The following is a 132,473-nucleotide window of genomic DNA, read 5'->3' as shown; positions in this document are numbered from 1 at the left end:
TCTGATGAACAGAAATTATGTAATACTAGGGGAAACCCGTCGAAATCGACGGTTACTTTCAAGGCTTACGTTAATTCATCTAACTGCGATGAATTGGGTGAAATATACATATTTTGAGCATTTAACATTGTTCAAAGAGTAAGTGTAAAAACAATAACAATATTGCGTTAGTTGCCAAATTTGGTTTTTCATTCAATGATTAAAATATTTCCTATCCTGTACGTCATCGGAGTTATTATTAGTATGTTATATGGTATCTCTTCCTTTGGTAGAACCTTTAAATAGTATTTAAATCGTATTGGTGGATCTTTTGTAGCTAAACACTTCCATGATTTCATCAGTGTTTGAGAAAAAATATATGTTTGTTGAGAAGACACGTTCTAACTTCAAAGGGAGGTATATCCGTTACAGTGTAAGTTTGATTTTCCTTCGTCACGTCGCGTCAGTTCATATCGTACTTCTGTGCCAACGAATGAACCCTCTAGCATAGTTTTGAGAAATTGACTGTGGGGTTACTGATAAAGCTGGAATTCCTTGACATGGGGGATGTCAGTTAGTTGTCTCGGCCTCGGCCTTATCAATAACATAAAGTTTTCAATATAATCTCTCTACGGAATGTTAGGTGTAGTGGAATACATGAAGTAAAGTTGGCTTTTATTCTTGAACTGTTAGGGGCCTCCTAGTTCATATGATCTTGGCGGCTTCATTGGCAATAAATAATGCAAATGGCATAGCAATTGAACATTTCCAAAAAGCAAAAATACTGTAAAATGGCTGTTACGTATATATTGACGTTTACATATTGTTAATCAACGTATATGATAAATACTTTAATCCTTTAATACATTTTTTTTTATGGCGACCATTCATAGTAGGTAAACCAAGTATGAATGGAGATGAGTGTAGGAAGAGTGGCGCGATCTTGAAGTCTTGTTAGTTACTAAGGCCGACATTCCTTAGATACAGCTGTTAATTAATAGCCCATACAGCGAATGGCAACCAAGGGATCTACAGTTTATAGTTGAATTGGAACCAAATGTTTTTGCATTGGTATTTATGAATTGGTATAATTATCAGGATAGCACTGCGGGTAGTCGTAGTACTCACTCGTGCGGACGTTAATCCACACCAGGGAGTATCGCATCCACAGTGCATTCCTATAAATATCCACAATTCGTGACCTCCTAGTAGCTGGATTACAGGACGACGCCACCCGTCCCAGTCAAAGGATTATGTGATCTAGTTTAAAAGGAATATGACCTCTGTCATGACAGTAGCTGCTTAAATAGTATTTTCTCTTTGTACCATATTTTACAGCCAAAATGTCGTGTTATTTTCAATAATGTTACTAATTCAGTGCGCCAAAGTCCGTAATATAGGCAGAGGTGCAAATTATTTGTCAAGATAGGTACCATTTTAGGCAATGTTTCTAAGTTTGGATTTTATAAGACACAATAAGAGCAGATATTTCTACATAAATATTTGATATTTTGTAGAATAATATGATAAAATGTAGGCAAAAGTGGCGAAAAAGGCACACACCAACCCGTACAATAGATATAAGATAGTTCAATAAGAAATAATTTAAGAATTGCTGTGATAAAAATATTTTCCACTGTTTTCGTAATGGAACGTTATATTGCAAAACATGGCATGATAAAGAAGAAAATCAATTTTAAAATCAGAAAATAACATTGCAAATACTTATTTGGTAGAATTCAACTCCCAATAAATATGTGTTGTTTGAAATACAATTTAAAAATGAACAGCTGTTTCATTAAAAAGTATTATTCTCATGGCCAAAATGTAAACAACTCTGTGGAGGGATCTTTAAAGGCTTCTGGGGCAGAGTCCTAAGGGATATTGCTTAGTTTTTCTTTTCATAACTCATCTACAGACCAAGACCTTTCTTTGGACACCTCTACCAAGTTTCTACGCCCAACCGTTCTCTCAAATTAGTGGGGACAAAGTTTCCAATCAAATATTTAGATTCCCCCATGTTAATCTTATGGGAGAAACTCCAACTTTGATGGCCTGTGGGGCAAAGCCCGAGGATTTTTACTACATGAATTGGTGAAAGGGGGTGTCTACACAAAAAATATTTTATTTTGACACGTCGTTTGTAAAAATCCGTCCATTATTAACGGAGGAGTAGTGTTTTCAAGAAATCGCCTTCACGTATTATATATAAGGATTCCAATAAGAGAATTACAAGAATCCTTTCAAAACAGATGGTCAAAAGAAAATAATGGAATGTCAAATTCTTATAAAATAATTGATGAAACTTTACAAAACTCATTAGACACAGAGGTTGAAGTCAAAATTACCTGTAAAGAACTTTCACAAGCCTTGAAAGGAATGAAGATTGACAGTTCACCTGGCCCTGACCGAGTGTTAATCAGAACTTTAAAGACATACAATTGTATCCCAACAATATGTAATCTAACAAATATTATGTTGAGATTTAATTTAGTCCCAGAAAGTTTTAGGGAAGCAAAAACTATTTTAATATATAAAGGGAATGATCCCGCTGATCCTGCTAATTGGAGACCAATTTCAGTCTGTTCAACTCTTAGAAGATTGATAGAGAGAGTGCTGGAGAAAAGAACAAGAAATTACATAGAACTTAATGTCAACCAAAGAGGGTTTGTAGCTCAACCTGGAGCCTTCATAAACCTAGCCCTGGTCAATGGATGTTTACAAGATGCAAAAACGAATAAAAAAGACTGTATGATTGCTATGTTAGATGTTTCAAAGGCACATGTGATTGGTCACGCACATTTAAAAAGATGTCTCCAATCAACAGAAATGCCTTCAATATTAAAAAACTTATTAATAAATTTAATACAAGATAACTATACAAGAATTAGGATTAAAAATACCAAATCTGAAAATATTTTATTGAAAAGAGGTGTTTTTCAAGGGTCTCCCCTTTCTCCAATCTTTTTTAATCTAGCTATAAATGATATCTTAAATACTATTTCAGAAAAAGAAGTAACTAACAAATTTGGATATAACGTTAATTCTAATTTAGACAATATTAGCATCGCTGCCTTTGCAGATGACATAGTGTTATTCTCTAACACAGAAAAATCAATGTCTAAATTGATTAGGACAACAAAAGAACTACTTTCTCAAATTGACCTTGATATCAATATAAATAAATCAAAAATAATTAATATTAAGAAAGGTAAACTTGTTGAAGAGGACATCTACATTGAAAATGAACAAAATGTTATTAAATTCAATACTCTAAAACTTGGGGAAAAAAATAAATATCTTGGTGTAAATTTTGAAAATGAAATAGTTTTTGATAGGTGTGAAGTTATACAAAACTTTCAAAAAGATCTAGAAAGATTAGTTGGAACTAATGTTTTAGGACCAAATCAGAAATTGAATATCATAAATCAGTACCTCTGGCCTAGACTAACATATATTTTGCAAGTAACACCAAACGAATTAATAAGTATTACATTTCTTGAGGACATCGATAAAATTATTAGAAGTGCAGTAAAAGAAATTCTCACTCTACCAAGTGACACACCCAATTCTTTCTTATATTCCCCTAAAAGATTCAAAGGTCTGGGAATAATTCGAGCAAAATGGGAAAGTTCTATACAGCATATAAATATGTGTGTAATTCTAAAAAACGTACAAAATAGCCATGTAAACGAGCTAATAAACATCCCCCAAAGAATTACCATGTCACTTCAAAAACTTCAAATAGAAATTGATGATGTTTTTACACATGATTTTGAATTTAAAGAGAAAAAAAGGATTGGTTTAAATTTGAGATCAAAATTACAGTTGAAAGAATTTGAACTTTGGTCTAAATTACCATGTAAAGGTAGAGGAATAGAATTATTCAAGTGCCTAGTAGCAACACATGGATATATTTAAAAAATGGCCTTACTACAGGAGAATGGATCACTTCATTAAAAATGATATCTGGTGTTGTACCAGTACGCAGCGTACCAGGGCGAAGCCAGGATGGAACCCTTTGCAGACATTGCAAGGAGCCTGAAACCCTTCCGCATGTCCTTGGCTCTTGTCCCTTTGGTGCCTTACTGCGTAATGCAAGACACCATGCTGTAAGAGCAATGATCGCAGAAGAACTACGAAAAAAAGGCTGGCAAGTAGTAGAAGAAATACATTGCACTGAAGATGGTGGATCGAACAGAAGATTGGACATTTTAATTTATGATACAAAATCTAAAAGTGGAGTTGTAATTAATCCAACAATAAGGTTCGAAACATCAACAAATCAACCCCTAGAAGTAGATGAAGAAAAGAGGAAAATTTATAGTAAATGTGAAACTTATTTAAGAAACAAATATAATCTAAATTCTATATCTGTAATTGGCATAATGATTGGTGCAAGAGGGACTATTACAAAATTTTTTGACGAATTTAAAAAAAAATATAATCTTCCATCAAAATTAAAAAATGAAATAGTCATAAAAGTGTTAAAAGAATCATGTAAAATCATTCAAAATCATTTATATGGACAACGTTATTAATCTATGTTACATGTTATTTATATCGTAAATTTAAGTTTTTTTACTGTGTCTAATAGGCAAAGTTTATTAATAAACTCAGTTTTCAAAATAAAAATAAAAGTATATGAGTTTCTTAAGAGAAGACAAGGGGCCGATGAAACAGTAGATTCTTTTATAAATGACCTTCATAAATTAGCTGAAACGTGTGAATTCGGAAATTTAAAGGAAGAGCTAATACGTGATTTGATTGTAATTGGAGTCAATAATCCAAAACTTTCAGAAACTCTACAAATGGACGATTCACTAACTTTAAGGAAGGCTATCAACAAAGTTCGGCAATCCGAGTCTATTTTGAAACAGGAAAAAGTAGTAAGAGATCGAGTAGGCGACATATCAAATTCAATTAGTCAAGATGAGGTAGTAGGAGCCGTTAGCAGTAAAGTAGGCTCTTTCAGAAACAAGTTGAGATGTAACAAATGTAACCTATATCATAAGTATAGGGAGTGCCCAGCATATAAAGTTGAGTGTTTTAGATGTGGTGAGAAGGGACATTTTGCTAAGTGTTGTATAGAACAAGGACAGAAAACAATACGGGAAGTTGAGGACAACAACGGAAATGACACTTCAAATTTTTGTTTGGGTGAAATTCAGGTAATGAAGTACGGCAAAGAATGCCCTGTAGTTGAAATAGAAATCAATGAACACAAAGTTTGGTTTAAAATGGATACAGGGGCCGATGTATCAGTCATTGGAGAACATCAGGCTCGATCCCTCGGTCTCCAATTACAAGGTTGTGATCGTGTATTGTATGTATGGACCAGGCAAAAATAGGCTCAACATTCTAGGTGTAGCTAAGGTTCTTCTCAAATACAATGACCGAGTATACTATCAGAAGATTTGTATGTGCTAGGTAAACAAAATTCTCCGTTGCTAAGCCGAAATGCACTACTTAGTTTAGGTCTGATAACCTTTAATGTCAATTTAATTGATAAAGATGAAGTTGAACAGTTATGCCCAAAGGTTTGCAATGGGATGGGCAGTCTAAACAGTACATACAAGATTAAACTACAAGAAAACGCTCAACCTTATGCAGTAATGTCCCCCAGAAGAGTGGCTGTATCTCTATACAATTAAGTAAGAGAAGAGCTAGATAAAATGATAAAAGAAGGTGTAATTGAAGCCATATCAGAACCAACAGAATGGTGTTCACCCATCGTAGTAGTGCCTCGTGTAGATGGTAGAATAAGGCTATGTGTAGATTACACAAAACTGAATACTTATGTGCAAAGAGAACATTTACAACTACCATCAGTAGAAGAATCCTTGGCTAAGATTGGAGGAGGTAAATATTTCAGTAAACTGGACGCAGCTAATGGATTTTGGCAAATACCTCTTGACGAAAGTTCATACAAGTTATCAACTTTCATTACTCCATTTGAAGATATTATTTCAAAAGGCTACCATTTGGAATTTGTTCTGGCCCAGAGGTATTCCAAAAGAGGATAAGTCAGATATTAGCAGACATTCCAGGAGTGATTAACCAGGCTGACGACATATTGGTTGTAGGGAATACAGAAGAGGAACACGATACTAGAGTAAAGCTTGTGATTGAAAGATTGACAGAACACGGAGTGACTCTTAATAAAAACAAGTGTTTATTTGGCCTCACAAGTGTAACATTCCCTGGGCATTTAATTACTCGAGATGGTATAAGCCCAGATCCAGAAAAGATTAAGGCAATTTCTTCTATGAAGGAGCCAACTTGTGTTTCAGAGCTGAGACAGTTTTTAGGAATGGTGAATCAACTAATGAAATTTGTACCAAACCTAGTAGAAATGACAGCACCTTTACGCTGTCTATTGGGTAAACAAAGTTTGTGGGTATGGGGGGAATCCCAAGACAAGGCATTCAAATTGTTAAAAGATGCAGTGACAAAATCCCCAGTGTTGGCTCCTTACAAAAGTAATGCTGAGACTAGAATTACTGCAGATGCATCTTCATATGGTACTGGGGCGGTAATGGAGCAGCTGCACGGTGAGGTGTGGAGACCAGTAGCATATGCATCCAGAAGTTTGACTGATGTTGAAACACGCTATGCGCAAATAGAAAAGGAAGCATTAGGCGTGACTTGGGCATGTGAAAAGTTTTCAATGTATATTTTGGGAAAGCAATTTCAAGTGTACACAGACCACAAACCATTAGTAGAAATTCTAGGGTCAAAGCCTATTTCAGAGCTTTCGTGTAGACTTCAAAGATTTAGAATGAGGCTTTTAGTCTTCGATTATAAGACAGCTTACCTACCTGGGAAAGAAAACTTCACGGCAGATTGTTTATCTCGAAGTCCTGGAAACATCAAAGAAGACTTCGTCAAAGACAGAATCTATGAACTGACTGTAGACGATGCGCTATTCATCAGGAGCATTGTAGAAACTTTCCCGTGTTCAGATAAACGGCTAGAAGAAATTAAACAAGCTCAAGGTAATGATTGAAGTGAAAGGTAAAACTCACACCACAGTTAAACATAGATACTTTATTAGCCAAGATCCCAAAAGTAAGTCTTCAAGCTCAAAAACAACAATACAATAAAAACAAACATCAAAATATGCAACATATGATAGTAATTATAAAAATACCAAACAGCACATCTTCTCTTTTCTGTTTTTTTAGTTTATTTATAAAAATCTGAATCACTGTATCTAAGAGGTGGTTTTACACTTCTTTTAGGTCTGTCATTTTCATTGCTATTGCAATTATGTCCAGCATCAGTTTCAGTTCCTTGATCTTCTTGGTATTGGTGTTCAAATCTATTTTCACCATTTTCAATAGGCCTATGCACAGCTATTATATGTCTCCTGTTCCTTCTGATCTTCCCTGCCTGTGTATTTATCAGGTAGGACCGAGGATGATTTGATTTATTCTCAACATGTCCATAACGTTTTAAATCTGGAATCCAAACTTTGTCATTTTGATCAAGCTGTGAGAGATCTCTTACACCTTTCCTTACATCGTAGTTTCTCTTATTTCTTTCCTTGATTGAAAAATCCTTCTCTTTAAACTTTTGCAATCTTTCCCTTGTTACCTGTCTGAAGTTATTTATTGACGGTAATGTTGATCGGAGCTTCCGTGAATAAAGTAACTCTGCAGGTGAAAGACCAGACTCTAAGGGTGTATTTCTATATTCTAACAATCCAAGATTTGGATCACTACATTTCGTTAGAATCCGCTTCGCTATGTCAACTGCTTTTTCTGCTTCTCCGTTTGATTGTGGATACCTTGGGCTTGATGTCACTATACGGAAACCATATTCTTCAGCAAAATTTTTAAAATCCTGAGAAGTAAATTGCGGACCTCCATCAGCTCTTACCACATATGGTACTCCATGTCGAGCAAATATATTTTTCAATCTAGCAACCACAGCTCCGGTAGTCAATGCATCCACATAAACCAGTTGAAGAAATCTAGAATAGTAATCTTGCACAACTAAATACCATTTTGCATTACATTTCAAAAGGTCAATACCTAAGGACTCCCAGGGATTTTTTGGTAGTTCAGTCAACAGTAAAGGTTCTGATTTGTTACTTCTTTGCTCCAAGCAAACTGGACAATTTGTTACAAGTGTAGCAATATCTGTTGAGCAGCCAGGCCACCACACCGATTCATACACTCGCCTTCGACATTTGACAATTCCCATGTGACCTTCATGTATTTTACTCAGTATTTCCTTTCTCAACGATTTTGGAATAAACAGTCTTGTGCCTAAAAGGAGGAATCCTTTACTGATGTTTAGATCAGTCCTGTACTTCCAATACACCGAATTTTTATTCCAATTGTTATTCACAATCCAGGATTTAATTCTTCCGCATTCCTCATCAATATCCTGAGCTTCTTTGATTTCCTTGAGCCTTTTGTCAGAACAAGGAATAGCATCTAAAATACTCTGAACAAACAAATCTTGTTCCAATATGTCTTCATGTTCTTCATTTGACTTAATGGGGTTCCTAGACAAAACATCTGGTACATAAAATTCCTTTCCTTTCACATATGTTACTTTATATCTAAAACAAGCCATTCTCATTCTTAACCGCTGAAGTCTTGCCGATAAACTAGCGATTTGTTTACTTCCAAGCACCTGAACTAAAGGTTTATGGTCAGTCATAAGTTCAAACTCGGTTCCTAAAACATACTGTGAAAATCTCTCACATGCCCAAGTCAGTGCCAGTGCCTCCTTTTCTATCTGAGCATAACGCATCTCTGTCGTTGATAAAGATCTCGATGCATAGGTGATTGGTTTCCACTTTCCATCCACAAATTGTTCAATCACCCCTCCTAGGCCAAATGACGAGGCATCAGCTGCAACTCTGGTTTTACGATTTTTGTTGTAAGACACCAGAACTGGATTTGAAGAAATTAGGGATTTAATTCTATCCCAAGCACTCTTTTGAACGTCAGACCAAACCCACTGATAACCTTTCTTAAGTAAAATTCGCAATGGAGCTGTAACTTCAGCCAAGTTAGGGATAAACTTCATCAAATAATTAACCATGCCAAGAAATTGCCGAAGTTCGTTAACATTATTTGGGGTTTGCATTTTCATAATGGCCTCCACTTTCTCAGGATCAGGCTTTATCAATCCATTTTCAATCAAATGTCCTAGAAATTTAACTCTGTTCACATTAATGTTACATTTATCTTTATTAAGTGTAACATTGTGTTCTCTCAATCTTTGTAATACATTTGCTAGTCGATGGTCATGTTCTTCCTGTGTTCTACCGACCACAAGTATATCATCTGCTTGGTTTACTACCCCATCCAGTCCATCCAAAACTTGGTATATCCTCTTCTGGTAAACCTCTGGGCCAGAATTAATACCGAATGGTAACCTCTTGAAAAAGAATCGCCCAAAAGGAGTTATAAAAGTCGTAAGCTTGTAACTTTCATGATGTAAGGGAACTTGAAGAAATCCATTTGTAGCGTCTAGTAATGAAAATATTTGTCCGCCTTCTAATTTACTTAGACTTTCTTCTACAGTTGGTAGTTGCCACCTTTCTCTCTGAATGCTTTTGTTGAGTTCGGTATAATCAACACATAGCCTCACTCTATCACCTGTCTTACGCGGTACAACAACAATTGGTGCACACCAGTCTGTTGGTTCTACCACTGGCTCAATTATTCCCTCAGAATGCAGTCGATCCAATTCTTCTTTGACTTTGCTCAATAATGGAGCGGACACTCTACGAGGAGCTGCCACAGCAAAGGGACGAGCATTTTGTGTTAGTGCAATTCTGTAGTTTTCCCCTTTCATTTCACCAATAGAACCAAAAACATCAGAAAACTGAGAAAATATTTGGTTAGAGAAAATCGAATCTATGTTGAACTGAGTTAGGTTTAATTTCAACATTGCATTTCTACTTAAAAGTGGAGTAGGTTGTTGCTCAATGACGTAAATATCTTCTACAATAGATTTATTTCTAAAAACTAAAGTAGCAACGATCTTACCAACCACTTTCAACCTAGTTTTCCCCGGACCAAATAATATTTTACTTGTTTCACTCGTTTCCAGTTCTAACTCCTTGCAAAGATCATATCCAATTATAGAAACATCTGCTCCAGTGTCTAACTTAAAATAAATATCATGCCCCTTAACATTAAGTTTCACTTTACAAGGATTTTGTCCTCCAACCTCTTCTATGGTCAATTCCCCTAAATAGGTTTTAGGCTTTTCTAATGGTTCATTACTTTTATTAATTTCTCTCACTTCAAATCCTTTGGTACAACATCTCACATAGTGTCCCTTTATTCCACATCTGAAACATGTAGACTGATTGGCAGGACAATCATTGCTATTGTGATGCCCAACAAATCCACATTTGTTACATTTACCTTTCTTTGAAAAGTTTTGATCTTGACTTTTATTGCAAGAACTGTCCCTAAACCGATGTTTAGTGGATTGATTAATCCCCTTATTGACAAACTCAATTTCTGGTGATTCCCTCACTACTTTTTGTTGTTGTTTTAAACTCTCTGCTTGTCTTGCTTTCAAAATTGCTATACTTAAGGTTAATTTTTCATCCAACTGTAAATTTTGAGAAAGTTTATCATCATTTACCCCAATTACTATCAAATCTCTAATTAGTTCACCTTTTAATTCCCCAAGTTTACATCGCTCTGCCAGTTTGTGTAAACTATTTATGAAAGAATCAACAGGTTCCCCCTCAGACTGACGTCTTTTTAGAAATTTAGCTCTCTCATATACAATATTGATTTTGAAACCTAAGTAAGACTCAAATCTACCCTTGACAGTGTCATAACTCTGTAATTCTTCATCTTTTAATCCGAAAGATGTTAGAAGGTCTTCTCCTTCATCTCCTAGACAGTATAAAAGCATATTAACTTGATTTTCCCCACTCTTACTGTCTAAACCTGAAGCTAATCTAAACCTTTCAAATTTTCTTATCCATCTAGGCCATTCAGAAGGTTCCCTGAAATTGAAAGGTTCAGGTGTGACAAGTTGGTATTGAACTGTAGGTACTAATTGTACTACTCACTGCTTCAGCCATTCTTAGTTCTTTCTTCTCCACAAAAGTTTATTTAACCTGACACCATGAAGTGAAAGGTAAAACTCACACCACAGTTAAACATAGATACTTTATTAGCCAAGATCCCAAAAGTAAGTCTTCAAGCTCAAAAACAACAATACAATAAAAACAAACATCAAAATATGCAACATATGATAGTAATTATAAAAATACCAAACAGCACAATGATCCCTAGAGTCAAGAAATCTTGTCGTCAATTTTGGAGAATAATTGGCGTAAGAACTCAATATTTTGGAAATATAAAGATGAACTTGTTTTGGAAGATGGTTTGATAGTAAAAGGAAGACGAATGTTCATACCTAGAAGCTTACGGAAAGAAATGTTAAACAAAATTCACGAAGGCCATTTAGGTATAGTGAAATGTCGTTCAAGAGCAAAAGAATCCGTCTGGTGGCCGGGCTGTTCGAGAGATGTCAAGTCTGAAGTAGAAAACTGTCTTGTGTGTCTTGAACACCGTCAAGTGAACAAACAGCCTTTGATGCCCACAGAACTACCAAAAGGTCCTTGGGTCTATCTTTCCGCAGATCTATTTATGTGTAATAGAACGTGGTTCTTGGTGGTTCAAGACTATTATTCAAGATTTATTGAATTAGTTGAACTCAGTGTTCTGTCCTCCAATTTGGTTGTAGGAAAGTTAAAGAACATTTTTGCAAGACATGGAATTCCATACAAGATTCGGACTGATGGCGGAACTCAATTCACATCACAAGAGTTCAAGGATTTTGCAAAAGAGTATGGGTTTGAAGCAACTACCACCAGTCCGTACTTTCCTCAGGCAAACGGTGGTGCTGAGAACGCAGTGTCAATAGCTAAAAGAATATTGTTGAAAAATAAAGATCCAAATCTAGGGTTATTAGTTTACCGCACAACAAAGTTAGAATCGGGACTGTCTATTTGAGTTCCTACGGAATCAGCAATAAATAACTAAAAGTCCTAATTCTTTCTTATTATTAGGGCTAAATAACAAAGAACGTTTATACTTCTCATCTAAGCAACAGAGCAGCATGTCCTCATATGTAGGCAGCGATAATCCACTTAGTTCTTTAGGCACTCCGATGATAGGGCACGCAATAGACTGTCTTGTAACACGCGGACTGTTTCGAGATGCCATCTCAAAACTACAAAATATAATTACACTTTGTCACAATGTTGGTTATAACACTGGTTGATTACACTAACAAAACGTAGCACTACCATTAATGCGGACCAGTTGCCACTGCCATCACTGCCCGCCTCGGCGTCACGTAGCCTGGTCAAGTCTATTGTCGCCGGCGGAAGGGGAGTTAGCTTTGTGGATAGCTAACTAATATTATACTCTCGGCCTTTTGCACGAATACAGTCAAGGAAAAACAGATCTGAAAGTATGATTTACGTGTTAGGAAAACTATTTAGAATAGTTTCCACACTATTACAAATTTAAATTAATAGTTTTATGGTTTTGGCATATGTTTAAAAATCGTAAAGAGTCATGAAAAATTGGTTTTTGACGAAAAATCCTGCAACTTTAGGCCTTTTGCACGATTTCAGTTCAATTGCAATGGGTCTTATTTTTATTTATATGCATTAAGGCCACTATTTAAAGCACTTTTTTGACAATTAGAAAAATACAATTTTACGTCTTTTTGAAAATTACTGGTAATTTCATTTTTTTGGTAACTTTAAGCCTACTGCGCGATTTCAAATTAAAAAAAAAAATTTTATTATTTTTTCTTTATTATGACGTACATGCGCAAGTTTTCCTCGCTATTAGAATTTGATAAAAAAAAAATTAAAAATTCGAGCTACCCTAATATGCAAGTAGTGTTATTTGACATATTTTTGTACTTTCAGAATAATTAAATGAACGTTTCGTGGACTAATTAAAATATACTAGGCAGACTTGGTTTTTTTCTCTGTTTTACATTCATAACACCTAAACATATATCTACCAAATGGGTTACTTCTATTCATTGTAGAAAAAGTGTCAGTCCCAAAAGACAAAAAAAAAAAAATACAAAAAATAAAATAAATATAAAAGACAAATAAATACAAAAAACAAAAAAAAAATAAATGTAGAGCTCAGTGGTAACTAGAGCATAGAGCTATGCAGTAAAATGTGCTATAATTTAATGGGCTGGAAATAAAAAAAAATACTTGTAGAGGTGTGTTTTAGTGAGAGCTTTTAAGTTGTCCAGTTTTAGTAACCGGTAAAACAATGAAATGGATAAGCATTGAAGTTGACTCCTTGTCAACTCATACTAACCGGTAGTCCTTCAATAAAATCTTCACTTTTACTTACCGTAGCTGAGCAGTCGACAAGCTCAGATTCAACTGGCGGAGTTATGAAAAAGAAATTATTATAGGGAGTTAATTAAAAGTTTCTTGTCATTTTTTTTCTTTCGCTATTTTGTGCATGCCTTTGTTTCCCAGGCATATTAAATCTGCAACTCTACAGTAACATAGTACCTAACTGCTATATCACTGAGACAACACTGTTACTACACCAACACTGAGAAATAGCTTAGGTTTACTTCACAATGTTAGTGTACCATCTACATTTTAATTACTAAAAATCTTTTGCAAAACTTATGACAGCTAGCCTGACCATACTACTGAACCGAATTACATGCGTTTGGTACCAAATGAAAGATATTTTCCTGTAGATGTGCAAAATCCCTTAATAAATTAAAATAGGCTGAAAAAAAAATTAATCTTATATATTTAAAAAATTGGTTTTTCTTTCCCGACTACGTTATGGCTCTTCTACCCAACCAATTTTCATGATTGACGTCTCAAATTGAAGGTATGCAAGCACAGATTTGCCATCAAGCATCGGCATATAATTATCTATAGTATCACCCGGTTTATACGTATAAACAAATTTGCTCCCCATGTATTTCTTATGGGAGTTAAATTTGGTTTCTCTTTACCGAGTTCATTTGGCTCTTCTACCCGACCGATTAACATGTATGAGGTCTCAAATTGAAGGTATGCACGCACAGATTTGCCATACAGCATCAGCATGTATTTACCTATAATCCCACTCGGCTTATATGTAAACGAAATTTGCTCCCCATGTAGTTCTTATGGGAGTTAAATTTGGATTCTCTTTGCCGAGTTCGTTTGGCTCTTCTACCCGACCGATTAACATGATTGAGGTCTCAAATTGAAGGTACGCACAGATTTACCATCAAGCATTGGCATATAATTATCTATAATCCTACTCGGCTTATATGTAAACAAAATTTGCCCCCCAAGTATTTCTTATTGTAAGTTAAATTTGGTTTCTCTTTGCCGAGTTCGTTTGGCTCTTCTACCCAACCGATTTTCATGATTGAAGTCTCAAATTGAAGGTACGCACAGATTTACTATCAAGCATTGGCATATTATTATATATAATCCTACTCGGCTTATATGTAAACAAAATTTGCCCCCCATGTATTTCTTATTGTAAGTTAAATTTGGTTTCTCTTTGCCGAGTTCGTTTGGCTCTTCTACCCGACCGATTAACATGATTGAGGTCTCAAATTGTAGTATCACTCGGTTTATACATAAAAAAAATTTGCTTTCCATGTATTTTTTAAGGGAGTTAAACTTGGATTCTCTTTGCCGAGTTCGTTTGGCTCTTCTACCCGACCAATTTTCATTATTGAGGTCTCAAATTGAAGGTATCCACGCACAGATTTGCCATCAAGCATCGGCATATATTTATCTATAATCCCACTTGTCGGCTTATATGTAAACAACATTTGCCCCCCATGTATTTCTTATTGTAAGTTAAATATGGTTTCTCTTTGCCGAGTTCGTTTGGCTCTTCTACCCGACCGATTAACATGATTGAGGTCTCAAATTGTAGTATCACTCGGTTTATACATAAAAAAAATTTGCTTTCCATGTATTTTTTAAGGGAGTTAAACTTGGATTCTCTTTGCCGAGTTCGTTTGGCTCTTCTACCCGACCAATTTTCATTATTGAGGTCTCAAATTGAAGGTATCCACGCACAGATTTCACATCAAGCATCGGCATATTATATCTATAGGCATATACCTATTGTATTACTCGACCAAAAACATAATTTGATTCATTATCGAATTCTTACTCCATTTTTAAGATGTATATTACCAGTTAATTATATATCCTACATATTTTGGTCTAAGAACCTTCAGTGAAATACCGGCTTTCATTTATGCTATTAGGTATTCAAATTGGACGAGTTTCAAGCAAAATAGGTGAACAACCAACATAAAATTATTTTTCATATGGTTTTTCTATGATTAAAAATCAATAGCTCCAGTATTGTTCATGTTTTTTATATGTTTTAGAAACAATAAATTATATGCTTCAATTTGAGCTATTGATCGTTTAAATCAGTTAAGCTCAAGATACTGTATAACTCAATCAAAAATGGTAAATTTTATTATTTCTCGGATATTATATTTGTTTTAACGCTGCAGAGCAGCATGGGTCATCTAGTTTTAAATAAATAAATAAATTAACATGGGTCTTATGGGTTGCCATGTTGGTGACGAAATAATAACAAAATAAGTTATAAACAGAAAATAAAAACAAATTAAGAAAATTCCAATCACATGATTTATTTAGAGCGTGGATTAAAAATGGAGAAGTTTGCAAAATACATACTTTTGGTCAAGTTTTCGACCACGGGGTGAGCTCTTATATCATTACTATAATAACAGGGTAAAAATTCCAAATTCTAGCAACACTCTACGGTATTTATTTTTTAACTTTTCAGTTTATGCATGTTTTATTGGCAGTATTTTTTGAAAACAATACTAAAATACAACAATAATAGAGTTAAGTATTGTATATGTTAACACAGCTCGTGACATCAGAGAGCTACAAAAAATAGTCACACACAATTTTAAGTACCTAATATCTTAGTTGCATTCAAAAAGGTTCAAATCTCTTAATACCAATTATCATGATGATTTTCTTAGTCTACAAATATTCCTTAATGAACTGTGTACCGGTCCTATGATGTAAGTCAGATGTTGTACAATGTCTATTGTCAACTGTTTCAATCACATTTTTTTTCTAAAATAGTGTCTGAGGGTAATAATGGTGTAATTACAAACTGAGTTTCTGGCTGGTTTATTGAGCTAGCCAGGCCGGCCGTTGGGTCTTGCCCTTGGCTCGGTAGCGCAGAGTAGTCATTGGTATCCCATGATGTCTGGCACATGCCCTTATACTCTGGAATCTCCCTGTCTTCAGGTCCAGAAGAGCTTGCTCTAAAACGCTTGGTGAGTAGCGTTTGTACAGTGGAGGGTCATGGAGGCTCATTTTACTATAATCATTTCGTTGATTGTTGACATCTAAAATAACAAAGACAAAGTAAGAAGTAAATAAAAAATTAACTTTTAGCGAATTTCCCTATAGGGAAGTAGCTATTACCGTAGGTGGCACGGTAAGACCTAGGCCTGGGACCGATTTACTTTTTCATTTTGATGTCCCCAGAGGCCAAAAATACCATTTGTTCGAATTTTTATATATGTTTATATATGTATATATATATATATATATATATATATATATATATAGATTTATATATACAGGGTGACAAAAAAGTCCGGAAACGGCTTGATATCTTTTTAACTCAATTCGTTTGAAAATTCAAACTTTTCACATCAACTTATATGTATGATAACTACTTTTTGCAAGCATTACCATTTTTTGAACTCTACCAGGGGACGACCCATGAGGAGTAGGTACATAATCTTGAATGTGTAAGCATAGGTTGATATGTACATCATTTTAAAGGTCTGGTCAAGTGGAGTTCATTGCCGGAAACCGCGTCAAAAAAGGTTCATCCGTTACAAAATGGCGGCTGTCCGGAATATACCTGCAGAGGCCTTAGTATTGGTAAATACTCATATTCAACATTAGCCGGGAAATCTGAAACACGGTTAAATTTGTTTTGAAGATTTTATAATATTAGTCTATGAGCTAGTTGACTTTAAAATACAGTTTCAGCTCTCAAGCTAATGTTTAATACGAGTATTTACCAATACTAAGGCCTGTGCGGGTATTTTCCACAAGAACTTTGGACAGCCGCCATTTCGTAACGGATGAACCTTTTTTGACGCGGTTTCCGGCAATGAACTCCACTTGACCAGACCCTTAAAATGATGTGCATAACAACCTATGCTTACATTAAAGATTATGTACCTACTCCTCGTGGGTCGTCCCCTGGTAGAGGTAAAAAAATTATAATGCTTGGAAAAAGTATTTTCATGTAAGTTGATGTGAAAGGTTAGAATATTCTAACGGTTTTATTTAAAAAGATATTTAACCGTTTCCAGACTTTTTTGTCACCCTGTATATATATATATACGTCCGTGAACGCGATAACTTGAGTAATTTTTGTCAGATTTTGATGAAATTTGGTTTAAAAGTGTAAGGTGGGATAAACTTGAATGAGTTCGCGAACCAGCATGATCGGACCATGGGAACGGGGTTTTACAGGGGGTTTTATGAGGTAAAAAATGGTTTTTCTCATTTTTGACCCTCAAAACACAAAATTTCCCAATTTCTCTCTAGACCTTATTAAAGAGCTTAAAAAAACAAATAATTTAGTATATCAAAGTGTTTTTGTACAATTATTGGTAGCGGAGAAAATTTAAAAAAATGTAAATTTAAAATTCCCTTGTTATTCTTATGGAGAAAATTGTAAAATGTTGTCGTTTGCTTGTTTATGGATATATTTTGATAAAACTTGGCAAATTTATTTATTGTTTACTAAGCTATTAATATTTTACTAAAAAAACCCCACTTTAACAGTTTCCTTGTAGCAGCAAACCTAGGTACTCGTTAAACCTTATCCTATATATTAAAACGAAACAGGGTTTTTTTATTTCACGATTCTGAATCAACCACTTGACGGATTTTTATGATTTTTGTGTTGAAAGAAAGATAATTTTGAGAACTAGGGAATGTCGAAGCCATAATTTTAGTTTAGGGTTTCAGTTTTTTAGAAATTAAGTTTTAATTTTCAAAAAGTCTAGCAGCCGACGGACGAGTTAAAGTCGTTTTAGTGGTGGTTTAACTAACAGCTGGTTTCTAACTGTCATTGAAATGTTTATGTTACAAGTTGTTTGTATACAAAAATATTGATCGTCAGAGTTTGCTTAAACACTATTTTACTTTTAAAATGCAGTTTATTTTCTACCGTAAAAGATCTATATTATGTTATCAGGAGATTGTGTAATTTTGAACTAAACATTTTAAACGTATAATCAAGTTTTTTCATAAATACAATCCGTCTAGCCTAAGTGTAAGTGCTTAATCCTTTAAGATATAAGTGGTTTACTGTTGATACATCTTTTTCTAGAAGTTTGAATATAAGTATGACTGCATACAGTACACATTTTATTCGTAATGAAAATGTCAACCGGTGTAGTAGGTCTCCAGAAAACTGACCAGTAAGCTGCAGGGTGTCAGTAGAAACCAAAATCCATTCATACCATATCATAACTATCCCAGTAGTACTGTATGATTCAGAAATTTAAAAAAGTGGTACATTCCAAAAGTAGACCAAAAGGCTTGAATCTCGGATGGGCTGGGCAGGCTTTGCATGGCGGAGAGAAGATACTTCAACTTTTAAAAGTGTATTCCAAGGAGTACTACAAGGTAGACGACCACTTGGAAGACCAAGTAATGAAAGACATCTTCAGACTGGTATCTTACTGTCTTCCTGTCATCCAGAAATGGCAGGGGATAGAAGAGAACGGGGAGGCAGGATCATTTTAGAGGTTTTAGTGGCCAAGGTGGTAAAATAAGGTACGGTAAGTGATAGTAGGCCTATGCAGTGGAAGGTGGTATGTAGCTACTGTACTCAAAGCCAGTGTGTGTGAATCGGCCACCAAGTTGTAAACTAGCTGTTCTGAATCATATTCAGTTTTAATTGACTACTCGATTCCCGTACGTAGGACGGGCTAACATCTCGTTTTATTTAAATAGATTCAATTGAAAATCAATTCCGACAAATGGAAATTCGCTTAGTCGGCAGGTTTGCTGCGGCGAGGGTATTTAAATTAACGGTCTCAAAGAACTTGTTTCCATACTATTAACAAAATCTTCTGTGTTAAATGCTTACAGTTTGGGGGTAAAATAGCTCTTTTTCCAAAGGAGCTAAAGAATAAACTGGAGTCGAGGACATCACGGTTACAATTTATTAGATTACAAATTCGTCCATTGGTTTTACCAAAGAAATCAAAGTCAAAGTCCTTTATTCTGCCAGATTAACACAAATTTTGCATTGGTCAAGTCTAGCTAATAAAATTACATTTATTTATTTTGAAATTAAATAAACTAGGTTTTGGCCCATCTTATGTACGGGAACCAATTGGTAGCCTAAATTAAAACTGAATATAATTCAGAACAGCTAGTTTACGTGCAGAAGAAACATTCTTGCAGTTTTGACAATGAATACAAACCCTTTAATAAGTTTTTTATTAATTGGTCATAATAGATGAAAATCTTGTAAACAAATATCACGTGAACAACATATAAATCATCATATAATTTTACAATAAAACGTAATTGTGTTGATTTGAATAGCCTTGAAGTAAGATTGGCGGTTGATTCACACACACTGGTTACTGGTTTGAAACACAGTAGCTACGCTACCTTCCATTGCATATTATCAGTTTACATAGAACCTTATTTTACCTCAGTGGCCACTGAAACTTTAAGAGGATGATGGCTTCCCGTTTTCTTCCATCCCTTGCCTCTTATAATTTTGATCCCAGTCTGTAGAAGTCTTTCATTGCTAGGTCCTCCAAAGTGGCCGTCTTACTTGTGGTACTCCTTGGAATACATTTAATTTAAGTATATGTATCTCCTCTCCTCCACGCATAGACTGTCCATCCGAGCCTTTTACTTCTGGAAAGCACCCATGATATACCTGGGTGTTTAAACTTTTTTAGCTCTCTGTTCTTTCGTATCTCAACCACCGCTATCTTGAAATGGCCTGTATATTTTCTCTGCACTCTATTCTCAAACCCAGCAATAAGGTTTTTTGGTTCTTTGTTCAGGGCCCAAGTTTCTGAACCATACAGTAGGCCTACTACTGGGATAATATGGTATGGTATGAATCAAATTTGGTTTCTACTGACACACTGCAGCTCATTGGATAGTTTTCTAGAGACCTACCACTCCAAAAATTTACATTTGCTTTACCAAAGCAAAAATATGGTATGCCGACATAGTTCTGACATTATCAAATAAACCGTCCATACCTATCCTTTAAATAAATGTCACTACAGTAATTGCTCAAATAAATATTTAAACAAAGAAAAGTATAAACAATGACAGATATAATATATATATACAATCTTGGTCTTCGGGGTTCGACCGCGTCCTCAGTGCAATCAACTCACTGACCTACAACACAGCCCGCTACATAGCCAAGATGTTGAGTCAGGATGTAGGAAAAACTTCAATAACACACATCAAGGATTCCCGGCATTTTATAAACATAATACAATCCATCAAACTTGAACCTACCGACATTTTAGTCAGTTTTGACGTAGTTTCTCTGTTCACAAAAATTCCCCTGGATGATACTGTTAAAATAATACAAGAACTGTTACCAGAAGATTTGGCTAAAATTGTAGAGTTGTGTCTTCGCTCCACATATTTTTATTTCGATGGGAGATTTTATGAACAAATAGATGGAACACCTATGGGATCACCACTATCACCAGTTGTAGCCAACCTGTTTATGGAAAACTTTGAAAATAAAGCCCTGGATACCATAGATCTAAAACCAAAGGTCTTCTTACGTTTTGTGGACGACACTTTTGTGATTTGGCCTCACGGAAAACACACCTTGGACAAATTTCTCCAACATTTAAATTCTATTAACCCAAAAATTCAGTTTACAATGGAAGTAGAAGACAACAGGAAGTTACCATTTCTAGACGTTTTAGTAATTAGGAAGCCAGACGGTAGCCTAGGCCATTCCGTACATAGGAAGAAAACTCACACAGATCTTTACCTTCATGCTGAATCGCATCATCACCCGTTACAGAAGACTACAGTTCTTAACACTTTGGCAAATCGAGCGTTCAACATTTCGGATTCAGAGAACAAAAATCAGAGAATCTTCATTTACTCAAAGGGCTACAAGAAACAAGATATTAAGAAAGCTATAAATAGACAGGGAAAATCAAGAAAATCTACAGAACAGCAAGGAAAGAAGGATTATGCCATTTTACCTTACGTCAAAGGCACGACAGAAAGAATAAGCAGGGTTTTGAAAAAACACAACATAAAAACAGTATTTAAACCTCCAACAAAAATAAAACAATTTTTACGTCCCACCAAAGAAAAATTTCCACTACAAGTTTCTGGAGTATATCATATAAAATGTAGCTGCGGCAGATGTTATGTAGGTGAAACTGGCAGATTGGTCTTGACTAGATTAAAAGAACATATAAGATGCACAAAACTTCTGGATGTAGAACATTCGGCAATTGCTGACCATTCCTTCCAAACTAAACATGCAATACAGTTTGATAATGTAAAAGTTTTGGCACATTCCGATAAGTATTTTGAAAGAAAGATTCTAGAAGCTATAGAAATTAGGAAACATGCTGACAATTTCAACAAAGATAACGGAATAGATTTAAGTAATACATGGAATCCGATTTTAAGTAAACTAAAAATACAGAGCAAAACGGATATTCAACATTCCCCGCACGCCAGAGAAAGCAGAGAGTGTTCTAGAAGCGGCCGGAGTCCAGTGGAGCTGGAACGGAGTGGAAAGTTCCAGAACACCACCACCATCAAGAGGGTAATAATAACCTACGAACCCGGCCCACCTGTGCCAGTTGAGTTCTGTACTACGGTGATAGTGCTCGCTCACCCTGAAGATGGCTGACTGTTATGTGGCCGAAACGTCGGTAGTTTCTGTACATAGTGTACATAGCCTAAGGACGCGGGGTCGTACCCCGAAGACCAAGATTATATATATATAAGTGACGACCGTGGAAACCTATCCATGAAGACAGATATAATAGTTTATTTTGAAATTGATGTTTTGTTAAAATAATATTCATTTAGAAAAAAAACTTGTCACCTGGTAGAAGAAATTTAAAAAAGTAAACCCGCTAGAGACCTAGTGACATAATTTTTCTATGTTTATTATCCATTCCGTTATCTGTTCTAATATCCGTGATAATTACCCACCCTCATTGAATCAATGTACAATTTCCCATTATTCATTTATTCAAACTATAAGATATTTAGATGAAATAAAAGTGATATTTTGGATAGATCAGCACACCCAAACGTAACCACACATGAACAGTGAACACAGGCCAAACAATGTTTTAAATTTTACAAAAGGATAGTACCGGTAATACTACTTGCAGTAACTTAGGGGAGCCTACCAGTAGACCGACAAGATACTTGGTCGTCTGGCCACTAGACCGTCTTTTTTAAACAAACAGATAAATACTGAAAACCAGTACGTCAACAAGTTATTTCGTTACCGACAAAACCACTTGCTCGTCTTTTAAGTGGGGGTAGGGGACAGAGGGGGAGGAGCTAACCGGGATTACCCAGGAGTTTGAGGCGCTTCTCATGGTCAAACCACGTCGCTCGAGGCTAGAAGCCAGTATTGCCAACCGAAAGTACTAGCTCCGTCGAGCAGTACACACGCGGCATGTTTGTTTATGCAATCCGCCGTCCGAAGTTTGTCGTACTGTAGTTATTGGCGCGCTATTGTAAGTTTCTATGGCAACCGTCCCATGACCTTGTCCTCGGTCTCGCACATTCCTCTGCCATTGTGTTATTTAACTGCATCGGAAGTTGAGACTCGCTTATTTCCATTGACTATTGAGTCAAATAACAATTTTATTCGGGGTTTTTGATAGTTTGTTTGGATAAACCTACGTACCGTATATTGTAGACTTAAATTTGTAGTGTGGTAATATGGTACCGGTGTATAATTATGGGTATCATGGAGGTAAATTTACCTTGTGTATATCAACAAAGTTTAATATCTGAAATTAATCCGAACAATTCATAGTAGCCAACAGGCACAAAGTAGTATATTATGCAAGATGTAAATTTCAAACATGTGTAACAGTAAAGTAAGAAATATTCGCCCATGGTTGTTTAGGGTACTGCAACAGTAGTTCATTAGGATTGTCTATTTAAGTCTATTTAAGAAAGTTGTTATTAGGTGTATAAGTCGTTCATCAAGCGTCATGAGAAAGAAAATTGTTTATAGAAGTGAAAAAAATACACTTAATCAGAAGGTTGTGTATATAAAATATCTAGAAATAAAATTAGAGTTTTGTCTGTACATTGTTCAGAATTATGTATATTTCGGTTATGTTTGCATTTATACTTTAAAAAAGCTTTTAACGTGTTATCTCACTTTCTCTCTGTCTGTTTGTCATGACCCAGAAGGCATTTTACATAGTCTTTGCATGTAAAAATGAACAAGAGGTCTTCTCCTGAAATACGAATACGAAATACGATAGGGATTCAAATAGCTTCTTTTTGTATTCACTGCATTGGCGAGAGTGTATTTAGCCATTAAAATATGCATCGCTACACTTGAAATAACCTGACTGATGACGTTTAAAACCCAATTTTGTGCGATTTTTGTCAAGTTTTCTCCCTATGTCTACCACACACGTCTTTATCAAATACTAATCATCCGTTTGTAGAATACGACATCTATGAAATAACGAACATCTGTTTGGATGGATTATTTTATCTAGCTGTCACTGATATATTTACATTAAATGATGTTTACAAATACTGCAAACCATTTCCGATCACGTTCTGTAAGAAAATCCAAAACCAAGTGAGATTAAAAACGTTTCGCCTTACATAACGGATTTAATTAATTGCAAATGCAATCATTTTTAGGTACAAGCACATCACTATTAACTTAATTATCGTTGTTGTTCTATCTTATTTCTTACAGTCTTGTTACATTTAATTTATGTCATACCGTACTGTACAAGTTTTGCGTTTTCTGTCTGGATTCTGAAATGTTAGTTCATGCTATGAAAATTTTAACACATATGAGTGAACATTTTTTATCAAACCGTCATGAAATATTTACGCTTTACATTGTTTACGTTGCGATACTTAATTTACCTGTACTTTCATTAAGTTAAAGCATATTACATGTCATGATTAAATTCTGTACTTTTGTGTATACTGTGTATCTCTGTTGTGAACGCATTAGAGTGCATATTATTAGTGGATCACGAAAAAGACAAGAACACCTTTGTTAATAAAAATATCAAACGGAATAAAGTTTGCAATGGTGAACTAATTTATCCAGTGTGTGAAGTAGCTTTCAATTTTATCAATTATTTTTTTAAGATCTTCATACAAAATTTCCCAATATTATCTATTTCACATTTGATGCATTAAATAGACTTGAATTGAATCAACTCGTAGTATCCAGGCCCGTTTTTGACCCTGTTAGCGCCCTAGGCACAACTAATAGTAGCGCCCCTTTGCAAAGGGTGTCCACCGACCGGCAATCATGCGGGAATTTTATGAACCGGGAATTATGTGTGAATTTTGTATTTCTACCTGGAGTTTTCAAATTACCGTGATCGCGCATGACAACAGTTTCCGTGATCGCGGGAGACGATAATATGTCTACACTCGGCCGCGAGATATTCAGAATATTGCCACGATCACGGAAGACGATGATAATGTCCACACGACCGCGCGAAACAGCAAGAATTTTACCGCGATCGCGGAAGACGATGATGATCTCCACACAACTGCGGAACATGATTAACATTTTGCTGCAATCGCGGGAGATGATTACCATGTATACACAACCGCGGGAGACAGTTACGATGTCTACAGGACCGCGGGAGATACAATAATGATTTACACGGCCGCGAGGGACGATCGGAATTATGCCACGATCGCGCAAGACAATGATAATGTCCACATGACCGCGGGAAAAAATCAGAATTTTGCCTCATTCACGGAAGACGATGATCTCCATATGTCCACAGGGGATGATTACAATTTTTCCACAATCGCAGGAGAAGATTACGATGTCTACAGGACCGCGGGAGATACAATAATGATTTCTACACGGCCGCTAGGGATGATCAGAATATTGCCGCGATCACGGAAGACGATGATAATGGATGATAATGATCGCGGGAAAAGTTCAGTACTTTGCCTAATTTGCGGAAGAGAATGATGATCTCCACAAGACCGAGGGAGATGATAACCATTTTGTCACAATCGTGGGAGGCGATTAATTTGTTCACACGACCGCGGGGGACGATATAATGATGTCTTCACGTCCGCGAGGGGTGGTCAGAATTTGACCGCGATCTCGCAAGACGAAGATAATGTCCTTACGACCGCGGAAAAGATCAGAATTTTGCCTCATTCACGGTAGACGATGATAATCTCCTCACGACCGCGGTATATGCTCATATATTGCTTCGATAATGGAAGACGATAAATATGTCTAAACGACCTGACCGCTGAAAATAGTAAGAATCTCGCCGCAAACGCGGTAGACGATTACGATGTCTACACGGCCGCGAGGGATTATCAGAAGTTTGCCACAATCGCATGCAAACAACCACCAATTTTTTTTATTTTCCAAATTTTTGGCGCCCCCCAAAAAAGCCAATTGCCTTGCGCCCTAGGCACGTGCCTACCGTGCCTATTCGGTAAATCGGCCCTGGTATCTCATATTAGCAAATTTCCCTATAGGAAATAAACTATACTAGTTATTGTAGGTGGCACAGTAAAACCTTGACCCGGGAGCGATACGCTCATAAATAAAGACCTTATTTATTTTGTCATTTATAGTTTATACGTCATAGATAATGGGAAGGTAGATGGAAAATAAAACCGCATGACTGGTAAAAAGATAGCATAGGCTGAATATTTTTCATTTAATTATGTAACAAGTATCCTATAACAGTAATTAAAAGGATTTGAAAAAGACTGAATAAGTTATACATTACATACAAATCATCATTCAGTACGAGCAAAAAACCTTTTCAAATAGACCTACACTTTGATTTGTAATTTAAACATCATCTCAAAGATAAGTTTAAAATTAAAAAAATAATCAACCTTACAACACATTATAAGCCAACAAAGTAACTTTAGTAAGTTTAGAGGTTAACTGTAAGAAAGGACCATGAGGTCCTAAGTTCGCCTCAATAAAGAAGGATTTTCATTTCATTTCATTTCAAAGTAACATGAAACTTGAATGTGATGGACATAATATAGCCATAAATGATCACAACAGATAACACATTAAAAAAATAACTAAATCATTTTGAATAATAGTTCATTGAGTAAATATAAAAAATCAACATTTTAGAAAATAATGAATAATGAATATCCATTAAAGAAATAAAATTTCAACAATCAAAATAATTAAAAAAGTCTTCATATTAAATTTATTAACTGTTGTAGATAGTCGATGATGTTAAGTTGTACATTAGTTGTTTGCCATTGGTGAATTATCATATAACAGCGTAAATTGAATGTCTAACTTAAGTCTGATTATAAAGAAGATACAAAATTAATTGTGAACATGGATTGAAAATAGGCCACTTCAATTCATATTAGTAAACTTGTCGAGCTAGGTAGTTAACTCTGTTGATATAGGAGGCTAGATGCACACTCTTCAAAATTCAAAAAGGGTATTTGTGACGGCTCAAACGCCGCCAGCCCCCAATTTTGGCCACTGGCATTAACTTCACTTTTTACAAAAATCAGGAATAATACAGTATACTCAAATAACTGATTAGCAACATATATCAAAGTATTAGGAAATACAGGTTTCCTATGGATTCATTTTAGTAACGTTACAACATTCATCAGACAAAATTATATTATAAATCGTAACTCAGTTGAGAGGTGTATATGTGATCAGAGCTCGCAACCGTGACACATGCGCAACGCATGCGGTTGGTATCACTGCTGCGCAATGTTCAGAGTTTTTGATAGAGCGCAGCACTGAACGGTTAACATTCTTTTTTCTCCTCTACTTCCGCCTTGCCGGGTGGAGCCCATGCAACACTCTCAGTCGTTCTCCATCATGTGTCGTGAATAACTGACCGTAACCCTAGTGCGTCTCTCTCTCTCTCTCTCTCCCTTCGCGTTCGCGATGACCTTCTGGTATTATTATTATTATAACTATTAAAATGGATGTAAAAGTATCTAAATTGTAACAGTAACAGTATAGTGTAGTATAAAGTGTAATCCTTAAAAGTGTAATTGGCATCTAAATTTCTTTTGCTTAATAAACCATCGTTTTTCTGTAATCTTTTCAAACCTCGTTATTTACTCCAACACTTCCCACTGGGTGCCTTGATGAACAACGAGAGCTCGAGCTACATATGTTAGTTGTACAATTTATCTAATAACTATCTTACAATTTAAGATTACATTTTAAAATGATGCTATTTTGTTTTAATATTACACATATCCAGCCACGAAGCTATGTGTTCGTTAGTATGTGCCTTGAACGAGCCAAGAACCTTTTTCAAGCACGCTTTGTCAAGTTTGAGCGAATGTGACTGCGCACGCTTCTTAAATCTGCAACCCCCCCCCCCCCCCAACCCCCTCAGTTTCACACTTCAACCCCCACCATCCCCACATGGCGCTTCATCCCTTAAAGGTGTGCATACCCACTGATTAGGTATTGTAAAGCTATATGTGGACTGATACCAAATAACCATTCTTTAAAATTATATGTAACAATACGATACAATTGATTATACGCAATAATTGTAGACAACAGAAGTAAAATAATAAACGCTTGATGCGGCAAAATACTTGTTTATCAATACAAATGTACACATTTAAATCACACTTACATAGGTTATTTACTCAAAGAATATAGGGAATTATTATGAAAGGAATTAACCAGGAAAGTAAATATAGCCTACCAACCAGTTGGGAAATTATAGCAAATATACGTTAACCAATGGACAAACCAAGACGTTTGACTTTTTCCATTGTAAATGTACATAAATCTGCAGGGTAGGCCTGCAATGTTTTATTCACGTACTTATACAAGGATACAATACAGAGTAAATTGTTTCCTTGTACTAAAGTAATTGTACTAATTGTACTAAAAGTAAATTGTTTCATGATAATTTTAAGGATAGTAGGAAGCAATGACGAGTAATAAACAGTATTATAAAAGGTCAAGGTTCAAAACATTCTGTGATATATTGCTTAAGAAAGAGGGTTCTTTTATTAGCAGTGATAGAGATGTAGCCAATATTTTTAATGAATATTTCATTCAAGTTCCTGAAACAGTTGCTGCCTCATGTCAAGATCCCTCTCCTCAGTATCAGTTAGTCTATTCCCAATTTTTTAAGACAGTGAATAGCTTAAATTCTATTTTTTTTTTACCCCATCACTGAGCATGAAGTTGCAAAATTAACTAGTTCTCTTTCCCCGCACAAAAGTACAGGTGATGAGTTCCTTTCTGCAGCTATTATTGAAATATATGTGACGAGATCACTCCAGTTTTAACAGAATTGTTCAATTTAAATATTGCTAGTGGTTGTTTCTCTGACATCTTAAAAATTGCCACAGTAGTTCCCATATTTAAGAAAGGAGATAAGTGTAACGAAGAGAACTACCGTCCAATATCACTGCTTCCTATGCTTTCAAAATTACTAGAAAAATTAGTTAAAAATAGACTCACTGGATTTTTAGATAACAATAGATTTTTTTCACCAAATCAGTTTGGATTTAGAGAAGGCCTTAGTACAGAGTTAGCACTTCAACACTTTTTTACAAACATTTACGGAAACTTAAATAGCACAACTCATAATAAAACAGCTGGTTTGTTCTTAGATATTAGTAAGGCATTTGATACTATCGATCATGTTTTGCTCTTGAACAAACTAGAATCAGCAGGGATAAGAGGTGTACCACTTTCATGGTTTAGGTCATATCTTTCTGGGAGGAGGCAGCTGGTTAAAATTAAGAAGAGCAAAAGTAGTATCCAAAGTATTAACTTGGGTGTTCCCCAAGGATCAGTCCTTGGTCCTATTTTATTTTTAATTTTTGTCAACGACTTGTGCAGTGGTCTTTTGAATGGATGCCTAACAGCCTTTGCTGATGATACAGCATTGTCATATTGTGCAAGCACTTTAGATGAGCTTCATGACATAATGCAGGATGATCTACATAAAATATTACTTTGGTTCAGTTGCAACAAACTCTTTGTCTAAATGTTCCTAAAACAATCTTTATTAATTTTTCTTTATCTCAGTCAAACGTTTTTAACGCACCTTTAATTTTCCATAAAACAGATTGTAATAAAACTAGTTGCTTATGTGATTCTATAAAACAATGTAATGTTACCAAATATCTAGGTGTACTTTTGGATGAAAATCTATCATGTAAGATGCACGTAAATAATTTAAAGAATTTATTACGTTACTCACTTAGATCTTTTTTCCACCTCAAATACTGCTGTCCTCTTCCCATCTTAAAACAGGTTTACCATTCTTTAATCAATTCTAAGCTTGAATATGGAATTTCTTTGTATGGAGGTGCCTATGTGTCGAATTTAAAATCTTTAATAACTTTACAGAAGAAATTTGTCAGATTAATATGTAATGTAAATTTTTATTCTCATTCTCTACCTTTATTTGTAAGTCATAATATCCTTCCCTTCAGATATTTATATATTTTTAAAGTATTTACTATATTTTTCAAATTAAGTGGTAATGCAGGACCAAAAGTTGATAACATTCACAATTATTCAACTAGACAAACTGCACATAACATTCTACGTTTACCCATACCAAACTGTACCCTGTTTAAGAAGTGTTTTATTTATTTATCAATTGAAATTTTTAATGTCATTCCTGTTTCTGTAAAGCAGAGTAGGTCATTTAGTGTTTTTAAGAAATCTTTGAAAAAGTGGCTATTAACCAAGTCATATGATGAAATATAACAGTTGTATTCTTAATCCTATACTCTAATACGAGCAATGTTTGCTTGTATGTATGTATGTATGTATGCTTGCTTGCTTGCTTGCACCAAGATCTCGAAAACGGCTCCGACGATTTTCTTCAAATGTTGTAAATAGATTATTTTTGGCCTAAAAACGAGTTTACTACAGTTACAACTGCCAACAAAAATCTAATTACGTAGAAAAATGAAACTGAAAGTCACATTTTTTTAACATTAGTCTTATGGGTTGCTAAGTAACCATGTTGGAAGAATTAAATAACAAGGAAAAAGTAAACAAAAGACTTGTAAGTTAAAACATGTGTTCATAAAGGCATCTACCCACAGTATACTAGAAATTACAAAATACAGTACAAAAGCAAAAACATCAGTTGTTACTATTAAGCAAAGATTATGCTGAAGATTACTGGATACAATGTTTGTAGTAAAGGCTAGCAGTGCGGAGTGTAGGAAGCGTCTGCGGCAGTTGGATTAATGTATCTAAAATACTCAAATGCTACGGTTAGATTCCCCATCCTTATGGAACAGCTGAAGCCAATTTTATTGGTAGTTCTGTCCGGTTTTCTGTAGATGTCGTGTTTGTCTACAATCTGTTTCTATTATTTTAGGGTTAGTTTCTCATTATTTGTGTCTCACTGTTTGGTTATATAGCTAATGGACGAGTTATTGTTTATGATTAGATAGTTTTATTTGGTTAAACTAGGGTTTAAATTACTGAAATAACAAGAAACAAATTGTAAACCAAACACGACATCTACAGAAAACCGGGCGGAACTAACAATAAAATTGGCTTCAGCTGTTCCATAAGGATGGGAAATCTACTAAGGGACTATGTTTTATCATGTTCTATCCATGCTTAAATCCTAAGAAAAGGGTAAAATATTTATGTAGTATGAAATTATGGAAAAGTGGTAGGCCTATGTCAATTATTGTATGAGCTTTATGCAAGCACATACTTTGGTAACTATATATCTCAACTCTAGAACGGTAAAAAGTGTATTACTATATCACTAGCTCGAAAAAAGTCGAATATATTTTATTCTTATTGTGGCCAACTTTGTTTAAAATCTAGAGTCGACTCAATCCGATTGGATTGTATTATGTCATTATGCATTATGGCAAAACTAATACTGAAATAAATAATTACAAAACTAATACTGAAATAAAAATTTTGCATTATGCACATGTGGTTAAAAGTCACATGTTTGTGATTAACGTATCAACAATAGAGTTTTGTTTGTAAACATCTTGCCTCAAAAAATTCGTTACTAGATGGAAATGTACTCAACAAAAAATCTGAAATCATGAAAAGAGGACGACCACCAAATAGAAGTTTGAAGAAGTTGGGGAATTTCTTTAAAAGTCACAAAGCTGATGAAGACCAGGTAAGTTATAAAATATATACCTTTATTAATTTAATTACATACATTAAATCCGTGTGGTATGTCATTACTAGCTTACACCACGAATACAGAAATTGGAATAGAGTTGCTTATTTTATATTTCTCTATAGCTCATTGTGTGAGGTACATTAAAAAGTTAGATGACAATTTACAATTTTGTGAACATCATTACATTGAAATAGTTATATTTTGTTTAGGATGGATTAAAACAATTCTATAAAGGTAGGATAACTAAGGAATAAACTTATTTGTTTAATTAAAAAATTTGAATTCTTAACTTTTGTCCAATTTACTGGTCATTATGGTTAAATAAATATAATGATGTCAGTTCCTCTAATAAATTTTAGTAGTTAGGCTAGCTCATGAGGAGTTTAAGGTAAGTTTTCAATACTTCAAAACCTGTAGATAAGAATGGTTTTGTATGAGCTAGCATCCAATTATAAATTTGTAAAATCTAATATCATTCAGGAATTTGTTCTATTGAAATAGCAAGAGTGTTTCAAGCAGAAAGTTTGTGCCTTTTTCACCCAAACAATAGAGAAGCAGGCTGTAAGTTGAATGTGACATGGTGGGGAGACCGTCTTGAGCATTGTCCTACACACAAATATCTTAGTGTAGTGTAGTCTTACTTCGGTCCAAAAAGAGCTTCATATCACGGACACGAGTTCTGGATGGATCACTCTCAGAGCAATCGGATGGAAAGGTGGGAGGCCAACCCTCCCATACCAGCCAGGGAGGAACTGGCTCCTGGTGGATGCCTTCATTACACGGTGTGGAAGACTCAAGACCGAATCAGGGTCGAGGTACCAAAATGCAAGACAAACATGCAGAAATGGGTCTCTTAAAAGACGAAGAAAACGTCTTGTGTGCGTGTGGTGTTGTTCAGGATCCCGGCCATGTACTGATGTCCATGCCTAGACCACATTAGATTACCTTTTACAAGCGAATGACAAAGCCATATCGGTAGCTAATTTCTGGAAAAGCGAAGTCTGATTTCCGGACACGGAAAGTAAGTAAGTACCTAGCATTGTGGAGGAAGAGGTAGGCTATAGGGTTAGTTACCATTTTTTACGACCTTTAGAAAGGAGCTTAAATTTTCTTTCTTTGATCAAACATTTTTTTTTATTTCAGGCTGCAAAAGAACCTGATCCTGAAGGACCTGAGGGGTCTGGTGTATGTGTCTTAGAAGTTCAATCTGAACAAAATGTGAGTCTTTATTATCATCTCAACCGTATTATTAATGTAAAATTATTCAAAAGTATTAATTTATTTAGTTTATAAATATTATTTTGTGATAAATTAATAATACCAATAACTAATAAAGTAGGTAAGTAATCAGTCACCAATTTTACGATCTTTGAAAAATAGCTTACACTTAGATACAATTAAAATTACCTTTCAACAAGCATAAAAGACAAATATTTAAATTTCAGGTCACAAATGGAGTGCGCATGTTACCAGATCAATCAGATGAAAATGTGAGTATGAGTAACTATACCTAAACCGCATTGCCACAGTAGGCTAAATAATTTTAAAAAGTTGAACCATTCTTTTTGTGGTTAATTCATATTTGAAATTACATTTAATGTACTGTAGAAAAGTATGAGTTTGGTTCAAACAGAAAATTTAAAAAAATATTCTAATCACGCAAAAAAATCTGTCATTATTGTTATTGTATGCGGTTAAAAATTGCATTACTCGATTTTTGGACAGTGTAAATGCCTTATGTACCTAAAGACCGGAATAGAAAAGATAACTTTTGCAAAAAGTAACCATTAATGGTGGATATAGGTTAGAGGATCATCATATATTTTCATGAGTCTTTACTGTTGCTAGTAAACAAATAGACCTACTGGTATTGTTTGTTGAAGTTGTTATACATTTATTTTTATTTTCCATTATGATAAATTATTATTCTTATTCTGGTATTGGAGTATGCCAAGAGTAAGTATAACGCAACAAGTGTAGATAGGAATATATTCTAAAATTGGCCAGGTGATGCTTCAATTTTTACTCTCAGTAGACTAGGATACAAATGTTGCAGTATTACAAATTAACACAACCTTAATACAGATTTTTTATTTGTACAGCTGATGACTTCCAACAAACCCATTAGATGTGCAAAGATAAGGGCTCTGGAGATAATTTCTGATGTAAGTGCTCAAATAAGTCAATCTATGGTGGAAGAAAAGGTAAATTATTTTGAGCAAAGAAGAATGTCAGAAGACAGCCAGGCTCGTGCCACTCGCCTTGAGGAACAGCGACAAAGAGACGCCAACCGCAGGGCTGCCGAGGAGGAGGACAAGCGAGCACGACGCCTCGAAGAACAGCGGCAAAGAGACGTCAACCGCAGGGCTGCCGAGGAGGAGGACAAGCGAGCACGACGTCTCGAAGAACAGCGGCAAAGAGACGTCAACCGCAGGGCTGCTGAGGAGGAGGAGAATCGAGCACGACGCCTCGAAGAACAGCGGCAAAGAGACGTCAACCGCAGGGCTGCCGAGGAGGAGGACAAGCAAGCACGACGCCTTGAAGAACAGCGGCAAAGAGACGTCAACCGCAGGGCTGCCGAGGAGGAGGACATGCGAGCACGACGCCTCGAAGAACAGCGGCAAAGAGACGTCAACCGCAGGGCTGCCGAGGAGGAGGACAAGCGAGCACGACGCCTTGAAGAACTCCGACAAGCAGCCACTATCCGCAGAGCCGCCGAAGAAGAAGACGAGCGTGTTCGACGGCTTGAAGAACTGCGGCAAGCAGCCGCTATCCGCAGAGCCGCCGAAGAAGAAGACGAGCGTGTTCGACGGCTTGAAGAACTGCGGCAAGCAGCCGCTATCCGCAGAGCCGCCGAGGACGAAGACGAGCATGTTCGACGTCTTGAAGAACTGCGGCAAGCAGCCGCTATCCGCAGAGCCGCCGAAGAAGAAGACGAGCGTGTTCGACGGCTTGAAGAACTGCGGCAAGCAGCCGCTATCCGCAGAGCCGCCGAGGACGATGACGAGCGTGTTCGACGTCTTGAAGAACAGAGGCAAAGAGATGCCAACCGCAGGGATGCTGAAGTGGTAGACGAGCGTGCTCAACGCCTGCGAGAACAGCGTCGTCGTACAGCTGAAATACGACAGAATTCTGAGCGTAACCAACTTCAATCCTATAAAGCCGCTGCCTCAAGCCTCGTAGAGTACAGCAATTTGGGAATGTTTGACATCGCATGTGTTCATTGTGGTGCTGTTCATTTTTTAAAAGAGAGAGTGCAGAACAGAATTCACCCTAATTCATTTGGTGACTGTTGCCTTCATGGTCGCATTGAACAACCTGCGCCAGAGTTTCCCAATGAATTGGCATTGCTGTACACAAAACAACACAGACTAGCCAAACAGTTCCACGATAAAATTCGAAATATTTCTGCCTGTTTTGCTTTTTCTTCATTCAATGTTGCTGATGACAGGACTTTCAATAGTAAAGGTATTTATACATTTACTGCTGGTGGACAAGTGTATCACAAGTTAAATTTGGCGGCTCAGCCAGTCAGCAACAGTGAGGGTGATTTGGAAAGACCTAGATATGGCCAAATGTACTTCATTGATCCGGAAACAGCCGTTGCAGAACGTATGAATGAACCAATGAATCAAGGCATCAATCAAGAACTAATACAGATTTTAGAGGAGATAATGAGAAGTCAAAACCCATTTTCACAGGCTTTTACGATGATGAGGGAGATAGTTGAGGAAAACAATCAACGTGCTGAAGCTCTTGGTGTCCAACCACCCCATGTCCACCTCCTGTTTGCTGAACGTGCAGGTAAAATAATACTGTTTTCTCGAATCACAATTATTTTGTATGTTATTTGTAGTTGCTGCAAAAATATAAAATCAGAAATATAAAATAAACAGTAACTAAACATAAAACTTATGCAAACTTATCAAGTAAGTTGTCTTGTGTTTGTTACTCCTCGATAAATATGATGACTCTGAAGGGAAATTTAATTGAAGGGTCGCCACAACCAGTGCCGGATTTACCACTAGGCCGATTAGGCCGCGGCCTAGGGCCGCAAGCAAAAGGGGGCCGCAGAGGATTGGGAAAAACATTTTTTAGATAAAATTAATAACAAATAATTTATTTTAAATCACAGGTGACCGTAATGATGTCTCCGCGGACCGAGGGAGATGTTCACGATTTTGCCGCGGCCTCGGGTGCCTGTGATGATGTCCCGTGATTGCGGCCCGCGGGAGACGTTCACGATTTAGCCGCGGCCGTGGGTGACGGGGATGTCTCTTTATGATCACAGCCCGCAGGAGACGTTCACGAATTAGATGCTGTATAGAGTTGTCAATGATGATGTCCCCGTGATTGCGGCCCGTGTGCGGGAGATGTTTACGATTTCGCCGCGGTCACAAGTGTCGATGATAATGTCCCCGTGATTGCGGTCCGCGGCAGATGTTCATGATTTCACCGCGGCTGTGAGTGTTGATGATGCATCCCCGTGATTGCGGCCCACGGGAGATGTTTTTTTTTCATTCTTTATTTTGTAATTTCATTAAGAATAATACAATGGCGTCATGTTAACGATTTCGCCGCGGCTGGGGGTGTCCATGTGGATGTCCCCGTGGTGGCTTACCGAGGAGGATGTTTACGATTTCGGCACGGCCGTGGGTGACAATGATGAAGTCCTCATGGTCACAGTCCACGGGAGATGTTTTTAACACGACTTTGCCGCGATCGCAAGTGTCGATGATGATGTTCCCATGATTGCGGCCCGCGGCAGATGTTCATGATTTCACCACGGCTGAGAGTGTTGATGATGATGTCCCTGTGATCGCGGTTCACGGGAGTTGTTAACGATTTCGCCGCGGCTCGGGGTGTCAATGATGAAGTCGTCATGATCGCAGTCGACGGGAGAGGTTTTTTAACACGACTTTGCCGCGATCGCAAGTTTCAATTATGATGTCCCCGTGATTGCAGCCCGCGGGAGATGTTCACGATTTTACTGCGGTCCCGGATAACTATGATGGCTTTGACTTGGTTTAGGAGAGATGTCCATGATTTCATCCAGGATCACGGGTGTCGATGATGATGTCCCCTTGATGTATAGGAGATAGTCACTATTACTTCCACGATCGCAAGGAATTTTCACCACAGGGGGAGTAATTTGGCCTAGGGCCGCAAGTACCCTAAATCCGGCACTGGCCACAACTAACGTTTTGCTGCAATCTCAGTACTAAACTCTGAAAACTTCCATATAAGCATAAGTAAGCGCGCCGTAGCCTTTTTTATTTCCTTTCTCTTCTCTTCTCCGTAGCTTTCTATATTGCATGTAAGAATAACTACAACAGCCTGTTAAAATAATAATACCCCCGCCGCAGCAAACCTGCAGACTAAGAGAATTTCCATTTGCCTGATTAGATTTACACTAAAATGTCTCCTGAAAAGTATCACATTTATTCCCTATTTTAATAGATTAGTTTAACGTACTTAGGTTTGCTGCAAAAAGATGTTTTGTGGTAAAATGTTAATAGTTTAGTAAAAAATGAATGTATTTTACAAATTTTATCAAAATATGTTCATAAACAAGCAAACTAAAACAGTTGACTTATTCTCCATAAGAATAACATAGGAATTTTAAATTTACAATTTTTTGGAATTTTCTCCGTAACCATTAGGCGCACGTAACCAATAACGCTTCAATATATTAAATTATTTGTTTTTTTAAGCTCTACAAAATGGTTTGGAAAGAAATTATGAAATTTTTTGTTTTTAGGGTAAAAAACATATTTTTATTTGTGTCATTTTTCTCTTAGAACTAAATAACGATTAAAGTTAAGATTTTTTTGTTTTTCATATCATTAATTTACGATGTTTACTTTTAGGCGATGATCCCAGGCGATTCAACTCACCAACTTATAATGAAGTTGCTGCTGTAATTACATTAAATGCAGACCAAAGTATCCCGGAAAATGAGATGGTTATTAAGGAGCGAGGAAAACAGTTAATAACGCTCAAGAACATTGACAGCCGAGTAGAACCATTCACCTACCCTCTCCTCTACCCAAAAGGAACTTTTGGGTTTACTGTAGGGCTTCCTCTTAAAACGCCTTATGCAAGCCGTGCACACATGACGAGGATGGAGTTGGCTCAATACAGGTTAGCCTTTCGTCCAGAACAAGCCAAGGCTCTTCCTCCTGAACCATTGCTAGAGGGATTAGATCTAAGGTCGATTGGATTTAATGCTCTCCACTTTGGTGGTAGACTGTTTCAACAGTACGTCGTGGACACATACATCCGTGTTGAACGTGATCGTATTCAGTGGATCAAATACAACCAAAAGAAACTTCAAGCTGATCAGTATGTAGGAGTAACACATTTTCTAAATGAATTGGCTGAAAAGAAAAATGCAACAGTTGCTGAAAAACTGATTTTACCATCATCTTTTCCCGGATCAACGAGATATTTCACTGAACACTTTGAAGACGCTATGGCAATTGTCCGAAGGTTTGGCTCTCCAGACTTTTTTATCACAATAACGTGCAGTCCAACATGGCCAGAATTAAAAGAAGCTGCATGTATTGAGCTCTCTGATGGTTCTAAACTACAACAGTTCGCCCAAGAAAGACCTGACATTGTGGCTAGGGTAGCCAAATTGAAATTTGACAGCATAGTTGAAGATATCAGTAAGAAACAGATTTTTGGGAAGTCTTCTGCTTTTGTTTACACTATAGAATTTCAAAAACGAGGATTACCCCACCTACATCTTCTTGTCATCATGGCAAATGAAGACAAACTCCGGTCTCCAGAGGAAGTAGACACTTTCATTTCGGCAGAAATTCCTAATGATGACCCAGTTCTAAGGGAGTTGGTCCTCAAATGGATGATTCACAATCCATGTGGCGAAATTAATCCGTCTGCGTCATGTATGGAGAATAAGGGTGGATCAGCTAAATGCCGCTTTGGATTCCCCAAAGCTCATCAAGAGTTTACGTCAATTGTTGACAACAAAAAACCGAATTACAAGAGACGGTATGACCCACAACTGGATCCAAATAACCCAGAATTTTCTCACGTCCATGCGGTGTACCGCAAAAACAGTGATGGACAAAAAGTTACACGGGACAATAGACATGTTGCTCCATACAATGGCTATTTACTGAAGAAATACATGTGCCACATAAATATCGAGTATGTTGGTAGTGTTAGAGCCGTTAAGTACCTCTATAAATACATTTATAAAGGGCATGACTGCGCAAATGTAAAAATTGTTGAAAATGTGGCCCGAATAATGTATAATGAAGCAGAAACATTCGTTGAGGCCCGTTATATTTCGCCCCCTGAAGCATGTTGGAGGCTGGCTGGAAATGAAATCCAAAGGAAAAGCCATTCGGTGCAACGTTTGGACATCCATCTAGAAGGTCAGTACCGTGTGGGAAACATTGAACAGACACAAGAAGATGTAGCGGACACTGGCCTGAAAGGGTCCACCTTAGAGGCGTACTTTAAACACAACTCTAAACTTCACATAGAAGAAGAGAATGGGAATGAAGTAATCTACTACTTCTACTGGCAGATGCCAGAAAAGTACAAATGGTTAGGCAAAACAAGTGAATGGGTGGTACGACAGCGAAGCTCAAAAACGATTGGAAGGATCCACACTGTGAACTTGGTGGCCCAACCTGAACTTTATCACTTAAGAATGCTCCTCTTCCATACCAAAGATGCCAAAAGTTTTGAAGACCTTAAATTTGTAAATGGGACTGCCTATTCCACTTATAAACAAGCATGCCTAGCAAAAGGCCTTACATATGATGACCAGCAATGGATTGATGGGCTGCGGGAATCCGCTTTGTCAAAGATGCCGAGTGTCATGAGGACACTCTTTTGTCAAATCTTGATTCTCGGATCACCAGAAAACCCTAAACGTCTCTGGGATATGTTTAAGGACGAGTTGGCAGAAGATTTTCTTAGAGAAGCAGAGATTTCTGGAACCCCTCTAGAAGATTCTTACAACAGAGCATATAGAATCATAGCTTACAAGCTAAATACTGAAGCTACAGAAGGTAATAATCAACTTATAAATATTACTTATTACAAAACTTAAATTAAGTTTATTTTGAGTGGATACCCCTTCAAAATGTATAATATATTTATTTATATTTTATTTTAAATGATAATATCTTTCTCTTAAACTGACAGCGAGTAGGTTAGCCATGCCGATGGTCAATGAATGTTGTCTATTGGTCTACCAAAGTTAAATATCAATCTTTAGTGAATTACTTCAACATATCATACATAATACCATATCAATATTCAATTATTTTAATGTCTTTAAAAGTCATTTCAAAATAATGATCAAAGATGATCTAATACAGTCCTTACTATACTATATATAATACGAGTAAAGTTTGAATACTTGTCCACTCGATCTGGGAATCGGCCCTAACAAAATCGTTTATATTTACGGAATAACTAAGTTCTGTGCCAAAAATAAGTTCTAGACCAGTTCTAAGTTCTAGTGGTATAGCCAGGAAAAATCTATTTTCGCCATAATATGAGTGCAAACTTTTGAAAATTTAACATGGGCCTTATGAGAAAACATTCCGCCATTGTTGTCATTTTGTTTACATTTTAAGACATAAGATGACGTTCTGTACCCACGGGCACCTCAGCTTGCCCATGCTATTTGTAGCATATGTTTAAACAGACCAAAAGGAAATAACAATGTGTGTATACAGAGCAAAGAAAATTAACATTCAGATTATACCATTGAGCATATTATACTATAACTGAAAAACCAATTTCTGTCAATGTCGAGTGCGGTAGTTAAATTAATGAGAGGATGGAATAATCTTTAATTAGCTTTAACTTATACACCTCCTTTTATATTTATTGGGTAGTAGATTTCTGCTAAATTTATTTCAACTTAACTATTATTTCACGTGCAATTTCACTACATTCCCTATTGTAATGAATCTTCTAATATAAGTCATGCAGTAAATGATCACAACACTCATGAAGGCTTACCGTATTATTGCCCATAAGCTGAATACTGAAGCTACTGAAGGTAATTCTTTCTCATAGTATCAATAACAATAACATACAATTACTTTTGATTAACTGATTCTATGGCTTAAATTTCAATTCTAACATTGGAAGCGCACTAGACTTAGGCTTCACATAAGTTCTAAAATATGAGAAACTAACCCATACTAATTATGTACAGAATTGAAAATGCTAACTTATTATTAAATTAAATATTTAGCATTTGTTACTGTGACTCATTAGTAGATTACTTGACCATAAACTTTATTAACATTGTGAAACGTTTATATTTTTTAATGTCATTTATGATAATTGTAAAATTAGAGTGTATAATTGTTCAAATTTTATTAAATATAAGTGTGAAGCAAAATAAAAATAAAAAATATGGAATGAATATTATAACAAATTAAAATAAGAGAAAGCATTAGACTAAAATAAATTATACTACATGTTTTAATAATTATGATTTTGTAAAAAGTGAACTCAAAATAATTATTTATTTCAGGCCGAAACTTCCAATTTTGGGTGGAAAACTATGGTATGGATGACATTCAGAATTTTCAAGACGAGGGAAATGAAGAAACCCACAATGTCAGCGAATTAGAAGCCATTGGTCGCAGACAATATAGCAATTTGAATAACGAACAAAAAGACTTTGTTGATGCTGTTATGGAAGCAATAGAAGACCCGATGAGTTGCATCCCCAAGTGTTTTTTCCTCGATGGACCAGGAGGTACAGGGAAGACATACGTGTACAATACCCTCTACCATCTAATTCTTGGAAAAAATCTTAATGTAAAATGCATGGCATATACCGGCATTGCATCAATCTTGCTACCTGAAGGACGTACTACCCATAGGACTTTTGGTCTAAAAGTTCCATTGACTAGCGATTCTAAATCATCAATTCAGCCAGGCACTCAGAAGGCCCAAGAACTGGCAGAAGTAGACGTATTTATGATGGACGAAGCACCAATGCTACCAAAATATGGCCTAAGTTGTGTTGACGGACTCCTGCGAAGCTTAGGAAACAGAAACTTGCCTTTTGGAGGAAAAACTATGATCCTAGGAGGAGACTTCCGCCAATGCCTTCCAGTCCAGCCTAGAGCAAATCGATCTGAGCTGATCGACCTTTCTGTAAAACGTTGCAGTATTTGGAAGTTTTTCAAGCTCTTCTCTCTTCATCAAAACATGAGAGTCAATCTCGATGAAAGTGCATTTGCTGGATATCTCCTTCAACTTGGAAATGGAGATTTGCCCACCAACAATGACTGTGAAATAAATATTCCCGATGACATTATTTCAAATGGAAATATTGTTGAACAAATATATGGCGATTGCCTAGCCAACAGAGATTACAATGCTATGAGAGATAGAGCCATCCTTGCACCTTTAAATAGAGATGTTGATAATATCAATAACGAGATCATCCAAATTATCCCTGGACAAGAAACAATTTATAAAAGTTTTGATTCAGTAAAAGATGAACCTGATGGAGCTCTCAAATTCCCAACTGAGTTTTTAAACTCAATTGAAATATCAGATTTACCACCTCATGAACTCCGACTAAAAAACAACGTCGTTATAATGTTACTCAGAAACCTAGACGTGACGGAGGGTTTATGCAATGGCACAAGACTGATTGTCACGGAGTTGTGTCCGAACATTATTAAGGCTAAAATAATTACTGGCAGTCATTCTGGTCGAGATGTACACATTCCAAGAGTCACTCTGGATTCGAGCAAGTGTCAACTCGGATGTTCGCTGCAAAGACATCAGTTTCCAGTTCGACCAGCTTTTGCTATGACCATCCATAAGTCTCAAGGCCAAACCTTTCAGTCTGTTGGTGTTGTGTTAAACAACCCCGTATTCATGCATGGGATGCTCTATGTAGCTTTCTCCAGAGTACGAACAAGAAACTCTTTAAAAGTTGTTTTGCCATCTAGAGACAGAAAATTAACTAAAAACGTTGTTTGGATGGAAATATTCAGATGAACAATATTGAAAATGTTAGTTCATTTTGGTCTATGTAATTAATATTTAAATTTGTACCATAATAACTAGCTTACCTTACTTGAAATTATTTAGTTTGGATTAAATAGTTTGTTGACTTAATTGTCGATAATCTGAAGAATATAGTCAAATTAGAATCTAGAGCAGAGGTAAAATATGTAATTGTATTATATCCTATTTTACCACAGTTGAATGCTTATCACCATTACATTTTTATAGTTTAAAATTGGTTTAAAACTGACTAATTTGAATTCCTATGTGTTTGTTATGTTATTTGTTTTGGTCTATAAAAAACAATCGTATAAACAATTTGTAGTTTTCATGTTTTTACAATAAATGCAGCCTCAGTCTGTAATATTAATTGTAACTACTGTGATATTTTTCTTTGTTTGTTTAAGAAAACTATTTGGAAAAGTGAATTGAGATGTTTACAGTTCTTGTGTGGAAATCCTTAGAACTTAAATTGCAATATTATAGCATGCCATGTTGTCTATACTCAACTACAATGTAGCCAAATTAGGATGTTTTTATTTTTTTGAAAAATAAATCACAATATTTTATTGTTTAAAGATGGAATAAATTACTATATTAATTTACATGAGAATCATCAATTTTGCTTAAAAAACAAAGTCAACTACAATATTACTATTATAACAGACTGATAAACAATTATGTTTTTGATAGATGACATTGAACAAATATTTCTCTCAGAGTAAATACTAATGATTTCCCGAGCAAAGCTCGGTCCCCAGGTACTAATATTAGTAAGTCATGTAGGCCAGTAAAAATAGGTTTTTGCCAGGAAATAATTCTTGGAAAGCTGGAAATCGTTTTAATCCTTTTTTTTTTATGTAAAAGTAAAAGGATTTGAAGTTTGTCCCATTTTTCCAGGTGAGCTTCTGACCTGGGACCACAAAAACCTTGAAATGTAGGGTTGTTTTTTAGTTTTTACTAAAACGTCAAAGAACCCTCCAGCCTACAGAAAAACACATAATAAAGGAATCGTAGAGTATAAAATTACGCATCCATTGAGTATCTGGTGATAATATCAAACCAATAATAAGTTATTTGTAGTAATTTAAATAAAGTTATTGAGCGGAGCGAGCGAAGCTCTTATACGTCGACTCTTATGCATTTCGTAATACGCAAACTCCTCCTAGACGGCTGAATCAATCGTTTTCAAATTTTGCATAGTGATAAAGACCATATCGGAGAGTGCCAACATCTAAATGGCGTTAAAAAAATCTCTCAGGAATCCACCCCACTGGGTCTCAAAGTTTCAATGTAATCCTTATGGAAGCAGTATTTGACACATAAACAAAAACATATGATCAGCTGTTGACTTTTGAATGCAGTAGATAAAGAAATAGCTGATAGCATTAATCCACAGATATTAGAACAGAAACGGTATGGATCATCATAAATATAATCAAATGACGTCACTAGCCTGAGGTCCGTGACGTAGGAAGTGGTGAAGGAAGTAGTAAAGGCGAGTTGTCTGGAGTATGGGATCTGTTTATGACCGTTGGATTAAGGTATTTGCAATCCTATGATGCTATGGAAATGGAGGAAAACAGGTCCGTGACGTAGGAAGTGGTGAAGGAAGTAGTAAAGGCAAGCACTCCGGACTGTGGGAACTGTTTATGACAATTAGATTAAGTTATCTTCAATCTTAAAATGCTATGGAAAGGGAGGGAAACAGGTAAAGGCGAGTTGTCCGGAGTGTGGGAACTGTTTATGACGACTAGATTAAGGTTTCTGCAATCCTAAAATGCTATGGAAAGGGAGGGAAACAGGTCGGTGACGTAGGAAGTGGTGAAGGAAGTAGTAGAGGCGAGTTGTCCGGAGTGTGGGATCTGTTTATGACGATTAGATTAAGGTATCTGCAATCCTAAAATGCTATGGAAAGGGAGGGAAACAGGTCCGTGACGTAGGAAGTGGTGAAGAAAGTAGTCAAGGTGAGCTGTCCGGGGTTGTGGGAACTGTTTATGACGATTAGATTAAGGTATCTACAATCTTAAAATTCTATGGAAAGATAGGGAAACAGGTCTGCGACGTAAGAAGAGGTGAAGGAAGTAGTAAGGTGAGCAGTGTGGAGTGTGGGAACTGGAAACCGTTTGTAGCAGTTAGATTAATGTACCTGTAATGCTAAAATGCTATGAGAAGGGATGGAAACATGTCCACGACATAGAAAATGGTGAAAGAAGTAGTAAAGGTTAGCAGTGTGGAGTGTGGTCAATGTTTGTGGCAATTAGATTAACGTATCTAAAATACTAAAATGCTATGGAAAGTGATGAAAACAGGTACACGATGTAGGAAATGGCTTAGGAAATAGTAAAGTATGAGCATAGTGTGGGAACCGTCTGTGGCAGTTAGATTAATGTATCTTCAATCCTACAATGCTATGAGAAGGCATTGAAAGAGGCCCCTCGACGTAGGAAGTGGTGAAAGAAGTAGTAAAGGCTGGCAGTGCAGAGTGGGGGAACCGTTTGGGCAGATAGATAAATGTATCTAATACTTAAATGTTATGAGAAGGGAAGGAAATGGTCTATGACATTGGAAATGGCGAATGAAGTAGTAAGGCTTGCAGTGCAGAGTGTGGGAACTGTCTTTGACAATTACATTAATGTATCTGCAATCCTTAAAGACTATGGGAAGAGGGGAAAACAGGTCTAGACGTGTAGGGGGTGGTGAAGGAAGTAGTAAAGGTGAGATGTGTTGAGTGTGGGAATGAATTAATTAATCCACAATTCTAAAATGCTATGGGAAGAGACTGTAGACTGTAGGTTAAAACTATTACGAAGCACGAATCGATACATATGTCGATAAATGCAATAGTTTACAATAGACATTTACAAATAAGTTGAAAACAGCTGATTTTTACTCCATAGAGACTAAAAAAGATTTTTACTCCCTAAAGAGTAAAAATGCTACTTTAACTGCTACATACGATTGTTTTTACTGCAGAATTACAAAAACAATATAATATGAACCCTTGATGACTCCGCTCAATTTTGTGGATGCCTCTGCAAACGCCACCTAGTTTTATTAAGAAATTATTGAACATTGCATAGTTAACATTTGTATTTCTTCTAGAAAATGGATTCCAAGTACATTATTATTTACAAAGTAATTAATACAAATTACAAATACCCTCGCCGCAGCAAACCTGCAGACTAAGTAATTTTCCATTTACCTGGCTGGATTTATACTAAAATATTCCCTAAAAATTGTCAAATTTATTTCCTATTTAATTAACATTAATTTTAGGGACTACTTAGATTTGCTGCTACAGGGAAGATATTGAGATGTGTTTTTTATTGCAATGTTGATAGCTTAGTATTAAATAAACACAGTTTTCAAATGTGGGTTAAATATATCCATAAACAAGCAAACTACAACAGTTTATTTATTGTCCATAAGAATAACATGGGAATTTAAATTTACAATTTTTTGAGTCATCCCCGTAACCCTTGGGCATACAACAACGCTTCAATATACAAATAAATTATTTATTTGTTTAAGCTCTACAAAATTATAAATTATATATAAATATAATTATAGGTTTGGAAAGAAATTATAAAATTTTGTGCTTTTGGGGTCAAAAATGGGAAAATCAATTTTTACCATATAAAAACCCCCATAAACCCCCGCTCCCATTATGATTGTTCGTAAACTCATTAGAATAGATGTAGGTTTACAGGTTTTTACCAAATTTCATCAAAATCGGATCATTGAACATTGGATATTTAACATTTATATTACTTCTAGAAAATGTATTCCAAGTACATTATTATTTACAAAGTAATTAATATGAATTACAAAAAACTGATCAGATTTTTTTGTCACTTTTGTCGTGAATCATGAATTGTTTCAGGTCTAACTTCCTTCTCCTCTGTACGCGCGTCATAACTTATTTTTGGTTTTTCTTTCCCTGGTGGGTTGGTGCAAGAAACGCCTTAAGAGTGTTGTATATTTGACTCTGTACTTCCTACAAGTGCAACCACTTTTACACCCTTCCGCACACTTACATGAGATATTGTTAAGAGGATCTGGTAGTGCAGCTTCAACGCACCAATCCACCAGAGAAAGAAAAACCACAAATAAGCTATGACGCGCGTACAGAGGAGGAGGCAGTTAGACCTGCAGTTCCGGATTCACCACGAAAGAGACAAAAAAATCTGATAAGTTTTTAGCAAATTTCCCATATAGGGAATAAGCTATTACCGCAGGTCTCATGGTAAGACCTAGAACCGGGACAGATTTACTTTTTTGTTTTAAGGTCCCCAGAAGCCAAAAACACCATCATCCGTTTAAATTTATATATATATTTATTTATTTACATATGTTATATATATGTCCGTTAGCACGATAACTCGAGCAAAAATTATCCGATTTTGATGAAATTTGGTACAAACGTGTAAACCTACATTTATTCGAACGAGTTCACGAACCATCATAATGAGTAAATAAGAATCATAATAATCGTTCTATGGGAGCGGGGGTTTATGGGGGGTTTTATATGGTAAAATTTGATTTTTCCCATTTTTGACCCAAAAAGTACAAAATTTCATGATTTCTCTCCAAACCATTTTGTAGAGCTTAAACAAATAAATAATTTATTTGTAAATTGAAGCGTTGTACGCCCAATGGTTACGGGGATGATTAAAAAAATTGTAAATTTAAATTCCCACATTATTCTTATGGAGAATAAATAAACTGTTGTAGTTTGTTTGTTTATGGATACATTTAAACCAAATTTGAAAACTGTGTTTATTTAATACTAAGCTATCTGCTTTGCAATAAAAAATACATCTCAATATCTTCCCAGTAGCAGCAATCCTAAGGACTCACTAACATTAATGTTAATTAAAAAGGAAATAAATCTGACAATTTTTAGGGAATATTTTAGTATAAATCCAGCCAGGTAAATGGAAAATCATTTAGTCTGCAGGTTTGCTGCGGCGAGGGTATTTGTAATTCGTATTAATTACTTTGTAAATAATAATGTACTTGGAATCCATTTTCTAGAAGAAATATAAATGTTAAATATGCAATGTTCAATAATTTCTTAATAAAATAACTTGATTTAAATTACTATAAATAACTTAATATTGGTTTGATATTATCACCAGATACTCAATGGATGCGTAATTTTATACTCTACGATTCCTTTATTATGTGTTATTCTGTAGGCTGGACGGTTCTTTGACGTTTTAGTAAAAACTAAAAAACAACCCTACATTTCAAGGTTTTTGTGGTCCCAGGTAAGAAGCTCACCTGGAAAAATGGGACAAACTTCAAATCCTTTTACTTCTATACAAAACAAAAAGATTAAAAAGATTTCCAGCTTTCCAAGAATTATTTCCAGGCACAGCCAAGTTTTAACTAATATTTTACTGGCCTAATGTCTAGCTCTAAGTATTTGCTTTATCTTTGTAAGTATCTGTATTTCAGAGTCTGGGTTTTCATTGTTTCCTTCAATTTCTTAAAATGTTCTAATTATTATAGTTACATACTTTTTGTTTTACTTCCTAGATATTGGTGAATTTTGTTTTCTTTGTTGTCTTTTCCACAAAAGTTATTGGACTAAAGGTAAATTTAATTTATAATTAATTTTCTTACCCTTTTCAGAGAATTTTTTGTTATTGATAAGTATTAGTTGAGACTCCCGCCCACACACAGAAGTTTTAATCTTCTTTGGGTGTGTATATTTCTTCGCAAGTTAAAGCAAACTGTTTTTAAAACGTTTTTATTAGCTCGCTTTCTTGTCCGGTACAAATTTTGCAATCAATTTTATACTAACTTCCCGGTGAGCTAGAGACTTGAAACTTGAAATATAGCTCACAAATGGAAGACAATGCAATATTATACCATTTAATTTTCATATTTCCCTTGGGCTACGCCCCATGGGCTTGTTTTTATTAACTCGCTTTCTTGCAAATTTTGATACTTCCCGATGAGCTAGAGACTTGAAACTTGAAACATAGCTCACAAATGGATGACAATGCAATATTATATCATCTAATTTTAATATTTCCCTTGGGCTACGCCCCATGGGCTTGTTTTTATTAGCTCGCTTTCCTACAAATTTTGATATCAATTATAAACGAAGTTCCTAATGAGCTAGAGACTTGAAATTTGAAAAATAGCTCACAAATGGATGACAATGCAACATTATATCATTTAATTTTCATATTACCCTTGGGTTACGCCCCATGGGCTTCCAAATTTTCCATGTTTACATTTTTAAAGAATGTAAATATATAAATTAATTTAAGTCAGCTGTAAATACTTAAATTTGACAGTTCCAAGAGCAGAGGTTAAGAGGTACAGGTTATGCTCCCAAGAGATTCTTTATACAAACAAAAGCTTCAAAATAAAGATAAACAATCTGATTGCATATATAAAGGTGTTTGTTAATAATGTCAATTGTAATTTATTTAGTATTCTATAAAGTAAACAATAAATTAAATAGATTGATATATTTATAGTTAGTAGGTAGGCCATACATTCAATCTAATACATAATTCTATGAAAAGAAACTCAAATAAACCTTAGATTTCCCACGTGCCTCTGTCTTAATCTGTTATAGACGCTTGAAATAGATTTAACATCCACACACATTAAAAACTAAAAAATAGAAAATAATTTATAAATAAAAAACCTTTTTAAAACAAAACGTTTTTAAACGCACTAAAAAGTATGAAATAATTTATGAATATGTGGAGAGTATAAATACTTTTAAGATTTAAATCAAAAAACGTGGGGTGCATGCAGTTGATAATAATACATTAGTTCAACAGGTGAATGTAATTGACAATTGTAAACTATCTATTGCATGCACCCCACGTTTTTTGTTTTAAATCTTAAAAGTATTTATACTCTCCACATATTCATAAATTATTTCATACTTTTTAGTGCGTTTAAAAACGTTTTGTTTTAAAAAAGTTTTTTATTTATAAATTATTATTTAATTAATTAACAATAAGTTTTAATTACATTGTAAAATAATTTGTTTTTATAGATCTTTGTAATTTTATTGTATTACTTGTGGAGAAATAAACATTTATTATTATTAATATTATAGTACCTATTATGTTACTAGGATTGCTTTCATAAGAGTGAAGGCCAATCAAGGTAGCAATACTTAAAGGCTAAAGCAATACCGTAAAAACAGAACTTTATACATATCTTCTTATATATTAAATGATTAAAGAATGTTAATAATAGTAAAACTATCAGCAGTAAACAATGACTTAATATGTAACAATATTTAATACTGGTATGTAGTGGTATTACTTGCCTTGCAAGTGTCCTTGCATTGGATTCAGTAGCAGAAACTGTCTTATTGTTTGGTTTGATTTTTTCATGTCTGCTGGAGCTGTTGATGTAGCTGACTCCTCCTAAAGCAATAATCAAAAACAGTTATTCGTCAATCCCAATATATTCCAAAAACATACCTATTAATGATATTGTATTTGGTAGAACCCCTCATATCCGACCTCGGCATAACCGACTCCACTGGATATCTGACCTAGTGTCCATCTACTTGTTACCTCATAGGCGATAGCACTGCTACACTGAGCGTGTTTGGTTATCCGATAGGCCATGGGCCATGGGTGTTGCGGTTATTGCGGCAGACGAATACTAGTGTCACAGAGCCTGCAAGACATTTTCAAGGCCTTTGCCCTGATCACGGGAAACGATTACCGGTTTCTCTGATATCGCAAGACATGCTCATGATCATAGTCATAACCAGTATTGCTGAGACCGCAAATATATTCTCCTTCCAATATCCCACCTTTTGACCGTTCCGACCATGCCCCGGTCTTGTCATGGTCAGGTATGAGAGGTTCTACTGTGTTAACATTTCATGCACATACACATTGCCTCTACTAAAATTCTACAAAATTGAATAAAGTGTATTTATAAAGAAGCAGTTAGGGCCTGTGCAAAGTATTTCTCTTGAACATGTGAGGGTATTTTTTGGCGCCCCTGCAATGTACAACCCCCACCTTACCTCTCCACAAGTATCCTCTTTATATCAATATCTAGTTAATACATTGTCAAATGTACTACCGTCAAATAAATATATTTAATTAGACATACAAATAGTCTTATACACAACATTAACAAAGACTATGAAGTTAAAAAACAAGTATTTTCTGTATACATCTATATAGCTACCTTCATATTTATTATGCCACATGCAAACATTGTTTCATTGCTTATGTCCTACCCTACCACCACATACAGTAGAACCTCTCATATTTGGCCACCACGGGACCAAGACCTTGGCCGGATAAACCAATCTCCTATGAAAATGATAATTCATACCTAACAATAATAGAGGTTACGCCTTTAAAATAAGGTAAAATGTAAACAAATAGATAAATAGTGAGAATACTCAAGTAGCATAGACTAGTGCTTGCATCTACATGTCTGTGAGCTGTGAGAAAAAATCTTGATATTGCCTTCCTGGAAGAGGCCGGATAAACCCATCGATATATAACTACTACTAGTAGTTATATATCGATAACTGAACTATAGTTATACTAGTAGTAGTAGTTATATATCGATGGATAAACCAAGGACTGGTAAAACTGAGGCCGGTTATCAGGGGTTCTACTGTATTATATATTTAACACACTTCTACTAGGTGTGCAGATGGGCAAACTGGCTTTAGATTTTGGACCTAAGTCATAACACTCAAAAACCCACAATAAAAACAAAGTTGTATTTTGTTTACATTTCTACACAGGGTTGCCATGGATCCATTGGGCTGGTAGATGAGTCAATTCTAATAGTCCTTGAGTGAAATGTTTGATACAAATTTCATATGAAAATTTAAACTTTCTTACTAGAGTTATCTTTCTTACAGAAAAATTTGCAGGGTTATAATAAGGTGTTCTCATTTTCTAGCATATTAACACGTTCGCTACTGCAATAGTACGAAATTTTTCATTCACATGGACCAGCGACGCTCATATGCGACGGCTAGTCACATTAAAATAGACTGCCGTCGCATATTTTTTGCGTCGGGTTTCTAATGTTATTAAAATGCTTATATCTTTGTAACGGTCTATTTGAAGGCACTGAATTCACCGCAGTGGTCTACAGAGATGTCTGACGCACAACTGTGTCGCTTGGTCTGTGGATATGATGATTGGTGACGTCATATGATAGTTGGAAAAACTGGTCTTTACTTTTCTGCATCACTGTATGTATGTATGCAGTATGTATGCTGCATTATCATTATCCTTTGTAGCTTTTATATTTGTTCAGTTATAAACTGTTCTTGAATAATCTGTTTGTTTTACTTACTTTCACCTCAAAACACAAACATAAATGAACTGTCGCATGTAAGAAAACTATGATAATTTTCACTGTTGTCTTCCCTGTAGACTGGGTGTCGCAAATATGCGACATTACAAAACGGTTATGGTCTGTGTGTATTGTTAACCAAGTTACAGCCGGTCTATGTGTATAAGATTCAAATGTATACCTCGGTCTGTGGCAAACCGCGGCGTCGCATATATGCGACGCTCAGTAGCGAACGTGTTAACAAAACAAACTAGTCAAACTTGAGTTCCACTAAATCACAAAATCTTTGACAACAATGTAATGATAATGTACATCCTTTTCTTACTGCAGATCCTTTCTTGCCTTCCTTCCTTTCTTGTCCTTTTCTTGCTTTTAAATTCTGCAGTCAATATTTTCCTCTCTCGTAACTTGTGTGTACAATGTTCAAGTAATTTTTAGTTATAAATATAATTTTACAATATAGTAATACTATAATACATGATTTTGGGATGGCTCCAAAATAGCTAACCGCCTGTGAGAGGTAATATTTTGTAATAAATTTATGGATGATCTTTGTACTGGATCAGTATCTACATTTATTACTACGGTACTAGATATCCCGTTGCTCAAAATCAAGCAAAACTGCAACTTTTCATAAAAGAGTAAAAGAATAATACATTTAATTTAAAGTGTAATTTTATAAAATAACCTCTATGTAACTATAAATATTAGAACAACTATTATATGCTACACAATGTAAAAATTGTCAAGAGCAATAAATAAATAAATAAATAACAAAAACCTAAACAGCTAGCTAGACCTCAATTAAAGAGTCACTCCAAAGATAGGACTTATTATAAAAATATGAAAATGTGAAAATGTGCACAGCAACGGACTAGATCGGCAGGAAGTGGGCGGTACTGAAACGACTGTTCTAGTGGGAAAGATTTGAGACCAGTGATCACGTGTCTAAATACAATGCTTTCCTAAATTTAAGTCAAATATCACAGTAAACGGTCCGTTTTAACGAGTTTTTAGTGGCGTCGGATTAACCGGAAAACCCGTTATCTGGACTGGCCCCGGTCCCGAGGAGTCCAGATAAGAGGGTGTCAACTGTATATAAATTATTTTCAATACGCACCTTTATTTATTTCAAAATATTGCCTTTCATGGGCGGATAGCTATTTTGGAGCAATACTAAAGAAAAGTAAAGAAAATAAAATTACTGTTAATTATTAACAAAAAGTATGTCAAATAACACTTGTAATAATATATTTACACTAACTTATACTGTTTACTCAAAAGAAGGTAAATACATATATATAAGATAAGATGGTAAGTGGTGATCCATTTTGATTGGACACTCCAATTATCAACAGACCCAATAGGTGAATCTTGGGTAATTACAAGTGTTATTTGACCTATGTTTTGTGCTTTCAGGTATTTTAATAACACGTACGATGCTTATCATGAAGTTGTTTAATTATTAACAGTTCATTAGTAGGTTAATTATTACTTGCCTCAATATCAATACATTCATCAGAAGCTTCCCCCTTATCATCTGAGTTTGAACGCTCTGAAAACACACTCTGGACAAAAATATGTACAAAACAAAATGATTAGCTTTTCTTTACTTAAGAATAAACAAACAGCTTCAACAAAGTACCCTAATGTTCTTGTATCATTAAAAATTGTATTCCTGTTTTTACCAAGAATAAGTTAGGCCTGCACTAGTATTTTTCATTTTTCCATTGATTTTGGTGGCTGACTATAAAAGCCAAACAATGTATAAGTTTACTCGTTTACTACTAAAGATTACTATATTAACCTATTAAGGAACGCGAGAGGACCTCTCGAAAATTGCACAATTTAAGAAGGTTCAAAGCTCTACCATACAGAATAATTGACCTCAGGTTCAATCACGACTGGCGCACCCTCACTACTGTGGCGAGCCCGAGCGACTGTTGCGCCACCAGCGGGCAATGTTCTCATATGCTGCTTATTACAAGCAGCCACCGTCGTGGGTCACAGCGCACCCCCCACTTCCTACCTTACCACAGTCACAATTATTTTGTTAAAATTATATTATATTTATTATATTATTAAAATTATGGTTATATTATTGTCAAAACTATTATTTACTAAGGCAATTACTAGCCTATCCTTAGTTGAAATCAAATTATTCACATTCTTGTGAGATACACATAAGTCAAATGTATTTTTTCTGAAAGTTAAAAAATACCTCTTGTCATCCTCTCTGAGATCATCATAAAGTGTGAAAAATACTACTTTTGTAGGTCATTCTTTTAGTAACGGATGGACTCCAATACTTTTGTTTGCCTCATTAAGTATTTGATATTTTAATATTTTTGTTGTCTCATGTATATGACGCTTAAGTAAATGTAAAAGTAGAAGAAATAGTTCATCTTCTTCACTTGACGACTAGCTACATCATTCACAGTGAGAAACTTCATATAAGTCTGTATACAATTCGGCCAGATGTGCGACCTAGCCACACCTGTGGCCACCCCAAGCGACTGAGAAGTCACAGTCGCGAGCCACTCGAGCGGCCGTACATAATAAAGATCTTAGGGAAGCGATAAGCTTTTTTCAATTTATGATAACAGCTAATTTGAACAAAGCAGCAACAACAAGCGGTGATGCACAATGAAAACTGTCAAAAACTAAATTGTTGTGGTATTGTGCAAATAGGGTAATTTTATTTTTTAAGTGCATAATCATCAACTTATTGACTTTAATTTTTTCCCAAATTTTGATTAAAAAGTATCATGTTTGTTTTGCCCAAAATAATGACTGGGAAACGGAGTAGCATGTTAATAGTTTTAGAGCATTTACTGATCAAGGTAATGACAAATATGGAAGGAACTAATACTATAGATATGAATGTTTGGAGTACCTATGTCAATAACATGGAAATCTACTTGATCAATTTTTTCCAAGAACACCACAGGCTTAATGGAGATAGTCATCTTTTATTATTTTACTCTCCTAGGGCTATGCTCTGAAAGCTTAAGTGTTGGTGAAATTAAAGTTAATGAAAGAATAAATTGTTGTTATAAACTATTTTATTTTCTTACAAACACAACACTGAAATTTAGTAAACAACTGCATATGTAAAATGTAAAAAACATATGATGGTCCATCACTAATCCAGACTAGATGAGTTGGGTTGCAACAACATCCCCCTCACCCAACTTAGCTAGATAAAAGTCCTAATTAATTTCTTTGTTGTTGAAACCTACTTTTGTAGAGTTGTTCTCATATAGTTTCTTATGACTATAAGTGTTGTGAATACCTTTCTTGGAGTTGAACTGCTTTGTTTTGCAATACAATGTATCTTCATTATTCGTACAAGTGTCTTTTGACCTAGTTTCACTCTCCTCAATTACTTTTATTTTTAAATCATTAGGAGAAGGTAAAGTGCCTCTAGACTCAATTGCTACCCGGAAATTTTCAAATGATGATGATAAGCTGTACAGTAGCATAATGCTAAGTAAGTCTGAATTGATAATGATGTCCATTTCTTGAAGTTTGTCAACAATCTCCATAAATTTGTTGACATGATCCCTAGCATCTTCTCCATCTTTCATTTTAGGAACTATTAACTGCTTTAATAATGTGGCTTTCCTTGCAGGACCTGAACTTTGGTAATTGTTCTGCAGGCAATCCCATACTTCTTTGGAAGTTTTGCAGTTTTTTACTAATTTCAATTCACTAGGTGAAATTATCAATATTAGTTCTGATTTTGCTTTAAGATCTTTAACTATCCAGGCATTCATACCAACTTCATCCTCAGGACATTTGTTCTCCCCAGATACATATTCCATTAAGGTTTTGTTGATTAATATAGCTTCAGCTTGAATTTTCCAAGTGTCATAATTATTTCGTTTCAAAGGTTCAATTCTATAGCCAAAACTCATTTTACTTATTTTTAAGCACAGAATACTGTAAAATGATTACTTTATTATTCCAAATGGCCCATAACCTTTGTTGGTGAAATTAAAGTTAATGAAAGAATAAATTGTTGTTATAAACTCTTTTATTTTTTTACAAACACAAAACTGAAATTTAGTAAACAACTGCATATGTAAAATGTAAAAAACATATGATGGTCCATCACTAATCCAGACTAGATGAGTTGGTTGCAATATCCAACAATAAGTACAATGTTGTTCCTCGAAGTAACCATGAAAAGCCACTCGAGATGCCACCCAACCCGGTACGGCAATCAATAGTTTTATTAATACTATCTTATGAAGTCAAACAGGGCGAAGCCTGCTGGTTAACAGTTAGTATATTATAAACATAAACCATCATCTAAGAGAAAATGATTAATTATGCTGTCACCTGAATTTGAATGGGAGTATCTAATCCAGTCGGTGAAAGCGGTGGCTTTTCTTCAAAGAATTCAATTTCTTCCTTGACAACATTCTGAATTAACAAAAATTAATATGAATGGGTTTATATAGATATCAAATGATCAAAAGCTTAAAAGTATACGTATTTACTATTTTGTTGTTATAGGATCTAATTTTCAAACACTAAAAAATAGTGATATATTAAATACTGTGCTGTACAAGATAGGATGATTAATAGATTTAAATATAAACGAGCAAATAAAATAAAATATTATTATTGTATATTTAATTTGGCAATACATAAATTGCAATCGTCCATAATGAGTTATCTCTTAGATCTGTCCCTATTCCAAAATAGGGTTTGCAAACTCAATTTTTTTTATTTCCTTTTGGCTGACTCCTTCTTACACACAGAGAGGTCTTCTGCAGTTACGCATTTGGCCATCCATACTACAGTTTGAACACCAAAAAGGTGTTTTTTTTTTAAAGTATTTATTTACAATCTATTCTATACTAGAACAATAAGTAAAATTCATGAAAATTTTAGCATGGGTTAGTTACACTCCATCAAGTGCACTAACATACAAAAACCTATAAAAGTTTAACTAAAAACGATTTGGAGGTCTATTGGATTAACTCTTTTGAGCGTATATGTAGCTTCACTATTATCAAGGAGGTTAACTGCCAGGAAATTTGGATGGCTTTCTAATTTTCTTTGATATTTTTTGCTTAGTTTTTTTTAATTTTTTTTCTAATATAGGGTAATTTTGTATCTTGATGAATAACTTTATTTGTGACAAACCAAGGTGCTGGTAAAATGTTTCTTAGGGTTTTGGATTGAAATCTTTTAACTATTTCTATGTTTGAGTTTGACGTGGTTCCCCAGAGTTGGATACCGTAGGTCCAAATAGGTTTCAATATAATTTGGTATAAAAGTAATTTATTTTCAACAGATAATTTTGAATTTCGACCAATAAGCCAATTTAGACTCAGAAATGAGGGTATCGTTGTTAGATTAGCTAGTAACTTTTTTTTAGGTAAATAGTATTATACAAAATAAATATACATACCGTATCATATAAATCATGCAATTAATAACTAAATCAAAGGTTGACCAAATATTCTCTAGCAGGAGTGTCACACAGAAAAAATACTGGGGGGGGGGGACACTTTGAATTTCCCAACTAGTAGGCCTATATATTACTCAGATTTCCAAACTAATTAATAGATTAAGTTTTAACAGAAAGAAGGATTTTTCATCTTTAAAGCCACATCTTTATAGCTGATATACGGTACACAAAAAACAAGAAATTAAGGTTTTTCTGATACAGAATTGTGTTTAATCTGTCACTACACTGTACTGATCAATAATATGTTAAGTTTACACAGCCTCTTTGAATACACTCAGTGAATACGGATCTCCACGAGCAGCTAAGAAAGAAATTTCCCAAAAAAGCCTTGAATTACTGTGTACTACGGATACGTTACATAACAAACTTTTATTTACTCAACATACAAAACTCCCAACACTTTTTTACTTTAATTATTAACTAGTGCATATACCTGTTGCTCGAATCCGAACAATTGCCAAGTATTACAGGAGTTACGGTATTTCAAAACGAATAACAGTCATAATTTCTGATGAGCTTAAAAGAGTCAACTAAAAGATTATGTAACTAATTAATAATGGAAATACCCCCGCCGCAGCAAACCTGCAGACTAAGCAAATTTCCATTTGACTGATTGGATTCACAATGAAATGTCTACTTAGAAATATAACATTTATTCCCTATTTATATAGAATTAGTTTAACAAGTACTTAGGTTTTCTGCATCAGGGAGGGTAAAACCATTTTTTTTTGTAAAATGTTAATAGTTAGTAAGAAATAAAAACATTTTCCAAATTTGATCAAAATATTTTCATAAACAAGCAAACTACAACAGTTTACTTATTCTCCATAAAAATAACATGGGAATTTTAAATTTACAATTTTTGGAATTTTCTCCATAACTATTAGGCGGATAATAACACTTCAATATATTAAATTATTTGTTTTTTTTAAGCTCTACAAAATGGGTTGGAAAGAAATTGCTAAATTTTATGTTTTCTTGGGTCAAAAATGGGAAAAACCTATTTTTACCCCATAAAACCCCCCGTAAACCCCCGTTCCCATGGTCCGATCATGCTGGATCGGGAACTCGTTAGAATAAACGTAGGTTTACACGTTTGTACCAAATTTCATCAAAATCGGATCATTTTTGCTCGATTTATCGTGCTAACGGACACACATATATATATAAATAAATATATAAATATATATATAAATATATATATATGTATAAATATATTTATATATATGAATTTGAATGGATGGTGTTTTTGGCCTCTAGGGACCTCAAAATGAAAAAAAAATCGGTCCCGCGTCCAGGTCTTACCATGAGTACTACGGTAATAGCTTATTCCCTATATGGGAAATTCGCTAATACTCATGATGTACATAACAGTTTGATATAATCAAAATTTCATGTAAATATTTGATAATTTTTCCAAACTCATCTTGTTTTTTAGTGTTTTCTATGGAGATGTTTCCTGACATACCCATAGCCGCATAAGGTTGTCCATGTTTATCTCTATTGATAATGTATATAGCCTACGTGGTACCCCCATTCTTGCTACATTACAAATTGTAATTAAAAATTTCAGTCATATACCAACACAAAATTTGTCAGTTGAACTCCTCCGCCATTTCTTAACCGATTTTGACCATTCACGTCTCATTGGAAAGAGCGTATCGCAATGTCTTGTAGTTTTGCAAACTGACCTTAAATTTTTGAAAAAGTCCCATGGGCTCTACCTTTAAAGTTCCCATATGTTATCCTTATAAAGATCATATTTGTTTACATTATGGTCAGCTGGATAATTTAATTGCTGTTAATATTTAAGTTGCAATTCAAGGAAACATTTGCTACAAACATAAAATTTAACTGACTAGGTTGAAATTAAATTGGGTTTGCGTACATATTACAATGAAAAAAGTGAGAAAGCCTGGACAATTTGATATATATCACCAAATAAGAAAACTGAATTTACACAGTATACTGTATTTTTTTAGCGATTATTAAAAGAACCCATTAGCAAACTATGGAAACATAGAAAAGTTATAGAACACCACCAAGTAGGAGAAATAGAGATGATGTTTTATAAAGAATTTATTATCGATTAGCCTTGTAACAATTATTTGTTACAATAAATTTGTAAGAAGTTGTTGTTGTAAGTCTTTGATTTAGATAGGTTTCAATAATTTGCTTTCACAGAGGGATTTACATAATATGTAGGTAAGTCAGCCGTCCAAGGACTAAGTTATTTACCTATTCATGCAAGAAGGGGATTAGTTTCATGGTTTGCAGACAGATAGAGTCTTTGTGGGTGTACTCCAAGATTATATTAGGGAGTGAGTAAAAATTTAAAAACGTACGTTTTCAGGAAAAGCACTTTGCAAATTTTTTCAAAACTTTTATTATTTTTTTATTTCATTAACATTATAAGTTTCATAAAATGTCCATGGTAACGCAATATCTTTGGTAGTTTTTTTTTAAAAGATCATCTTTATTGGAAAAACACAAAATCCTGTCACAACCATAACAGACGTTTAAATGAATATTAAAAATAGCTAATATTATTTTTATAACTATGTTTTGCTATAAACTAATTTACTTTTATGACCATTATACAATAAAAAGGTCACTGAGCTTTTGTTATAGTTGGTCTTTCTAGAAAAAAAAAACTAAAAAAAATTTAAAAAAGCCAATAAAATTTTTTAAAGTTTGTATAACTCCGAAAAAACTTACCCGAGACCCGAAAGATCGTTATGTTAGTATAGAGGTGTGCTTCTTTTGTGTATAAAACATTGAAATATGACGATATTTTAATTTTTAAAATTTTTATGATAGAAATCATAAACGTGATGGTCAGGGACAAGCGGTATGGTCGTGAATTTTCTGAAATAATCTAAATATTTCTAAACAATCCTTCGATTATACTGTTAGTTATAATAAAAATATGTGTTTCAATTGAACTAAACTGTTCAAATTACAATTATATTAAAGGTATTGTCACGACCAAACACACTATAATCCATAAGGCTGGATTGGTCGTGAAAAAACCCGCGATGGTCGTGAAACTTTGGTCGTGAAATTACGTGTTATTTGGCTCTGTTCTGGCGGTAGCCCTGCACCTCATGTTCGAGAATACAAAGTGGATTTCTAGGTTAATCTAGCAATTGAAATATCTTATAAACAAAAATTAACACCATGTCTACTTCATCGAATGACTACGTACGGTCATGGACACACCAAAATTACAAAAAACACAACCTTTCCTTTATTAATCTTGTAATTCCTCCTTTCAACTCGAAACGACCGGCACTACAATCCTGACGTACACCCCGAACTAGTCTCTAAAACCAACTGACTCCATCGACGCCAGGCTTGCCACTGTCGTGCTCCAAAGTTGAAAATCTTTCCCAAATGGTCGTGACGCCAAATCGAGGGACAGACTTATTTTGTCATGGTAGTCAGTTTGCAATGACAATAAAATTATAATATGCTCCTTTTTTGTAAGTTTAATAACCATTGACGACATAAAAATATGGCTTTATATATTTCGGCATGAATAATTAGTCTAAAAACAGCGTGAAAGCTGGAAAATGTACCCTAGGGACACGTGTTGGTTGTGAATTTTAAGACTTTAAAAACCTAATTAAGAACCTATTTAAAACCAAATAAATGTGTGTAACATGTTGCCCCCGTGCCAAAAAATATTAAAACCCATAATAATAAACTACAAATCCAGTATCTACGAAGCAAAAGGCCAGCGACATGAAAACGTACGTTTTTAAATTTTCACTCGAGTGCAGACTACAGTAATGTCCTCATTTTGTCATTTCTTGTTGTTCGCATCCAGAGAAGCAGATCGTCTTATGTGATATAACCCAGAACGAGGTAAGATTTCTAAGAAAATTTTAGTTTATTTAAATCACCTACTGTATTATACTCCAGGAAACAGAGTAAGAGATTGAGAAGTGAATTTTTAATTTTTAAAGTGAATGTTTAAAGTTAGTTTGAATAGACAAGTTTGTAGATTGCGGAATTAGACCACGTGGTGACCAAAATAGAAATGTATAATTTTGTTATTTTAATTACAACTAGGCACAATTACAACTAGGCACCTTGAGTTTTAAGTATTTTGATGTATGTATGTATTTGCACAGGCCTATTATTAATTTATGAGTGTAATTTGCATAGTTTGAACCATGTGAGATTAATAGCTTCCTTTTAAAGTATATAAGTTAATCAAAGTATATTTTACTTTATAATAAAACAAGAGGCTCTACCCGCAAATTCACGGGTGTACAATTCAAAAGTCACAATTAAATTAATTTAGACTTTATATTTCATTTAAAGGGTCCAAGTTTAAGAAATTCTCGTCAGAAGGGATGTTAAAAACAGTGGGACCTTCATACCTTACGTCCTGAGGTGGCCGACGTGGGTACAGTTCGGCCAATACTTCTGTGCGCGCGGACGGGTTACTTCTATCCAAATTAAAACATACAGGTACCGGATATTGGCAGTGCTGGGGTTAGGGGTGAGCGGGGGTGAGTGAGTAGCAAGACACAAACATGGGGAACTACGAGCCACTGGGGTGGAGCCCGAAAGGATTTTTGAGATAAGAATATGCCTATATGTTAATCGGGAATGTGAGCTATCATCATGCCAAATTTCAGCCCAATCTGTCCAGTAGTTAATGCGTGATTGAAATTCAACAAACAAACTTTCACATCTATTCTATATATAATTCAGTTTTAAAAATCTTTGTACAACTAAATCTAGAGTTCTACTGGACCGATTTTATTAATTAATAAAAATGTTGGAAAGCTTAAGTCGTGTAGATTTGCAAATAATTATGAAAGTTTGTTTTTGTTATGATTTATGGTTAAAATTTAAAAAAAACATGTTTTCCATAAGAAATACATTGAAAAAGGTGTTTTGCACACTTTTTATTTGGGTGCGGCTTTTGGCTGCCTTTTTTTAGTATTTCCAAGAAGTACATGGTATCAATTTGTAGAAAATTTTATGCTCTTTCAGAATATCACCTTCCACTTTGGTCGATTTCCTCACCATTTAAAAGTTATTTGCAAAAAAGCTAAGCAACCTCCGAATTTATAGTAATGAGAAAATATTGAGTTTGGGATATTTTTGTTAAACTTTGTAAAACTAAATCTTCTTCTACTGGACCGAATTTGTTAATTAATGGGTCATTGGAAAGCCTAACTCATGTGGATTTGCAAATAATTATAAAATTATGATTTTATTAAATATTTGAGGTGAAAAAGTAAAAATAAGAACAATACATTAAAAACTGCTTTTTTCAAGTTTCTGTTTTTAAGATTCTATTTGTAGCCAGCTTTTGGCTGCCTTTATTAAGTATTTTCAAGAAATACATAGTAGTTATTTGCAGTAAATTTTATTCTCTTTCAGAATATCACATCCACTTTAATCGATTTCCCTTAATTTAAAAGTCATTGGCAATAAGCTAAGTGATCTCCAAATTTATAGTGGTGAGAAACTACTGAATTAGATATATTTTTGTTAAACTTTGTACAACTAAATCTAGACTTCTACCGGACCGATTTTGTTACTTAATGTGTCGTTGGAAAGCCTAATTTGTGTAGATTTGCAAATAATTATGAAAGTTTGATTTTATTAGATATTTAAGGTGAAAAAATCAAAATAAACAATAGTACATTTAAAACTAATTTTTTCCAAGTTTATATTTTTAGCCAACTTTAGGCTGCCTTTATTGAGTATTTTCAAAAAAATACAAATAAGTAATTTGTAGGAAATTTTATTCTCTTTCAGAATATCACCTTCCACTTTGGTCGATTTCCTCACTGTTTCAAAGTTATTTGCAAAAACGTTAAGCAACCTCCCAATTTATAGTGGTGAGAAAATACTGAATTAAAGATGTTGTTGTTAAACTTTGTACAATTAAATCTACAGTTCTACTGAACCAATTTTATTAATTAATAGGTCATTGGAAAGCCTAATTTGTGTAGATTTGCAAATAATTATAAAAGTTTGATTTTTTTTAAAGATTTACTAGGTGAAACCATATGAAACCCGTCAAATTCGACAGTTACTGTTGAGGTTGCAAGCAAGATCGTTTGACTATAAATCGATGATAAATAACTCTATTTTTTGAACAATTTATGTTGTTCGTGATTTAGCTGTGTGCTTTAGGTACGTCTGATCTTAATAATCAATAAATCAAATGGAAGCTGGTATTTCACTGAAGGTTCTTAGGTCAAAACAATTAGAATAACGTAATTAGAATGAAGTACCATATCCAAGATATAATCAAATTTATATTTTCTGATTGAGCGATACAGTATCTTGAACTTATCTGTTTAAAACCATCAATATCTCAAGTGAAAGCCTTTGAAGTATTTTAAGACCAAGACATATAAAATAACTTAAATAAAAATAGAGTAACATATCATTGATTGCAGATAAGTACTAAAACTATTGTAATTATTGTTGATTTGTGGTTCAGCAGTGTGCTTTGGGAAGTCCGATCTTAATAATCAATAGGTAGCTCTTAATGAAAGCTGGTATTTCACTAAAGGTTTTTAGACCAAAACATATAGGGTAATGTAATTAGAACTGCTGGAATACATCCTTAATTAAAGTGAAAAATAAAAATAAAATAAATTCTTTCGTCGAGTAATATATTAGATGATGATGCTTGATGACAAATATGTGCTTGCATAGCTTTATTTTAAAACCAAAATTATGAAAATCGGGCAGGTAGAAGAGCCAAACGAACTAAAAAAAAACAAATTTAAAAGAAATGTGCGGCAGGGAGGCAGTTTGTATATAACTCGAGATATACGTCAAAATGAATGCCGATGCTTGATGGCAAATCTGTGGTACGTCCATACCTTTTAGTTTAAGGCCAAAATTATGAAAATTGGTTGGGTAGAAGAGCTAACCTGACTTGGAAAAGAAAAACCAATATTTTTTATATATGGCAATAATTGGTTTACCAGTATGCATATTCTAATCATACGAAACATGGGTTAATAATTCAACAGCTCATTGTTATATTGTTATCTAATTGATTTTTCTTTATTTACTTTGACTTACGATGATTAATATCTATAAAGAAAACCCTCAATAGATATTTCTATATAAATTTGCCCAAAGACTGTTTCATGATTAATAAATAAACAATCATATGTTTTTCAATTGTTTTGTTAAAAAAACAGTAAATAGTTTAGTGTGTTGTTTTGTTGAATAAAATAAAGAGGTACCTAGTTTTTGTTAAAATTTATTTTGTCATTTCTAATGTTTGATATTAATCGTCCGTGATATCAAAGGAATTGAATCACGTACAGTGACGACATAAACTTAAATTAGAACAAACTTATAACTCTGCATTAGTTATTGTTTATTTAATTCAAAAGACTATTGGTAGGGCACAACAATATTTCTTAAGTCTATAACAGCTGATGTTAGTATGGCTAAGATTTATTGTGTAGGTGGAAGGATTTGTAATTTAATTTGAAGAAGATTGGCCTAAAAAATTTTTCATTCATATTTAATTATTTTTAGTGTTAAGACTTTAAGATTAAAATTTAAAATGTCAAAAAAAAACTTTAAAAATTAAATCAAAATTTAAATAAGGGAGATTAAGGTAAATCATATTGGTGAAAATTTTATTTGAAAATTTGGTAAGTTTTTCTCTTATCAGCCTATACAAGATTTAAAATCAATCAAAACCAAAATGGCGGTTTCCACTACTTACCAGGTTTAAAAGCCACAACATTTCCATAAAGGTCATAATTAAAGGTTGAATTTTGTTTCTACAAGGGTTGGCGGATGTGTACCTAACTATTTTATGAAACAGATGTAAAAATTTTATAAAGATCAAAATGTTTCTATTTCGTATCCTCTTCCCGTTGCAGAGCACGGGTACAACACTTATAGTAGTAAATATTTAATTCCAACCAAGTCAGTAAAATTTTATGTTTGTAGCATATGTGTTTCCTTGAATTGAAACTTTTTAAATAACAGCAATTAAATTATACAGCTGATAGGTAATTAAAAAAAAATATATGTTCTTTATAAGGATAACATGAGGACTTTAAAAGCCACTGGGGCAGAGCCCAAGGGATTTTATCAAAAATTTAAGGTTCGTTTGCACATCTTCACGACATTGCAACACACTCTTTCTCTTCGAGTTGTGAATAGTCAAAATTGGTGAAGAAATTGCGTTTGGAACTGACTTCATGTTGGCGTATTAATTACACTAGTGGTCGTCCAGTGTTACTAATACAAAAATATGTAATGTACAGGCTTTTCTATTTTCACCCCACGCTGTAAATAAAACATGTAATTGGAATTTATTCCATTTGTTTTGATATTCTGTTTATATTTTGTTGTTATTTCGTCACCATCACGGCAAAATACAGGGGTGCCCATCCCCCCCAAAGCTCACGTCGCAGAATCCCCCCCAAATTCGTTGTTTAACCCATGCCGGAAGGTCTGGGGGCTAACCCATAGTTATGTTTATAATGCGGGGACCCGGGGAGGGAAGGGGTGCCCCCTCAGTTCTTTAAATTTATGGGAATTTAAGCGTTTGAATCAAACTTTTAGCCCAATTTAAATGGACAATTTTCCTTTAAAACTCTAGTAGCAAACTATTTGTTAGTTTAGTTTTAATTTAAATGAGTTAGATTTTTAACATGCACACAATTTGAATCAAAATTGGCCATGTAGTTATTTTTATCCGATTTTCCAGGAGTTAATAGGTTTTAAAAGGGAAAATCACAAAAGTTGCAATAACTTTTGAACCATAATTTTTACGGCATAGAGGGTTTATACAATTTTTATCATAGTCAAAGAGTATAACATGTTAATTTATAATCAAAATCGTTCAGGCCAATTCTGAGAAAATTTTATTCATCCATTATTTTATTGGGGTTTATGGAATATCACGATTAAAATCCAAAATGAAAAAAAAACATCTGGAGAGACCATGGATTGGTACCTAAAATACCAAATTTCATCAAAATCGGACTCAGACCACAGGCGTGGTCTGTAGCTCTGTACCATACATACACACATACAGACGGACACACACATCACTTCGAAAACCACTTTTTTGGGATCAGGGTTTTTACATAAACAATTCTTTTACCATATTAAATTGTAGGGGAGAAAGTACTTGAAGTTATGTCAAAAAGTTTGAGATATTTTCTAAATTCCCTTTAATCCACTTCTGAGTTTGGTCCTTTTAAATAAGTGTAAAATATTCAGTCTCAAAAATATTACTAGGCCTAAACTTAATAGTATATTTCGTGCCTAGGGCCAAAGTGAGGTTTTGCTGGTTCGAGGTAGTTTTTAAGTTCGATACGAGGTCGAGGACTTAAAACGATCGAGAACTGCAAAACCATTTCAGTCCGTGGTACGAACGCTATTATTCACCACCCCACATTATACCCTATTACCACTAATTCACCTCAATGATAATGCACTGCACACTGATATAGTCAACACAACTACAACTTTAAGGTCATGTGGATAAATAATTTGAGGAATGAGCAAAAATAATAATAAATAGTTGCTAGGCAGCGGTGACAATAAAACAACTCTATTGCAATGCTATGGATACTGATTGTGTATTTAAAGCGGGCAGCTGATTTTGCGGCCCTAGGGATGTAAAAACCTGCTCGATCCCCAAATGACGATGACAGCTGGCATGACCTGCAAAACGTAACTTTCAGCCACCAATTAATGTACCTATATGTAAACAGTTAAAAACATCATAGTGTGGTAAAATAGTATATTACGTTACTAGTCCTGAATCCCGTGCGAGACGAAGTCGAGTATTGGTTTTTTTTATTCGAGTCCGGCCAACACATTTTGGACGAGTGACGTACGATAGTTTACGCCATACTACTAAATCCGTTCAAATCCCTATATTACCACCAACTAAAGGACTAAAAATCACTAGTCATAACCTCTAAGAGAGGTTATGTTTTTTTTATAACCACTCATTGCCACCCAAATACAGTATAATCAGCTGATTGGGGTCCGGCAAAACTCATTCCAGTACAGTAGTACTGTATAAAACCCCATTTGATTAAGGACAAACAGCTGTTTTCTGGACTAAATCCTTGCATGGGAAGTTCGTCAAAATAGTGTAGTGTGGCGTAAAAAAATAATTATATATCTATTCTAAGACTAGTAAAATTTGTTTGAAGCTCTTTCTAGATCCAAGAAAAGACAATAACAAAAATACAATTGAATTAATCCAGAATCGTGTGTTTCAGTTCTTGAAGTTAACGTAAACACATAGCCTATCAAAAACCTTAATTAAATTGTCACAGTACTGTATGTCAATTTATTCCAATGAATAAATGACCTAGGCATAATTATTTGGGAGAGCCAAAATATTATCACAAGCTTTCATGTTGTTGTTCATGTTGTAAAAATAGCAAAATGATTATAATTATCATAATACTGGTTTTTATGAATCAAGAATATATTATAATAAACAAACCTAAAAAACCATCAATAGGTCCTCAAGGCAATGAGACTATTTGAGAATGAGTTCATAATGAAAGGTAAAAACAAAAACAAACTCAAATTGCAGATACAATTTAATAAGCAACCATAATCATTTGACAGCAGTTGGCATGGAGTTGTTCTCACTGTCAAACATGATACGAGTCAGAGAGTGAAAATCCACATAAAAGTATCTATATATTTTATAGCAATTATAAAAAGATTTATTAATGAAGATAAAATGTCAAACGGGATTTTGATTGCATAATTACCCCAGTAATAAATTAAAATGAGGTCGTAAAAATTATCTGATTAATCTTTTATGTGCTTTTAACCAACCACTGGCTTGAATCCCCCCCAAAATCATAAAATCCCCCCCAAATAAAATTCTGATGTCGCATTTTGCGACATCAAACCCCCCTGTGGGCACCCCTGGCAAAATATTAAATTAATTTTTTGTGCTTATTTTTGAGCCTATTTTTATTTACTAAGGGATTCTGCACATCTACAGGCAAATATCTTTCTAACAGTATGCATAGATTTTCCCTGCAACGCACACGAGCTGAGAAAAAAGGTTTTAAAGAAACATGCTTGCCTATTAATATATAGATGGAAGATGGATAGATATAGATTCAAACAGGCCTAAATAAACCTTAAGGTTGACAGTTAAATTACAGTTTAACACCTCCCAAAATCCCAAATCCTGTTGAATGTAATTTTATTTTTACATAATATGTTTGCTGTTACTTGTTCTGTATTTAATTTAATTTATGTTGGTAATAGCTGATCATGTGTAAATTGTTAGGATTGTTTTTATTGTAATAAGAATTGTTGAATAAGTTATGTTTTTGAAAAAAAAAAAAAAAAATTTGTGTGTGTGTACTTCAGTAAAATAAAAGATAATTATTGTAACAGTAAAACCTTAGTTGTTAGTAATTTACTTTCACTTAAGTCAACAGGTTGTGGGGCCCAGAAAAATTCATTAATTCAACCATAACTGTAAAAACAAGAAGTAGGCCTAATCTTTTTGAAATTAAGAAAGACTTTATATGGACTTAAACAAGCTCCATTTAAATGGAACCAGTTGTTTACAAAATGCTTACTATAATATGGCTTAAAACAAACTCAGTCTGACCGTTGTGTTTTTACAAATGGCAGTATTCATCTTGCTGTATTTGTTGATGATGGAATTCTTGCTGGTTCAGATGAAAGAGAGATGAAGAAACTTTTGAACGAGCTGTCTAGAGATTTTAAAATAAAAACAGACGAAAACCCATCAAACTTTCTTGGAATGGAAATTTTATATTCAAGGGAAGGGATATTGTTAACACAAAAGAACTATTCAAACAGTATTCTCGAAAAATATGGAATGATAGATTGTAAACCTGTAGACACTCCCATTTGTCCAGTGAAAACGAGCAAACCTGATGAAGAAGTAAGCTGCCTGACAAAAGATTATCCTTACAGAGAAGTTGTAGGAAGTTTGCTGTACTTATCCAATAAAACCAGACCTGATCTTACACTTGCTGTGGGATTAGAAAGTAGACGTGTTGAGAATCCAAGCAATGAAGATGTTGTAAATGTCAAACGAACCTTAAGATATATTAAAGGTACTCAAGACGCAGGAATATTATTTTCAGCATCAGGAGAAAATTGCCTAAATGTATATTGTGACGCAGACTATGCAAATTGCAAGCATACAAGAAGAAGTACTACTGGATTTGTCATAATGTATGGAGAAGATCCAATAAGCTGGTGTATAAGAAGACAACCGATTGTAGCTTTGTCCAGTACTGAAGCAGAATACATTGCAGCGGCGGAATGTGTCAAAGAGTTGTTATAATTAGCAAGCAAGAGTTGAGTGGAACTAATGTTAAAAAACCTAAACATGGACAATCAAAGTGCTATTAAGCTTTGTAAAAATGGAATTTTTAATAAGCGAAGCAAACACATTGATGTTCGCTACCATTTTTTGACTGAAAATGTAAGGCAAGGTAAAATAAACATTTCTTTTGTTTCTACATCCGAGAATGTTGCGGATATGTTTACAAAACCCTTGAACAATGTTAAGTTTCATAAATTTAGCAAAGCTTTGATCAACTATCCAAAATCTTGAACAGAAGACGATTATCGAGATATTTATTTTTTTGTTTCTTATATAAAATTATAATTAAGGGAAGGTGTTGAATGTAATTTTATTTTTATATAATATGTTTGCTGTTACTTGTTCTGTATTTAATTTAATTTATGTTGGTAACAGCTGATCATGTGTAAATAGTTAGGATTGTTTTTATTGTAATGAGAATTGTTGAATAAGTTATGTTTTTGAAAAAAAAAATGTTGTGTGTGTGTACTTCAGTAAAATAAAAGATAATTATTGTAACAGTAAAACCTTAGTTTTTAGTAATTTACCTTCACTTAAGTCAACAAATCCAACTTCCAAATACCTGAAAATTCCCAACTTAAGCACTTTTAAAAAATGATTGGGGACTCCCCCTCCCCTTGGGTGACACCCCTGTTCCTCTGACTGTGCCAATATGATTGGCAACTACAACATTCCAGAGTAATTGGATGATACAAACCTTCTGTGAGACAGGCACAGTTTCAGTGCTGAGGGCGTGAAGTGGAGGTAATGGTAAACTCCTCTTTTTACCTTTACTACCCACTCCAGAGCCACTGGTGGAAGGAGCTGAGTTACTGGAAGTGGATGGAGTTATAGGCCGAAGCTCCAGTTCACAGTTTAACTCACACAACTTGCTGAGGGAATGAGGTATACCAGTGTCTCCTAAATCGTTACTTTCTTGGGAGTCTTCCTCTAGTTCTGCTTCAGTTACCATCTGAAACCAGTTGATTATTGAAACAGAGCTATAATGGTGCTGTGTTCAGTATAAATGCTGGTCCATAAAAATGAATAGAGGAGGCGCAACAATGGCCTAAGTGCTTACTTTTGAGGGAATCCAGCCTTGAGTGAGAGATTGTGAATCAGCAGGAGAAGAACCAATTTTGTGACAGAGGGATGCTCACGTAACCTGGTAGGCCACATAAGTTTATCATTTTTACAAACATGTATTTGAGAGATATTGAGAGAAATTTTCATCATGCATGACATATTTTGGACTTTTCATGATGGAAAATGGCCAACATATACGTATTATCAACACCAAACCATTGTTGTATGCGATACAGTAGACTCCCTCTTATCCGGACACCTTTTAACCGGACTACACTCGGTGGAAATTACATCTCTTTAACCAGACAATTTTTATCAGCACATTGGTTTAACCGGACTAGATTGGCAGGAAGTGGGCAGCACTGAAACCACTGTTCTCGTGGGAAAGATTTGAGACCAATGATAAATGTGTCTAAATACAATGCTCTCCTAAATTTAAGTCAAATATCACAGTAAACAGTCCATTTTAACGAGTTTTTGGGGACGTCCGTTTAACCGGAAAAACCGATATCTGGACTGGCCTTGGTCCCGAGGAGTCCGGATAAGGGTGAGTCTAACTATTAGGATGTTTAAGTTGTGCACTACTTATCTTTTAGGGTAGAAATTGCAATAAGATCAAGTTTTTTTTTATATTTGGGTTTGTCTAAATATGTAGTACTCACTAAGGTACGAGGGTTCAATCAATCAATCAATCAAATAATTATTTAAGATGGGGACGCCACTATGTCTGTATTTTAACCAAAATATGAGTGAATGATGAGTGTAGAATAAGTGGCGCGATCTTGTAGTCTTTTGTTAGTGACTAAGGCAAGGCCGACTTTTTGTCCTTTGGACACAGATGTCTAATATCCCATACAGCCAATGGCAGGTAAGGGACCTAGCCTCAAGTTTATAGTGGAATCCGAACCACATTTTTGCCTTGTAATTAAGAAATTGGTATAATTATCAGGATAGCACTGCGGATAATTATAGTACTCACTAGTATGGACGTTAATCCACATAAGGGAATATCGCATCCACAGTGCATGCCTAAATATCCACAATTCCCTCCTAGCAGCTGGATTACAGGACGATGCCACCGTTCCCATCTAACATAGAATCGAAAAAAAATCTAGTAGTAATTATGGTTGTTTTTAAAGTAAGGGCCGTTTTGTAGTATAGTTTTGTAGTTCACGTGTACACCACTACAAAGCGGCTCGCTGTTTACTCGCAACAGAATAGCGAAACACCACATGGTGAGACCATGGTGGTGATGGTGAGCAGAATCATAGACAAAAAGAATTACATATAGACCGTCAGCTGTGCTGCGATCGATTACCATAGGTTCTGGCACACAGCTGGGAGCGCCTTGTAGTTATGGCTTTAGCGCTACTTAACTATGGTGCTCCCAGCGGTGTGCACCAGAACCTATGGTAACCATGGTAACCGCAGCAAGGCTGACAGTCTATATTTAATTATTTTTGTCCATGGCAGAATGGCACCATATGCAGATCCGTAGCTAACGTATATGCTTTGCTATATGTGTTTAAAAAACTTAAAAATGTTGGAATACCCCGCCGCATGTGAAATAAGGTTAGTGGTTAGTGATGTTTTTTGACTCTAAGTAACATAGGTGCAGACATTCATTGCCAGATGACTGAATAAGTTTATGACCCTATGTGAGGGTAAAGTGCAGCAATGGTTTAGGGAGTTTAAAAATGGCCATTTCAGAAGTAATTGTTGTGTGGAACCCAGGCTTCTCAAAGAAGACCAACAAGGGAAAAGGTTAGCGAGTGTTTTGGATTTGTCGACAAATTAAATACAAATTATAGGAAAAACTGACCTGTTGAGTTTCATCAATCGATGAGGGCATTTCTTGTTCTGAGGCATTGGAGTTGCGCTGGAGACATGCCTTGAGGCAGGCAGCTAATCCATGGATCTGCAGTTGACTGGCAGACCACATGAGCTGCTCTAATCTGTCCGCCTCCACTGTCACCTCCCCTCGATACATAAAGTCCACCAGCGCAATCAGCTGACATACAAACACAAAGTCAATAATCCCATCTTCCCTCTACAGTATTTGTTTGAGACTTGGCAGTATGGCCCTATACCCACTTTTTTATTACACCGTATTGGTTATTGAATCAATACAAAACTTTAGTTACTTTTCAATATAGTTCCCAGCAACACTTTATACACTGCTTGTCCCCTCTTTCTGTTAACTTGTAAATTTCCATGGCGTAAAATTCTTTAGGTTGATCACAAAGCCAAATTTGCACCTGATTTTTTACCTCTTCATTGGAACGAATATGTTGATGTTCCCACGTTAGGGGTCCAAACAGATGGAAGTCTGATAAGAAAAGGTCTGGGCTGAAGAGAGGGAGTGTAGAAGGATCCCCCATCCCAGTTTCTGAAATTTTTCTTTCGTCAACTGTTCCGTATGTGGACGGGCGTTGTCATGAAGCAAAATCAAATCACGGCTTCAGTCAAGGTGGCCCATCGTGTTTCGTCAAATTGCAGGCCTTATCTTGTTTTTCATCATACTGTAGTTCTGGCTGTTGATTGTTCAGCCTTCAAGCAAGTCACAATAAATTGGCTCCTGAAAATCCCATAATACTATAAGAATTTACCAGCAGATGGCTGGATCTTGAATTTTTTTTTCATCATACTGTAATACTGGCTGTCGATTGTTCAGCCCAGGGGTGCCCACAGGGGGGTTTGATGTCGCAAAATGTGACATCAGAAATTTATTTGGGGGGGATTCAAGCCAGTGGTTGGTTAAAAGCACATAAAAGATTAATCATATAATTTTTACGACCTCCTTAATTTATTACTGGGGTAATTATGCAATCAAAATCCCGTTTGACATTTTATCTTGATTAATAAATCATTTTATAATTGCTATAAAATATATAGATACTTTTATGTGGATTTCCACTTTCTGACTCGTATCATGTTTGACAGTGAGAACAACTCCATGCCTTGAGGACCTATTGATGGTTTTTTAGGTTTGTTTATTATAATATATAGCTTGATTCATAAAAAACCAGTATTATGATAATGATAATCATTTTGCTTTTTTTACAACATGAAAGCTTGTGATAATATTTTCGCTCTCCCAAATAATTATGCCTGGGTCATTTATTCATTGGAAGAAATTGAAATACAGTACTGTGACAATTTAATTAAGGCTTTTGATAGGCTATGTGTTTACGTTAACTTCAAGAATCGAAACACATGATTCTGGATTAATTAAATTGTATTTGATATTGTCTTTTCTTGAATCTAGAAAGAGCATCAAACAAATGTTACTAGTCTTAGAATAGATATATAATTATTTTTTACGCCACACTACTCTATTTTGACGAACTTCCCATGCAAGGATTTAGTCCAGAAAACAGCTGTTTGTCGCCAGCTTAATCAAATGGGGTTTCATACAGTACTACTGTACTGTAATGAGTTTTGCCGGACACCAATCAGCTGATAATACTGTATTTGGGTGGCAATGAGTGGTTATAACAAAAACATAACCTCTCTTAGAGGTTATGACTAGTGATTTTTAGTCCTTTAGTTGCTGGTGGTAATGTATAAGGATTTGAACTGATTTAGTAGTATAGCGTAAACTATCGTACGTCACTCGTCCAAAATTTGTTGGCCGGACTCGTATAAAAAAACCACTACTCGACTTCGTCTCGCACGGGATTCAGGACTAGTAACGTAATATACTATTTTACCACACTATGATGTTTTTAACTGTTTTACATATAGATACATTAATTGGTGGCTGAAAGTTACGTTTTGCAGGCCATGCCAGCTGTCATCGTCATTCGGGGATTGAGCAGGTTTTTACATCCCTAGGGCCGCAAAATCAGCTGCCCGCTTACTTTCTTAAAACATGAATGCATATTAAATACACAATCAGTATCCATAGCATTGCAATAGAGTTGTTTTATTGTCACCGCTGCCTAGCAACTATTTATTATTATTTTTGCTGATTCCTCAAATTATTTATCCACATGACCTTAAAGTTGTAGTTGTTTGTGTTGATTATATCAGTGTGCAGTGCATTATCATTGAGGTGAATTAGTGGTAATAGGGTATAGTGTGGTGAATAATAGCGTTCGTACCACGGACTGAAATGGTTTTGCAGTTCTCGATCGTTTTAAGTCCTCGACTTCGTATCGAACTTAAAAACTATCTCGAACCAGCAAAACCTCATTTTTGGCCCTAGGCACGAAATATACTATTAAGTTTAGGCCTAGTAATATTTTTGAGACTGAAAATTTTACACTTATTTAAAAAGGACGAAACTCAGAAGTGGATTAAAGGGCAATTTAGAAAATATCGCAAACTTTTTGACATAACTTTAAGTACTTTCTCCCCTACAATTTAATATGGTAAAAGAATTGTTTAAACCCTGATCCCAAAAAAGTGGTTTTCGAAGTGTTGTGTTTGTCTGTCTGTATGTGTGTATGTATGGTAATGGTACAGAGCTACAGACCACGCCTATGGTCCGAGTCCGATTTTGATGAAATTTGGTATTTTAGGTACCTACCAATCCATGGTCTCTCCAGATGTTTTTTTTTTTCATTTTGGATTTTTAATAGTGATATTCCATAAAACCCTATAAAATAAAGGATGAATAAAATTTTCTCAGAATTGGCCCGAACGATTTTGATTAAAAATTAACATGTTATACTTTTTGACTATGGCAAAAATTGTATAAACCCTCTATGCCGTAAAAATTATGGTTCAAAAGTTATTGCAACTTTTGTGATTTTCCCTTTTAAAACCTATTAACTCACGGAAAATCGGATTAAAAAAAAACTACATGGCCAATTTTGATTCAAATTGTGTGCATGTAAAAAATCCAACTCATTTAAATTAAAACTAAACTAAAAAATAGTTTGCTACTAGAGTTATAAAGCAAAATTGTCCATTTAAATTGGGTTAAAAGTTTGATTCAAATGCTTAAATTCCCATAAATTTAAAGAAGTGTCGGGGGCACCCCTTCCCTCCCCGCATTATAAACATAACTATGGGTTAGCCCCCAGACCTTCCGGCATGGGTTAAACAACGAATTTGGGGGGGATTCTGCGACGTGAGCTTTGGGGGGGATGGGCACCCCTGGTTCAGCCTTCAAGCAAGTCATAATAAATTGGCCCCTGAAAATCCCAGAATGTAAGAAATTTCTACAATGTTTTAAAAATTGTAGAAATCCTTATCATTAAGACCGTTTCAAACAGGATGACGGAAATAGTATCCATTGTTTTGTTATGTGTAGTTTATGTGGTAGTTAAGTTTTAAAATGAAGTACTACATGTCCAAGCCTATTTTAATATTCTTTTAATAAATAACCCCGCTGCAGCAAACCTGCCGACTAAGCAAATTTCCATTTCCCTGGATTGATTTTCAATTAATCTATTAAATTAACATTTATGTTTAACGAGTTCCTAGGTTACCACAGAGGGGAACTAATTGAGTGTGTTTTTTATTAAAATATCAATAGCTTAGTATGAAATAAATAAATCCGTCAAGTTTGATCAAAACATATCTATAAACAAGCCAACTACAACATTTTACAATATTCTCCATAAGAATAACATAAGAATCTTGTATATTAAAAAATTTGGTTTTTCTTTTCCGAGTTTGTTTGGCTCTTCTACCCGACTGATTTTCATGATTGAGGTCTCAAATTGAAGGTATGCACGCACAGATTTGCCATCAAGCATCGGCATATTTTTATCTATAATCCCACTCAGCTTATACTTAAACGAAATTTGCTCCCCATGTATTTCTTATGGGAGTGACATTTTGTTTTCCTTTTCCGAGTTCGTTTGGCTCATCTACCCGACCGATTTTCATGATTAAGGTCTCAAATTTAAGGTATGCACGCACAGATTTGCCATCGAGCATTGGCATATATTTCTCTATAATCCCACTCAGCTTATACTTAATTGGAATTTGCTCCCCATGTATTTCTTATGGTAGTTAAGTTTGGTTTTTCTTTGCCGAGTTCGTTTGGCTCTTCTACCCGACTAATTTTCATGATTGAGGTCTCAAATTGAAGATATGCACACACAGATTTGCCATCAAGCATCAACATATTTATGTATAATCCCACTCGGCTTATATGTGTAATGAAAGTAAACCCAGATTAATTGTAATTAGAATATAAACAAAGCTGAGTATTTACTAATAACATATGACAGTAAACATATTAAATAATCAATCATGTGAGTTAAGTTTAGTTGTATTTATCATTGACTGTAGATTTTATTCACTACATTCTCCCCTCCTAGATAGAGAATAGTCTTTCAGGTATTTTGGAGGATATCTGATTCTTGATGTTCGCCTTAGTGTTGCTTGACCATCACTTAAACTATTCAACTGGTCAGCTTTGGTCTGGTTGGTGTTTAGTTGAGATTGATAGACAGTTGGAAGTGACTGAACATGTGTGTTCAGTTGCTGTTGTTTTGTCTGAGAGATGGTGTCTTCATTTATGGTCAAATGACATTCTTCCCTGATGTCAGCAAGCTCAGGTTCATCTACACTTTGCTCCGTACACTCTTCAGAACGGTTTGTGAGCTCAATGTCTCCCCTTGGAGCCAACTGTCTAAGAGAGACTGTCTTTTCTTCTCCATTTTTTTAGTCGTATTGTTGCGTAGTTAGGATTAACGTCAATCAGATCAACTTCGTCAACCAATGGATCATATTTACTTTGTCTAACATTTCTTTTCAATAATACTTTTTGGGATTCAAGAAGCCAAGTTGGTAAGGACTGACCGTTGGAGGATTTTCTCGAATGAATAAACATCCGTTCATGTGGAGTCTGGTTTGTGGCAGTGCATAGAAGCGAACGAATAGCGTGCAGGGAATCATTTAATACAAGTTCCCAATTATGTACTGAAAGATTGCGACTTTTTAACAATAGTGTAATTGCTTTCCAAATTGTACCATTATACCGCTCGATTTGACCATTTCCTTGTGGGTTATATGGCGTGGTTCGGCTTGTCGCTACACCTTTAGTGTTTAAGAAATCTTTTAGTTCTCTTGACATGAATGATGCGCCTCGATCAGTGTGAATAAAAGAAGGTAGACCGAATAACCAAAACAAATCACATAGCTTTTCTATCACTGTGTTAGTCGTCATATCCTGGCACGGAAACGCAAATGGAAAGCATGAAAATTCATCTACTATAGTCAGCAAGTACCTATTTTTAGAATTTGTTGGCAATGGTCCTTTGAAATCTATATTCAACCTTTCGAATGGAGCAGTTGCTTTTATAAGAGTTGTTTCCTGAGGTCTGTAAAAACGAGGTTTTATTTCCGCACAGGTGGGACACAAAGCAGTCATTCTCTTTATTTCTTCCAAGGAGTATGGTAAATTCCGACTTCTCACCCAATGTGCCATCCTTGTGATTCCTGGATGACAAAGTTGAGCATGCAGTTGATGCAGCTTGTTTGAATTGGTTGATCCACAGACTCGGGATAAGGTATCAGCAACATTATTTTGTTTTCCCGGCCTGTAAATAATATCATAACTATAGCATGCAAGCTCCAAACGCCATCTAAGTATTTTTTCATTCTTGATTTTGCTTGAGTGGGTGTTATCAAACATGAAGGACACAGATTTTTGGTCCGTAATGAGTTTGAAGTGTCGACCAATAAGGAAATGTCGCCACTTTTTCAGAGCTTCGACTATAGCATAAGCTTCTTTTTCAACAGCAGAGTGTCTTTGTTCACTTGATGATAAGGTTCTTGAGAAAAATGCAACAGGTCGACCGTTCTGGGAAAGGCTTGCTGCAATTGAATGCTCGGATGCATCAGTTTCAACATCAAAGGGGATATCCTCATCAATAGCAGAAATAGCTGATTTGATTATTTCTTGCTTCAGATTTTCAAAGCTTGCGGCAGCCTGAGATGAAACTGGAAACGTTTTAGTTTGTATTAAACAATGTACTTTTTCTGAGTAATGTGGGACCCACTTTGAGTAGTGAGACAGCATACCTATGGTTCTTCTCAGTGAAGCAGTGTCTGTAGGCAGCGGTAGATTCTGTAATGGTTTCAGTCTATCTTGATCGGGCCGGATGGTTTTATTACTTATCTCATATCCCAAGAGGTTTATTGACTTTAGCGAATACCTGCTTTTGTTCTCATTAATAGTGTTAGATATTTTGCTTCTGTACTTCTTGTATTAATCCATATGTTAATTATTTATTTACATTGTTCATACAATAATATTGACTCTCCAGTTATGAATAAACAGTTATACAAGTTACAAGTGCTTGTATTTATTAATTGGCGACGAGGATAAAAAAAAATAAACTACACTTTATTACCTCCAATTTTTTACATTTTATTATTTAATTACCTATTTTAATTGTTCATATCTGTACTAGTCAACTACATAATGGAAATATTACATAACATTGATTCAATAACAGATTTGAAGAAAGTACGGGCTATTGTAAAAGGCCAGATTACAAAGGCAGACAGACTTTTAGATGATGTATCCACCATACCAACAGAAGTCTTACAAAACAGAATGGATTTATTAGAAGAAAACTGGAAAAGATTTGAGGCGGTTCAACTGAAGATAGAATTGAAGTCAAAGGAAGAAGATGTTGATGAAGAAGTTAGATACAGAGTTGACATGGAAGAACGATATTACAAAGTAAAAGATCAGTTACAAATTAGAAAAACACAAATAGAACTAGAAAAAGGTCTGCAACAAGGTAGTACGACCAACAGAAGTAATCATATGTACCGTTCTCTTACTTCGGCTATATCATTCACTCCTTTTCAAGACGATGAAACGTTCAAGAACTTCATCAGGCGCTTAGAGATTTTTATGCATTTACATGGACACGGACTACAGCCCAGGGACAAGGTTTACACCCTTCTTCACGCCTTGTCTCCTACCCTACATCAGAAATTGTATGATTTGTGTGCGCCTGAGAACCCACTGGATAAGACCTATTCAGATCTGGTAAAGTTACTATCAGATTATGTTGACCCTCAGCCAAGTACATGGGCACTGCAGCATAGGTTTTTATCAAGAGTACAGGACCCATCAGAATCGGTGAAAATGTATTCTGCTGAACTCCAAAAATTAACAACAGATTGTGATTTTTCATGTGAGAATTGTGGGAAAACCATAGCCAACACACTTTTACGCATGCAGTTCATCAGAGGAATTAAGGATGCTGATGTTAGAGCAAGGATACTACAAGAAAAAACAACTAAATCATTTCAAGACGTTGTTAAATTGGCAACAGCAATGGAACTAGCCAAAGACGAAAGTTCTCTGGTCAAAACATCAACGGATTTTACAAACAATACTGTTCACATGATTGGAAACAAAAAATCAAACTATATACCTAAGAAATCTCAGCCTTCACCCTTTGACAAACTGAAAGGAAGATGCTACCGCTGTGGTTCACGGGATCATAGAGCCAACAACTGCAAGTTTGCTTCTGAAACGTGTCACAAATGCAAAAAGCAGGGTCACATTGCCAGTGTCTGTATGCAAGCGAAGCAAACAAAAGTTCACCAGACTGAAGAAGATGGAAACGATAGTTATCAAGAAGAAACTCATGAAATTTACAAATTGAACAATAGCAGTAGTGATAAAATACTTATTGATATTTTGCTAGAAGGGAATCCAGTCCAGATGGAGCTGGATACAGGTTCAGCCATCAGCACGTTACCATATAATATGTTCAAGAAACTTAATACGAACAGAAGACTTTTCAATACACAGCTACGACTTAAAACTTATACAGGTGAATTATTCAAGCCCAAAGGCGTTGTGTTTGTTCAATGTTCATACAAAAGCCAGAGTTTTATGGGTAAACTCTATATTGTAGACGTCCACTTGGATCCTATTTTCGGTTGAGACTGGCTACGGGAAGTAGAGTTGGACTGGAAAGAAGTAAAAACAATCAAACAAGAAACTGGAGGACGTTTAGATGAACTTCTAAACAAATACAAGGATGTTTTCGAGCCAGATATAGGCCAAATACCTGATCAACTAGGCCACTTACAACTGGCACCTAACGCTCGACCAATATTTATGAAAGCAAGGCCAATACCTTATTCCTTGAAACAAAAGGTAGAAGAGGAACTAGAACGCTTAGAAACTGCAGGAATAATAACAAAGACGGAAAATTCTGAATGGGGAACACCCATAGTACCAGTAATGAAACCCAATGGTGAAATTAGAATATGTGCTGATTATAAGGTTACGGTGAACAGACAAATTCAAGACGAACACTATCCAATACCGAGAATTGAAGATATTTTTGCAAATATGAGCGGTGGCAAGATTTTCTGTACTCTGGACTTAAAAAAGGCTTACTTACACCTACAAATGGATGAAGCAAGTGCTGACATACAAACCTTAAGTACACATAAGGGACAGTTCAGAGTTAATAGACTCATGTTCGGCGTTAAAGTAGCTCCTGGAATTTGGCAAAGAATCATGGACAAGGTCTTATTGGGTATAGAAGGCACTCAATGTTTCTTCGATGACATAATCATCCAAGGAAAATCAGAAGAAGAGTTGCTCACTCGGTTGGAAATGGTACTTCAGAGAATAAAAATGAACGGACTAAGAGTAAATAGAGATAAATGCAAGTTTCTACACAAACAAATTGAGTACTTAGGTCACACTATAGATGCCCACGGAATCCACAAATCAGAAGATAAAGTTAAGGCTATCAGGCAAGCAAGAAGACCCCAGAATGTTAGTGAACTAAGAACCTTCTTAGGTCTTGTCAACTATTATAACAGATTTATCGAGAACCTGGCAACGATTCTCAATCCGTTACATGGACTACTGAAAAAGGAGAAGAAATACAAGTGGACAGATCAATGTGAACAAAGCTTTCAGAAGGTCAAGGAGATCATTACAAATGAAATTGTCCTTACTCATTTTGATCCAGTCTTACCTTTGGTATTGGCAACAGACGCATCTCCGGTGGGACTTGGCGCAGTACTGTCACATAGATTTCCAGATGGAAGTGAAAGACCTATAGCCTTCGCTTCAAGAACATTGACAAAACCAGAAGAGAAATATAGCCAAATTGACAAAGAGGCCACTGGAATTTATTGGGGACTAAAAAAGTTCTTCCAATATTGCTATGGACGTAAATTCATCCTAGTAACGGATCATAAACCGTTAGTTACAATATTCAATCCTGATAAAAACCTTCCTTCTATGTCAGCTACACGACTTTTTAACTATTCACACTTCTTATCAGGTTTTGACTACAGAATAGAATTTAGACGAACAAATGATCATGGAAATGTGGACTTCCTTTCAAGATTTCCAATTGAAAAACATTCAAATGCCAGCATGGACCAGACTGATGTTTTCTATATGAACCAAATTGCAACGATCAACCTTAACCATAACCTAATTGCTCAAGAAACAAAAAAAGATGAAAACATGCAACACTTGTTACTAGCTTTGGAAACTGGAAAATCCTTGGAGAACTATGGTTATCATAATGGTGAGCTATGTCTACATGATGGTTGTATCATGAAAGGTTGGAGGGTGATGATTCCTAGATCTTTACAAAAACATGTCCTCGAAGAACTACATTCTGGTCATTTGGGTATGGTAAAAACCAAAGCCTTAGCACGGAGCTTTTGCTACTGGAAAGGTTTGGACAGAGATATAGAAGATAATATTTCAAAATGCAGACAGTGCAGGGAAAAACAAAATTTACCGAAGAAAGAAATTAACCATCCTTGGGAGCCAGCAAGTGAACCATGGGAGCGGGTCCACATAGATTTTGCTGGGCCAACCAATGGAAACTACTTTCTGTTGGTAGTAGACGCATTCAGCAAGTGGGTTGAAGTCATACCTACGAAGAGTATTACATCTTCATGGACAATCAGAGAGCTGCGTAAAATATTCACCACCTTTGGACTACCAAGTGTTATTGTCTCTGATAATGGTCGTCAGTTCACCTCTTCTGAATTTAGTAACTTTTTGAAGAAATGTGGAACTTTGCACAAAAAGACAGCTCCTTACCATCCTTCTTCGAACGGCCAAGTCGAACGCTTCGTACAAACGATAAAGAAATTAATCAACTGTATGTCAGATGAATCTGGTACACTTGAAGAAAAGCTTCACCAACTGCTGATGAAAATACGTCAAGCTCCGAATTCAACTGGCAACAGCTCATACTTCTTGATGTTCAATAGAAGGATCCGCACATACTTAAGTTTACTCTTACCTAAGACAAAGGAAGAAACTAAACAACCCAAAGGAATAGTGAGATATTTCAACCCAGGTGAACGAGTACAAGCACGGAACTATTCCGGAAATTGTAAGTGGAATTACGGAAATGTCCAAAGTAGAGACGGTCACCTTCACTATTTTATCAAGATGGACGATGGACAAATTTGGAGACGCCACATCGATCAAATGTTGCGTACGAAAGTTTAGGGGGAGACCACTGTTAGATATTTTGCTTCTGTACTTCTTGTATTAATCCATATGTTAATTATTTATTTACATTGTTCATACAATAATATTGACTCTCCAGTTATGAATAAACAGTTATACAAGTTACAAGTGCTTGTATTTATTAAATAGTAAGGCCATATTTCTTGACAGCTTCAAGAAATTTGTCTAAGTTTGCATCATGGTCACATTGATCATTTCCGCATACTGTGATGTCATCGAGATATGCAAAAGTTCCATTTAAATTTTCAGTTCGAATGATATCATCAATTACCCTCTGAAAACAAGCTACTCCATTTGTGAGCCCAAATGGAATCCTGGTGAATTGATAAAGTCTACCATCACCTTCAAAAGCTGTATATTGCTTTTCATCCTCTCTAATAGGAATCTGATGGTACGCACTAGATAAATCGATGGTACTGAACACTGAGTATTTTTATACTTTAGAAACTACGCTTTCTATGCTAGGAAGTGGATAAGCATCCAGCAGCGTAAAGCGGTTTATAGTTTGAGAATAGTCTATAACCATTCGTTTCTTATGGTTTTCATTGGTTGTGACTAGAGCTTGAGCCCGCCATGGTGATCGACTTTCTTCAATTATTCCTTCCGACAAAAGTTTTTGAACTTCGCTTCGAATGAAGAGGCTGTCATTCATTGAATGTTTGCGAGATTTAGTCGCTATAGGTCTTATGTTTTCAGTAAGATTGCTGAATAACGGCGGAGGATCAATTTGAGCATGAGCTAGAGCGCATATGTTTAATGGTGATTTATGTCCTCCAAAATCCATTTGAATTGAGGTTCAGTTTGTCCTCTGAAGTTACTCTTTCTTCATTTGTTCCAATTTTGTTTACAAAACTTTCAAATGTTTTTGGGAAATGTTTCCAAAGTTTAACACTGTTGGGAGAACTTGGATCAGTGTCAAATCTATCTGGTTTTAGAAATCTTTCCATACTTTAAGAGTTAGAGGTAAGGAAAATTAAATTATAAATAATCTAACATTTGAATAATTCAGATTAATAAATTGTAATGAAAGTAAACCCAGATTAATTGTAATTAGAATATAAACAAAGCTGAGTATTTACTAATAACATATGACAGTAAACATATTAAATAATCAATCATGTGAGTTAAGTTTAGTTGTATTTATCATTGACTGTAGATTTTATTCACTACAATATGTACACAAAATTTGCTCCCCATGTATTTCTTATGGGAGTTAAATTTAGTTTTCCTTTTCCGAGTTTGTTTGGCTCTTCTACCCGACCGATTTTCTTGATTGAGGTCTCAAATTGAAGGTATGCACGCGCAGATTTGCCATCATCCATTGGCATGTATTTATCTTTCCACTCGGTTTATACGTAAACGAAATTTGCTCCCCATGTATTTCTTATGGGAGTTACATTTTGTTTTCCTTTTCCGAGTTCGTTTGTTTGGCTCTACTAACCGACAGATTTTCATGATTGAGGTCTCAAATTGAAGGTATGCACGCAAAGATTTCACATCAAGCTTCGGCATATATTTACCTACAGTATAACTCGACCAAAAACATAATTTGATTCATTTTTTAATTCTTACTTCAATTTAAGATGCATTTCACCAGTTATAATTATGTAATCCTATATATTTGGGTATAAGAAGCTTCAGTGAAATACCCGCTTTCATTTAAGCTATTAGTTATTCAAATCGGACGAGTTTCAAGCAAACATAAGGTGAATAACCAACATAAAAATTATTTTTCATAAGGTTTTTCTATGATAAAAAATCAATCTTTCCAAGTATTTTTTTTTATATGTTATAGACTCAAAATAATCAATAAATTTATGGCGTTAATTTTTGTTTGAATCAGTTAAGCTCAAGATAGATTACTCAATTAAAAATCATGAATTTGATTATTTCCCTGATGTTATATTTATTTTAACGCTGCGGAGCAGCATGGGTCCTCTAGTTTTAAATTAAAGATTTTTTTAATTTTCTCCGTAACCGTTCACCGTACAAAAACACTTTAATACACTAAATTACTTGTGTTTTTTAAGCTCTTTAAAAAGGTCTGGAGAAAAATTGATAAATTTTGTGTTTTAAGGGTAAAAAATTAGAAAAACCCATTTTTACCCCATAAAAACCCCCCATTTAACACCGTTCCCATGGTCCGATCATGCTGGTTCGCAAACTCATTCAAGTTTATCCTGCATTACACCTTCAAACCAAATTTTATCAAAATCAGACAAAAATTACTCAAGTTATCGTCTGGACGGACACACACACACACACATACAGGCTGAGTTTTAATTGTCCCCCCCAACTTTTTTCTACTTTTTTTTCAAATATCAATCCCAGACCAATTCCAAACATTGTTGGGTAGTAAGCACTTCATTTTGACAAGGTCGTCATTTTCGGCCGCCATCTTGGATTCGCCATATTGGATGCAAAATATTTTTTTCAAATGTAAAGGTTGGGTTGTGACCCATTATTTCGAACTAGATTTTTACCCTGATTACAATGCCACAAACTGTTTTAAAAAATCTTGATCCATTCCAAAGTTATGAGGGCTATTAAAAATTTTATTTTTAGCCCATTTTAACATTGTGCATTTACAAACTAAGACCATAATCTCAAAATAGTGCTAGATAAAGATAAGTATACACCACCAGTCATTGTCGACCTATTTTCACTTGGCTATGACGGATGTATTTTTTTCGGCCACCATCTTGGATCCGCCATTTTGAAATGTGATAAATTATTTTAAATACGAAGGGGGTGTTGTAACCCATCATTTCAAATTACTTTTTTAAGCGGAACTCAATTCCTTGATCTGTTTTTTATTTTTATATTTTGATTTTGAAATGTTGACATTTTTATCAACTTATAATTAAAATATTTCATAAAGAAAACTTGATAACAAAAAATTGATTGTGGCATTGAGTTTAGCTTCCCCCCCCCCCCCCCACTTGCTGGGAAGGCGACAACATCGGTTTTTGTCATCTCCAAGATGCCCCCAACAACAATCAAAAGTCAAAAAGAGTTACACTTTCAGTGCATACTCAAACCCCCTATAGATGCTGGACCATATGTGCTGAAAGTTTTTTACTGATTCAATAAACCATTTTTGAGCAATAATAATTTGTCTCGTTACTTATTGAATGTACCTTGTATATTTGTATTGTTCCAACCGATCTATATGAAAAATGGTATGTATGTGTTAATGCGGATGTAGAAGAGAGCAAAGACCTATGTTAAGAAAAAAACAAGTTTCATAAAGATCGGTTGGAACAATAAATAAAAATGTTCATGCAAACAATACAAACTATAATTTCTGGTAAACAAAGTGATAAAAAAAATGCATGCTTGATTTTCTATTGATTTTAAATTTTACAACCTTTTCCCAGAGATCAGCTGTTTACTTACACGGGACACTCTGTAGATAAATCCAAACCTATTAACTATACTTCGTTAACAATATTTATGGTGGTTTGAGAGTAAGTTATGCCACCAGGTTTTTTGTATTTAATGTATGCTGCTTAATCAACTTTTGAGCTATTATTTTAAAGGTAATTAAGGGTCAAGTGGAGGGGATACATTTCTTCCCCTAAAAACAACTAAATATTGTGAACGAACTATATAGAGCCTGCCTTAGGTGGTGTGGGTGTGGGTCCTGAGCAAACATTCAAAAGCTTTTACTTATAAATATTGTCATATCAACAATAGCAATCTAACAATGACAATGTGAATTTTCTCTGTATGTCTACTCCCCTGCACAGTCACTCGATCACCCAACATCCCTGTATTTCCCAGCAATCTCGGCAATATTTGATATATTCTCTCAATGGCGGACAAGATTATTTCCCACGATCATAGTAACATCTGTGATGACAATCAATGTCATGGTACCATCTGTGATGATATTAATAATTGCAATTTCGGCGGTACTTGATACCATCCTCCACAATCGCAGACACATCTGTAATGATTTCCCACAATCATGATAACCTGTTATGAATTCCCTGCGATTTTGGCAATTTTCGATATCCTCCCCCTATTACCAACACATCTACGATAATTTACTGTGATCGTAAACACATTCATGATGATTTCCTATAATGGCGGCAAAACCCATCGTCATAACCCGCGGTCGTACCAATATCTGCATTAATTTTCTGCGGTTTAAAGCAACAAAGTATATAAGTAATAATTTCCTATTTGTGACATCAGTAAGTAGGTACACATTGTAAGCATATTCTGGGATCGGGATATTTTTGTTTGAAACCTCAACGCAAAAAAGATTACCGTTCTACAGCAACAGTAATTATATTTGCAGATTTTATAGTCGATTAATCATTTAAAATCTAAAATTGTCTGGTCCCATAGTAGTCCAGGAGCTGAGGGGGTTTGAGCATGCATGAAAGTAGTACGCAATGTTATTGCTGATTATTGTAATATGGACTGTGGTGATCAAAATTACGTATGTCGCCTATTTCAAAAGTGGTCGATAAGGTGGGGGGGAGGGGGCAAACATGGTGGATTGCGCTATGCGTTAAAAAACTGATAGTTCGAAAACGGTAAAAGATAGAACATCGGTTAAAACGTCATTGGAATTCTAAAAATGTGGACAACAATAATGGTTATTGGGTCCGAGGTCGTATCTCTATAAATAAACAAGTTATTGTATAAAATATGTAAAAATGGACTTTTCGTGTAGTTTTTTTACCGAAAGTAGAATTAATTTGTGAGTGTCGCAAGGAAGTAATATCAAATATCTTTGCTGATAGTTGTAATATGGACTGTGGTGATAAAAAATACGCATTTCGCCTACTTTTCAGGTGGTCGAGAACTTGGGGGGAGGGGGGCAAAGATGGCGGAACGCGCTATGCATCGAAACGACTGTAGCTCGAGAACGGTACGAGATAGGACATCGGTTAAAACGTAGTTTTAATCAAAAAAATATTACCAATAGAAAAGGTCATTGGGTAAAAAGTTGTATCTTAACTAATAAAAAAGTTATAACAATAATGAGTTTAACAAAATCTACATCGTACAGCTATTTTTTTTTCGAAAATCGTATGGATTGTTGATAAATAATAGTGCAATTACTTAATTACTCGGCTAAATATTAACTAGATGCATTTTCTTATAAGAAAAAAATATATTATTACGAAATACATTTGGTTTAAAATGTAAAACACGGCCTCCAAACTACATAATTATAATACTTGGGGTTTCGCCGCAATCAAATGCATAATACAGACTACCACTACAAATCCAATTTTAATTATTATAAAGTTGTAGGTTATTACAATATGATTATGTAACAGATTCTTATTCAGTTATGCCAGTTATTCAGTTCTTATTAACAGTTGTGCCGATATCAGCAGCACTGCGCAGCAATTATGACGCAACCTATCGGACGAACCCCAAGGCGTTTGGAGGCCGTGTTTTACATTTTAAACCTAATGTATTCGTAATAATATATTTTTTTCTTATAAGAAAATGCATCTAGTTAATATATAGCCGAGTAATTAAGGAATTACACTATTATTTATCAACAATCCATACGATTTTCGAAAAAAATAGCTGTACGATGTAGATTTTGTTAAACTTATTATTGTTATAACTTTTTTATTAGTTAAGATACAACTTTTTACCCAATGACCTTTTCTATTGGTAATATTTTTTGGATTAAAACTACGTTTTAACCGATGTCCTATCTCGTACCGTTCTCGAGCTAAAGTCGTTTCGATGCATAGCGCGTTCCGCCATCTTTGCCCCCCTCCCCCCAAGTTCTCGACCACCTGAAAAGTAGGCGAAATGCGTATTTTTTATCACCACAGTCCATATTACAACTATCAGCAAAGATATTTGATATTAATTCTTTGCGACACTCCTTTGTCTTTGTTCTTTGTCCACATTTTTAGAATTCCAACGACGTTTTAACCGATGTTCTATCTTTTACCGTTTTCAAACTATCAGCTTTTTAACGTATAGCGCAATCCGCCATGTTTGCCCCCTCCCCCCCACCTTATCGACCACTTTTGAAATAGGCGACATACGTAATTTTGATCACCACAGTCCATATTACAATAATCAGCAATAACATTGCGTACTACTTTCATGCATGCTCAAACCCCCTCAGCTCCTGGACTATAGATAATTCACAGACTTTTGTCCATTCAACAAGATTCATTTAACTCGAAACTAAGTGGAATCAACAATCTAATTGTAAATACGAGTACAAATGACGGCCATTTTAATTTTTTTAACTTAAAAAACAAACAAAATGGCTGATTTTATGAAAAATGTCAAGAACACTTTTATTTGGCATTTTTAATTCCCTATCAAACGATACAAAGTTTAAAAAGATCAAACAAGAAACAGCTGAAATATTACGTTTTTAGTTGTAAAATGGGGTAGAAAAAGACTAAGCTAGTCAGGTTTTCCCCATTTTACAACTAAAAATCTTAATATTTCAAGTATTTTTATTTCATAGTTTTAAACTTGGTATCGTATGATAGGGAATTAAAAACGCTATATAATAGTATTCCTGACATTCTAAAAAAAACTAGCCATTTTTTAGTTAGGGATTTTAATTTTAAAAATTGAAATGGCCACTATTTTTAAAATTTAAGTTGAATTGAGATAAAACTCTTTCTATAGATCTTTTCTACCTTAACATACATAACAAGTTTCATAAAGATCAGTTGAAAAAAATCAAAGATAAAAAGTTTATGTAAAAAAATACAAAATAGTGGATATCTGGTTATCAAAGCGATAAAAAAAAAGTTATTCTAGATTTTCTATTTATTTTGGCCCAAGGAATCAGTACGTAAAATATGTCCCCACCTTTTTTGAACACCCAGTATATGGATCTAATACGATCCATTCTAGAGGTATGGAGTGTTCTCATTTTATGTAGCACACAGTTTAATAGCAAAATAATTAATAACTTTTCTGTAGGGGAAGTCGGGGCACAACGGGATAGCTGTATTATTTTTGTTGTATGGTGCTGTAACCTAGTAGTGAAGCGTTTTACTAACTATTCAACTCAAAAGGCAGCCTCGGAGGCCATCTTGGTTCTATTGGAAAAGTGTTACGCATCTGAATTGTTGTGACATGGGTATTTCATCAACTTTTTACAACTTTTAGCAGTTTTCTGCGTAAGGTAAGTTATTTAATATCAAGTTTGTAGCTTTTACTTACATATATCCTTACAGTATGCTTGTTCAGCTCTAGCCTAGTAATATTCTAAGGTGAAATAGACGTCTTTTGAATCCAGCATAATTTGATAACCTAAACTGTGTTTTCGGGGTGGAACGGGATAGGGCAGAATGCATTGGTATCCCGTTCTACCCCAATATGTTAGTAGAGGCAATATAGTGGTTTAACGTCACTTTAGGCACGTTTTCCCCATAAGAATAACATGGTGAGCTTTTTTTGACCACTTTTTTAAAAATCCAGCTCTCGGCCTATACAAGCCTATATAAATGTTCAATACCATTGTACAACTCCATTACTATTTCAAATCTACATGCATTCACATGTATATTCTCAAAATCATCAACTTGACAGTGCGAGGTTTGTACGCGAACTTGGGCGAGTTCTGGCTACTTGGGAACCCAAGCCATTTGACATACAATAAATCACCCTTTCTCCTAATTACCTTCTCTACTAAATACATGTACTTTATACTTGGTCTTTAACAACTCCTCTGTATAGAATCCTCCTCTGATTATATTACCATTTTCATCTTTCAAGATATAAGTCACAGGCTTTGTATTCTTAACTTCTGCTATTGTAAATAGCTCCCCTGTCCAATTTGGGGTATATCCTTTACTAAAAACATGTTTATACTTAGAAATCCTCACACTATCACCTACCTTATATCTTGGCTTTTTAACTTGCACTACTTAAGAAGTCAACCTCTCATGCACATATTTACTATTCTTAATATTTACTTGGTTAGGCTTCATACCTATAGATCTATGCACCTTATTATTATATTTTCGAATTAACTTTGGAAGTAAATCCAACCATTTATAACTCCCCTGAGCACTAAATTCCCTATATAACCAATTCTTTAAAGTTCTTTGGAACCTCTCCACAATTGCAGCCTTAGTTGTAGAAAATGTGTGATAGTGATTAATATTTAATTTTTTCATTAGTTTGCTAAAATATTGATTAAACAATTCTTTTCCATTGTCAGATTGAATGTTTTTAACCCCCTTTGGTAGAATGGTTTTAATGGCTTCTGTAACCACCAACCCTGTCTTATTCTTTAGCGGAGCAGCATAAGCTTTTTTAGAAAATGTATCTATTAAAGTTAAAATATATTTATTGCCAGAATTCTCTCTAGCATAGTTTTGCATAACAATTAAATCTATTTGTACGGTTTCGTTTATACCTAATACTTTAAAAGATCTTCTAATGAAATTCTTTCTTGCAGGCTTATGAAGTTCGTATGCAATTTCATTCATTTTTTATAACATCACTCTTTCCTTGTACTCTAAATATATTACCATTAGCCCCAATCAATAGATTATCTTCCATTCTTTTAAATACATAGTTTTCTGGTATATATGGTCTATTATCTATATACTTAAATCCGCTCAAAGATGTGGGTTCAGCAACTAATAAATCAGGATTGTATTCCATCAAATTAAATTTTCTTCCTCCATATACAAATTTTGATCCGTCATAAAACATAGCTTGTGACATTAAACAAATATCATCTAAATATTCCCCCATTGGTAGATTTCTTATATATTGTTTTGGCATCCCAACATTTTTCTTTTTTATCAAAAGTTATAGTCTGTTCTTTTGTAACACAGTCAGTGTCATCAATGGCAGGTTTAACACGTACTAACCTTTTATTATTAAAATCCCAATAGCCTGCTTCCATTTTTGGAACTTGTGAAACATTCACAGCATCCTTACTATCTGTACCTTCTATCAAATTGCTAAGTTTCTGTTTCTTAGCATTCCAAACACCATTCTCTGATTCTAAAAATTCATAATTATTATCGTCTTGTACAAATTTACCATCTTCTTTTCGTATTAAAGTCTGTTGTAAAGTGGGCACATCATTTAAACTTTCACCCTTTTCCACATTAGTAATTTTCCGTTTCTTAGCATTCCAAACACCATTCTCTGATTCTAAAAATTCATAATTATTATTGTCTTGTACAAATGTACCACCGTCTTTACGTATTAAAGTCTGTTGTAAAGTGGGCACATCATCTAAACTTTCACCCTTTTCCACATTAGTAATTTTCTGTTTTTTAGCATTCCAATTTTTATTCTTAGATTCTAAAAACTCATATTTAGTTTTACCTTGTAAAAAGACATCACCTTTTCTAGTTAATGTCTGTCCCAAAGTTGATTCATCATCTACAAACTCCCCATCTTTAACATTACCAATTTTACGGTTTAAACAATTCCAACTATCGTCTTTTAAATTTAAAGTAGGTTCACTACTAGCCCTGGATTCTGCAGGCTTATTATATGGATTATATAAACGATAAAATTTATCTATAAACATATTTTTATTTAATAAATAATACCACTTTCTCTCAATTCCTCAATAATGGAATCTATTTCATTATCCACTCCTGAGTTACCGGCTTGGCGACTTAGCCAAAGAAGTCTTAACCTATCTACAAGCTCATTAGGATCATCCCAATAAATATAGTCTATTTTAATACCAGTCACTTGTCTCAAACCTTCACCAACAGATTTAAAAAGAGGTTTAATTATATTAAGATACTAGCTGACCCGGCGAACTTCGTATCGCCTAAGTTATAGGTTTCCCCTAAGACAGACCGATGGAAAGAAAGTACCGTTACGTTTAATTTTCAAGATGATCTCGTTCGCATCGCTCAATCACGTCCTGGTTGAAGTTCGTTCGCTACGCTCACTCACCTTTGGGTTGGAGCTCGTTCGCTACGCTCACTCACCTTTAGGTTGGAGCTCGTTCGCTGCGCTCACTTGCCTTCAGGTTAGCTCGTTCGCTACGCTAACTCGCCTCCAGGTTGAAGTTCGTTCGCTACGCTCACTCACCTTTTGGTTGCAAATTAGCTGTTGTCATAAATGTAAAATAAATAATAGTGCTGCACCCTGTTGGTAATCCTTGTAACTTTAATGCTATTGAACATCATAGAACAGAACCAACTTGTTTAATTGAAACAGCTGTTAAGATTCATTAATTCCATTTCTCATAAGGTTAACATGGGAAACTCCAAAGCCACTGGGGCGGAGCCCTTTTAAGAATTTCGAAACGGGAAATAGTTTACGTCCGATTCGCATACCTACAGAATTTACACACCAAATTTCATAACGATCGGTGAAGTCGTTCTGGAGGAGTTTGCAGACAAACACTGTGACACGAGAATTTTATATATTAGATTTAGTATGTCTATTACTTGAAATTGGTGCACCATCTTTGTAACTCTTTAAATGTCCATTTGTAGCTTCTAAAATGTCTTTATAATTTTGCAAATCAACCTGAGTATAATCCTCAGGTTCTTTTAAAGTTAACAACTGCCACAAACCTTTTGTCCCCTTGTAGGTTTTATTTGCAACTGTAACATCATCATTGGCAATATCAACTTCCTTATTTCCAATAAAAAATTTATTTGCTTCTCGTCTAATACCATATGTAGTGTCTGTCATACTACTTTTACTGAGGTAATTTCCTAAATAGTCTGATGCTAAAAGACCAAAATCTAATTTATGTGGGGTTGATGGTTGTAATGGTTGTAATGGTTGTAATCTTGGTATTATTGGTATTCTAGATGGAGTCATTGGGAGAATCTCCATTCGAGGTCTCTCAGTTTTACCAATAGATGCGATTTTTTTAATTCTTGTAATGGCTCTATTAAAGGTTGGAATGTTTGGAACCTCTCTTCAGCCTCTAGAAACTTGCCACGTTTTAAAGCTCTATATTTCTCTCTTATTTGATTTGCAGAGTCAACCAATTCTTGTTGAATGTTTTTCATCTTTTATTTACATTTTATTTATCACATTTGACAAAGGATTGTACTCAAACACTTTATCATGTATTATCAAACAATATGCAGATGTATTTGCTGGCACATTTTCTGCAGTTTCAATCTCTAATTTAATATCAACAATTCCTTCCTTCACTGTTTCGTTCTGTCTAGAACAGTCTATTACAATTAGTGGATATTTCTTCATAAACTCAGCCCTACTAATCATAGGATCTGGGATAGTATTATAGTAAGTCTCTCTGAACCTCATAAACATCTCATAAGCTTTAGAGACATCTCCATTTTCAAAGTCGAGATTTAAATCACTATAAGGATAATATTCAGAGTTTAGAAATACTTTGAGATTTTTTAACTTACAGTGATCAAATTCATCAGTTCTTTTTCGTGCACTATTATCCCTAGCTGTTTGAAAACCAAATATAATATACCTAGGCTTCTCCAAACTTGAAGAGGTCTTTACTGACCATGTATGTCTTGTGGTATTGGGATATGATGGAAGTTCATGCAGCTCTAAACTTCTAAATGCAATTTGCAAATTTTTATTTTGCAATAACATCTTTTGTAATTGTAACTTCTCCCCATCTGATGGTATCACATGTGGCATCACCCATTGAATTGAGTTAAGTGTAATTTTAGGAATTGTATCAGCAGTGCCACTGGCTGGAGCACTAGTGGTTGTTAATATACAATTCTAATCATTTTTGGATCTTTTCAACACCAATTCTTGTTTGACATTTACTAATACCTTATTAAAATCCTCAAATACACCCATTAACAGCTCTAATGGCAAACATGTACTAAACTTACCAACTTTATGGAACTCTTTTAAATTTGTGTCAGAATCAAATGCCACATTTGACAATTTAGTAGTTTTATTGTAAGAGCTCAATATTTTCATAAGACTAGAAATTCCTGGGTTTCTTACAATGTCTATTTCTTTACCTGCGACTTTGTATCTAATTTCATCAAATAAGAACGCAAATGCATTATTTATAAAATGACCTTTATCATGATTTTCAATTTCTCCCTTAATATACAGATAACTCCTACATGGGAGAGTTAGCAAATCTTGATTATTAATACATATTCGAATTTCATCAGAATTATTTATTGCTAAAGTGTTGTGAGGAACATAGGAGTGATTTGTAATTTTAACCACACTATCGTCGAATTGGGATTTCCCTGTAACGTCTAGAAAATCTTCCATTTTTATTAATAGAAAATTTTAACTTTAGTCCTATTGACTTTAGGAACCTAGCATTTTGCACACTTATAGATAAATTCTTATAAATTCTCATATCTTTTTTATATGACAAGTAATTGTAGTTTCTTCTCCATTAAAGTCAATTGCCTTGTCGTGTTGATCGACAAATGTAATACTGACAACATCTAAACTTCTCTTATTTACAGGAAAATATATAATATTTCTTGGAACTTCAATAATTTTGTAGCCAGGAGGAGCTTCTGGATAAAAGCTATGTATGGTGTGTGATTTGTTGCCGTTTAAATAGGACCCGTTTGCAATATTACATTTTACTCTAATCACATTTACATTATTAATGTTTATTTTATTTGTAGATTCAAACTGAACACCAGGAGTAGAAACACCTTTAAATCCCAATAAAATAGACCCTAAACATGGTTTTGTAAAATCAAACACATGACTAGAAAGTAGTGTTGCTTTCATAGTTTTATTATTAGCTGTAAGGAAAAAGTCGGGGATTGCTTTTGAATTTCCTTTGCAAGCTCAACCACCTCATATGTTCCTTCAGAAATTTCTATTGTAACTGGAGCATTGTGGTCATAATAGAAAACATCATCACCTTCTCCAATGGTTAATTTGTTGCCTTTAAGTTGATTTAATTTTGGAATAAGCCCTTTGAATAAAAGTTTGGATTTAGTATTAATTAATGCTTCTCCATTTTTATCTATTATAACTTTAAGTTTACCATTTAATAACTGGTTTAAATCATCAACTGAGATCTCTCCCTTTGGCAATGTTTTTTTCTCTACTTTGTAATATGTTAAAGTATTTAGAGTTTTTTTAACATTAAATATAGAATTATAACTTTGAAAATCTACTAATCCAATTACATAATCATCATTTAATTCTATGGGAGGAAAGAACACTGACTTAAGCTCTGGCTCTGTACCCGAAAATGTTATAGTAAATGAATCCATTTTTATAAACAAAAATTTTTTATGAATGATAAACATAAAATTCCACAAATAGAACTATTTAAATCTTGTATTTGATCAGTTGTATAGAATATTTTATATCCCTCAAAATATTTAATTACTTCTTTTGGAGGTTGGATTCCAAATGGGTCAAAATAAATTACAATATCTTTATTTTTACGATATGCTGTCCAATGTGTGCCAGATGAACTGTCTAAGTTAACTATTCCACACTCTTTTACTCTTGGTGTTAGATTTTTTAGCTCGTTTTTTAGGTACACCCCCCTGAAGTGAGGCACGTCTTTTGCGGCCTCTAACAGCTGGTAGTTGTCCATCTTTTTTATTAAATTTTAATCCCATTCCCATTTTTGCTTTTGCCTTCATCAAATTTGTCACTGCATAAGCAGCAGCTTTTTCAGCGAGATTTGCGTCCTTGGCCGTAACTCTTGTCCAAGCTAAATCTGCTAATCTCATGTCTGCTTTGTTCCGAGCAGCGGTATCAGGATTATTCATGTAGAATATGTCATGCTCTTTACAATAAGAGTCTAGTTTATTTTTGGAGGTACATTTTTAGCTAAATTCTCACGAATATTCGTTCCAGGTCCACAGTACCGATATGATGGTATGTGAAGTGGGAATGGAAGGTTATTTATAAGAGTATTCAATAACCCTCGACCCCTGTAAGGCTTTAGGAATAAACCTTTGCCCTTTTTACATGTTTTCTTATTGACATTTTTTACCATTTTTATTATATAAAAAATGTCTTTTATTCAACAAAAACACAAATTTAAAATAGTACATACTAAGGAAAATATACCAAAGAAGTTGGGTCTATTTCCTACCAATATTCGATGTGTTATTTGTGGTCCAAGTGGAAGTGGGAAGACGGTTGTAATTTATAATTTAATTGTAAGAAAGGAAGGATTAAAATTTGAAAACTTATATTTAATATCTAAATCTTTAGAACAAGAAAAATATAAAAAAATTATTGACATATTTAGTTTGTGTGATGAAGTGAAATTACACACGTTTACTGACTGTGAAATCACACCAAATGATGTAAAATCACAGTCAGTTGTTGTATTTGATGACATTAATAGACCAAATATTACACAATTTTTTTCAATGGGTCGACATAAAAATATTAACTGTTTTTACTTGTGTCAATCTTACAGCAAAGTACACAAACATTTACGTGATAATGTAAATTTCCTAATATTATTCAAACAAGATGATTTAAATTTAAAACATGTATATCACAATCATGTTGGTAATGATTTTTCATTTGACCAATCTAAAAATCTCTGTCATCAATGTTGGGATAAAACTAAATATGGCTTTTTTGTAATAGACAAAGAAAGGTCAAAGAATAATGGCAAATATAGATTTATGTTTGACCAATTCTATCAAGAGGATGGTAAGGGTAAATAAATAAAAGACTTTTATCTATGAAAGTTTTTTAACATTTGCATTTATTTTATATCTACACATACAATCTATGTTTGATCAATTTTATAATGACCAAGAGCAAGAGTATTGATGCCATCTTCCAGAATAAACCTCTTGTCGTCGTCAAATGATAGTACTTTCTTGTTCATGGTCAAGGTTTGAAGATGATGATTTGTAGATTTAATTCTCGTCACATTCTCGTAGTAATCTTGCCCAGTTGCAAGACAGTTCAAATAATGTTGATGTCTGAGGAGATGTTTTACTGTAGCACCATCAGCTCCCTTAGCTTTCTTCACCTCTAAAGCTTGTTTGTCTTCTTCGTATAACCATTTTAGAGGAATGTAAGAATATAACTTTGGTCTTAAACCACAATATTCATACATAATATGACCATCTAATTCGTCTTTAAACTTGCCAGTAACTTTTTTATTTTTATCAGAGTATAAGAAATGGTCTTTACTATACCCAGAGGTATCAAAATAGTGCAAGTCACATTCTATTTCATTGTAAAAGTCCTCTGTAACTATAGAATACATTAAAGAATCTGTATCTGTCATAAGAAATTTTTTGTTCTTAAATTTTGACATATAATTATAGTGGAAATCATACATTATTACTTTACTAATATCCAAAATTGTCATTCCTAAATATATTGGTTTATTAAACTTTACAACTAATTTATTTAAATGTATAGCATGTAAATTGTTATCGAACTTTTTGCTACAGTCAAACCTTGGATTAGTGACATATTTTGTTAATAGTGACTCATCCTTGAGATATATATCACGAAACTTGCGTTGATTCATAATTGTTCGACCAAAGAGACTATTATTTAACAATTTGTAAAAGTCTTTTTCGAAATCATTTTTAGCACTTTTTCGTTTTTCAATATTAAAATTAATATAGGGTGCAAGCCATTTAGATTGTCTAAATTTTAAAATTCTATGGTATTTTGTAACAGTCAAACCCAATTCCTCATATTTTTGTAATGCTTTATAATGTAAAATATATTTAGTTTTGTCATTTAAATTAGGTATTAATTTGCCATTCATTTTCTCTGGTGCTAATGGATAGTCATTATGTAAATCATGTAAGCTTTTATCATATTTTAAATCAACTTCTAAAATGTATCCAAACTCATCATTTTGATTATATTTGTAGTCTATCTCATTAGTCCAACGGAATTCATCCACAGGCAGTGGCTCGCACATAGCTGTGGAGTATAGCGAGTTACAATCTAAATATATTAAATACACACTCTCTTGATTGGAATCATAATGTTCGCCCATATATCTATTATTGGCTTTATATTTATTATTATTATATTATTATATTATTATATTATTTATTATTAGCGTAACGTGTAGAAATCATACTGACTCCTCCTCTGATCGCACTTTCTATGAACAAATGCATGTCAATATCTTGAAATAATTGTAATTTTATACCAGTCATTCTAAGACAGGCCTCCCATGTTAGTCCTGGAAGTGAATACATATGTACGGGGTCAAGTTTATAATCCTTTAAACAAAGGTCTCTAAATGTCTCAAACACATCAGCCAACAGCAATACATCTGTTTTAAGATATAAATCATGATATTCTTGTAAATTGTTTATATTAAAATGGGTCCAGACATGTTTTGCATGTTCATATTCGATGGGGGAGATATGTTCTTTAGTTAGAGTACTATAGAATGCTTCAATGGGGGGTAGAGACTCTGCAAACTTATCTGGTCCCGTCATATATTCATAGGGAAATACGCTTTTACGTTGTAGTAGTGGATTGTCTATGAATCTAAATGTATTTAAATTGGAAGCTAATTTGTATAATGGAAGGGACAGAAAGTTATAGGAATCCAAAAATACTAAATCATCAACTGAAAATGAAATGTACTTTTCCATATCCTTGGCTATGCAATTTAATTTACGATCTAACTTTGCATATTTTCCCAAGTGTTGCATTATTAAATGTCCATCATAATTTTTCAAGTTATGGAAGAATATTGGGATTGCAGCTCCACCATCATTGTGGGCAGCTCCACGGTATCGGCCAGATGAATGACAATGATCTCGCACCCTATCAAAATATAGGGGCTTTTCACAAATATGACAATGTGTTGAGTTTTTGAAAGATACCTCTTGCTCAGGAGTCATTACAAGGGGAATGTATATTGACATTTGACGTTTAATGAAGTCATAAGTCTCAAACAACCTTTTGAAAAACACATCCATAACGTTTGCACCACTATATAACTCTTCAGAAATAATCTTAGAATCTCTCACTACAACAAATGCAAATCCAGATGGAGTATGGTTGTTTGAGTTTATAAAGCACTCAAAATCTGCATAAATTACAAAAGGGGCTTTAAGTTGATATTTATAATTTTTAAATTGTAATGTATCTTGTTTAGACATTTCCACTCGTTGGGCATCAAAGTTTTTACAGTATGTTGTGTGACGTTCTAATTTATCATTAGTGTAAAAATGTTGCAAACACAACTTGCAAAAATGCTTCTTACAATTGTATTTTGTAGAGTGGAACATTAACTTATCAAAATCACGAATTAAACAAACAGTAATGTGCTTTACGACCTTCTTGTAATAATAATAAATCGATGTGAGTAATACTATTTAGTTTGGTTGTTCTTAATGGATATATAAATTTATCATATTCAACTCCAAATACATTAACACTTATATTATTCTGTCTTTCAAATTTATCTATATCAGATATTTTCACAGGATACTTTATGTTTGTCATATTCAACAGATTTTCATAGGGTACATAATTGGAGACTCTATTAGCATTTTCATTTTTAGCATTCCTTGGATATAAAGCTGCTAATATCGACCAAAGAAAGCATTTATTATCTGTGTTTTTTTATATTTAAAACTGCATGTTTTTATTTAATTCTCTCTGGTGTTGGAATGTATGACTTTGGAGTTAGGGGCTTATACTTGTAAACATGTAACTGCCAATATTTAGTATGGTCATAAATCCATCCACTGCCTTGGGCTTGATATTTGTGTATAGATGTATCAATCTTTAAAAGTGCATTTTGAATTTGAGACTTTAAATCTCTCTTCTCAATAGTTAAGGTAGTAAGGCTTCTAAAATCTGCAATACATTCTTTTTCATTAACTAATTTTCCATTTTGATCCATTGAATATTTTATAAATTTGATTCTCCTAACTAAAGTCCATTTTATTGGCAGAGGACAAGACTTCAGAGCACTTTCTAGGTCAGCTCTAATCGATTCACCAACAAATTTTATCATTGTGTATGGACAATTATTGCAAGAATTGATATGTCTTTTAAAATGACCAACCACATTTTTCTTACAAAAATTACAATTCTTATGACTTTGTAATATATGCGATTTTAGAACCACATTATCATCACAGATTAAATCACATACCTTGCACAGTTTCACCTTCATTTGATGTACTAACTTGTAGTGGCGGACCAAATTGCTCTTCTTGGACAGCGAGGCGGAGCAGTGTTGACAGGTCGGCATCACGCTCGAGAATGAAATATCACCCGGATGCCACTTCTATATATAGACTCGTCCCCGGTGACGTCACCACCTGGGGATTCCCCAGTCTTGTGACCGCTTCACTTGGCCCTTGTGGCAGTGCCCGTAAAACTATCTAAAAACGCTTATATCTCGAAAACGGCTTGAGATACTGCAAAACGGTTGAACTTCTGGCACACATAGTGGGTGTCAACTTTTGATAACAAACAATATTACAACATAAAAAAATCAAAAAGTAAAAAAAATTTAACATTATTTTATATGGGTACAAATAAAATTTACCATGAAAAATCGTCTAAGTCCATAAAACTGTCTAAAAACGCTTATATCTCGAAAACGGCTTGAGATACGGCAAAACGGTTGAAATTCTGGCACACATAGTGGGTGTCAACTTTTGATAACAAACAATATCACAACATAAAAAAATCAAAAAGTAAAAAAAAAAATTTAACATTATTTTATATGGGTACAAATAAAATTTACCATGAAAAATCGTCTAAGTCCGTAAAACTGTCTAAAAACGCTTATATCTCGAAAACGGCTTGAGATACGGCACAACGGTTGAAATTCTAGCACACATAGTGGGTGTCAACTTTTGATTATAAACAATATTACAACATAAAAAAATCAAAAAGTAATAAAAAAATGTAACATTATTTTATATGGGTAGCACGTATTGGGGAGATCGCCATGAGCCGGGAGCGCGTGCAAACCTCACTCGATTTTGAGAATATACATGTGAATGGATATGGATTTGAAATAGTAATGAAGTTATACAATGGTATTGATCATTTATATAGGCTTGTATTGGCCGAGAGCTGGATTTTTAAAAAAGTGGTCAAAAAAGCTCACCATGTTATTCTTATGGGGAAAACGTGCCTAAAGTGACGTTAAACCACTATATTGCCTCTACTTATGTTTTTGTTGCAAACATATAAAGTAAGTGTTGTCTTAATATTCTAGAGTGTGAGAAATTATACCAGAAAACTGATCAACAGAAATGAGATGAAGAATCAATGACAGAAGCAGTTGAAGCGGTTATTTCCGTTGAAGTGGGTCGTGAAAAAGATGAATATATGAATTTTGAATTGCTTTCATGTTGACGAATTTAATATTGTGATGTAATCATGTAAATGAATACTTTTCAGAATAAAGATATATACCAAAACAAAGTTTGTTTTCTTTACATTTGAATCTATAACTAAATGTCTATTTACATTTTAGTTTTCTTTTAGTTTGTTTTTCTCACTTAATGTTTTCTCATTAAATTCCCCATATCCCATTCTACCCCACAGGAAAATCCCATTCTGCTCCGTGGGTGGGGCGAAACGGGAAATATGTAAACATTATTTAAAATAAAAAAATAAAAATGAAATAAATAAATTTAACCTTTAGTAATGTTACTATTTAGTACTAAATAAAATAAGGTTTCGTTTTCTACCTTTAAGTCGTATTTATTTTACACCTTACACTGTGTATGGTAAAGTAAACAATAAGTATCCCGTTCCGCCCCGAGTTCCCCTACATAGAATTTTGAAACTATACCTATGTCATGTTAAAATAATTGAGAGCATTGCTAGAAAGCTCCTTGATACCATGCAAGTTTGAGATTGACGAACTCATACATGCGGTTATACACTCACTATGGCAAATGATGTTTTCTCACGCGTTTCAAACATAACCGGGAACGCATATATATTTTAGAGTGTAATCCTTTTTCCACCTAGCATCGCACCGTCCTCACAGCCTCAGCATAAATGGCAGTTCAATGAGGGGATTGTATGCAAAAGATATTTGGTCAAACATGTAAGACCCACAATGATGGTTTGATTCCACATTCCATTATAATCAAAATTAAATTGCTATCTATGTACAGTATATACGTAACATACCTCCCAGTACTGCATGTCTCGCATGAAGATGATAGGATGTGAAGAATCATGCTGGGAGAGAAGTTGATGGAAATAACCACTTGCAGCACTCAATATGACACGATGGCACTTGATCAGACCAGCATCAACTGCCAATGTGACATCAACAAACTTCTCTGACAGAAACTGATCACAGCATGCAGACTGCAGATGAGCCTGGTAGCCAGCCCAGTGGACAACGTAATGTGAGAGCATCTACAAAATATATCACACTATAGTTCAGTGTCATGGTTGTTAGGAGGATTAATGCCTAGATTACATATTTTAAATTAATTTTTAAAGTAAGCCTATACAGAATTTGTTTTTTAGAATGAACTGGTAAAATATCCAGTAGCGTTTTAAGAAGTATAAATACCACCACATGATGAACAAAAGCGATGTTACCCAGCAATGACCGCAAATATTTTTCGATACACAGTAGCCTATCTTAAAATGAGTTTTCTCCCTCGCTTTTAGGAACCAATTTTAAATTAAATTTCTTTATTTACCGTGACTAACAACGAAACAACGCTTGATAGTGATTACCGATACTAGCACTATGTAGCCTACTGTTGAACACAAGTTAATTTAGTTTGTTAACACAGCTTGAATATTACAACAGAGACAGTATAGATCATAAACATAAACAAGTGATTTCAATACTAAAAACAAACCAATTAGGAAAAGTCATTACAGGCCATGAGAGTCTGCAGTTGGCGGCAGCCAATACACTTAGGCTATAACTTTACGTCCAGAGAGCACGCCGAAACATATTCAGATTTTCGGCTTGTGTTAAACCTGAGTCAGATATGTTGATGGTGGGCCACCTATAGTGAAGGCACGAAATTCGTATACATGGTATCACAAAAATTGTGATTTCTTTGTTCTTTATTAACCAATCTTTACTATTGATGTACCGTTAGATTATTAGTCATACAATTTCCTAAAAACGCTCAAACTTTATAGTTTTTAATAAAATATCTCGTTGTCAAAATGTTAAGATAGAAATTTGTAAATGGTTGCTATTTTTAATTGGTATAATTTAGAAATCTGTTACTTTAGAGTTTGTAAACCAGTGTGATCGGACGATTGGAACTTATGGGGGGTGGGTAAAAAATGGTTTTCTCATTTTTGACCCTTATAACATATAATTTCTCAATTTCACTACATACCATGTTGTAAGACTGAATACCCCTGCCGCAGTAAACCTGCAGACCAAGCGAATTTCCATTTGCCTGATTGGATTTACACTTCAAAAATGTTTCCTTAAAAATATTACATTTATTCCTTATTTAAATAGAATTAGTTTAACAAGTACTTTTGCTGCAAGTAGGTTTGCTGCAACAGGGAGGGTAAAAGTGTGTTTTTTTTTTTGTAAATTGTAAATTGTTAATAGTTTAGTAAGAAATAAATGCATTTTCCAAATTTGATCAAAATATGTTCATTAACAAGCAAACTACAACAATTTACCTATTCTCCTTAAGAATAATGGGAATTTAAAATTTACCATTTTTTTGAAATTTTCTTCGTAACTATTAGGCGCATGATAACGCTTCAACATACTAAATTATTTAATTTTTAAGCTTCAAAATAGTTTGGAAAGAAATTGCAAAACTTTAAGTATTTTGGGTCAAAAATGTGAAAACCCAATTTTTACCCCATAAAACCCCCCACAATTCCTCGTTCCCAATGTCCGATCATGTTGGTTTCGCAAACTTGTTAAAATAAATGTAGAATTTATGTAGTATTCCCAGATTCAAGAAAAAATTATTAATTATGTTGTTTACATTATGTTAGCCAGGTTCTTGATGAACTTGTCTCCTTAAAAATATCATAATTTACTTTATTCCCTACTTAAATAGCATTAGTTTAACTAGAAAAATTGTAAATGGTGGCTATTTTAATTTTTAAACTTAAATTACCAAAAAATATCTGATTTCATGAAAAAAGATCAAGGATATTTTATTTAGAATTTTTAACTCCCTATCAAACGATACCAAGTTTAAAAAGATTGAATAAGAAATAGCTGAAATATTATGATTTTTAGTTGTAAAATAGGACAAACCTGACTAGCTTAGCCTTTTTCTACATTTTACAACTAAAAATCGTAATATTTCTTATTCCATCTTTTTGAATTTGGTATCGTTTGATAGGGAATTAAAAATGCCAAATAAAAGTGTACTCGTCATTTTTTCATAAAATCAGCCATTTTTTAGTAATTTTAATTCAAAAATTAAAATGGCAGCCATTTTGAAATTTTATGATGAATTTTTTCCTAACATAGGTCTCTAATCTTACTAATATTATAAATGTGAAAGTTTGTGTGTTTGTTTGTTTGAAGTTCAATCACGCATTAACTACTGGACGGATTTTGCTGAAATTTGGCATGATGATAGCTTACATTCCCGATTAACATATAGGCATATTCCTATCTCAAAAATCCTTTCGGGCTCCGCCCCAGTGGCTCTGTAGTTCCCCATGTTAACTTTATGAGTATTCATATTTAAAGGGAATAAAACAATTTAGTCAGCTGTTTCCAATAAAAAGGTATGTTCTATGATATGCAATAGCATTAAAGTTATAAGATTTACCAAAAGGGTGCAGCACAATTTTTTTTTGCATTTATGAAAACAACTATAATATAATCTATATATTAATTTGAAACTGTTTTTCTTTGTCATAGCTATTTTGAGAGAACAGCTGGTCGTAGAAACTCGGTAGGGGTGTCTAAAGAAAGGTCTTGGTCTGTAGATGAGCCATCAAAAGAGAAACGTGGTAAATTCCCTCGGGGCTCTGCCCCAGTGGCCTTTAAAGTCCCATCCCATGTTGTTCTTATGAAGGAAAATGGGGTTTTTGTCACAGCTAATTTGAGAGAACGGCTGGGTGTAGAAACTTGGTAGGGGTGACTAAAGAAAGGTATTGGTCTGTAGGTGAGCCCTCAAAAGAGAAACGAGGTAAATTTCCTTGGGGCTCTGCCCCAGAGGCCTTTAAAGTTCACTCAGCAATTGTATTTACATTATGACCATATGGATAATTTTACACTACCAGCTATTAATGGACCAGCTGTTAATATTCAAATTGTATTCAAAGGTCTACTGAAACTGCCAAAATTAAATGTTTACATTATTATTTATGATTTTAAATTGATTCTCCACTGCATGGCAAGTTTTTTATAGTTTCTACAAAATGATGAATTTGATGAAAATGATGAGTAGGTGAACTAATGTCAATTCAGGTATTTAAAAAAAAGTGTAGGCCTACAGGGTTTTTACTTTGATGTACACATGTAGCTAGGTCGAACAATGCATCTAAACCTCACTACATACAAAACATTCGGAAACACAACAGTGTCATCACATCTCATCGCATTTGCATGATTTGTTATCAAGGCTGGACTAGGTTATGGATTTGGTTCCGCAAATGTTCAAGATTTGTGATCAAATTTCCTACAATTATGGTTCATTCCATCCACGAGAAACATGCACAGCTTTATGTGGTCGATATGGCCAGGCAAAACTACCCCATAAGTTAATGAATTATCAAGTAAGAACAGGATGATTAAATACATGGGTCGATATGGCAAGACAAGGAATTAAAGTTGCTTAGATCGAAGTAAGAATGTTACTGCTATCTGGAGAATCAGATATTTTTATCAAATACAAAACAAAAATTATTTAAATGCTGATAAATAATCTGTATTTTTATGACCAAAGAAAGATGAAGATTTTACTTATAAATCTGGATACAATCTGAATGATTTTTCTAAAGCAGATGGAATTAGTTGTTAGTAATAAATATTGACTCTTTCCGTTACATGATAGACTAATTATATGAACTCATTCTCCCATATAGTGAAAGTGGCTTTGACATGAAACAAACTCATGAACAAACAATTATAAAGACTCCTAAAAAACCTTTTGGGCAACCTAAAGCCGATAAAAGGTAGGAAATATTGTGTTAAACGAATTCAACAATCACGTTTTTTAGGGAACACAATCGTCATACTTATTATTATGCTTATCCTCCCTTCATCATTTAACTAAGATTTTAATGACTTCACTCTATCTATCGCAGTTAGCTGAATTTACATAAAACCTCAAGATTAACCGTCGATTTCGACGGGGTTCCACTAGTTTGAACTAAGCAGAAACAAAAAACTGTGATACACAATGAGAACTGTCAAATAAGGATTGATTACAGTTATGTTTATGTTTTTAATTTCATGAATAATTTGTGATATTTTGCAAATTTTCAATAATTTATTGTTAGTGGTAGAACATTATGGCTATGGTAGATGTGTGATACCATAGTATACCTTAAATTTAAAGAAGCAAATGTTATCAAACTGTGTCCTTCCCCATTGCAAACAGAAAGCTTAAGCATAGCTGCAATAAACATTTTATACTTATATGCCAACCCCGTATGAAGGACGGGTACTCTGCTAGTACTTTAATATAAATACTAAGTTTCTTAATAATCGGTTGAAAAACTTAAAATATAAAAATGGTAATGTGAAATAAACAAAATGGCAAATATCTGGTTAACAAAGCGATTTTGGAAAAAATGTTATTCTGGATTTTGTTATATTTTGACCAATATAGAACCATTTCCATGAGTTAGGCTGTTTACTTGTGGGACACCCTGATTATATTTTTTAGGATCATTCTAAATGTATTGATATTTCTCCATGTAGGGAATTTAATTTACTATTTTTTTCTTAAACCGAAGATTTTCAAACTTTTTGCTAACTACGTCCAAACGCATTGCTAAAATTGATAACTACTGTTCTTCTCATTATATCCTAAATTCTGTGCAAAGCTCGGTCCCACAGGAACTATATATATAAACGAACTTATATTCGGACTCGGACAAAGCTGTTTTTTGGCGAAAAATGTGTTATTTATATATGTATGTTAATGTTATTTAAGGGTACCTACAAAAAAATCCCTACCAGTTTAAAAATTAAAGCATGCCAGACAGAGGTAAAGTTTTACGTTTGGTCAACACAGATGAGCAGTAGGTAAACAGACGCGTTGAGACTGTAGACTGTAGAGGATTATTTGGTTCAGGAATGCCGGGCATGCGGTACTCGCACACGGACACTACAGTATTGATTTTTAGAGCCAAAATGTTTTTACCATCGGAAGGCAGGTCTGTGAATTATGAGGGAAATGTGCTTTCATAATCATAAACTTGATAATAATCTTGCAGAGTTTCGACGACATCAAAATACACCGCCTATTTATTTAACTGACATTTTTATTAACATAAAATACTGCATACAAGACAACTTGAGTGTTGATTCGAGTCAGAGAATAATGGAACAATACAGGAATATTATTTGATTTGATAACAGTCGTAGATTGCTTTAAAATCGTATACATGAGTTTTAAGTGGTTTGGCATTTGGAACAAACAATCCTGAAATATATCTTGTAAAAAAAAATATTAAAAAACAAGTAAACTAATTATAAGAATCCAGTATTTAAAAACCATACAACACCTATTGGTCAAGCAATATGGAAACAATAATAAATAATTAAATTCACTATATCAACATCAAAGCAAATCCCTATAAAACTACTTTTACCCGTTAAAATAATGTTGAGGCTAATCTAAACATAGTCGAGATAGCTTAAACCTTTTAAACCCAGTTCAATGTTTGACAGCTGAAAATTAAGCCTATAACTTATTTATCAACACATTGTTAGTATCTATTAATTAGCTCACTCACGAAAAATTAATATTAGTTATAAAAAACGTTGATGATAACAACTCATAGCTAACCTTATTACTTGTAGAGGTAGAGAATAAAATCGAAATGGATATTTGATTGCCACTCGTAATTTGGACTCGTTTTGTTCAAACACCTGCAAGAAAGACAGAAGACCTCAAAATGTTAGACGGCTGCGCGCAGCCTGCCCAAAACTGAGAAATTGCGTGAGCAACGTTATTGATCTGGTTTTTGCTCACCACACACCCTTCGGTCCAACACGCCTACAACATGGATACTCTGGCGTTCTTATACCATGCCAGGGGTGTTTACTAATTACTGAACTATTAAATGTATGGAAACTAATTAACGAATACATCTATATCTATAAACGAGGAACTAGTATGTATGTATGTATGTATGTATGTATGTATGTATGTACCTTATGGACTCCGAAACCCCTCGACAGATTGTAATGAAACTTTTAGGCATTATTATTATTCAAGGATGGTTAGTGTGAAGTTTGGTGGAGATCCGTCAAAACAGCTCCGCCCTAGAGGTTTAAGTTGGTCAATGTCAGACTTTTTGAACTACAATGTTTACAAATAAATGTAACAAAAAAACCACTAAGTGGTAAAACACTTTCCCCGCCAAGTCAGCAATCCAAAAAATTTAATAAATTTATTTTTGTAGAAAACTAACAGTTAAAATAAAAATCCTCTTTTCTCTGATATATAGACCACGGCACAACTACATCTCATTTAATTTCAATAATATTGTTTGTGTAGAACTAAATTCTACATTTTTGGTCTTATCTGCTTTAAACCGATTAAAAACTTTTTGACACACGTACCAAAATTACTATTTAACAAACCCCCTGGGCTTATACTCAGTTTCAAATTTCATCAATAGTCATCTTGAACAACATAAAATGCGTTGGTGTTACATAAGTGTTCTGATAATTAAACCCGTGTATCTAAAGACTAGTGTAAATTGAGCCCTTATTAGAGAAGTAAAAATGTAATCAAACAGATCAGGTTTGTTATAAATAGCATAAGGCAAAACAAATATTGAAAAACTCATTTATCCTAAATTTACATAAAAACTTTTTAATTGCTTGTTTAACATACGTGGAGTGATTTTCCCGATCGGTTTACTTGTTTTAGTGTATCAAAACATAAAACAAACCTTAGTACTGGTACTAATTTTCAAGTTCCTAGGTTTCATATGTTTTGATAAGTTTGAAACCGTTGTGTATGTTGTGTGTGTATTAAACTGTTAAAAATGACGAGCTGCTGTACCAGTGTACCATCGGTACACTGCATTTGTCAATGGAAAGTATCGGGGAATATCACTGGTCTAAGTAATTTTATATAGTAAGTAGTTCAAATCATTCGGTATACCTGAAAAAAAAACTTTTAAAAAAGTTTTAAAATAATTTTTCAAATGTTCCTATGAATTTCTCTAACATTTAAATTAATTGAGATTTAATCGCAGCTGGCCCTTCTTTTGTTTTGTTTTTAATCCCATGTTATTTAAATGGGCAAAAATCGTACTTTGAGGGCTTGCCAAGGGTTTATGGGTCAACGCACCGACTTGAGACCCTCAAAAGGCACTTGTTGAAAGCCTGGATGTAATTATGTGTTTTTCTTAGGGGGTTTGAGAGCATAGTTTTGTTCTGATCTTTCGATTCAAATACAGTTCAGCCGGTGATTGTCCGCATTGTAGAGGTACAGCTCGGTAGCGAAACAGTATGTATTGAATTTGTGATTTAATATTCTTTCGAGGATCTTCAGCACAATTTTTCAAAGATGTCTTTAACGTTTGCACACAGCGTTCCGCTAATCCATTGGTTGCTGGGTGTCCTGGGGTGATAAATTTTTGAAATATGCCTCTTTGTCGGCAAAAGTCTGTAAATTCTTGGCTAGTAAAAATTGTGGCATTATCAGGCCAGGAGGATAAGTTACCGCAGGATAACTTATAACCGGATAACTTATAACTTGTAACTTATAACTTATACCGCAGGATAAATAGTGCAGCAGGATATCCATGTGAAGAGAATATATCATTTAGAAATTCTATGGTCGTAGCAGTGGATGGTGCGCTTTTGGTTATTCGAACCTCAGGCCATTTAGATTTAGCATCAATCACTACTAGGAAATGGTGTCCTTTAAATGGTCCTGCGTAGTCGATGTGAACTCTTTCAAAGTTTTCCTTAGGGATTTCCGAAGGGTGAAAAACTTTTGTTGGCTGTTATGACTGTAAAGCGCAAGCTGCACATGATCTAACTTTATTTTCAATGTCTTTGTCGATTCCGGGCCAATAACAGTGGAGTCTTGCGAGTCGTTTCATTCTTACCATTCCTATGTGTCTTGCATGAAGCTCTTCTAAAACATAAGAGCGTAGTGATCTAGAAATGTAGTCACGTTATCCTCTGAATACAATTCCTTGATTGGTTGAGTAGATTGGATCATTTGCACTTTCTTTTATTTGTTTCATAAGATCTTTCATTCCTGGATCGTACTAACTTTCTTTTGAAATTGAATCACTCGTGATGTTGATTGATGAGATTTGCAGGATTGAATTCTGTTCTATTTCATCTTCTTCTTTATTCAGTGCTGTGTCGATACCACGATGTTCCGTTGTTTGATAAGTCCTGGATAGAAAGTCTACATTTTGGTGTTGTTCTGCTTTCCGATGTTTGATGTTGTATTCAAATCCTCTGAGGAAAACTGTATAGCGTAAAAGTCGACCAGCTGTCATTGGAGGAACATTCTTTGGGTGAAATATTCGTGTGAATGGTTGATTATCTGTTATCAATTCAAACTTTCTTCCATAGAGGTAGTTGAAAAATTTTCCAATAGAAAATACAATAGCGAGTGCTTCGCGATCAAGTTGGCTGTATTGGGACTCTGATTTTGAAAGTGAGCTTGAGACGAATGCAATGGGCCTTTCTTCTCCATTGATAATGTGTGATAGTAGTAGATGTAAAAGGGGTGAGCTGAAACACCATGCAAAACAAATGGTGAAAAAATCCATTTTGTAAAAATAAAATTCAATTCGACCGGCGAGCCCAGGCGGTAGGAGCGTGCAGATGGTGGAGCGTAATTTGGCACGGTTTGGTGCGTAACTGTGTGGGAAGGTATAATTAACTTATGTTTAAATCAAAAGTATATTTTATTTTGTTTAAAATAATTAATTGTGCTAACTTTTTTATATTTTTTAGTAATTAGTTATTTGTATTTTTGATTTATTTGCTAAAGCAGATTTGGTTAATTGTAATAATTAGTATTTGTGTGAAAGAATACTTGCTGCTATTGTTGAAGTTCTGTTTTGCGTTTTACATATCGGACGGAAGTTGCATAATGAGCGAGGTGTTATCGCAGTAGCCTTTGTTCGCGCTAATGGGCGCGACTTATCGCTATCACAACCTTGGATGTGTTTTTAGAGAACGTGTCCGTGTAAATGACCATGATGTTCTCACCAAGTGCACGCCTCGCTGGTTGCACGCGTTGCCCTCCCCGCCACGAAAGTCTGATTCAATGACCTTTACTGTGATTGCTGAATGGTATATAACCCCATGACTGGATACCGACGTCAGTATCTTCACTGCGAATTGTCACTCTGCTCACCACTACCTACATCTCCAGCATGGCATCATCGGCCCTTACCACTCCCAGCGTTTGGGATATCAGCCTGGTGGAGGGTGCAGGACTGGACAACACCGAGGACCTGTACATCGTCATTAAATCTATATTTCCTCAGGCAAATGTTGAGGTAAGATAGTTTTAATATATTTTATAAACTGAAATAATTGTTTTAGTTGAGATTTATATTAGAGTATTTTTTTATTATACACCTGAATAATTATTAATATAAATAGTATTTTTTAAATAATATCTGGATGGGGACGAACTGTATTAATCATGTTGAAACAAATAATGCTAAATAATAACAATATGAATATTATAAATATATTACTGATTATTTTGGAACAAATATTGTAAAGTTATTATATAGAGATAATTATCTTGACAAATATTACATTTAATTGAGTAGAAATGTACCTTAAAAACCATAAATAAAATATAAACAGACAAAAATACTGCTGTTTAAATTTGATAATTAGTAATATCCATATTTATGATATAAAACAATGATATAATTGTATTTATAATTTGTATGTATAATATTGGAAAAATGTAAAGTATGGATTGAATATTGATCATAATTTATTTTACTAATTAATTGTTTGATTTATTTCAGATAACCAAGCGAGATGAAATCACGTACCGGATGAAATTGCCGTACTGCACAAAGATATCATCAGTGCAGGCAAAGTTTGCTGACTATGCTGATGCTGTCACCGTTGTCAGCGCTGGTGCGGATCTGTCAATTGATCAGACGAAGTGACTCACTGAGCTAAAGAGAAAAATTTCCCAGCGCCGCAACAACGGTCAGTAAAAGAGAAAAATAACTGTGTAGTATTAGTTAGCTATTTTGGTGTTAGTAAAAAAGTGGAATATAAATTTAAAACTATAAAGACATAAAAATTAAATTTAAATTTTACAAGTGCAGTGCAAGTGACAATATAAGATTAAAACAATGCAGAAATACATTTCTACACTAACACTCAAACCCTGTCGCGTGTGTGATTTATGGTATCGCAACCAAGACAATCATTTTAAAAGTTCGCGACACTTATTCGTCTATGATCCAATCGTGTTGATTGAATCTGCTGCTAAGTGTAGATTACAAACATTTCACCTTCCAAATGGACAAGGGCTATTAGATTACCCCAGCTTTTTTTAATATTGCAAACCTTTTGTAATTGACAAAATTGATGAAAAAGTTGATGAGTACAAATCTATAAAGTGTAATGTTATAGTGAAATCTATGTACATAAAAAATAGTTTAGAGACTGAGAAACGTGAATTGAACTTTAAAACTAAAAATGAACCTATACTTATGTCGACTGACTTAGAAGTGTATTACAATGATGTTTAACAAAAGATGGTGAAAGAAGAAAGTAATTTTATGGGGCGTGGATCAGGATGGACTTTAAATGAAATAACTAGTATGGAACTTAGGATAAACCGTTATAACCCTTTGTAGGGTCACAAACACATATCCCTCCCACCAGATATTGCGTCTAAAAAAGTAATCATAAATGTTCAAAATACTGATAATTACTGTTTTAAATATTCAATTTATGCAATGTTCATTACCGATGGAAATGCTCACAGAATAGGGAAATATTTGAATAATGAAGATATGGAAAAAAGATACAATTGGGATGTAATTTCATATCCTGTAACTGTTAAAAGTATACCAAAATTTGAAAAAGCAAATAATATTTCTATCAATGTGTTCGGCCTTGAAAAAAATCCCAAGGGAAATAACCATTTTGTTCACCCGATAAAGATATGTAAAAATGAAAAAATGGATCATAGAGACTTGCCTTTGTTAAAGAATGATACAACTATGCATTATGCGTATAAAAATAATTTTGAACGGCTCATCTGCTCACAGGTTACTAGGCATCATGGTAGAATTTTTATATGTAAAAGTTGCCTTATTCATTTTACCACAAAAACGGTTTATGATAAACATAAAATACTTTGTGACTCTCACACACCTCTAAAAGTAAAAATGCCTGATTCGACAGAAAGTAAACTAAGATTCACAAACTTTAAAAACAAACAATCTGTTCCTTTTGTTGTTTATGCAGACTTTGAAGTCATGCTTCTAAAAGAAATACAATGTCCAGTATGTAATAAGGCAACTTGTGAAAATCCAAAAACTTGCTCATTAGAATTATAAAAATATTGCTAGCAAAAATAAACCAAGTACTGTCTTACAAACTAAACATGTACCTATGTCATTTTGTTATTACATAGTAAACACGTTAGGTTTAAAATACGAACCAGTAGTGTATCGTGGTCCTGATGCTGCTAGAGTTTTTGTTGAAAAATTGAAAGAGGAAGCTTTAAAAATTAAAGAAATTTATGATAGGAAATTACCAATTCAGGATTTGACTGCTGAACTTATATATTTGGGTTCACGCAACTTCCAAATAAACATTGAACCGGAAGCAACTCACGCAGTTTTCAGGTAAAAGACCCAAACAAAACCTCTAGCGAGTGTTTAGTAAACATAGTGGTTACACAAATTACGTTACTTTCATTTGACACTTTGACGATTCTTTGTTGACGCTGCTTCTAAATAAACATAGAACTGGAAGCAGCCCAGGAAATTTTGATGTAAAACCCAAACAAAAATGTTTGTGGTAAACATAGTTTTTTAGTATAAGTGGTCAATATATAATATAATATATATAGTATAAGTTTAGTATATAATAGATCAATTTAATTCATCAACTAAATGTCATATATGTGAACTTGAATTTTATCAAGATGATATCAAGGTTAGAGATCACTGCCATTTAACTGGCATATTCAGAGGTGCGGCTCACAATAGCTGTAATTTACAATTTCAAAGTCCTAATTTCTTACCTGTTTTATGCATAACTCAAGTAGTTACGATCTTCATTTCATCTGTCAAATTTTAAATATTGATAACTATGATATAACAGTTATACCTAGTACGGAAGAGAAATATATTTCACTAAGCAAAAAAGTATGTCAAAAGTTTGAAATTCGATATGTAGATACTTTCAGATTTATGAGCAGTAGCTTAGAATCACTGGCAAAGAATTTAACTAAGCAGCAATTTAAGGAAACTATATCCCATTTTGGGATTGACAAAATAGGTCTTGTAAGCAAAAAAGGTATTTTCTGTTATGAGTACATAACAGATTGGAATAAACTAGATGAACAATCTCTGCCTCCAATTCAGCAGTTTTATAGTTCATTAACTAATTCAGATATTACTCAACAGCAATATGAACATGCTAGAAATGTATGGGATACTTTTAATGTCCTAACAATAGGATCGTATTCTGACCTATATTTGCTTACCGACGTCTTGAATTTAACTGATGTGTTTCAAAACTTTAGAGCTGTTTGTAATACAAGTTATAATCTTGATCCATGTTGGTATTATACAGCACCCGGTTTGTCTTGGGATGCATGTCTTAAAATGACAAACATAACCCTAGATCTTATACTAGATTATGAAATCTATCTTATGCTAGAAAAAGGCATACAAGGGGGAATAAGTCAATGTACAAAACGATTTAGTGAAGCAAAAAATAAGTATGTTGGAACAAATATTACTCAGGATGAGACATTTGATGGTAAATCTTCATTTCTAATGTATTTCGATGTGAATAACTTATAATTATTCCCCTAAAATGAAAGTCTCCTGCACAACTTCACGTTACGCTCTTTCCAATGAGACCAAAAACATGTCAATCGGTTCAGTAGTTTCGGAGGAGTAATCGTCACAAAAATCCTTCTTGCGTATTAAATAAGTACTAGTGTACATGATGCTCGAATTCGAGCAATTGTAAAGTATTACAGGATTGGCAAACCAATAACAATCATACTTAGCTATCAACATTTCAACAAAAACACACCTATCTTCCCTGTAGCAGCAAACCTAAGTACTCATATTAAAATTAACTTAATGTTATTTAAATAGGAAAAATGACCATTTTAAGGGAATAATTAATCTTTGTATTAATTAAGCCAGGTAAATGGAAATTCGCTTAGTCTGAAGGTTTGCTGCAGATACACAATTTTAATAACAGCAAAGATTGAAGAATCTGAATTATTAATTACTTATATCCACGAATTTATCTAACAATTATTTCCTGTAAAATATTATTACAGCAGTTCAAAAATATTGAAACTAACTCGATCAACAAATGATGTTGAAAGAATTCCATACTAATGACATTAACATATAGTTTGACAGTTCAATTTAATCAATGTTAAATGTTTACATTCGGGCATCACAAAAATGATTCGGGCGAGTGACATATTTGATTAATGTTTATGATCCCTACCGTTCCTGTTCTAATAATCATGCAGTATTTAATATGTTTGAACCAGCTGTGTGGAATTGTGAAATCAAAATTAATTTGACAGTTAGTTCTGATTGTTTAAATTTTTAAATTTTGTGTAAATGTTTAAATGACTGATCCAATTTTTGGCAAGACTTGTTGATGAACAGGTGCTTGCTTCCTGACATTGTTTGATATATGTTTTACTTATTGTTCTCATATTAGAAGTTTGAACAGATTGTAAAATAAATTCTGATAAAAAAAAAATTTGTGGGAGTGTGAGCCGGTGGGGCACACGGAAGATTTCTCAGGTGCCGTTTGACGTCACTAACTGCTGACGTCACTAACTGCTGCGTCTGAAGAAACAGACAATTTTATAATTTTCTATTATTAAATTAAACTGTCATAACCTAACCAAACTAACCAAACGTGCTGATAATGGAAAAATCGAATAAAGGTTTACTAATCTAAAAAATAGTTTTGTTCATAAAATAAAATTATAATTGCCTAAAATTCAATTTTATAATTTTTCATTATAAAATTAAACTGTCATAACCTAACCAAACCAACCAAACTTGCTGATGTGAAAAAATTGTTAATAAAAAGTTATACAATTCTGTTTTTGAACGACATGCTTTTTAGGCGAGGTGTTATTATTGATGTAGATTTTTGTGGGCTTCACTCACCTTTATTTTTGTTCGTGATGTCCGGGACTCGTCAAAACACATAAACACACATATGTACAACACAAATTCGTCACGGCATCAATGTCCGACGTTTCGCGGAACTCAAACAACGTTCCGCTTCTTCAGGGTATTAAACTATTTTTAGCCCGCACGCGGGTCGAACGCCTAACCACGACTGCCGGATCAGCTGAGCTTGGAGGAGGACGGGCGGGGGCGGGGGTAGGTGCATTGTCCATTGTTGATAAGCCATTCACGCTCCTGGCCTTATCTCGTAGTTGTTCTAGTTCGTTTTTAACAATGTTTAAGTACACCGTACTGACATCCACCGATGGTCGTGAGAGTGGCTCGTCTTCTATTGCCATGAAAAGCGACTCTGCCGTATTTCGTTTCCTCCAATCAGACTCCTTGTATAGAATTGCAGACGAACCCCAATCAACAATATGATTCGTTTCTACAACGTGTTCACATATCTTAGAGCCATACTTATCCTTGTTTTTGACTTTTTTTATGTGTTCATTTATTCGAACTTTAACTGGTCTAGAAATTTGGCCCACATAATTCCTGCCACAAGAACACGGGATTTTGTAGACAATGTCTTTTGTATTTTGTTGCTCATTAACGGGTTTTAGTTTTGTGACACGACTACGGATAGTATATTTATTTTTGAAGACAGTTCTTATATTGTATTTGGAATTCACCCGTCTCAATTTTTCCGAAACATTTTTAACGTATGGAATACATACAGTGGTCAGGGGTTTTATCTTGGTGCTAGGGTCTTCTGGAATGTTTACCCTATTTAAGCTTTTTAAGGCCTTAACAAAAACGAAGGGAGGGTATCCACAGTTTTGGAGATGTGTTTTTATGTTTTCCAGCTCTGTTTTAAAAATTTCCTCAGTACTACAGATGGATTCGGCCCGTTTAATCAAACCAATGGCTAGACCTGTCTTAACGTGTGTGGGGTGATTGGAGGCAAAGTTAAGGTATTGGCCTGTAGCAGTAGGTTTCCTGAACACACTAGTGATCCAACCTTGTGACTGTTTCTGGACCAATACGTCTAAAAACGGTAATTTATCATCTTTTTCCAGTTCAATAGTAAATTGTATGGACTCAACCTGACTGTTAAGGTGTTCTTTAAATTTTAATAGTTCTGACATTGAATCTTCCCAAATACAGAAAACATCATCAACATACCGTAACCAGACTCTAGGCTTAGTTTCAAATGATTCAATTGCGTCCTGTTCAAACTTTTCCATGAAAATATTAGATAGGATCGGGCTTAAAACGCCGCCCATTGCCATTCCTGTAGTTTGTTCATAATATTTATTCTCTACTAGAAAGTAGTTTGACCTAACGCAGACTGTTAACAGTTCCATTATATTAGACACAGGAATTTTGGTTCTATCTTCCAGCATCAGGTCATTTTCAAGTTTTTCACGTACTATCGCCAGGCATGGTTCAATGGGAACGTTAGGAAACAAGTTGGTTACATCAAAGCTAACCAATATAGTACTATTGCTAGGTTTAAAATGGTGTATTTTGTTAACAAAATCCTTCGAATCTTTCACAAAACTGTCAGATTGGCCAAAATAAGGTGTAAGTAAGGGCAAAATAAATTTTGAAAGTTGGTAGTATGGTGAGTCTATTGTACTAACTATCGGTCTTAGAGGGATGCCAGGTTTATGTAACTTTGGAAGTCCATATAAATGCGGAGCTTTACTGAACTGTGGGCTCAGTTTAAAAAAAGTTCGGTCAGTAACATAACTTTTTATTTTTGCTAATTCTTTTTTTATTTTATTTTGAACCAGGTTTGTCGGGTCACGATCAAGTTCTTTATACTGCCCACCATTGATTATGTCTGCTATTTTGCTCATGTATTCGTTTTTGTTTAATAAAACTACTGCACCACCTTTATCTGAAGGCAGTATAACGACATTGTCATCATTCTTAAGCTTCTTCAAAGCAGCATTTTCACTTTTTGATAAATTGGGTTTTATATTTACAGAGTGTTTTAGTGAGTTAACTATGTCACATCTATATGAGTGTTTAACTTGATCAGGTAAAAATGAGGCTGCAGGTTCCAACGACGTCACAATGTTTACATTTGGCACTCTAGATGGAGCAATGCCAAAGTTTAGACCTTTACTCAGAACCTGTTTCTCTGACTCGTCCAATGCTCTATCGGACAGGTTGATAACTAGCTTATCAGTGGCTAGGTCAGGTGTTCCGAAAGCTCTGTCGTGACATGTTCCACTGCCTGTAAGATTGCAGTGATGGAATCGAAATAATCTATTGAATTTGTCCTTCAAACTATTTCTTTTGGCATTAAAAATCCTCTTAGCTTTAGAATTGAATGTGTTTAAAATTGGATCTAAATCATCTCCACTCATGCTTTCTTTTAACCTGGCTACTAAGTTTTGAACTTTCAAGTCATTGATAAATTTTGCATGTCTGATTTGGTTTATTCTATTTTTTAATAGTTTAAGACTGGCATCTTTGGTAATTTTATCAGAGTACCTATCTTTCATGGGGGCTTTTAATCTCATGCCTTTCGGGATAATATCTGCATTTCTACATTTTATTAAGAAAGTCAAATGGTTGCTGTTAAGTGCGTTCTTTTCCAAAGTTTTTTCTAAATCTTTTAACATGTCAGAAGTCTCAGGCCCATACTGGTATACAATTCTGTTTTTGAACGACATGCTTTTTAGGCGAGGTGTTATTATTGATGTAGATTTTTGTGGGCTTCACTCACCTTTATTTTTGTTCGTGATGTCCGGGACTCGTCAAAACACATAAACACACATATGTACAACACAAATTCGTCACGGCATCAATGTCCGACGTTTCGCGGAACTCAAACAACGTTCCGCTTCTTCAGGGTATTAAACTATTTTTAGCCCGCACGCGGGTCGAACGCCTAACCACGACTGCCGGATCAGCTGAGCTTGGAGGAGGACGGGCGGGGGCGGGGGTAGGTGCATTGTCCATTGTTGATAAGCCATTCACGCTCCTGGCCTTATCTCGTAGTTGTTCTAGTTCCATCTAGAATCCATCTGTAGTACTGAGGAAATTTTTAAAACAGAGCTGGAAAACATAAAAACACATCTCCAAAACTGTGGATACCCTCCCTTCGTTTTTGTTAAGGCCTTAAAAAGCTTAAATAGGGTAAACATTCCAGAAGACCCTAGCACCAAGATAAAACCCCTGACCACTGTATGTATTCCATACGTTAAAAATGTTTCGGAAAAATTGAGACGGGTGAATTCCAAATACAATATAAGAACTGTCTTCAAAAATAAATATACTATCCGTAGTCGTGTCACAAAACTAAAACCCGTTAATGAGCAACAAAATACAAAAGACATTGTCTACAAAATCCCGTGTTCTTGTGGCAGGAATTATGTGGGCCAAACTTCTAGACCAGTTAAAGTTCGAATAAATGAACACATAAAAAAAGTCAAAAACAAGGATAAGTATGGCTCTAAGATATGTGAACACGTTGTAGAAACGAATCATATTGTTGATTGGGGTTCGTCTGCAATTCTATACAAGGAGTCTGATTGGAGGAAACGAAATACGGCAGAGTCGCTTTTCATGGCAATAGAAGACGAGCCACTCTCACGACCATCGGTGGATGTCAGTACGGTGTACTTAAACATTGTTAAAAACGAACTAGAACAACTACGAGATAAGGCCAGGAGCGTGAATGGCTTATCAACAATGGACAATGCACCTACCCCCGCCCCCGCCCGTCCTCCTCCAAGCTCAGCTGATCCGGCAGTCGTGGTTAGGCGTTCGACCCGCGTGCGGGCTAAACATAGTTTAATACCCTGAAGAAGCGGAACGTTGTTTGAGTTCCGCGAAACGTCGGTCATTGATGCCGTGACGAATTTGTGTTGTACATATGTGTGTTTATGTGTTTTGACGAGTCCCGGACATCACGAACAAAAATAAAGGTGAGTGAAGCCCACAAAAATCTACATCAATAATAACACCTCGCCTAAAAAGCATGTCGTTCAAAAACAGAATTGTATACCAGTATGGGCCTGAGACTTCTGACATGTTAAAAGATTTAGAAAAAACTTTGGAAAAGAACGCACTTAACAGCAACCATTTGACTTTCTTAATAAAATGTAGAAATGCAGATATTATCCCGAAAGGCATGAGATTAAAAGCCCCCATGAAAGATAGGTACTCTGATAAAATTACCAAAGATGCCAGTCTTAAACTATTAAAAAATAGAATAAACCAAATCAGACATGCAAAATTTATCAATGACTTGAAAGTTCAAAACTTAGTAGCCAGGTTAAAAGAAAGCATGAGTGGAGATGATTTAGATCCAATTTTAAACACATTCAATTCTAAAGCTAAGAGGATTTTTAATGCCAAAAGAAATAGTTTGAAGGACAAATTCAATAGATTATTTCGATTCCATCACTGCAATCTTACAGGCAGTGGAACATGTCACGACAGAGCTTTCGGAACACCTGACCTAGCCACTGATAAGCTAGTTATCAACCTGTCCGATAGAGCATTGGACGAGTCAGAGAAACAGGTTCTGAGTAAAGGTCTAAACTTTGGCATTGCTCCATCTAGAGTGCCAAATGTAAACATTGTGACGTCGTTGGAACCTGCAGCCTCATTTTTACCTGATCAAGTTAAACACTCATATAGATGTGACATAGTTAACTCACTAAAACACTCTGTAAATATAAAACCCAATTTATCAAAAAGTGAAAATGCTGCTTTGAAGAAGCTTAAGAATGATGACAATGTCGTTATACTGCCTTCAGATAAAGGTGGTGCAGTAGTTTTATTAAACAAAAACGAATACATGAGCAAAATAGCAGACATAATCAATGGTGGGCAGTATAAAGAACTTGATCGTGACCCGACAAACCTGGTTCAAAATAAAATAAAAAAAGAATTAGCAAAAATAAAAAGTTATGTTACTGACCGAACTTTTTTTAAACTGAGCCCACAGTTCAGTAAAGCTCCGCATTTATATGGACTTCCAAAGTTACATAAACCTGGCATCCCTCTAAGACCGATAGTTAGTACAATAGACTCACCATACTACCAACTTTCAAAATTTATTTTGCCCTTACTTACACCTTATTTTCGCCAATCTGACAGTTTTGTGAAAGATTCGAAGGATTTTGTTAACAAAATACACCATTTTAAACCTAGCAATAGTACTATATTGGTTAGCTTTGATGTAACCAACTTGTTTCCTAACGTTCCCATTGAACCATGCCTGGCGATAGTACGTGAAAAACTTGAAAATGACCTGATGCTGGAAGATAGAACCAAAATTCCTGTGTCTAATATAATGGAACTGTTAACAGTCTGCGTTAGGTCAAACTACTTTCTAGTAGAGAATAAATATTATGAACAAACTACAGGAATGGCAATGGGCGGCGTTTTAAGCCCGATCCTATCTAATATTTTCATGGAAAAGTTTGAACAGGACGCAATTGAATCATTTGAAACTAAGCCTAGAGTCTGGTTACGGTATGTTGATGATGTTTTCTGTATTTGGGAAGATTCAATGTCAGAACTATTAAAATTTAAAGAACACCTTAACAGTCAGGTTGAGTCCATACAATTTACTATTGAACTGGAAAAAGATGATAAATTACCGTTGTTAGACGTATTGGTCCAGAAACAGTCACAAGGTTGGATCACTAGTGTGTTCAGGAAACCTACTGCTACAGGCCAATACCTTAACTTTGCCTCCAATCACCCCACACACGTTAAGACAGGTCTAGCCATTGGTTTGATTAAACGGGCCGAATCCATCTGTAGTACTGAGGAAATTTTTAAAACAGAGCTGGAAAACATAAAAACACATCTCCAAAACTGTGGATAGGTACCCTCCCTTCGTTTTTGTTAAGGCCTTAAAAAGCTTAAATAGGGTAAACATTCCAGAAGACCCTAGCACCAAGATAAAACCCCTGACCACTGTATGTATTCCATACGTTAAAAATGTTTCGGAAAAATTGAGACGGGTGAATTCCAAATACAATATAAGAACTGTCTTCAAAAATAAATATACTATCCGTAGTCGTGTCACAAAACTAAAACCCGTTAATGAGCAACAAAATACAAAAGACATTGTCTACAAAATCCCGTGTTCTTGTGGCAGGAATTATGTGGGCCAAACTTCTAGACCAGTTAAAGTTCGAATAAATGAACACATAAAAAAAGTCAAAAACAAGGATAAGTATGGCTCTAAGATATGTGAACACGTTGTAGAAACGAATCATATTGTTGATTGGGGTTCGTCTGCAATTCTATACAAGGAGTCTGATTGGAGGAAACGAAATACGGCAGAGTCGCTTTTCATGGCAATAGAAGACGAGCCACTCTCACGACCATCGGTGGATGTCAGTACGGTGTACTTAAACATTGTTAAAAACGAACTAGAACAACTACGAGATAAGGCCAGGAGCGTGAATGGCTTATCAACAATGGACAATGCACCTACCCCCGCCCCCGCCCGTCCTCCTCCAAGCTCAGCTGATCCGGCAGTCGTGGTTAGGCGTTCGACCCGCGTGCGGGCTAAAAATAGTTTAATACCCTGAAGAAGCGGAACGTTGTTTGAGTTCCGCGAAACGTCGGACATTGATGCCGTGACGAATTTGTGTTGTACATATGTGTGTTTATGTGTTTTGACGAGTCCCGGACATCACGAACAAAAATAAAGGTGAGTGAAGCCCACAAAAATCTACATCAATAAAAAGTTAGTGCCGCCGGCGGGATTCGAACCCGGAACATTCGGATTATCAGCCCGCAACGCTATCCACTGCACCACCGAGGCCGATGGCTCAAACCGTATCGTTGCGGTATTGGTGTTCCCTCAAAGTGACGTCAGCAGTTAGTGACGTCAAACGGCACCTTAGAAATCTTCCGTGTGTGTGTGCCGTTTCGGAGTGCGAGTGCGAGCTGGTTCTTATTTATAGTGAGTGTGTTGATTTTTGCTCTGTGAATTATTATCTTTTTTACGTATTTTTGAGCTCGGACTCTCTTTTAAAGTTGTGACAAGTTTAATTCTTTGTTTGTTCTTGTACTTGTTTCATAGTATAGTGGAAATAGTTAAATTAAACAACAAAACTTTGTTCAAACATAGGTCTAACCTACAAGCTCCTCCTGTTACAAGAATGTCAACATCTAATGTAAACAAAGCTAAGTATAATCATAGACAAATAGAATAAATATTTATTCTATTTGTCTATGGTATAATGTACAACAAACAAACAAGTTCCTTGCTATGCCTTATGATGAAAATGTAAGTGATCCTGATGATGATTATGTCTTCCCAAAACGTAAACTTACCTTTTCTTCCTCTGAATCTCAACCGAAACGCTATGTTTTAGATTCAAGTGAACTATGTAATGGCAATAAATATCAAATTCTATCTGAACATTCTTATTGTTCTAATGGTAATGGCAATGGCGTGGATCAATCACACGAGATTGATGATTCTACTTTGGAAAACCAAGTAAATGACCCAAAGTTAAAAATACCTCCTATATTTTTGGTCAACGTAAACAACCACCAAGAAATAATAAAAGATGTCCGAAATATGGTAAAGGCAACTTTTTCAACTCAAGTTCGAGGGCAGTCCCTTAAAGTGAACTTGTCTAATATAGATGACTTTAGAAATTTGACAGCCTTTTATGATTCTTCTAACATTAAATATCATACTTTTCAACCCCTACATGACAAACAACTAGAAGTGATTGTCAGGAACGTCCCTACATCATTATCTCAGAATGAAACTAAAACTGAGCTAACAGATCAAAACTATCCTGTCATTAGAGTCACTAGGTTACTCAACAAAAACAAACTTCCACTCCCTCTTTGTGCAGTAGACTTAGAAAACAACGACGACGGCAAAGCTATCTTTAATTTAACCACTATCTGTTTTGCAGTTGTAAGTGTCGAAATGAAAAGAAAATCTAGGCAAATTCCCCAATGCACTCGATGTCAACGCTATGGGCACACGAAGAACTTTTGTAAGCTGGACCCAAGGTGCGTGCGGTGCACTGGTCAACATCACTACTCTGAATGTCCTAAACAAAAAACTGCAGCTCCTCAATGTGTTAATTGTGGCGAAAGCCACACAGCTAACTACAGAGGCTGTCAAGTATACCAGAAAATGACCAACAAAGATCACAATCGGGGTAGTCCTCGCAATCGCACTCAAAATGCTACTGAGAAAAAAGAAAATACTCCTTCTCCCCCTGATTTGAATTCTGCTACTCATTTTCCTGAGATTCATACAAACTTTTCGCCTCAGGAACCTTCTACATCACGAGTTTCATTTGCTAAAGTTACTGCTACGAGCCGCCGCAATATTAATAGTTCATTAATTCATTCCGGTATGTTTTTTCCTTCGTGATGGCATTATTAAGGTTATTCTTATTATGTTATTATTATTATTAACCGACAACCTAAGAATAACATTAATAATTCATTCTCACAAGAACAATCTGATGATGCTCCTGATACGTCTGTGTTTCAAAACCTTGAACAAATAATCCTAGATGTGGTGAAATCGTTCATTCCTACTCTCAAAAAGATAATAAGTAATGTGATAAGCTCTATTCTCTCAAATGGATCAGGTCAATTATTTTCAAATTAACAATTTAACCCTCCTTAACTGGAATGCCAATGGGCTTAGAGATGAACGTGCTACTTTTATCGTGTTTATGGTTAGACATAGCATCGATATTGCGTGTATTACTGAGACACACCTGACCAATGTGGAAAATTTCAAAATTAATGGGTATTCTATATACAGGGAAGATAGGCCTAATCCAGTAGCTTCAGGTGGCGTTGCAATTTTTGTGCGAAGAACTTTGGACCATCATAATATATTTTTACCTCGTTTATCTTCGGTAGAAGCTGTTGGTGTAAAAATTAATTTAAGTCTACAAACCCCCGAACAAACGGCTACACAATAATGACTTGCAGGTGCTGTTTGCAGAAAATTGTTTGACTGTTGTTATGGGGGACCTAAATTGTAAAAATCAGATATGGGGTTGCAGAACCACAAACCCAAATGGAAACCGTTTGTTACGACTCACAAATAACTCAAACGTAATGATTGATGCGCCACAAGAACCAACACATTTTCCATGGCAACCTAATTATCAACCAGATATACTTGATTTGGTTTTGCACAAAAACTTTACAGCTCCAATCATTCAAAATGTTTTACCCGAGCTGGACTCTGACCATTCTCCTGTTATAGTAACTTTCTTCACGCAACCTCAATTCAGTTGTCCACCTCAACGATTAATTAATTAATGGAAAGATAAATTGGGAAATTTTCAGTGCAGAATCGGATAAATGTTTAGAAGGTATACCTAAATTATCGTCTTCCATCGAAATAGAAAACTCTGTAAAAATATTTACCGAATCATTAAAAACTTGTGCCAGGAAAGCTATCTTAAATCCCTCACAATCCACGCCAAATAACGACTACTATCATCCTCCGATGAGAATAATGCGTCTGATTAGAGAAAAACATAAAGTTAGACGACTTTGGCAGCGATACCGTCGAGGAATTTAGAATAGACAACTATAAGAAGTATGTTTCTGATATTCATCCGAGTGACCCAAATATGTGGAAAGCAACTAAACGTCTTTTAAGTACTCCTTCGGTCATACCTACGTTGAAAAAAGACAACCTAATCTGTGAGACTGATTCACAGAAGTGTGAACTGTTGGCAGATTTTTATGAAAGTACATTTCAACCCACTGATCTTGCTGATTATAGTGACGAGGAGATGGTGAAAGAGATTTTTACAAACGACGTGTCAAAATAAAGTATTTTTTGTGTAGTCGCCCCCTTTCACCAATTCATGTAATAAAAGTCCTCGGGCTTTGCCCCACAGGCCATCAAAGTTGGAGTTTCTCCCATAAGATTAACATGGGGTAATCTAAATATTTTATTGGATACTTTGTCCCCACTAATTTGAGAGAACGGGTGTAGAAACTTGGTAGGGGTGTCCAAAGAAAGGTCTTGGTCTGTAGATGAGTTATCAAAAGAAAAACTAAGCAAAATTCCTTAGGACTCTGCCCCAGAAGCCTTTAAAGATCCCTCCACAGAGTTGTTTACATTTTGGTCATGTGAATAATACTTTTTAATGAAACAGCTGTTCATTTTTATTAGGGAATTTCGCATAGGGAATAAGCTATTTAAATTGTATTTCAAACAACACACATTTATTTGGAGTTACTGAATTCTACCAAATAAGTATTTGCAATGTTATTTTCTGATTTTAAAATTGATTTTCTTCTTTATCATGTCATGTTTTGCAATATAACGTTCCATTGCGAAATCAGTGGAAAATCCTTTTATCAGCAATTCTTAAATCATTTCTCATTGAACTATCTTATATCTATTATACGGGTTGGTGTCTGCCTTTTTTACCACTTTTGCCTACATTTTATCATATTATTCTACACATATCAAATATTTATGTAGAAATATCTGCTCTTATCAAGTCTAATACAATTAAAACATAGAAACCTTGCCTAAAATGGTACCCATCTTGACAAATTATTTGCACCTGCCTATAAGGACTTTGGCGCACTGGGTTGGTAACATTATTGAAAATAACATGACATTTTGGCTGTAAAATATGGTACAAAGAGAAAATACTATTTAAGCAGCTACTATCATGACAGAAAGGTCATACTGTATTCCTTTTAAACTAGATCACAAAATCCTTTATAAGATACGTTGATTAACAATATGTAAACGTCAATATATACGTAACAACCAATTTACAGTATTTTTGCTTTTTGGAAATGTCCCATTGTTATGTCATTTGCATTATTTGTTGCCAATGAAGCTGCAAGACCATAATGAACCAGGAGGCCCCTAACAGTTCAAGAATAAAAGCCAACTTTACCTCAAGTATTTTACTACACCTAACATTCCGTAGAAAGATTATATTCGACAACTTAATGTTATTGATAAGGCTGAGACAACTAACTGACATCCCCCATGTCAAGGAATTCCAGCTTTCAGTAACCCCACAGTCAATTTCTCAAAACTATGCTAGATGGTTATTCATTGGCACATAAGTACGATATGAACTGACGCGACACGCGACGTGACAAAGGAAAAATCAAACTTACACTGTAACGGATATACCCTCCTTTGAAGTTAGAATATGTCTTCTCAAAAAATATTTTCTTTTGAAATAAAATCATATTACACTGATGAAATCACGGAAGTAATTTCATTCAATTTAATTTCATTCAACGCAATTAACTTAATATCATTATTGTTTTTACACTTATTACTCTTTAAACAATGCTAAATCCTCAAAATATGTATATTTCACCCAATTTATCGCAGTTGGATGAATGAAAATAAGTCCATCTTCAGAAAACGTCAATATCTAACCAAATTGGTTAGTTGACCTATTGACGTTTTTGTTAACCTGAAGATGGACTTATTTTCAAGTCCGAAACTATAGTAGTGTAATACTGAAGAAGGATCACTTGACGAAGCCAGGTAACTTAAACCATTTAGCTTAAATTTAGTGATCCAGAGGCTACCTCACCATGTATATACCTTTGAAGTAGAGGCTATATTTATTCCCAAAAGGTATCAAACGCCAGCTCCTGAGCAAATCTTTTCTATCACTTAAAAGTTTGTTTCGTGTTTTTAGTCTTCACGTACAGAGACTTAAATCTTTGTATTAAATTGTTAGCAATCATAAATCGTGGACAGAATCTTCCACAAAAGATAAATACAATATAGTTTAACACCCTAGAACTCCTTTAAAAAAATATTTTTTTAATAAGGCTTCGTCATAATGTTAAAAATACTCAATACAACAAATTCATTAATTTTACATATGTAAACGTTGATAGTTGTGTGCGTATTGTATTTTTAATATATCTTCTGTATACATCTAGTCCTCTATATTTTCTGTGTACACAAATGCTTCTGTATACACTTTTTTGCAACTCACAGTAACTGAGAAATATTCTAAACTGGTGAACAGTTTTTATAAATGTTTGCCATTATTTCTCAACCCGTGCTTAAAAAATTAGTGACTCGTGGATAAATCCAGATACAAAATTTAATCTAAATCGGACCACAGGTTTTGTCTGTAGCTCTGTATCTGGATCATACAAGTGTGTATTATATAACCTGATATTAGTCAAAATATGTTTTATTCTATAACGTTTAATTTAATTAAACATAAAAGTCATGCTCCCTCCATTTTTAAAGTATTCAGTCCAAAAATGTAATAAATTTACTTGTGCATACATATTATTTCGTTTTAATAAATAATTGAGGTGATGCAATACACTTATGTAGGCAGTCGCAGCAGTCGAAGCCGGGCATAGCGCCTAGAGTTTCATGAACGCAAACCGTGCAACGAGTAGCTAAATGAGCCGTAGAGTAAGTGAGCCATCTAATATTTTGAAGAGGGTCCACTTACTCTACAGATCATAGTGCCTATGATCTGTAGTGTAAGTGAGCCATCTAATATTTTTCTGCAGGCTCGTATAGTATACGTATCCTATAATTTATATTATTCATTATTTTGGCTCGTATACTATACGAGCCGATTCCTGAATTATCAAATAATTCTTACGCTTGGCTCATAGTCACTATGATCTGTAGAGTAAGCGAACCTTCACCTTCATACTGTATTTTTAAATATAATACACGAGGCTCATAGTCACTATGATTTGTAGAGTAAGTGAACCCTCTTCATTTATTTTTTATTTTCGATAGGCTCGTATAGTATACGAGCCTGTAGTGCAAGTGAACCTTCAATATTATTTACATAGCTCGTATAGAGTATGATCTGTAGAGTAAGTGAGCTGTCCCCCAACAAATGTTCCTCGCAAATCAGCCAGAACAAGAAAGCAACGGAAAAGACTGGACTTATGAATCAAATTTAGTGGGGAAGAAACTGTTGTATCTCTATGTTTCAAATGCTATGCATTTAATAATTTAATCATCTGTTAATTTCCAAAATGTGATTCAATTAATGTAAATAAACCAGTGACAAAATAAGGCTCATTTTCAACTTACATTTATTTAACTATTTATTTCAATATATAAACTTACAATACAACACCATGCGTATGCGACCTATGGTAATAGCTTATTCCCTATATGGGAAATTCGCTAAAAGGTTGGCAATGCCTTGATATTTTTATGTTTTGTTCTACCCACACAGTCTAACATAAATTATTAAGTGAATAATTATCGTGCAAGCTACCTCAAGTATTCAAATGCCTCTCAATTTGTCATTAACCCACCACATTACTGTCATTAAAAGAAGGAACTCCAATGTCACCGATACTGGGGCCCTATTTTTGAAATGGTTGACTGTTGAGTCTACCGTCAACACTCAACTCAACCAACAACAGGATTTGGTATTTTTGAAATCCAACAGGTTGGAAGTGAGTTAGGAATCACTAGTTGAGTGACTTGTTTTGGAAATGTAGGCATACGACCGTACGAAATTCAGATGACGTCATTTTGAACCAATCACAATGCAGAGTTCTTGCGATCTTCGATTTAACCTCTTCTTACTCTAAAATCTGGCAGCTAATCTCAATCTACCATATTTCGAGACACTGAGGTAAACTGTCAACTCCGTTCTTGAGAGATTGAGGTTATGTCTTGCTTAATCTTAGTGATTGCAAAAGTACCTTAATATAAACTTAAGTATTAAAAATAAAATTTACTATGGATGTTTGTTTTAGGGTGTAGCTCATTATAAGTTTAGGCATATCCTAAATACATTATTATTTGCTTTCTTCGTCTCTATTTCAGAACACATCACCTTATTTTAGTTTCCTTCATCGTTTTGTTTCATGTTATTTTTAATTAGTTTTTTTTATTTAGGCTAAAGCTTAAATGGCTATTTGCCCTTGCACTGAAAGCATATCGTAACTTATTAATTTGATCCCTTTATTAGGTGAATGGTATTGAAACAAACTATGATATTGTTTCTCTTTACCACAATCTTTAATACCTTAAATCATAGGTCTAACAACAATAATTATCTTATAATAAGTTAAATTAGTATGCCTAGTCTATTTCAAACATACCAACAAGGATAAAACCCTTGATTAAATAGTCTAGTATTGACACAGTAAATAAATTAAAATGCAATTAATTACAGAAAACAATCGAATAAAGTATTGGGTGCTAAGACATTGACAACAAATACATAACCTCTAAATCGCAATTAGTAATTTTAATTAAAGCAATAGCAATATGGCGTCGACTCAAAAAGATCAATTTTTGCCGAAAGAGGAAGAAGAAAGTGCAGTCAACCGTCCACTCAACAGCTCAGTAGGTGGTGAGTAGTTTTGGTTGGATAAGTCCAACGTCAATCGTTTCAAAAATACGAAACGATTGGAAATAGAATGACTCAACACACAACTCAACAGTCAACAATTTCAAAAATAGGGCCCCTGGTCCGTTCTGGGTCCAGGCGCAGCCATGCGGATAATTTCAGGGGTACGACATTAGGGGTGAGGTTCATAATGTCAAAATTTCACAAACTCCAACGTCTAAAATATTAAATAAACAGTGTGTTTCATAACCTCCAAACTTCATAAACTCCAAAACTATAACTTTCAAATAAGCACAGTTTCACAATGTCCAAATTTCACAAACTCCAACTTTTAAATATCAAATAAACAGAGCGGTTCATAACCTCCAAGTTTCATAAGCTCCAACGGTACAGTCTCTGCCATAAGTCAATCGAATTGGCGGGATACCGAGGCGGACGGGCCGA

The 132,473-nt window shown here is 34.7% G+C and overlaps 2 protein-coding genes across 4 annotated transcripts; both read right to left on the bottom strand.

The window, feature by feature from the left end:
• Positions 1-7,167: 7,167 nt before the first annotated feature.
• On the bottom strand, positions 7,168-9,801 carry LOC128996814 (uncharacterized protein K02A2.6-like). Its single transcript, XM_054422298.1, has one exon. The coding sequence runs from the start codon at positions 9,799-9,801 to the stop codon at positions 7,168-7,170; it is 2,634 nt and encodes an 877-aa protein (XP_054278273.1).
• Positions 9,802-15,803: 6,002 nt separating this feature from the next.
• On the bottom strand, positions 15,804-109,189 carry LOC128983000 (protein abrupt-like). 3 transcript variants are annotated; one of them, XM_054402116.1, is made up of 8 exons: positions 109,089-109,189; positions 103,285-103,518; positions 72,598-72,786; positions 70,408-70,662; positions 56,185-56,268; positions 53,337-53,405; positions 49,817-49,916; positions 15,804-16,407 (listed from the first exon to the last, which is right to left on the bottom strand). In XM_054402116.1, the coding sequence occupies exons 2-8, from the start codon at positions 103,516-103,518 to the stop codon at positions 16,187-16,189; spliced, it is 1,152 nt and encodes a 383-aa protein (XP_054258091.1). In that variant the 5' UTR covers positions 109,089-109,189; the 3' UTR covers positions 15,804-16,186. The 3 variants fall into 3 exon arrangements, with proteins under 3 accessions (XP_054258091.1, XP_054258092.1, XP_054258093.1); XM_054402117.1 differs by lacking the exon at positions 53,337-53,405; XM_054402118.1 differs by lacking the exons at positions 103,285-103,518; positions 109,089-109,189 and adding an exon at positions 73,046-73,193.
• Positions 109,190-132,473: the final 23,284 nt, after the last annotated feature.

This window comes from Macrosteles quadrilineatus, unplaced genomic scaffold (assembly GCF_028750875.1).
Source record: "Macrosteles quadrilineatus isolate MER2022 unplaced genomic scaffold, UCM_ALF_1.0 Scaffold_1__1_contigs__length_201487025, whole genome shotgun sequence".
NCBI lineage: Eukaryota > Metazoa > Arthropoda > Insecta > Hemiptera > Cicadellidae > Macrosteles > Macrosteles quadrilineatus.
The sequence above is the reverse complement of the archived record's forward strand: the minus strand, read 5'-3'. Positions and strand labels throughout refer to the sequence as shown.

Coding starts and splice junctions, on each gene's coding strand:
- LOC128996814 (XM_054422298.1), bottom strand. CDS start 9,801: ATGAAAGGGGAAAACTACAGAATTGCACTAACACAAAATGCTCGTCCC.
- LOC128983000 (XM_054402116.1), bottom strand. CDS start 103,518: ATGCTCTCACATTACGTTGTCCACTGGGCTGGCTACCAGGCTCATCTG. Junction 70,663..72,597: donor CGATTGATGAAACTCAACAG/GTCAGTTTTTCC, acceptor AACTGGTTTCAG/ATGGTAACTGAAGCAGAACT. Junction 56,269..70,407: donor CTGTGCCTGTCTCACAGAAG/GTTTGTATCATC, acceptor TTGTTAATTCAG/AATGTTGTCAAGGAAGAAAT.